The 133,295-nt window shown below is 40.9% G+C and overlaps 2 protein-coding genes across 5 annotated transcripts; one reads left to right on the forward strand and one right to left on the reverse strand.

Moving 5' to 3' along the window:
• Positions 1 to 216: 216 nt before the first annotated feature.
• On the reverse strand, positions 217 to 61,004 carry spock3 (SPARC (osteonectin), cwcv and kazal like domains proteoglycan 3). Of its 2 annotated transcripts, none has more exons than XM_066718060.1 (11): positions 60,893 to 61,004; positions 60,637 to 60,768; positions 36,285 to 36,324; positions 31,453 to 31,567; positions 21,507 to 21,618; positions 18,130 to 18,238; positions 6,263 to 6,379; positions 4,187 to 4,408; positions 3,953 to 4,015; positions 2,783 to 2,920; positions 217 to 2,554 (listed from the first exon to the last, which is right to left on the reverse strand). In XM_066718060.1, exons 2-11 carry the CDS (start codon positions 60,766 to 60,768, stop codon positions 2,397 to 2,399), a joined length of 1,206 nt encoding a protein of 401 aa, XP_066574157.1. In that variant the 5' UTR covers positions 60,893 to 61,004; the 3' UTR covers positions 217 to 2,396. The 2 variants fall into 2 exon arrangements, with proteins under 2 accessions (XP_066574157.1, XP_066574158.1); XM_066718061.1 differs by having other exon boundaries at positions 60,905 to 60,980.
• Positions 61,005 to 105,273: 44,269 nt separating this feature from the next.
• LOC136764211 (annexin A10) lies at positions 105,274 to 119,168 on the forward strand. Of its 3 annotated transcripts, XM_066718062.1 has the most exons (12): positions 105,276 to 105,438; positions 107,507 to 107,582; positions 107,988 to 108,082; positions 111,090 to 111,203; positions 114,399 to 114,489; positions 114,597 to 114,676; positions 114,877 to 114,930; positions 115,129 to 115,222; positions 116,309 to 116,404; positions 116,502 to 116,560; positions 117,635 to 117,757; positions 118,839 to 119,168. In XM_066718062.1, exons 1-12 carry the CDS (start codon positions 105,421 to 105,423, stop codon positions 118,905 to 118,907), a joined length of 969 nt encoding a protein of 322 aa, XP_066574159.1. In that variant the 5' UTR covers positions 105,276 to 105,420; the 3' UTR covers positions 118,908 to 119,168. The 3 variants fall into 3 exon arrangements, with proteins under 3 accessions (XP_066574161.1, XP_066574159.1, XP_066574160.1); XM_066718063.1 differs by lacking the exon at positions 116,309 to 116,404; XM_066718064.1 differs by lacking the exons at positions 107,507 to 107,582; positions 107,988 to 108,082 and having other exon boundaries at positions 105,274 to 105,438.
• Positions 119,169 to 133,295: the final 14,127 nt, after the last annotated feature.

Below are 133,295 nucleotides of genomic sequence, written 5' to 3' on the forward strand. Positions count from 1 at the left end.
TTTTCTTTAAAGACACAACTTCGCAACTACAAATTGTGCAAAGATGCGTGAAGGACATTTGATGGGAAATGGCCTTTTCCAATGAGTAGAGTGTGTATTTTGGTCTATGTACCTCAATTGCAGTTTATGACACTTCCTGTAGATGAGTCCTAATTAAAATTGCCGAGATTCGTGATGTCTGCTGTTTCCAAATAATAGAGAGGCGCCACTCAGCCATTGGCTAACATAATTTTTATTTCTGCAAATTATACATACATTGTAAAAAATGCATTTTTTTAAACAATATTTAAACTGAAAAAGATAATGATTATCATTTTTTTAAATGCAAAAAGAAAAAATATAGAGAAAAAACAATCCAGATCAAGATTCATTTGATGTTGAAGCCAATTGTGCAAATGACTGAACACAAGCGGACTCGTTCACAGCACACGAGGGCCGCAGGGGCCTGTCACGGGAATCCCACGCTCACACGTCTGTCAACATGCTGGTCAAATGTCAAATAACTGCGATTAAAATAATGTCCTCTACAGGTACATCATCAGTCGTTATGCTACATGAGAATCGTATGACACAGACCATGTGTTTTATGAACAAAACGACAGAAGAAAACAAACAAAACAAAACAAAAATTCCAGCAGCAGTAAATACCTTTAAAAAAAGCTGAAAACACAATGTCTGTGCTTTTCTACGGTCTAAACTCTACTCTTACAAAGCAGGGGTCTCACACAAGCCTTTGCTCCGACCCACCGGCTCCCAGTCATGGACCGAGGACGATGCTATAGGCGGTTACATCTGGTCAGCCATGAACTGGACAAGATCTTGAAGTAACATAATGTCAGCTGTGTCTAACCGACAGAATAATCGGGGCGGTGTTGTCCGAGAGCGCGGCGACAGAGCGTCCCGCCACGCCTCCATCCCTGAGGCACGGCCGACAACAATGGGTCTGAGACTCTTTTTCTTGAAAAGGTGAAAAGGTGCTGAATATTTAGAGGTGCGCAGAGCTGTGTCTGTGTGTTTTAGCACCTATCACGGGTCAAATTAAACTGTTGTCACATTTATATCCCTCAACACTAATGATTAAAAAGATCTTTACTCAGAGTCCATGTTTAGGTTGGGCATAATGATCTTTCTGAGGGTGTTAAGAGTCAATATTAAGGGTGGGAACCTGTCAGCATCATACATGTGTGTGTATATATATATTCGCACTTGACTGATCAATCGGACAGGAAGCGGCAGTTTGTTTAAGATGTATCGTACACCATGGCACACACATCTTCTGTCCTTTATAAGGGAGGAATCCGTAGTGTCCTCTCGCTTAGGACAGGGACACCGATGTCCCCCCTCTACTATTATTACGATTACATGTTTAATAACAGTACATTCTACGCAATTGTTGGCGAGGGACAACATTATGCTTTCCAAATAATAACAACAATAATAAACTGACTGAAAAGGTCGAACACTGTTGCAAATATAAATCTGAGAGAAAAAAAGACTGCTTGCAACTCGGACACACTTTTCAATTTAAACACATAAAACCTTGCTTTGTCTAGATACTTCTTAGAAATGTTATCTTTTTTTTGTATATATGTTTTTGTGTATAATTTCTATAGAAAAATCTTTACTACGGTACAGACAGTCCCCATGTACGTTGTGCGGACAACAAGGACAGGAAGAAAAGAAAGAAATCGTCATCAATGCAATGAATAAAAACTGCATCGTATATGATGGAGTGACTTCTATCATGCTATGGATGATTACCACTAATTGCAGCGCTCTGGAGAGGGCTGGACTGCTGGAATAGGGAGAAGAGTGTCGAAAATGTTCAGAAAATGTCGAGAAGTACTCGAAAGTCCTCTTTAAGATGCTGAGATTAGTGCAGGAAAGAGATGACCCTTCCTCCTATAGAGCCGTCTCCTAAGTGTATGCGTCAGTGGGCGACTCTAGTCAACACAAAGCACTGCATCACTGCGTCACTGCGTCACGACGGGGTTAGTCAAGGCTGCCGATAGAGCTACTGTCGTCACTGTTTGTTTGTTGTTCGCTGTATGTGTGTGTTTGTTACTGTTTGTTTCCTCTGATTTCCATGTCAAAGGTGTCGTCTTCATTTGGTTGTTTGAATTGTCTGTTGAAGCAACTCCTAACACACAACTACATGTAAAGATTGATCATTTCCTAAAGAAATGGGGGAGGGTGGGGTTCAGGGGTAGGACTAAGAAATCAAAAATAAAAACTCCCATGTATTCAGTGGATATATCTGAGGTTACATTATACAAAATATACACGCTGAGTTGAATCCGTGGGTTGTTAGTATGGTACAGGAAGTAATCTGCATGGGTTGTCACCTTAGAAAACGTGCAATCTGAGACGGAGAGGAGTTTGTGAGAGCGCGGCGACTACGAGATGTATCCCTCGTCGTCGTCGTCGTCACCCTCGTCCTCGTCATCGTCGTCGATCTCGTCCTCGTCAATGAGGACTCCCTCCACCCCGTCCTCGTCGTCCGACACTTGGAAATAGCCGCTGCCGAAGTCGCCGGAAGACTCCAGCTCCACACCTGACAGGAGCACGGCGACAATGAGACACGAAGCACAATGAAGAAATGGCACACAAACGACCTGCGGTGACACATTCACTATTGCGGTCCATCGATCAGTCAGACGAGTGACCTTTACGGCCCAAGGACGTGGCTGAACTCTCCTCTGTCTCCTGTGAGTTCGTCTGATGTCCCAATACCTGTCTTTACACACACACACGCACACGTTTACTCTCGATGCAGACGTACCACAGTCCGAAGCCCCGTGCATCCTGGATCCCACGACTTCGTTCCCGTATCTGTCGACACACCAACACTGGCCGCTGCTGCCGTGACACTGCGTGGGTTTGTAATATCCGTCCTCGTCACAGGACGGTATATATAACCCTAGGAGGAGATGAATACGTTAATGAATGTATTCATGGAGGCTTGACGAGGCGCTATACTAAATAAAAACTGTGATGCAGCTATGAAGGTTTGTGAACGTCACGTAATATGGATGTAAATTAAGTACTATGTGTTCACCATGTGTATAACTTCCAACTTAATTTACTACAGGTAGAGACATAAACTGCTATCCATTCTGCTCTGAAGTGAGATTAAAGTTATTTAATTCTTGTTTCAGCCAGAGATCAAAACAACCGGGATGATATTTTGATGTTTTTTAAAAACATAAGACGCACATCTCTCTATAAACAAATAAGCGTCTATAAAGGATGTTGTTTTTCTGTCTAGTTAAGAGAGCGATGATTGTGTGAAATGAAAGAGGTTTCATCGCTGCTATCAGTTGGTGTGTGTCAGACAGAGAAAATAAATAAATCAAACCTGCCAGGGAGAAAAAAAAGAAAAGGAAATCATTGCGTGGGAGAAGCCAAAATGTTAACTTCATAAAGTTACTGTGGAGAAATGTGGCTGACATTGAAAGAGAAATAAAATAAGGAGAAGAAAGCCGTGTAATTAATTTCTGCTATTTAAACACCTTCGTATTCCACATGCACCCCCGACCTCCTCTCTGCCTGCGATCGGGTCTAATGCTGTTTGATCCCGACATAAATGAGCTCTTCCTCGCCACTTTCCCCCTGAACTGTGTGGGCTGCACTTTTCCAGCAATTCATTCTTCAAAGTGTCACAACGTGTTAGTGGCATTTCACAGCTCAGGTTGACTTTTTCCACACAAACTTCATCCCATTTAGCGGCGGTGCAGCCTGGCGCCGCTCAACACTGTGCCAACCCCCCCATCGCCGCCACAGAGACATTTGATTGTGCGATGATTCGTTAAACCTCGGGGAAGCAGGAAGAAACCCCAAACAGTAATGACTATCTCACTTTCAAGCACTGCACAGTATATCACAATTAGGTAAGTTATATGTATATATTTGTTTGAGTTACATGCAGATTAAACACCAGTTCATGTCTCACCCAGGAGTTTCTTTCCCGCTTGCTGGCTCTGGATATTGGTCAGTTCTGTCTGGCAGGGAGGGTCTGCAAAGAGAGGCAAAGCACAGTAAAAAAACAGTCTTGAGTTAAAATAATGAAAGCATAAAACATTTAATACATGGATACTATTTTAAATATCAAATGGATATGAGAATCTTCCACGTCGATCTTAAACGCGGTTATCATCGTCGAACGTCACAGCGATTCCATGCTCACCTTGTTGTCTCTGAAAGCAGGAGCACCATTCGTTATTGGAGATCAAGCCGTCTCTGTAGGTGTCGCAGGAGTTGAAGAACGACTTGGTGCACAGCTCGTTCTTGTCCAGATACAGGCTGGACAGCTCCGACTGGTCCAGCAGGAGGTCATAGTTCGTGTCTAGCCTGTTAAACATCCAGCCCAGAGAGTCCTTGCAAATCGGCAGAATACTCGTATCAAACCCTGGGAGGAAGTAAACAAAAGAACAATTAGATCCTGCCAATTAATGTTATTAGTCCAGGTTTGTAGTTTTCTTTTTAGCAGATGGGTCAAAGTTTTGATCAATATAAGGTGTCAGCTAAAACTTTCAGGCATAACAGTAGACCCTCAAATGCATTATTAAACCTGAAACAGATGCATTTAAGGCACAAACACACACAAAGTTTCATCCTGTATGTGTTTTCCTGCAACATTACGTCCCTGACACTGAAAGCTAGTCAGTTTATTTATTTCAGTGAATTTATGTAATGTGTAACATGTACTGAGGGAAATGTATCGATGGAAACAGAAATATTCATAGCAAATTGCTCACAAATTGCTAGCACATCAATTAGATGAATTATATTTGCTTTTCCAAACACGACAAGTAAAAGAAGGCGAGGACTATTTTTAAGAGTCTATGTTATAAAGACATTGAAAACACACCAGTCCTGTGTCAGTGTCCCATTTTTATGCAGTATAATGTCAGTAACACCAGGACGACCCAGCGTAACTCTAGGTAGGGGACTCTGAGCTTGGTGCTAATCGAGCTCTGTCAAACCAGCTGTAGCAGAGTGTTTTCACGATCTTCACGGTCTAGTTCAATAGCTTGGGCATTTTCTTCCCTATTTATTTTACCTAAACCAATGCCTGTCCCCCCCGGCTACATTAATCAGTTAACTTCCTGTGTGGGAGGTGAGAACGTTTCTTTCCAAGGTCCACATTTTAATTGCCCAGCTGACATTTCAAATAAATCGAAGGAGATATTTACTGTCAAATCAGGGTAACTTTATACAGCTAATGAGCTCACGATTTCCAGGCATATGTATAATTGCGTTATATAAGCATTAACTCGGCTGTGCACGTATCACTGTTCGTTCTGCTTGCTACTTGCTAAATGCACCTTTTATTTTTTAAAGGCTTTTCCACTCACATAATTACTGCTGCAGTTATCTCTGTTTAAAACCAACAATTACCTTGAATGGCTGTTTTTTCAATATAATAATCCGCCGAGGTAATATTGATTTAGCGCCGCGATTTTCTAAAAAGCACTAAATCCCATTTGCAGTCCTCTAATTACCATTATCTCCAGAAAAGCCTTAATCTTAATTTAAAGAATAAAATATAACATTGTCACAATCATTGAATACAAAAACAATACATGTTTGGACTTTAAAATAATAAACTAGAGTCGTCTAAAACGAATATTTTCTCATGATCAAAGGAAGAAACATTATATATATATATTTCAGGCACCATATTAAAGAGTGAATATATGGGGATAGATGTATTTTAAGCACTATTAGTTTCTGACTGTATTTTCTGTTGGCACATTGATTTCAACTGCAATTTAGTTCTCTAAATTCTTACAGCACCCATTTACAGTTGATATAAGCGCTGCTAGATTAACCCATAGATGAGAGGCTTAAAATTCATGAATTTATCCAATAGTTTTCTTCCTGAAATTCAATGCAGAAGGTCCTTTTTATCGCACAGTTGTGAAATAATCACACTGTGTGTTTCTAGAGCTGGCTTTGCACGTCATTGTTCCTTTTTATGTCTGTCTTCAAAACAGCATATAAATAAAGACGTGCCGAGGAGCAGACTTGGTGATCGTGGCTCAGCAAGACGCATTTAATGATGGTATTTGAGTAGCAGACAGGTGAACGAGATGCACTTCCTTCAGTAAATAAAACACAATGCATCCAGTACTGCTTGCAGTGCTATTTCCTCCAGACAGGTTCTCTGTTTATCAACAATTCAAATAAACATCAGTTCAAATATTACATACACATATCATATTTACACAAACACAAGTAACTAAAGCAATTAGCTTACGGCTTCTCTCTGGCCTCTGTATCTTCATCTTTTTGTTCTGGTTTCCGTTCTCGTGCAGCACCTTGAACCAGTCTTTCAGTCTGCTGACCACTTCCCGGAGCTCCAGGTCGCTGCACACTGTCAGCAGAAGGCCGTGTTACTCAGAGAGACACTTATGAACAAAAACAACCACCACCACAGAGAGACACCTCTTCATCAGGAAAGGCCAAGATAATTTTGGGGCTGAAATGACAGTTTGATATGACTGAGCCTCTGTGGTCTGGGACAGAGAGACCTCTAGAGAGACGCAATCTAGGTCTCCAAATTCCCAACGGATGAAATTGAGCAGCTTTCAGGAAACGGGCATCTGTGGAGAAAAGCAGCCAACACTGCACCGGGGTAACTGAGTCAATGGAGACTGGGGGGATGGCACTTGGCACACTTTCTCTCCGCTTTGTCACACCTTTGGGTGTGGTGTGAGTTTTGACTGCGAACCGGCTGAGCTTTAGGCCTGTTTATCGCATCATAACAGAGAACCAGCGCCCAGCTATATTTGCACCCTGAGGGAATACATGCAGAGATAAATGGTAACTAGGTGTGATGAAGCTTTTTATATCGATCTGTACATTTCATTTTCATTGTATTGTTTATTTTAATGGCACAAAATGAGTTTTCTACCCCAGTTACTTTGTGTGCTGCGAGATAATCAGTATAAATGGAGCAGAAACCATATTGGACGGTTAGCGATCCTCGTTCATACTGCCATGGAATTAATGTCCCGTCCTCGCTGCCCCTTTGATTAATGCGTCATTAAATATGAAATGATTTCAATTAAATCACCTTTTCATAACATGAATGTAATCTTATTGTCCACACACAAATGCTCTCATTCATCACCATCAGGCAGGACTGCTCAATACACATACTGGGCTTCGGCTCAGCAGAAGAGCCATTTTTATTATTATTTTACACAATGGCATCAATGGCATCTCTGGATTACTGTTTCCTTCGGTTCGAGTAGCAACAAAACTATCCCCAATCAATCCTTTTACGTTCAAGAGCTTTTCAAATTTTTAAAGAGCCAAAAGAATTAATCTGGGAGATGGCGTTCTCTCTATTCACCTTTTCGGTAAGGTTGTGTGTAATGAGAAGGCATTACGCTAATATCAGGTGTACAGACAGCGTATTTACTCGAACCCTGGTAGGTACGAGCATTGCTGGTGATCCTCATAAGACTGACTGAATACGAAACACACGGTCACAGTGCCGGATCATTTACACTGCGTCCAAAACAGAGAGACATTAATGCTCCTGAGGTGCACCTTTTCTGTCCCCTGCGAGTGTCAGGGAATTGTGCCTGTTAGTGTCAAGACAAATTAACCAGCAAAATCTACAAAAGGACAAATAAGAAGAATGAATAAGAAGAGTCTCAGGCTGTGTGGGGCTGTGGTTAGGCTCAGAGTTCCTCATCAATGTAGACTTTAATTAATCTTAACCAACTTAACCAACGTAACCAACACCCTACATGTAATAGTAAGGCCAGCTGTGTCTTTAATGAAATCCAAATTGAAGTTTTCCCAGCACCAACCCCTGAACGTCTAACTAACGTCTTCTCTGTCCAACTGTATCCTCTGCCCTAAGCAAAATCTGAGATATCAGCAGTCACAGCCCCATATTTATTCCAAATGTGACACCAACCCTAACTCTGAGAGCTGGCCAGACCCTTAACCTAACAATAACACATCCAAACAAACGTTTATAAACGGGATGCATTTATACATTTTAATAAGCTGATGTGATAAACAGTGATGATGCTACAGAATATATCAGAGCATGTTTTTCACTACTGAGAGAGAGAAAAAAAAACACCTTTGGGATATATTTTTTTAAATTGGAAGCATTTTGTTTATGAAAAAGGAGGCTAATAAAAGAAATAAGTGATGGAGAAGAATTAAATTAAATCACACAGCAGCTTCTATTAAAGAGTCTGTATTAGACTTATTTGAACGCAACACACAGATCCATTATGTACTTTAATAATTTGTTTGTTTGTTTGTTTGTTTGTTTGTATTATTTTGTTAAATACTAAGCTTTTCTCATCACCCCTCAATAAGATCTGTAATTACCATGCCGACTGTGCATTACAATTAATTTCCCTAAAGCTGCGCAGTAACGTGTAAGCAAATAAACAACCCCCCACAGCCACGCAACCCTGAGTCCACCAATGCATACGAATAATAACCACTTAATACGCAATATTGAGCAGTTTGTTTTTTAATCATTATTATTTCGCCAGCATATAAGCAATCTCATTTATACAGCTTAACAATTTTCACTGTGGACAGAAGTTGTCTTAATAGGTTGTCAATGCAGGAAGTGGGTTTTGCATTTTAATTAAGGGTTGTTTGAGCTGAACAGTGATACGAGATTCGTTCTCATATTCAAACATTAAAAGTTCATTTGAATTTGTTGTTTACCAGTGGAAAGGCGGGCGGGGGGGCAGGTTTGTTTTGCCAACTCTATTATAAATCACAGAGCAACAAAACTGAGCACAGAGAAGCATAACATTAATACTAGTACTACTAATTTCACACTTTCTTTATCTTTGGGATGTTGATGATAATAATAATAATAATAATAATAATAATAATAATAATAATAAAGGAATTAAATCACAATTGTCCAAGCCAAGTTCTATTTCCATTCATGTCTGAGGAGTTACAAGACAGAACAAACAGCCTCTTTAAGGTGGTTAAAACTTAAAAGCCCTGATCTATATGGTCAACAAGTCATGAAGTTATTTGAGGGGATATGTTTTTATGTAAAAGGGGTGTCATGTTTTGCTGTCAGATCTGCTCGGTTTAATTTTCTCATCCTTGCACTCACACTGCACAAGATGACATCTTTATCACAACAAGAGACACCCCTCAAACCACACATGAGCACGATCTCGATCGCTTTGGACAGTGAACGCGGACAGAGATGTGAAGTGAAAGTAAGAGCTGCCTCTGAAGATTAAGGCTCTTTTCCACACTCTCAAAGCACCATGAAAATGCTGAAAAAGAACATAATTAGAACCTAAAATCACAAGCACCGACAAAGGGCTCGATTAAATAAAATGCTGTCCAGCCGTCCATTATTCTAAAGCTTCCGGGGGAGCTTTTCCAGATCAGCAGGGACACACACACCCGGGGACACAAATGGAAATTGGGCTTCAAGGCATTTGAGACAGAAAACAGGAGACACTTCTTCACACAGAGAGGCGTCACAATCTGAACAAACTCCCCAGCGATGTGGCTGAAGAGACAATTTGGGAACATTCAAAAACAGACTGGATAGGATCCTTGATCACTTAGTTATTAATGGACACCAAACGAGCACGATGGGGCGAATGGCCTCCTCTCGATTGGACACTGTCTGATGTTCTTCGTTTTCAACGTCTCATTTTTATTTTTAGAATTATACAGTAATACTACTAATAATAATCATTCTTTGCCCTGTCCTGTCTCAACAACCAACCAAAAGCCTGCCAGCAACTAACAGGCCGTACAATTTGAGTTACTTCCAGAGACTGGCTTTTTGTATCTCTTATCGCCTAAGGATGCAATTAGGAGAATTCAGAGTCTGTAACTCCTAATACAATGTCATGGTGCGAAGCCCTGGTATTTTAAATCTCTGACAAATTGCACATAAAAAAGGTAACCTTCAAATAATCAAATTCAGGAGGTCAGCTGGCCTTAATTGTGTCTGAACAGTTAGTTATTATGCAGAGCCAGGGAGGAGGACGAGGAGGATTGTGCTCGTCTCAGCCTTCGGCACAGAAAGACCAGATGAAACCATAAAGAGATGAGTTCCCTGTAACTATCAACACTTTTGAAGCAATTTAAATATTTCATATCGCTTGATTAAACTTGTCATATATTTTCCTAAATTGTGACATTCTGAGAGAAATCTGCTACACAAGATGAAGAAGCAGAGAGTTGTTTAGGAAACAGTTTACCCTGCACTTAACTATCAGTGCACTCTCTTTGAGTTAATTTCCTTGTTCCCTGTTTGTTTGCACAGCTATGCGTGTTTCTGGATTTGCCGATTGGGATCTGCACTCCAGTCTGAAACAGTACACTGCCTTGTAGAGGTTAATGGTGGCTGCGTGATTGATATGTAATTATGTATTTCCCCGGAGTCGTGCCAACTAACTTCCTGCCCGCGGCTCCTATAGTTTCCAGGGTCTCCATTTAAAAGAACAGGCAGGTTGTAGTCCAGCCAATCAACTGGATGACAGATTTCCCCCCCTGGCAATCCCAAATTCGGGGATAGAATTGTAAGCAAAGTCAGGATTAATTTCAACATGAATCAAATCAAAGGAGAATAATCACACCTAGACCCCAAAATGTGCAATGCAGTAGCTTGCCAAGATAAGAAGACATGCATTGTTTTAATTCACGCTGGTGTCAGTCTTAGCAAAATCTTGCAAAATCCTTTTTTTTAAATCTTAGGTTTAGACCATCCCCGTAGCTTTCTGTTTATTAAGACTACATCTTAGTTGGCAGATATGACATTATATGGATCAGGCAAGTTTAAACGTAGTGAATTTCAAGAGAATCACAGTGTATTTTTCTAATGAAGACCAACGCATTCAGCTCCTTGCTTTACAATCTGAATCACAAACCAGCTCTGGACATCAGCTGGGGTCACACGTGTTGCTTGGGAAATGGTTTAGATCACCTTTTCCAATTAAGACAGCACTCAGCTGACAGTGTTCAAACCGCAGGAAGCTCATTAAAGAAACGCTCCTGCTGCCAGTCGGGATTTGGGTCTCGGAACGAACACGGCTGCCGTCATGTTAATGACACGAGGGCAGAACTGACACTGCACACTGACAGAAGCCTTTGCACAGAAGATTGTCACGTTTAGATTCATTACAAAAAGGAAATATGCAGACCACATCGTTTAGAGAGGCGAGCAACCAGACGTATTCCAGGTCTGAAGGGAATGTCCTACTGAGAGACTGAGGAACTGAACCTTTTCACCCTGGAACAGAGGAGACTACGTGGGGACTTAATCCAAGTCTTCAAAATCATGAAAGGCATCGACCACATCAAACCAGAGCTTTTCCAGATCAGCAGGGACACACGCACCCGGGACACAAATGGAAATTGGGCTTCAAGGCATTCAAGACAGAAAACAGGAGACACTTCTTCACACAGAGAGGCGTCACAATCTGAACAAACTCCCCAGCGATGTGGCTGAAGAGACAATTTGGGAACATTCAAAAACAGACTGGATAGGATCCTTGATCACTTAGTTATTAATGGACACCAAACGAGCACGATGGGCTGAATGGGCTCGATTGGACACTTTTTTATGTTCTCATGTTCTTAAGATGGATTTAGTCATTAAAATAATGTCTTATTGTTCTAATGAGCATGTTTTGGGGGGGTTGTGTTGGTCTTGTCTTCATGGCTCCAAAGGAGTGACAGCAGTGTCACTGACAGGGTGTACTTCTTTGCCTTTTGTCCCCACAGCAATTTTTATGTGGTAATGTGTCCTTCTGCAATAGCTACTGTGTTGTGATAGGATTCATAGCTTTTCAGCACAGATCTGCGATACATTTTCAAAGCCACAGGACTAGACTTTAAAGAGAACCGAAGTTGATTGATCACACAGTCCAGAAGGAGCCCAGCGCGGGCAGAAACATTAAAAAAGAGAGAGTGCACTCCGATCTGAATCTCAACACAGCGCACTGATTGCACTGAAGGGAGAAAACAGATGTGAATGATGCTTTGGGTTTGGGTTTTTTATAGAAGTTCACGGTGGCAATTTCTTCTCTGAATCACTCTCTGGGGAAAGGCAGGCCATTAAAGAAACACTGATATCTAACGTGACGAAAGCTGAGGTTTGTGTCGGGATATCTACATAGAGCCAAGACGTGTGAAAGACATGATCAGGAGACACCTAGATACCTTCTCCTGTGATCGTAGCTCTCAGTAAACACAAGACAGAATATATTTAAGAATGGACACACACACACACACAAATATATCCAATGAAACAAATTAACTGACACCGCAAATTATACGGACATGTAAATATATGCATCACACATCGGTTTCCTTGACCTCAACTCTTTAGCCGTTGCATTTGCACTGCATGTTGGTCTTCTCAATTAGAAACGAACATAAAAATTGCACACAAGTCTTTTGGAACAGAGTTTCAGAGTGATGCACAACTACCCACAATGCATCTGTGATCCATTTCAAAGACACAGTATGGGTTGCAGTTAACGATGTCCAGTTCAAAGCAAAGAGCCGTGGTGTAGATGTGACCAAACTGGGTGACTGGCGGCAGCTACACTGACTAAAGTTCTGCAGATTATCCAAGCATAACTGAAGCATTCGGATACTGCTGGGGGGGTTAGAAAGACTTTAGCCGTGTGCAGGCATTGTGATAAATTAATTTAGATACAGTAAAGCAAGTTATGAGAAAGGCCAGGTGCACAACAGAAACTGTAAAACCACGAATCAAAAGGTTAGAGTTAAGGGATCCTAGCCTTAGGAGCTGTCGTACTCTTTAAACACGCCAAAGACAGACGAGAACGCTTCACAGGACATGATCACACATGTCTTTCAGATTTGAGGTGCTGGAGATAGAAACTGACTGGTGAGAAATATCTGGCAGACGGAGAACGATGTGAGCTACAAACCACCGATCGACTTATTCACAAATAACAAAACAAGGACGTGTTTGCATCTCGGATAATATCGAATGACAGGAATTGAAAACCCATTCTTTAATTTGCTGTTAAGTAAGACTGCAAATGATTAAATTATCATTCATTAAAACCAGACGGTACTGTACTTATTTGTTTGATGCCTTACAATTACGAGCCGTACTCCAGATGCAAATCTCCTGCCTGGTGTCCGGCTCATTGATAAACAGTATAATGCATCTCCCCAACAGATTGAATGAACTAAATCTGCTCAATGCAGGACAAACAAACGATGTTCCAGGAGGCTTCTTAGACCCCTTTATAAATCATAATTATGCAAAGAGATCAAACGCACGTCTGAATGGAGAAAAATAAGACTGCTTTTGGAAATTGGAAGTTGGTGACGTGGGTTAATGAGCGATTGGGCTTTTGTCGCCGCTGTGGATTCGAGGACAACCTTGTGGAACCGGTGGCTGCAGACGCACCTTTGGGATCAATTAGCCAGCGGCAACCGAGAGAGAGCAGATAATGTCACAGACTTCCTCTCTATTTTGATGTATCCTTCTCCAGGCTTTCAGTCTTTGGTGTAGCTGCATATATACATATTAAATGCATTAAAAACACCTGTGTGGTCACTACAATCATCTTTAAGGACAGGAATGTGTGGGACCATCCTATCTGAAGGAGATATATATGCATCTGTGTATGTGTGTGTGAGGGAGTTTGCATCAACACAACCAGTTTTCTAAGTATACAGACCCCACCTCCACAATTCGCTTTCTCTCTGACACACACAAGGTTTATTGTATTATTATTAGTTTCTTGTCATGAAATGTAACTAGATGACATGGACAATGAAAGCGACATGTGCTGACTACACATGACTACAACTTTGACTACAACTAAACAACAATGAATCCTTGCTTGGGAAACTACTGTACCGTCAGCATAATGGTATTAAATCACATTTTCCTATAACATTGCACTTCTTATTTTTACAAAGACGTCCTACGCCTTTCTTGTAGATAACAATTAAAGATCTAACCAAAGTGACAAGTCGCCGAGTCAGTCTGCGTGGAGTGTGTTTGTGCTCGAATGCAGAATGAACAATAAAGTGTAAAACATGTCTTTATTATCAACTGCTATTTCTCCCACAGCTGGCAGTGTATTAACAATTACACACATTAATCACATTAGTATCATCAACGTTACATTTGTGCTGCCTACTGAGCGAACTATAAAATCATACATTAGTTAAAGATCTGTAGCTTCAATTGCAATCTTTAACTTCATTATTCATATTTCATTCTCGTTTGCCTGTCAACAATGATTAACAGATTCCTTTCTTTTGATTCCATTTTCATGAGCTCAAATTTCTGATTTTAGTAAACAACTTAAACTGAACCGAAAAGTTCAAACTCAGACAATTCTACACAATGGAAATTTGCATTGACGACCTTAGACAGGAAAGCCAGTAGAACAAACAGAATATAGATCGATAGGAAGATACAGATGAAGAAGTTTAAGTAGATGTAGCTACAAATATAACATGAAAAAAGGACACAATCTCAGTGTGGAATAGGAAATGAAACAGTGGCATGCCGTAGTTGTTGGACAATGATGTGTGCAGTCGACCACGCTGACAATGACGAACCCTCGATGTGACATTCGCCAGATCCGACACATTACTGCACTGACCCCCAGGATCAGATCAATAATAAAACAATATGATGTGATGCTTCTCGCACGAATCTCAGACGCAATATCTGCTGACGGCTGCAGGTGAAAATATGTTTTCGGGGCTTCCTGGTGTGTGAGAAACGGCGCTCACACAATCCATCATGTTAACACACATTACAGCTGAGTCTGTGTGCCGGGGAAGTGACAGGAGAACACATGATAAACAACACAGATATGTATTCTCTTTCTGGTTTATGTGGTTTATGTTTATTTATTCATTTACAGTGCATGTCACAGCTTTGTCTGCGTTACAAAGCGTACAGTTCAGACTGTACAATGCACTAGTTAGAGCTCATCTGGATACTGTGGACAGTTCTGGGCTCCACACTTCAAGAAAGATATCGCTGCTCTAGAGGCAGTTCAGAGGAGAGCAACCAGACTTATTTCAGGTCTGAAGGAAAGTCCTACTGAGAGACTGAGGAACTGAACCTTTTCACCCTGGAACAGAGGAGACTACGTGGGGACTTAATCCAAGTCTTCAAAATCATGAAAGGCATCGACCACATCAAACCAGAGGAGCTTTTCCAGATCAGCAGGGACACACGGACCCGGGGACACAAATGGAAATTGGGCTTCAAGGCATTCGAGACAGAAAACAGGAGACACTTCTTCACACAGAGAGGCGTCACAATCTGAACAAACTCCCCAGCGATGTGGCTGAAGAGACAATTTGGGAACATTCAAAAACAGACTGGATAGGATCCTTGATCACTTAGTTATTAATGGACACCAAATGAGCACGATGGGGCGAATGGGCTCCTCTCCATTGGACACTGTCTCATGTTCAAATGTTCTAACTGTGTGCATCCTTTCACACAACGGTTCGAGGAATGGCAGTTACTGAGCTGCAGCAGGAACTTACAGGTCAAACACAGTCCTGGCCCAAAACAAATCCTCATTAACCCAGCAGTCCAAACCTGGCAAACTCAAGCACAGACGAAATCTAAACTTTGACCCACTGGTCAACCGTGAATAGCACTTGCCAAACCTCTCGTGGGTTTGTGTTTGACACGGTGTTCCCTGTTCCCTCATGCAAATGTGCCATGATGTGGTTTTAATTTGATGCTGGGCAGGCAGGTCAGAGTTTCAGTGTTGTCCATGTCAAAGAACAAGGGAACGCACAGGCTTTGATTAGCTACTCCCTGATCACAACACAAGAATCGCTCCCGGCCAGTAATTTCTGATCTTCTCTTCTCCCTGAGCTCTCAGGAGGGGGTTGTAATAGAGTTATGAATCATTCCTCTCAGGATAAACATAAAGGTAAAGATAGATGGATAGATAGATAAATATTTTCCCTCGAACTCTTACAGCATTTTCAACATCAGGTGGTTGTATTCACTCATCTATCAGAGAAGTATGTTGTCTATGCAGAATAAACTTTCTGTCTTTCTGATTTCACTCAGAACAACACCCTTATCTAGTCATAGTAATTATAATCGTGATTTTATGCTAAAACGATATTCTTGACTAATATTCTCCCTCTGTTCAATATCAATAACTTCAATAAGTTTCACAACGTGTTTTATGAAACTCCTGCGAAGCATTTATGCAAATCACAAAGGTAAGTTATATTTCAGGCAAAAAAGGAGAAAAAAACTCGGGAAGTGAAGGTTTAATATAAGCCGTATTTAATATAGACCATACAGAGCTGGTGAAGCGTAAATTTGAGCTTAATAACATCTCGACTCAAAGGAATTTAATTCCATCTGTCGAGAATCAGACACCAGTGTTTTGGGGAGCGAGTGCAGCTCCATCAATCAGGAGTACTGAGGAGTCGCATCACAAACCAGCCATCGAGACCAGGACAGATTAAATAACCGCTGATTCTGTACAAATAATATATTCTCATGCTATAAATCTACCACATGTGAACACGTTTGACAGAAAAACACATTCTTGACACCAATTACTTTAAAAGCGTCACGTCGTTCTGTACCCTGTGAGGAAACACCTGGAGAGGCAAAGTGTCTCAATGCGGCTCAATAATGAGTCAATTAGCACTGTCCTCCATTTAAATGCAAACCTATAACTAATCATTTAAAACCAATTATGTGCCAGAATCACTGCTTTTTGACACACACACCCTGATCCCCAAAAGTAGGAAAGAACTTCTAGATTATGAACATTGTCCCAGGCAAACAAACAGACAAGCAACAACAGACTGGGGTATATCGCACATACTTTAAATATACATATGGAAACTCCAACGTTGGAGAACAGAGAGAGGAATGTTCTGGGTCAGTCATTCATAACACAACACAGACGCATCACTTTTATTGCAGGAAGATGTGGGATTGTGACCCATGTGTAATAAAATCGATCCAAACACTCATACACCTTTATCTGAGTGCCACTGGAAACACATCAGTATCACACTGACTTAGAAAAGCGTTTTCATCAAGGATATCCTTTATTTTAGTCAGCTTTCAACCTTTTAGCAGCTAGTATTAGACATTGATACATCCTTCAAAGCCATCCTTAGTCTTGTCAAAAAAATGCTTTATGCAGCTGCCATTCTGCTTCGAGTAATTTATGGAACAATAACTACAATATAGTTACAGGATGCTCATAGGGTTTCTATACATGGACAGGTATCTGCAGATCTCTCTCTATATATATATATCCAGTATCCCAGCTCAATTAAAACAACTTCACCATACTCGGACATTGATTATAAATAAGCCGACATTTGAAAAACACAAAATATTTAATCACACATCTCCCGGCTTGCGTATTTCTTTTCAGTTCACTCCTACGCGTTGTCTCTGCCCGGTCTCACAGAAAGCATCAACTCAGATAACAGTCTAACCCAATTAGTCTAAAAAATTTCACTGTCGGCTGAAAAGTCTATAGGAATCTCTTTGTAAGTAAAAGAAAGCCCAGACACTTGGAAATGCACAACACCAGATGTCATTTGAATGGAAAAGAAACACTATAGATTGAAGGGAATAAAATAAATGCACACCAGAGTTGGGAGGTTCAATTAAACACTGATGACCAGATGTTAATATGCAAGAATCAGGATATATTTCATACATACATACATTCATATTTTCATTCATTCTCTCATAAACTACAAATACAGTTCTTTCCTGTTTCCTTTTGTATTGTGACTAAATGCTGGTAAGGAAGCAATTAACCTTAGACACGACAATCAGTTTTTAAAGTGTTTTCTTTCCTCTCTCTGTTTCTGCCACTTTTGTTTTCATTGCTACCAGGTTTTCTGTATCTGTTGTTGATGGTCTACATCCCATTATTGCATTATCAATAGGATTTTTAAAGGGATGCCTGGATTGTGATCACTGGTGTGTAACTATTCACACTCGTAAGATGTATGTACACACTGAATTTGTGTAAGCACTGGTTATGTGGGGTGATATGTAGACGTGTGATTTTGACAAACTGTCTGTAAGGAAGCTGAGTAATCCGCAGTACATACCCTTCTTTTCCACTTTGTTCTTCGAGCGATTCGAGAGGCACGGACAACGCCCGGGACATTTCACTGAGATGTGTTTTTCTGAAATGCATGCTTGGTAATCCAGTTTGCACTGAAAGAAAACAAAAGAAAACAGAAGCGTTGGCTATGAGTTGATAGCTGTTGCCTACGATCATCGCCATTTCCATTCCAGCCGAAAAGACAGTTAATAATTATCCCGGGAAATGTCGGGCTCCATTACTGAGTGTGGGCTCAAGCAGAAAATTATCACGAAGGATCAATAAATCATTTAACATGAGATAAAGATATCACAAAATCTTCTCGTGTTAATTGATTTATCTTCATATAACTTTGCACTTATTAAACATCAGAAAATAATAGAAAAATAGGATTAGTGAGTCAGTAAGGATACAGAAATTATATATATATATATATGTAGGGGAGACAAGAGACGAGGAAAAGAAAACCTACAACGTCTAATAGGTCACCTTTAATTTAGGGAGGTTAACTTTTAGATGTACCTGTCAACAAAAAATAGGACACAAATGCCTGGAATACATTTCAGAAGAAATATCGGATTCAAGTACAAGAACTCCCCCGCAAACACACATACCACCTACCACAAAGAAAGGAAAAGATAGACGTGACACAAAGTCCAGTGCTTTGTTTTGTTTGAAAAGGTAATGCATCGAAATGTTTGCTATTTTCCACTTATCTGGGACCGACAGTGAAATCTTTCTGTGAGCTTCCAGTAAAGCACTGAGGTTTAAAACACTGAGCCACACTCTCCATGTCAGTAAATTGCTATTATAATCAGTAAACAGATGCTCAGTTTATTTTATAACTTCACAAATCACAGAACTGAGATAACTGAGTGCTCTTATGTCAGGATATGCAATGCAGAATGTTTTCCCCTCTCCCTTTCTCTCTCTCTCTATATATATATTTCTAGATTGAATTTGTGACATGGAAAAGGATAATCCTTTCACAAAATGACAGTCCCCATCTCCTCCTGCCATTAGACATCTGAACAAAGTAGTTGTCTGATCTCCTAAAGCATTTTTCACTGGCGTCCGGACAGCTCTCAGCCACGCTCCTGGGTAAAACCTCTTTCAGACGATATCTATTAGACTGACGCTCGAGTCCACATCTGACAGCAGGAGCAATAGCCCGGCCTAAAGCCAATAAACTTGCATCAGAGGAATAAATGTATTTCTAAATCCTTTAAGTTAGTGATAATCCCACCGATAGTGGCTCCTTAAGTTCGCTCTCATTTGCCCTCGTTGTTTAGGTGGCCGTCAGTAACGTCAGTGGACGATTGTAACAGATACGGCACAAACAACACAAATAAACAAGCAGTACAGCTCTCTAGGAATCAGTGTTTTCTCGTTGCGAATTTAGGGCTGAAAGCAAGAATTTCTCAACAAGTAACCAACCATACTCTCGAGCATTTGTGCAGAGCATGGGCTACTGAGGCTAAATAAAACAAACAAATAAACAAACAAATTAAAATACTGTATATGTGACCCACTGACCGTCTGACCCTCAGAAAGCCAGGCATTACTAACATTCCACTGAATCTGGGATTTCCATGTTGTCTTCACTAGCAAACTGTTGAAAGTTATTCTAATTCTTTTGGCTAATGGCTTGCGCTGTCAACAACTCTCTTTACTGACTGACTACTGACTTCTTAATTGCCGTGTATCACCTGACTGCAGCTGAAAGAGTGTCATTGTAACTGAAAGCAATCGTTAATAAACGCGTGATTCATTAATTGCCGCTATAAAGACAAGCAGGAATGGCTAAAATAAATGTTAAAAGCAGACGATGCCTGTTATCAGCGGGTGTTGCTTTGTGTTGTAAAATTAAACCACGAATGTCTGGTTTTGTGTCGAAGGGTCCCAGAACAGTAACAGACAAAAGGTGTATTTTTGATGGTATAAATAGCAAAGAAACGTATTCAGAGCCAAAACTCACTGGGAGATCTCTGTGTGACTCGCACTGATATTTCCTCTGCTATAATTAATCACCGTTTGATAGGATATCTTGCCAAACCCATTTTAAAGGACAGAATCCATCTGGACGAAAAGCTCCCAGGTATTTGTAGCACTAACACACATACTGTATATATATATATATATATATATATATATATATATATATATATATATAATTAATAAATGTGGACCCCTATGGATGGATCTCAAGAGATTAAAAAGACCTAGAAGATAAAATCACAAGCTTGGCTGCTTTGTCCATCCAAACAAGTGGAAACACTTTTGGGGAGCCTTCGTCCAGCAGTGGATTGATAAAGGCTGATGTTGATGATGATGATGATGATGATGATGATGATGATGATAAAATTATTAATTGGTCACAGCACTTACCTTATATTTATCAATATTTATCAACTTGAAGGCTTTGCCTCCCACTTACACAAAGCTTACGTGCTGAATAAATCGGAGCGCAATAAATGTAACAAACACAAACACACTCACAGACACGTCTCACACTAAGACAGACGAATTAAAACACATTTCTGATACACCTACTCCCACCATATGCTGCAGCACTGGAGGAAGATGTGCCGTCTGTGAGTCTCTCTCACTGGGGAGGAAACGCGTTCATGCACTGGGATGAACCCAGCCTGTCAGCGCTTATCTTCTGATAGGCAGGGGTGGCTTGTTTTCTTCTGATAAGGGGGTTGATTCCCCTTTAGGCAAGTGTCAGGTATCCCACAGAAACAGAGGAATGTGTTAAAAATTTGCTAATTGAGGGATGCGATTTCCCCGCCCTGTCTCTGTGTTGTGTCGGTTCCTTTTCGGGTCATGGCTAAAGAGAGAGTGTTTCCTGAATGTGTGGATCATATAACCGTCTCAGGACTAATATGGACACGTTTTCTTTGCCAGTTTTTTTGATTATCCAATACTGTGTGCCATTGTACAGTAAATTATGTACCTTTATTACATGGTAGTTGAGATTTGGATTCGTATGGCTTTTATTTGCTATTAGCAAATAACTGTCATTAACTGTCATATTTAAATATTGGTGAGGTAACTTTGATAACATTGATAACTCATGACTTTTGAGTCTCAAGCTATTGATTTGTATTCTCTTGGGTCGGGGGCCATGGACCCGTTCAGTTTTCCTTCTTTGTATTCATTGTATAGACTCTGTGACTATCATGGTACTTGTTAATCATTCTTCTCTCCTCTTTAGGGATTAAAAAACACATATTTTCATGCAGAGTGATGCTGTGAGAATTGTGAAAGATCTGCACAGCAGTGGATATTGATTTTATATCATTAATGCATCCCGGACTCCCGTGCATTGTTACAGATCCCATTAAACCTAAACCACGTAACATGTTCGGTCGTCACCTTGATGGAGTACGTGTGTCCGTCGGTTCCGCAGACTGGGGCCGGGTGGACCACTGGGCACTGCTTGCATTTCAAAGACGCCGGCTTCTGGGCAATACCGCCTTCTTTCATACTGAAAAGGAGGAGAAAAATAGATTTTACTTTGGATCAAACACTACTGCCACACCACAGTCTTTAAGCTTTGTTCCCCCCAACCCAGCTCCCAGTTTCCTCACTGGTGTGACTAATTGATTAATTGGATGAGTTTCAAGCCTCTCTCACCGCGTTGCAAATTATATTTCAAGCAGCGTACCTTGATTGAAGAAACCTTTTAAGCCACTGATTTTAAATACGTCTAATTAGGAAAATAGCTCAATAAAATGCGAGACTGGGAGAGCTCCAGTTGGAAATAAAACCAGAAGACACCGTGGCCCTCTGGGATCTCTCTCCATGGGAGTTTTCAGGTTTATCATTCCTGATTGGCTTAATAAGAGACACCATATTCACTGCCAAATGCCCCCAAAACAGATTACTACACAAAAGCAACGAAACCATGCTGAGACACAGAAGGATTATTCCCTGAAAATAATAATGTAAAAACAATAACAAACATACATTTCCACGGTCTTTCACATGAAATGTGTCTTGAATGAATTTCTGAAACAAACTCTCCTTTTGTATTCCTGCTCAAAATAAACTTCAACTTGTTTTCAAACTTGTACACAAAGTGGCCAGAAGAATCGAGTGTCGCGTTCTTCTAATAACCCTCCTACTAACCCTCTCTGCAGTTTGACTCAATGATCCGGTTCTACACAGTGCGAGCAGAAGGGAAACGACTGCATGGCATCACACAAAAACAACATTGTCAATGATTCATCGGATCTGAAACGGGCTTCTTCATCCTTTCCTCTTAACAGCAACTTAAGTGTTTGCCATCTTCAAAAAGTGTTTGCCAGTGGATGCATCTTCTGGTTGCACGTCAACGAATACCGGGGAATTACGGACGGCAGGTTTAATACAGAGGCGTCCTGTTCACCCAGAGGACAATCACACAGCTGTTCAGAGACCCAAAAACAAAATAATACATACAGACAGACAGACACATCACGATTGTGTGGTTGTAACGTCATTGGTTCTCCTAAGTGCAAAGAATCTGGCTAAGAACATATAAAAACGTTTCGATTTGTGTTTTTCTGAGTCTGTCAAAGCCGGCGACTCTTTTACGACTAATGGTTGCTCTGCCACTAGACCCAGACTGAAAAATGAAATCGAATATAATCAATCCTCCCGACACACTGGGGACTTTGCTCGTTGTGTACATTAGCAGAGTGTGAGCGGCTAATGAAGCACGACAGGATTGTGATTTACAGATCAGGGCAATATTAATAGTGCAGTTCTCATAAGTGTGTAATAAAACTTTGAGTTTCATAAGCACCTTTCACAAGGCAGACAGAAACATATGCTAGGTGTTCGTACAACACAGCGATCAGTCTATCAGTACACAGCGCTGCCTCTGTCTGGAACCACAGGCAGGAAAAACTGCTTACCGTTAAAAAAAAGACACAGGCCTCTATATTTCATACCAAAACAAAAACGTTCGCCTCTGTTCGTGTGACAGCTGACAGTATTACTAGTAGTCAAACGTCTTGCTGAATATCATTAAAGAAATAAACAAATGCACACTCAGTCACACACAATCTGGAACTGTTTCTCAAATTATGTTTTATAATATATATATATACACTCACCTAAAGGATTATTAGGAACACCATACTAATACTGTGTTTGACCCCCTTTCGCCTTCAGAACTGCCTTCATTCTACGTGGCATTGATTCAACAAGGTGCTGAAAGCATTCTTTAGAAATGTTGGCCCATATTGATAGGATAGCATCTTGCAGTTGATGGAGATTTGTGGGATGCACATCCAGGGCACGAAGCTCCCGTTCCACCACATCCCAAAGATGCTCTATTGGGTTGAGATCTGGTGACTGTGGGGGCCAGTTTAGTACAGTGAACTCATTGTCATGTTCAAGAAACCAATTTGAAATGATTCCACCTTTGTGACATGGTGCATTATCCTGCTGGAAGTAGCCATCAGAGGATGGGTACATGGTGGTCATAAAGGGATGGACATGGTCAGAAACAATGCTCAGGTAGGCCGTGGCATTTAAACGATGCCCAATTGGCACTAAGGGGCCTAAAGTGTGCCAAGAAAACATCCCCCACACCATTACACCACCACCACCAGCCTGCACAGTGGTAACAAGGCATGATGGATCCATGTTCTCATTCTGTTTACGCCAAATTCTGACTCTACCATCTGAATGTCTCAACAGAAATCGAGACTCATCAGACCAGGCAACATTTTTCCAGTCTTCAACTGTCCAATTTTGGTGAGCTTGTGCAAATTGTAGCCTCTTTTTCCTATTTGTAGTGGAGATGAGTGGTACCCGGTGGGGTCTTCTGCTGTTGTAGCCCATCCGCCTCAAGGTTGTACGTGTTGTGGCTTCACAAATGCTTTGCTGCATACCTCGGTTGTAACGAGTGGTTATTTCAGTCAAAGTTTCTCTTCTATCAGCTTGAATCAGTCGACCCATTCTCCTCTGACCTCTAGCATCAACAAGGCATTTTCGCCCACAGGACTGCCGCATACTGGATGTTTTTCCCTTTTCACACCATTCTTTGTAAACCCTAGAAATGGTTGTGCGTGAAAATCCCAGTAACTGAGCAGATTGTGAAATACTCAGACCGGCCCGTCTGGCACCAACAACCATGCCACGCTCAAAATTGCTTAAATCACCTTTCTTTCCCATTCAGACATTCAGTTTGGAGTTCAGGAGATTGTCTTGACCAGGACCACACCCCTAAATGCATTGAAGCAACTGCCATGTGATTGGTTGGTTAGATAATTGCATTAATGAGAAATTGAACAGGTGTTCCTAATAATCCTTTAGGTGAGTGTATATGAGCCTATATCTAAAAAAGCTTTTCACTTCCACAGACTAAGAGGACCTTAAATAAATAATTGGAAGGTACTTAACCTCTTTCAAATAATCAATGTATTGACAGAACATGGAGCTGATCAAATTAAAAAGCACTGCTAAGCATGTAGGGGACTTTCGATATTGACATTGATCTTGAACTTGTTCTCGAGAAACGAGTTATTAAAATACTGCAGCAGCTGCCAAGTGTCTGAGAGAAGATGCTGGGAGAAGCGAGGCAGGTCTGGAGTCCTGCACTGTTGATTTCATATCAGCCCTCTCTAAAAGTGCCACTCTATAGAAGATGATTAAATCCTTGTAGGATGTTTGATCTTTGAAAAGTAGTAGAAAACCCCCCCAAAAAAAACACAACTGATACATAATTCTTGCGAGGAGCTTTTAAATGAATTGTAAGTGCCGCAAAGGTCAACGTTATTTCCCACATGTACGCTGCTACGGGGAGCCCTGAACACGCTACACACGCACACTGAAGTACTGGTCCCACTCCTGAGAGCTCTGTCCAACAACACACAGGACCGGGACACGTCTCCAGACCAGTGAGACGAAAGGACACGAACGAGAACTAAAGCCAGGGGTCTCGATTCAGACATATAAACTGGGCACCTGCATGAGCCTGCGTTCACAGCAATACTCTAATTAAAGTGCAGTGATTGACTGATAATCCACGACGCACTGCTGCTGTTTCTTAATTTCATCGGCCGCGTGGAAGCACTGTAGGGAGTCGCAGGCGCTCATTCTTGAGGGAATCCAATTCTTGGGCATTTCAGACGCTGCCTCTGGGAAAAGGGATTTGATGCCACTTATTGAACAGTTAGAGAAATGTTTTTAATTGTTCGAGGAATTTTAATTGGAGGAATGTGAGCCAAGAAGTTCTGAGCTCAATTATTTTAATCACAATTATAATGGAAAATTATAAAAAATGATTAAAAATATAATAATCCGACTCCATACTGCTTTTAACGCTTGCATTCTTGTGGCTTTAACAACTTTTTTATTAATTGAACAGAATCTTTTGTTTATAAATTCAATAAAGATTAAGAAACTGAATTAAGAAAGATGACAGTAACATGTATTATACTTGCAGAATAAAAGTAAAAAGTTTCTCTGGTAACTACAATTTGATCCACACCCACACTCAGTGCCGCAGCCTGCAGAGCAGAGAGAACCACAGAGACCGGCTTCCAGTCAATACTCCCAAAGTCAACCTTCAGAAACCAGCGCTCCTGAGATTTCAGACTTTCAAAACAGACTCGGTTTGGGGCAGTTTGGGGAAAATGTCGTCTGATAGCATCACTGCACGTATTCTGACCTTCATTTCTGTTGGGCTCTCAGATCACTGAACTTCAGTCGGTCCCTATAAGCAAATCAATGTTATTTTCTGCCCGAGTGTGCTACAATTTCTGATCTGTGGGGCTTTCGTCAGCTTTCCGTTCCAGAAAACTATGTTTCTGATGCGTTCACTTTCAGAAAGCCCCATGTCATGTCCAATCGTACTTTTGCACCACATTAAAAAGGCCTAATATTATTAGTAATACCTACATTTCTATAATTTCAATATTAGGTACCTATTAACTCCTGGTTTCAAACGCACCACAAGGTGGAAGATAATACCCAAAATAAACATGCTAAGCTGAAACTTTCATTGCCATATTTAGATGGAATAACTGTTGGTGGCTTTAAAACTGCAAAGCTGCATCCGAAAACGGCAAGTTGGTTCATGTTGTTGTAGGTTATGAGGCTCAGACCCCTCGCTGGCTCTGTTTATGTCAAGAGAGTTGGAGAATTTCCAGCAAGAGAATAAAAACTGATATGTGTGTGAGTCAGTGGGCGCTTAGGTGACTGCAATACATCTTTTTCCAGTACCCTGCTCAAAGCTTTCTTTGTTTTTCTGCAACGAAATGATACCCTATAGAGCAGCAACGCTGTGGGCCTGCAGATGTAGGTACTCACCCCCCTGTGTTAGAAATGAATGAGTTCAGTAGAAAATCTGAACCGCCGCCATTGTAGTGGAGCGAATTCATGGCCTTGCATGGAAACAGTGTTAGTCTGGGATTCTTTCAGTTTCACAGACACTTCATTTAAATCCCACTCTGACTTCTCAGAAATGTATTTTTGGAGTTCCTTAAAACACTGATTCTGCCTGAGGGAGGAATCTGCGATCATTCCCTCTGAATGAAATGCGTGAAGATTGACTGCCACAATATCGTTTTATTTTAAAGATTTACTCACACCCTTAATAACTTAATAAGAATCAGAATAATATTGTCTCAGGACAAGAGTGTGAATACTTTCACCCAGACCTGCAGAATTGTTTAACACACAAAACGATATTCATGTCACTTTATTGTTTTTAAAAATACCAGAGGAATATCCCAGAATACCACATTCTTAAACAGTGTGCAGATACAGCGGATTGATGCCTCGAGCAACTTTGCGTAACAAATTGTGTTGTGTTTACTTACAGCTTGAGTGTGGAACTGACTGAGTAGTCATAACCAGGGGACTAAAAGCCTTGTCACTATATTATGAACTGTGATCGGTCTTTACAAGCCTTTAGCACAGGGCATCTGAGGAACCTCTCGGCTGACACAAGGTGGCTTCACATCAGATGTCAGGTATCAAAGCGTGCCGGTCTAACACAAGACCGTTTTTACAGCTGCTCAATAAGGGACCTCATTCTTCTTACATTTATTTGTAAATCGTAGGAATCACATCAAAAACGTTTACAAAAAAGAAAAAGACATAACAGTAAAAATAATAAGACAACTAAGGATTATTCAATTACTCAAGGTTATTCAATGAAATAACTCCCTGAAAGAATTAAACACAGATTGGTGTGTGCTGCAGAATATTGTAGCAAGGTTTCCCGTCTTGGATTGCATCAATAGATTAGCTACCTACTTTAACCATTCAAATCATCACACATACAGGTGTACAAATTAGTCACCTATCATCTAAATAATAATCTTTCATCTGAACTGTGATACTGCATTGCCGTGTTGAAGGGAGCTACCTGACACACCACACACAATTGTGTTACATCAGCAGGTTGTCTGCTCTGTTTTAGGCCCTAACAACAGCCTGAAGCACATCCAGAGCCAACAGGAAAGTTTTGAGCTAATCTACTGCCGTTTAGCTCCTGTTCTGTAAGAGGCTGGTTAGTAAGAGTTGTAATTTGGTGCTTTTAAGGGATATACTTTATTGGATGAAATCTTAGTGTTCCTAATGGTAAGACAATGAAGATAAATAGAAGACATGAATGTATCAGAATTAAGAAAATATGAATTCAATGTGAAGCAAATTCATTTAAAAACAGCTCTTCATATTAAGAGGGTGTCTGTGTAATATATGTGAAGAGTTTTACTGATGTGCTGATTGGATCCAACTCAGGTGCTCCTCGGAGCATGATGATGACAATAGACAGAAGAAACCTGGACAATCAAGTATCTGAACACAGAAGAGATCAATTCAGGGTGAAGAATAGTCCTTTAAAAGGCACATTTCCTGTCCAGTGGGCAAAAGCACCTCTTAATATGAGGAGGGCACCTTTGTAAAATGTGCCAAACAAAATTAGGCCATCCACTGCCCTGGCCTTTGTTTTTGCCAGTTCAGACTGTGTCACAGTTTCAGTGTATTGAACAGGAGTAATTCCCACAAATTATCTGCTGAAGAGGCCAGACAGAAAGCATGAGAACAATCCAATCAACGTGATTTGTGCTGCGCTGGCAGGTTTGCTCAGTCCAGGAGCCAGCATTATTACACAGTTATTCCACGGACCCTCACACACACAACTTGATTCATTCACTCAGTTGGCAAGGAATTACAACCCATTTGCGCCTGCCAACATTGTAGTAATTGGGCCGAAGACTCGGACAGTGAAATGTAAGCAAACGTTGCAAATGCTGCAGAGGAAGTCAGTGCAGTGAAGTATGGTGGTGAGACAATCGCAGTCTTTGTGTTTATTTAGGAAGTCTGACAAACAAACACATACGCAAGGACGCAAATATGAAGGATTGATAGTGCCAATCAGACTTCTATGTATTTTTTTCTTCCCTTCACTCGTGAAAATAGGAAGAACAGACTTTAACTGAAACCTGCTGGGTACTGTTGCACTGCCTGGGTAAAAATAAAAACTGAGAATATGTGCAGATGTTCAGAAGACCTTCCATTGTATTTATTCACAGCTTTCTTTTGTTAAATCAGGGAGATGTAGGAGCTGGCGATAATTGGGGTCCATGACTCCAACAGTCACTTCTTGATACAGATTCCATCTAGGGATCTGTTTATCAGGGGCAGAACGGTACTTTTGTAAAGGGAAATGCAAGAATGCAACACACAAACGAGCGTCCGGACGACAGGCTCAAATCCCGGGCCCAGGATTATTAAACTGCTCTGTCCCACCTCCCGAAGTGTCTCCAACAGATATACAATCCACTGTGTTGCTGGTTCGCCGGGATCCACTTCTCCTGTGTGGAACCTCTCTGACCAAGCACATTTGACGGATTAACTAGTCACAAGTTCCTTCTTTCTGTATCAACAACTTATGTTCCTTATGTGTTATCCCCCCAAAACCAAAAGAGAAAACTACACAAGAGAAACCCCGATATTGCAGTCTGTCTGTTAAGGTTTGTGCCATCCTAAATCAGACACATTTATGACCCGCCTGCAATGACTGGATATGCCACATCGCTATACATTAGTCTTTTACTAGCCCATTAAACTCTTCATTCAGCTGCACTGGTAATGCCCGAGTCAGATCGCAATGACCTCACAGTGCTGTATTGACTAGATTGAATTAGGGCCAGTTACGCCGTCTAGTCAGTTGCTGATAACGGCCACAAAGAAACAGGAAAAACAGGCTGAGCACTTGACAATAGTCAGGGTGTATATTCAGCACACTGACGATATTATTAGGGTAGAAAAATATCATATATTCATAGGAAACCAGTATTGCACGTACATCAAATAATCTACCGTAGAAGGGGAAGGGAAAACCTGTGTGTCATTCTCAGCACCGCAAACAATAATCTCTCACTCTCTCTCTCCCCACTGACAGCAGTGGTTAGAGATGTCTCTCACAAGGCAAACATCTCTAAAACGAATAGGTTACCACACCTCACGAAGGGATCAACATGACAGGCGAGGGACTACTGGAGACCCATCGCCAGGATTTCCAGACACAGAAGGGGTCATTATCACAAACAGGGGGACACCAGCTTCTAATCGAGAGAAGGAAGGGAATGGAAAAGACAGAGAAGTTGCCTATGCGTGCGTGAACACAGCGCTTTCCGAGCTACACAATCGTACTCTCCCCTCCCAGAGGGCATTGCAGCTCTCTGGGTAAATGCGAATCAGAACCAGCTACTAATACAAATCCTTCCCCCATGTCATAACATTGGCAGGCAAATGAACTCCATTGCCCACCGTGGTGTTTCCCCACCCTGGCCCCAACCCACCAGCAGCTCACTGCGCTCCACTGCAAAAGCAAGGATTTATTAAGCCAATTAAACTGAAGAGGGATGTTTAAGGCTGGCTGAATTGAGGAAGCCTGATTTGGAATTGAGCCCAGACCTCAAGGTCAGCTCTGCCACTCTGTAGAGACGTGTGATGGGATCTTTAGTGACCCCAGGGGACCAGATCCCCATTGAGGGATGTCACCTTTCACTGTACTGGGGCTTTTTTTAAATATATATATACACTACCGGTCAAAAGTTTTAGAACACCCAATTTTTCCAGTTTTTATTTAAGCACAGTTTTTAAGTACAGTTTCCTACACAATCAAAAGGCACTTGGAAACTGGAGGAAACTCTGACAGGAAGAGTTTAACAGAATCAGAGGACAAGTTTCTGAGAGTCAACAGCTTGTGTGATAGGCGGCTCACAAGACAACAGCTTCAAGCACAGCTGAACACCTGTCGAAGTAAGCAAGTCTGTGTCAACAGTGGAGGGAAGACTTCGGGCTGCAGGTTTGACAGTCGAGTGGCAGTAAGAAAGCCATTGCTGAGATGGCAAAATAAGAAAAAACCTTGCCTGGACCATGAAGCACCGTCAGTGAGCTACTGAAGACTGGAAGAAGGTCTTATGGACCGATTAATCAAAATTTGAAATCTTTGCTATATCATGCAGGTTTTTTTTATGCCGTTGGGTATGAAAGGATGGTTCCTCGGTGCGTGACACCAACTGTCAACTGTGAACTGGAGGAAGCGTGATGGTCTGGGGCTCTTTTGCTGGATCCAGAGTCGGCGAGTGGCACCCTGAACCAAAACGGCTACCACAGCATTTTGCAGCACCATGCAATACCCTCTGGTATACGCCTAGTTGGTCAGGGGTTCATCCTACAGCAACATAATGACCCAAACTGGACAGAAGGTGAATATAATGTTGTGTAGGACAGTAGGACTCACAGGCAGTGCCCTCTTTACTTGCCTTAAAAGCCAATAAACTGAACACAAGTACTAAATTAAACCAAAGTTCCCTTGAAAAATATCACCCCTGTGAACGGGCGGTCTCGCTTCTCAGACGAGGACACGTCCAACATTGCAACAAGCAGTTGTCAGGAGACAACTCCAGGCTTACATATGCATCCTGAAACAGAGGAGCGATGCTGCTGTGTTTGAATCCTGACCGTCCTGGTTGTCTTCTCTCTCTTTTTGTTTGTCTGTGGGCTTGGTTTTCCTTGCCGACTGCGCACTTTTGAATTTGCATTTTAGTGGTACTCGGAGGACATATGTAAGCCTCAGATTGCTATTAGAAGATACATATGAAGCACTGTCCAAATGGACATACTAGGGATCTGCCCATCAGAGCATTCTTTGCTGTGGACAAAACTGATTCTCACCCTGTCCATATAATATCCCTGGCTGACACAGTATACAGATCGTGACCTTTCGTTTTAGTTGTTGAATAGAGGAAAGAAGGGCACACAGTTACAGTGAGGGTTGAACATGTATGACGAAGTGCTTTACCTGTGTGTCATCCGTCTCTGACTAACACAACTCGCTGTTTGGTAGTCCTGGGCAACACACGTCTTATGGCGGCTACATTTCACCTTTAAGCAGGGGTCTTTCGCAGGGTCCAGCGCTGGAACAGCAACACAAACAAATTGGGAGGTTTAATTTACTTTATTTCATTAAAGAGAATCTCATATACCTATACAATACACTCATTGTGTTTGCTCCAAAGAATAAAAAGAAAGTTAACTCATAATTGCAAGAGAATGTATTGTTTTGTACTTATATTTTGTAATTGCATTTAATAACACTGACAAATAAAACTCAGTAAGAAATAGGACTTTATATATGCAATTCCACTCTATGTGAACTTATACTAATAGATTAAAAGACTTCAGTTACGTTTTAAATGAAGTAACACAGAATCCAGTTAGAACACATTACACTGTAAATCACATTACAATTTAATAAGTATTTTAAACAAATATCCTAAACCCAGTCTTTGGCAGAGTCCAGGTGGGATACAGTAGTTTTTCATGCAATTTCACACGCAATACTCTCTCAATATGCACTGGTGGAGAACATAAACACCAAGATTAACATGGAGATGAAAAAACTCTATTACAGAGCGATGCGGCTGTTTGTAATAGTGTTTGGTTGCACACGGTACCCAATGAGCTTTGAATAATGAATACCCAAATGGGAAATTTACATTCTTCCTTCTGCATTTCAGTGGTAAAATTGTTGTTGGATGGCAGTACAGTAAGTATGCCAGTAAGTAAGTAAACTCACTATTCTTATCATAGTATATATTCACAATTGACCACCGAACCAGAAAAGTAAAATCGATAATTACGATGCAGACATGAAAACCTACAATGCATTCTGCAGAAAAAATAAAATAAAAATGCCTTCAGTATTATTTATACATCTATTTTAAATGTCGATTGAAATATGCGATCTTCTTCGTAAGCAGATAAGACAGTGGGGAATTTTTACTAGCGTTTTAGGTCATTAACTGCTGTGAAACTACTGCCCCCTGCACTGGAGGGGAACGTTTAACTCTCGGCAGGAGGCGAACTGATTGAATCGAGGTCGAAAATCCGATGCAAAGTATCACCACCCCGAGCCACTGATTTCACCAGTCGATCAAACCGGGAGCGTCGGAAAGGGCAGAGGAAGAATATAACAGATAAGGATTGTGTGCCTAAAATCTCCCCCCATTAGGAAGTATATTTAGTGAAGAGAAGATACACAAAGCCATGTGTAACAGAGCTCACAGTGTGTACAATTAGCCTGCTACAGTGAAGGCCAATGCCACTGCTTTCAATCTCAAAATCAGATCAAAGCGTGCAGAGGAGGAGCGCAAAACAGACAATGTTTAAGAAGCTGCTGGAATGAAGAGGAGAGACAGCTTGAAAACCGTTGTTCAGACAAGAAGACCATCATCAAAGCCTCGAACGGGCCTCAACAAGACCCTACGGGCCGGGCAATCGATGCGTTCTTCAGTTAAATAATAAACATGACACCAGAGTAAAAGTAGTCAAAGAATGTCAGTGTTGTGTAGTACTTTTATACTTCTCATGTCATGTTTTTATTTATGTATTATTTAACTGAAAAAATCATTGATTCACCTGTCCGCAAAGTTGTTTTTGTTATTTTTCAGTGTTCTTTAAACTCCAATTTACACGGATACATTATCCCATCTGAGCTGAACCGGATCGGGACAGCGTTCAGCATGTTCACATCAGGCCGATGCAGGATTGCGTCGGGAAATATAGTGACAATCCATCGCGCTGTGTGTGTGTTTATATTGTTACAGATCTGCGGAAATAGTGGTTTTGACATAATAGTCAGTTTTGTTTGCATTCTGCAACTCAGAAATGTCAAAGAGCGACGTTGGCCGGCAGATATTGTACAACTGTCTGACATTACTGAGCCCTGTATTTCAAGGAAGAAAGCGATTGACTATGGAGGGAGTATTATATTATTTTTTTCGGATGTACGTGTCGTGTAGTTAATTTTATACAGTTTCTGCACCGTTTTAGCCAACTGGTTCAGATCTCGAGATTCAATCTTCCTTTATTACTTCACTGTCTGCTGCTCATTATCACAGGATGAGGAGTTCAATTGCTTTAATATACACCCTTTCACTTGAAGCCAAAGTAGATTGCAGTTGACACCATTCACAATTTAAATGCACAGACACATTTGAGCCTCCCTTTGCATTCAAATAGGTGATAAATACTGTGTTTGTGCTGCTGGTTTTGATCATCTGATTATTATGCCTAGGATAAATCGGATTATTTCCCAGCATACCAAAATATTTGTCTGTGACCTTTATCGGCAAAACTGCAATATCAGAAATATGTTTAGAATTTGTGAATATTTAACGCTTAAAAAAATCGCAGCAGCACATACATTCATGTCTCTGGTGTTTTGGCTTCTCCGTGTCAATATTCGTAATGAGTCATTCATCATTAAAAATAACTAAGTTATTGCCAGACAAGATACATTTGTTTTTATTCGTATTACATGTATTGGTCCACTTAAAATTATATAACGCCCTGCTGTGCAATACATTAATAGAATGAAGAATCCTGATGAATATAAAATTCCCTGTGGTTTCTGACCTCTCCAGTGAAAACAGCCTGGTGTTATTTGATCCCACTTTCGCCAGTGGATTCTGGAAAACCCTATATTTTGGGAAAGCTTGACAGACCTTGCATCTATATATTTTTCGGTAACATGCATGAAGTGGGCATTGTTTGTTTCTGTAATTTCTAATGTATATGTATTTATGCACAGTTACTATTTAGGTAATTGGTCATTATTTAAGCTGTTGTCTAATTATACGCACAGATATGTAATAATTTACCTAAAAAACTACTTTGAAACTATAGGTAAATAAACGAAATACATAAAAGTACATGCTTAACAATACTTAACCATTATTTAAATTCTGTTTTCAACTGATTATTTTTCTTAATAATGTAATTACTTATTGCTATTTGTAATAAGTGAGATTAAATAGAAAAGGTGTGTTAAAGTTCATCAGCTCCAGTCTGGGTTGCCTGGAAGCCACTGATGCGCACTAGAGTCAGACAGCTCCATCCGAAACAGAGAAAAAATAAACGAAATTGATACAAAGTGCATTAAAAGTAAGGACAAAAGGATATCTGATAAATTTCTTTTTTGAATCAAGAGCCAGATAAAGTAATGTCAAAGACAACCACATTGTGTGAAATATTATCCATTTTTAGATTAGTGCTTCACAGAGTTCCCACAGGTCTCTTGGAAAAAAAAGATTTAATCTGCAGCTCAAGCAAACATCCATTCATCCAGGCTGCCTCGGAGATCCAGGCTGCTGTGTTAAGAACAACCTCGTCTTTGAACTTCTTAAAAACAGAAGCCCTGGTTCAGTTTTGTTTGATTTGTTTCACGGTGAAGATGTCATGTGTCTCTCAGAACAAAATGGCAAAAAATGGAAGCAGACAAAATGCCACATTAAGCAAATATCAATAACCTTAGACAGGAGGATTAAAATGAGCTTTTATCTGTGACTTGAGTTTACAGTCTAGCCAAGCAATGGTCTTATCGTGGGTGGCATCAGACACCTGCATCACAACCGTTCGAGAGAAAATCACTCCTGTAGGACATCTGAAACAACGACGATGCTTTAGAAAATGTCCCGTTGAAATCAGAAAGCGCAGCCCCAGTTCCTCCATTCGAAATGTATATTCATTGATATTCATTATTTATATGTTCCTTAACTAGACTAACAAGCAAACTCCAGAAAAGCTTTTTAAACCAGATGTGACGCAGCTTTCAATGCTGATTGACAGAAATCCACCACTGCTACTAATGAAATAATTTCAATTGCTACAGAAACACGGGGATTACAGGGGTATAATGTGACAAACAGACTAAAAACAGGAAGCTACATTGATAATATTACCTCTCCCTTCTTTCGGTGTGAGGTTTTATCTTCAAACCAGTTACATGATTAAAATAAAGGTCATTTATTAATTCCCATCTGAAGTCTTCGCTTCAGCTAATTGAATACTAAAAATATGAGATCACAAGCAAAGCGTATCACACAGAACAGCTTTGGTTGCCAGATCCTCCCTCTGTAAACCAGCAGGGAAGGAGATACCCAGGGCTCACAACACTTTCTATCACTGGAAATTCCTCCTAATGGACTTACTGCCCCACACAGCACTAAGCGGGTCTTAGCAGTAAAACGGGTTTTGGCGGTGGCTTGTCAGTAATGTGGGCTGCACTGCCGCTGACATGACCTCTGTCTTCGAGAACTTACTCTACAGTAATTCCTGAACGGGCTTTTGCAGATTATCCGGGCGCTATCTCCCGGTGCTGGGATCGAATGGGATGGAAGTGCGTCGTGCTGAAGCTGGGTGTGTTACGGCCTCTTCTTCAGGAGTTAAGAAACGACACAAACGTCGCATTCACACACATGCCGGTTCAAGTATGGATCTTGGGGCATAACAAGGAAGAAACACACACCTCTATGTGCGTTCATACATCTCAAAGGGTAACATGTGACACAACATGCAACAATAACTACCCCCATTGGTTCATAATCACAATTCACTTATTATTTTAAGCTGTAAGTTAATTGATTGTGACATTCTGTGCTGAAGGATTCAAACAGAGCAATTCATTATTCTGTTATATCACTTTTTAATAGGATAAAACCACATCTACAGACCCTTAACTTGATAGTAGGGACTGGCTGTAACAGTTCAACTAAATGTAAGACTCAAGTAATCTATATGAGATCAAAATTTAATGTATGTAGAGAACATAGAACTGGAATACAAGCATACCTTGGTCAAAGGGTTTGCCAGGGTTCCATGTTCCGGGTTCCTGGATAAAAAAGAGCATTTGGGGTTATTCAAAAACTTAAAACAATCAATGACAATTGCAATATATAATGTAAAGGAAAATATCTGAACACACACATATATGAATGTAAATATACAAACCTCAACCTCCTGCAAGGCAGCAATAATAGAAATAAACAAAAAAATAGCATTTAGTGTAAATAGATAATTTCCACAGTTTTCAATCACATTTTCAGTTCAATATCCCTGACACACACTTTTGTTCAGATACAGCATCATGCATCATCGCTTTGTTAATGATATTCACTTGTGTCTTGACTCCATCTTCAGAAGAATACAAACATAATTTCACCATCGTATTTTCAGTATTTTCTCAGGAAACATGTCTGTTGTGTAGCGGCATTCTGCACCAGCTCAGTAATGAAATGGCTGATCCAGACAACTTTGAAACCCTCAATTCTGAGTTCAATTTGTAGCACGTTGAGTCGGCTCAATCCTCCACAATCAGTTTAGAAAAGAAGGCAGTGCAGTGAAATGGCAGGAAGAACATTTTTTAAAAGGGTTCATCATACTAAATGATTGAAAAAAATGAAAATGTAATCTGAGAGGCACAACTCTATATGGTGTTCAATGTGCAGTTTATTTTAATATGATGTTTAATTAATTATAGACGATAACACCTGCTATTGTGAAAACAAATCTTGGGGGGGGGGGGGTTTTAGCTGGTTTTTAGTTGTTTAGTTGTATCTGTTATCCAGATACCTGGAGAGAATTATGAATACACTGTATATAGTATGTCATTTTTCAGGGATTATATGAAGTGAGTTTCAGAGGGTGAGACATTAATATCCAAATCTGTACAAAAACTTTGAGGTGAGGAAACCTAAGTGACACATCAAGGTCTTGTTGGAAACAAAAACGCATAAATTACACTCATAAATGGCAAATCCACAGAACTGCAACAGCAACATCAGGTGAAATCCAGGTTTACCAGCTTGAAAGGGATTAATTACTGCAAATTGTATAAAAAACAACCTTGCAGTCTCTCACCACAGTAAAAGAGATGCCGTTTCACCAGTTCCATCGTGATCGACAGTCCCTGCAAAGCTCAGCCCTTCTGGCAGCAAATTCAACTTTCACACCAAGCTTTTCTCATCTAGTTTCAAGGACTGATTTGATTGGTTAATGATTCCTATGGATTTGCTCAAACATCACTCTATAGAAACTCCGTGCCCTGTCTGGCATGATGCGGGTTGTGTTAGAGACCTCAGTTCTTCCCTGAAGTGTTCTCAGAGTCTCAGGCTGCTGCACACAGCGTCTCAACACACTGAAGACTAAATACCAGTTCAACGACACAATAATAGTTCGGGGAGAAGCTGCGGCATGTAACACTTAAGTGACTCGGTGCTGAAGACGGATATGCAACCGGACTATGGATCCTCAACTGAACGCACATGAGACGCACCCAGCCAGCAGTGTCATGGGGACACAACGAGGACAACCAGGACAATTGACAAAGAGCTGCAGCTTGGAGGGGGGGAGAGAATAGCTGGATCGCAGAACGCAACTCCTTCCCCCTGGTGTTGTATCTGCCTCCAAGACCTGACGCTGTTTGGAAAACACCAAGAACACCGACTGAACAGGACAACTACTTTTTTTGGTTTCATGCAGCTGGCCACTGGATTGAGTGACACACCTAAAGGGGACACATTACAAACCCTGTACTGTGGTTGAGCAAGACTTTATATTCACCAGGAACCTATAGTCAACGGGTTTCTGACATTTTGAGTTAATCTGGATTTATGTATCTGGGTCTCTGAGGAAGCTATAAAGTGGCATATTAAGTTGGACAGTGTAAGTCTATGGTGGCATATCAGTGCAAATCTCCACTTTTTCAGTTTCGAGGAATCCATTCTCCCCAGAACATAAACATGTGTTTAATATAATAAAAAAAAAAACATGCCTAAATCAAGCGAATCAGAAATAACAGTATTTCCTTCACCCTGGCGTTACTGCAGAGGGATTTGTGTGTTTATACATTTATATTAAGAGGCACGTAATGTAGATGTCTCTGCTAACAAGAAGTAAAACCGTCAGCGCACAGAACACCCCCGTCTCGTGTGAAGTCGGTTAACGCAGACAGACAGTGAACGCGTCTCAGACGTCTCCTCGACAGGAATCCAGCCGCGCCGCGCCGATGCCTCTGTTGCGCACATCCGCGGCGGCCTGTCACTTCACAGAGCGCCGTGTGGCAGTTTGTACGAACACAGCCTTATCAGTCATAAGCTGTGTATCCCACTGAGACGAAGAGAAAAAACACACAGCACAAACAAACTCGAAATCCGTCTAATTGACGAGTGCCTTTCAGCGCCTGCAAGCACGTGCCATCTCCCTTCTCAACAATGATCTTTCCCATTACAGATAAAGAGTACCGGCTCGTGGGAATAGTTCTGCTCCAGGCATTCAAATTAAGAGACGGGCAAATGAAAGATATGCTTTATCAGTTAATTCAGAGCAGCAGACTTTTTAAAGGTGCGACTGATTTTCTGCCAGGGCCCTGTTTCAAAGGAAAAGTAACTGCTGAGAAGAAACAACACAAAAACAAGAACAGGTTATTTCAGATTTGATCGCTTTATCTAATCTAATCAAAGTTGGATTGATCGGAAAAGTAAACACTGAAATAATCACAATCAAATTCAGTGGCGGTGCTGCAACTTCACACCATATTCTATCAATTAACACTTAGATCATTTGACATAAAGGAGACATCTGCTAAACTGCAGAAACTGTAGATTATTTTAAATGAACGTCTGTCCTGCCTTGGGAAACACTGTGATTTAAGATTGAACATTTTTATCCGGAACACAAGATATCTGTCCTGAAAACACTTTTGGCTCCCAAGGAAAATAAAGAGCCGGATCACAGTGTGACAGACTCTGAAAAGACATCGAGAACGATCAGTCTAAATGAATGAGAGTGAGCACAGCTGTCTCGAATGAAGGCCGCCCTCACTTTCAGCCACGACTGCACATTAACTACAGGTGGAGACTTTAGAGCTGCCTCGTCAAAATAAACGACATTGCGAATATATTTATAGACACATATATACGCTGGTCACGATCGATCGAACTGATTGGACAGTCAGGCTGTGACTCGTCACCCTATTGGTAACCATCGTTTAACTGGAATAAGCTTTTCAAATAGTGGGAAACATACGATGTACTGTGCACCGAACTCTACCGGACTTTTCTTTCCTTTACTGTCTTACTGTGAGTTTGTCCAGCTGCTAGGGTTCATAACTATTAACATTTAACTATTTACTTTTTTGCTTCAAATGAAATCAACCAGACAACCATGTCAAGTTTTGAACTCAACAGTACCTCAGCTTATAATAATTATGTTAATGACTTGCTCACATTATGCAACACCCTCAGTTTAAATATTTACTGCTGTCATAACATATTTAATGATCAAAAAGTAATAACAATGGACAATAAGCAAGATTACATTTCTAATTTCCTCTACTGAGCACCAGCCAGCAGTTTTACACATTACCCAGCTCTCTCTTGCAGTTTGTATTTGTTAAACCGCAGTTCATACCAACTTCTGGAGGTCTTTGTTATTCCTACTCTGGTGTCTCAGTGGCTCCAGTGCAAACCAAAACTTTGACCCGGCCATCAATCGCAAATATAAATTCCAATAACCGGAGACGGAGTTTTGTTCCATGATTTCTGTCTCATGAAAACCACCGCCACGGCTCACCCTGCTGTGATTGGTGGGCCAGTTAAACTTTTAATTTGTCTGGAGCCAGAGTGCTTCAGCCTCTGGCCTTTGTTTACATCATAGAAGCCAACAGAAACTGAAGTGCATTAGAAATTAGTTTCTCGGGGTATGTAACCTCTTCTAAGCGATTTTCCTGTTTCTGTGGATTGATTATATACCTTTTTATTATACCTGAGTGTATATTTCATTCCCTTTCATGGTGTGTTTGGTTAAACTCTACTCTTTGAGATTTTGAAGACTCAATGCTTATTAAAACAGGATCTGTGAGTAATCCTTTGTTACCGTGTGAATCCCTATCTCACCAGGATCTCTGTAGAACAAACGAGGCCGGTCCCTTATCGCAAATGTGAACGTTGACATCTCGGATCTTAAAAATACACTCTGTGGAAACGCATTAACACGGTGACTAGAGACAAAAGATTATATCGCTTTTTTTACAGTAGCAGCAGCAGTCAAGTGTCTATTTTAAGAAAGATCTTCAATAATCACATCAAGGCTAAGCAGTGCCACAAGAAATGTATGTGCAGACACAGTTCTGCTGCTAGGAAAAGTGACTGTGTGACTGCATGAAAGCCACTTTGCTCAGAGGACACAGCAATGAAATTGAACTAGACAAATGATCACATTAAATTAGATGACTCTGCAGTGGGTTGATGAAACATGCTGTAAAGACCTGTAAGGATACCCATGTAAACTGTGCCTGAAGTGCATCCATTGGAGGAGACGAATGCTGCAGGAATCCAATCCTGAAATATTTAGCTACCTTGTTCCAGAATGGGCAAGCTCGTCACCTGAACAGAACAGTCGCACAATAGCGCACAATCACTTCCAGAATAGGATTATACACCATTCAGCCTTAACATGATGAGCACTGACAGGTGAAGTGAATAACACTGATAATCTCGTTATCATGGCACCTGTCAGTGGGTGGGATATATTAGGCAGCAAGTGAACATTTTGTCCTCAAAGTTGATGTGTTAAAAGCAGGAAAAATGGGCAGCGTAAGGATCTGAGAGACTTTGACAAGGGCCAAATTGTGATGGCTAGATGACTGGGTCAGAGCATCTCCAAAACTGCAGCTCTTGTGGGCTGTTCCCGGTCTGCAGTGGTCAGTACCTATCAAATGTGTCCAAGGAAGGAAAAGCGGTGAAACGGCCACAGGGTCATGGGCGGCCAAGGCTCATTGATGCACGTGGGGAGCGAAGGCTGGTCCGTGTGGTCTGATCCAACAGACGAGCTACTGTAGCTCAAATTGCTGAAAAAGTGAATGCTGGTTCTGATAGAAAGGTGTCAGAACACACAGTGCATCGCAGTTTGTTGCGTATGGGGCTGCGTAGCCACAGACCCGTCAGGGTGCCCATGCTGACCCCTGTCCACTGCCGAAAGCGCCTACAATGGGCACGTGAGCATCAGAACTGGACCACGGAGCAATGGAAGAAGGTGGCCTGGTCTGATGAATCACGAGTTCAAGGTGTTGACTTGGCCTCCAAATTCCCCAGATCTCAATCCAATCGAGCATCTGTGGGATGTGCTGGACAAACAAGTCCGATCCATGGAGGCCCCACCTCGCAACTTACAGGACTTAAAGGATCTGCTGCTGACGTCTTGGTGCCAGATACCACAGCACACCTTCAGAGGTCTAGTGGAGTCCATGCCTCGACGGGTCAGGGCTGTTTTGTTGGCAAAAGGGGGATCTACACAATATTAGGCAGCTGGTCATAATGTTATGGCTGATCGGTGTATTCCTCACACTGAGGACTGGAGGTCATGTCTGTTTACCTCTTGCCTATTTCCTGATTTACTTATTTATCACTTATTGACCAACACTGTCCTGATTTCAATGGCAGTGGCGGTCAACTCAATTCAGACAACTGGAATGTTTATCACTTTCTCCCGGCACAATCTGTGCTGAAAACTGTTGATAAATATGTAGTTTCATGAGCAATTATAGATAATCTAAATGAATCGGTGAATAACATTATTCCAAATGTAGGGTGTTCATATTTAATACAGACAAACAAACACACACACACATGCACACAAATAAATATCTGTCAAAGACGCAAGGATCTTTTAGTGTTACGCTATAACCAGAACGACAGTATAAATTTGCATTTTCAAATGTGCTTTTCACATCAATTATATCACATTAATATGATGCAACAACTGGACGTTCCAAACATTAAGCCAAACAGGCACGTATCGGTGGACAAAGCCAACAAACAAAAGAGGCAAACTAAACAAACGGAAAGAAAAAGTGCTTCATAATCCGGCGGGCCGAGATGATCTTCGAGATTTGTAATAGTGAGGGAGAAGCCGTAATTCCCTTTTCTTGCTGCCAAGAGAACCATAAATAAGCGCTTTGTTGGGCCAGTATTTTTACAACACATAATTGATTAAATCACAGTTGGCCACGTTCCCAGTCACTTGGTACAATAAAAACATCCATTTGAAAAGCATATAGGTGCTACAGATGAATTTATTCTCATAACGTGTGGAGCTGTCAAACACTTTAAATGTGTTTTATAAGCTATTTTTCCTTGTTTGATTTTATGTCCAAAGACATTGCTCAGCTCATTCTCCAGAACATAATCCTCACTGCTCATTCAACCAACTTTCCCTCTGAGATCTATGCACTTTTTTCCGGAAACCAAAGGAAGGTGTATTATCTATCGAGAGTCTACAAACATTGTGATGCACCGCTGACAGGCCAACCACACCAGGCAGAGACGTGCATCATGCCGCAGCATTGGAAAATACTTATTTCCATCCACGCAATTCGTTGAAAAGAAAAACGGACAAATCCATGATGAATCTCTCTCAATACGGTCTGTAGAACAAGCACGTGGCACAGGAAATGACGATGGAGGAATTGACATCAGGAATGAATTTGATTGGTTGAAGCTTCGGGATTATGAGCTGCAGGGAAGTATATAATTGATTTCTAAGCAACGGAACGAAAATCCTTCAACAAAACAAAACCGAAACATCATACAGATTTAGAAAAAGGAAAGACTCAAATACCAGCATTATACTCTCATGTCAGAACACAATGGAGGAAATGTTCAACTGGAGATTTACATATCAGTTCCTGTTCTGCGTTGTTGTAGTTTTTAATTAACGGATTCGATACTAAGAGCATTAAATCAAACCTAATGAAATTATATTACGCACCCTCTTTCTTTCCTCGGTTATATCCCTTTGTTGTGTTGATTATTTCACACAGTATCATTGCAGTGTTACTTTGCACTGCAGGATATATGACCAGACACACACACGCACACACACGCACAAATCCCCAGCTAATACAGCCTCCAAACCTACAGACTGCTCTCATTTGAACCAACACAGACCACCAATCATGGCTTTAAAACAATATAGACCTGACATCACACAAGCAAGGCAATGCTTGCCATTCTGGGGTAATTCGGCAGTGGGGAATACACACAAAGGGCTTGTTTGCGTGCACAGCGGAGGCCAGACGCAGACTCTGCCAGCCCAGGGACACACGTCGGCCCGGTCTCTGAACACGACAGGTCCCAGTGGAACAAGGTCTGAAAGGGTCCATTACTCTTTACGTGTAGAAAAATGTTGGTGAGGGTCAATGACAAAGCCAGTGATGTTTTCTACCCTCTAAAGGCGGTCATGTTAATTTATGCTGTTGTTGATATTGTGGCTGTGGTTTTTAACACCATATATTATAACAGAAAAAAGGAAAAAGGAATTGAAAGTAAGTCTTGTGGTATAGCGTCTGTAGCACATGCAGGCCGGCCACCTATTCGCGCCATGAACCCATTACACCAAAAGACTGCTCTCTTACGTGGGGGATTCATACACTGAGTTCAGAGGGGTGACATCATTGCAGTGAGGTTGTTATACAACGAGCCCCCGTACATTTGCAAAACGTATCTATCCAACTATCTATCTATCTCTATATGTTAGAAATGAATATAGCTGTGTGATTTAGTTCACAGTTCATTCAAACGCTTTCAGTTCTTTGTGATTCCAGTCCCTCCACTCCCTGTCTTTCTTTTACATTCTTGTCAATGCATCCGGTTCCCTTTCATACCTCTGAAGGACACGTAGCGAGAGCTTTCATCCATTTCTGAAAGTGGTCTGGGAATCGGGGCTTTTTGTTCTTTCGGGAGAATACAAAGGGATAATCACATCATGTTGCAGCCAATGCTCGTCACAAAAAATAGAAGAAACGAAGGTTCAATGACAGAGAGACATCTGTGTGAGCCCCACGATGGATCTCCGTATCAGCTATCACAAGGTGACAACACATTCAAGGATGTCATGGGCGTGTAATGCACTCCATTAGCTTAATAATCTGTCGCACTGGCTGTGAGAGAAATGAGGCTCTCATTAGGGAATTCAACCTCTCCTGATGAACTGAGATGTTGGCGACGAAGTGTGCGATTTATTGTGCTAAAGGCAGGCTTTCTCTGATGAACTGTCGCTTACCAAGTTGGGTTAAAGCGAGAGGCTGATAGGAGGCCAAGACAATGGATGTGCCCACAGTGCCCTTGAGAGTCACTGCAGTGCATTGCACAGCTGATGAAATGTCCAATTAGGAGTTGGCTGCAGCCATTTGGGATCCCAGGTGAGCTGATTGCTTTTGTATCCTGGTATTGACAGCTTCTGGGGTCAAGACTGGAGCGCTGTCAGTTTTTGTTCTCTAAGATTTTGAACGTTCAGACAGGTTTAAGATTGTAGGCGTTAATCCGGAGAGTCTACACCGTCTCACCTGCACTGAGCTGTACTAGAAGTCATGTTAGTTAGCATACAAACACAATAAAAAGACCACACTAGTGTTCGTAGTCCACTGTAGAGATTCAGCACCAGTATTTTAACTTGGCTTCACTAAGTTTTACCCTTTGTTTGGCAGGGGACACCACTTGGGAACGTTCACGTTAACAGCAACTCATGATCCCAACATCTTTCAACTGCCGCCCAACTCAGCAAACTGGATCTGTGTCTGGATGTAATGTCATTAACCTCATGCATCGGGGAACAGAATCAAATGACCGCCCGCACACGAAGCACGTATTATTATCTTAACTGCTATAAAAGGGGATTGTTTTTGACAGGGCACAGATACAGGCCTCTTGTGTGATGTCACAAACTCCAGTCGAAGAGCCTGGGATGCCCACGGGGGATGTTCTGCATCAAAGTAAAAAGCTACAGGAACCAAGAGAAGACTGGAGAAAAACACGCATGGTTGTATTCCACTTGTGACTGGGATCGTGGGATATGCATGATGTTGGTATTCTTTTTATTCCATATTGAGGAATGTCCGCATATTTCTTATAAGAGGTGTTTTGTTCCTGATTTCTGAGAGTTGCTAACAATGTATCAATGATATTACTCAAGGACTCTGTGCCCGTATACTTAATAAATAATATAAATAAAATACTTAACAAGTATTAATGTAAATCCGTACAAAGTTATTGCGCTAATTGAAACTCCGTAGCCCTCAGAGCAGTAATATAAACTGAAGACAAAGTGCTCAGAGCTTCATGGTGCACTATTTTACCCTGAGACAAGCTGATCGAAGTCATTCCCCGAACCGGGGTGTCGTGCACATGAGGGAACTCCTAGCTACAGGAACTGTAGCCTCACACATCGTAAAGCAGATACATGCAGTGATCAGGGACACCATCTGTTATTGCTGCTGCTCCGAAAGATCAGCCTGGTGTTTAATAAGCAGCAGGACTGTTGTGAATCTGGTACACGTTTTATACACAAGGTTTAGCTCTTAGTCATGTGTGTGAGACACAGAACAGGTGATATAAATTCCCAGATATGTTTATATTTATTTTTATTATGAACAAAGTGAAACCTTTTCATTTCATATAGATACAGTTATTAATTACACCTAAATCTTATTCCAGCAGTGCTTTTAATTAAACATTGTAATCTGATACTAACAGACTCCTACTGTGAGCTTCCTTTCTTTCTCTTTCTCTAACCTATTGTCTTTTTGAAATAATAACACATTTCATCTTCCTATATCAATTTGCATTAGAATTGATGAATGTATTATTCTTCATTAATTTTGTTATCTAAAATTCAACAACTGTTATCTATTCAATAATGTTTTAGATTTAGACGGGTAGTCAATGACAGTTCTCTAATCTGAGGTTATAGTTGGCCTCCTATCTCTTAGGTTTTTTAGTGATTTTTCAATATTTGTCTTGGGAGTTGGTCTCCCCGCACTACCGATAATTCATAGTGTGCTTGTGCTTCACCTTTTGCCTAAGCTGTCTCTCCTCTGCCACCGAACTGTTGGGTTCAGGTTTGAAAAGGGCCGATACTCTCATCGATCCTATTTATGGTTATTTGTGATTTGTTTGCGTTGCAGTCTTCGTGTGTCTTGTTTAAAGGTCAGCTATAAAAAAACAGTTCTCCTCCCACGATCGATACTTCTCTGGATCCTTCTTGACCCTCGCTGGGTGGCGTCTGTCGCAATCAGTAACTGTTTTCTCGCACAGCAATATGGTAAAAGCGGTCCACATTCACTCCGCACAGGAAGAGGAGGATTTGGGAAAACAAAGATCCAGATAAACTCCAGTGGAAGGAAGGAAAAGGATCTCAATTAAGTTTCCTGTGTGGAAACTACAAAATCCATGTCTTCTTTGTAAAAGTGTTGAAGTAGAGCACTTGGCCTTTGCCAGATACATTTTTCTGGGAAAATGAAATCGTGTGCTTTCACCATTAGTGAGTGATAATGTATTGAAAAGACATTGTGGACGGGGCTGGCTGGAGATTACTCCTCAGGAAGACTTTGAACCAGGCAGTCTATTGAAATGGAGATGAGGTAATGACAGTTACGTGGCCCCAAGATTCTGGACTAATGCAATATTTGGCCGATACACGATAAATTAAAAAAAATCCAGTCATTGCACACAGTGGGGGGAAATTAAAAATAAACATGATCTATTTACCGTTGAATAAATTAAATTGTAATGCGATGGCTCCGGAGGCGCTAGTGAAATTGACTGACCTTGACTTGTGCTGTATTGAGCGAACCTGTTAGATCAGCATGTGACGCGCGTTTAGTGGGGACGGCCAGCGCTGTGGCAGCAGCCAGGAGAGGCAAGAGGAAACTGGACCGGCTTCAAAACCTGAAGGGGGACGTGTCAAAGGCAATTACACTCGATGCAACTAAATGCAGATTCCTACGAGGAAGCAACAAGAAAATGGGTGGAAGAAGAGGCAGCCTCGCGCCCGGAGCGCCGCGCCTGGGAACGGCAGTGCGGAGACTTCCATGACTCATCGGTATCGCTGGGCCAATGAGAGGCCAGGACAGACCGGGAAAGTCTGCTCCATTGAACTTACAGGCAGTGATATTACAACAAGGTCACACCTTGCATTAGCCCAGGACTAATGAAACGTCATTTCAGATCTGCAGGGACACGGACCCGGGACACAAATGGAAATTGGGCTCACAATCTGTGTGGCTGAATGTGGCTGAAGAGACAATTTGGGAACATTCAAAAACAGACTGGATAGGATCCTTGGATCACTCAGTTATTAATGGACACCATGGGCGCATGGCCTCGTCTCCATTGGACACTTTCTTATGTTCTTATTTACACAGAATTGAAATTATCTAGGGGTATGAATAAATCAACGCTAACAGCTAACCATGAACCTGTACTTGACAACAAAAGAAGAAAGAAGCATCTGACAAAACAAGCCGCCACTGATGACAGGTTCCTAGTTTTCTATTGGCAGGTGCGTCAAAGTTTTATTTGACTCTGGCCCTCTTTCTCTTTTGCTCAGAAGAAATGAGGGGGAGACAATACCATTTGAACTGAATCACTCAAAATGTGGAAAAGAACTCCCAACAGGAACAGACTGACAAACCATGCTGTCGTGATTGTCTAGGATTCTTCGGGAAACTGTTTAGTGAGGCTCTTGGAATAATGAGCGACTATCAAACCACCTACGCTGAACGAGAGCAGGGATCGTCCGGTTTGTCAGCTCCGTTAGCCGTGATTGTCTGTAAATAAGGCAGTATTGAATCAATAGCATCAAAAGCTCTCAGGCATTACGAGAAAAATGTACGTTCAGACTCACAATATATCATTTTCTCTAGAGGCAGGAAACGTACGTGTGCTCCTTCAGAATCAGAGGTCTCGGGTTAAACCTTTACTTCCCGGCCCATGCGTGTGTTACAGCAGGATTAATTGAGTCTGGAAGAATAAATCCCTTTCCTCCAGATGAAGTATGAGTTAAAAGTATTCCTGAGACACTGCAGTAAGTTACACTGAACACTGGCGCCTGTTTAATGAACCTAACCAGGCTGACGACGCTGCTGCTGCAATTGTTTTTCTCTTCTGAACCAACAATATGTTTTATTGAGAACTGAGTTCAACTGCATTTTAAAGCATCTGGGGTCTGATTTTCCACAGTGTCTGAGAGTTTAACTCACAAATAAGACCAGCAACTGCAATGCAAATTCTACCATTAATTAAATTAAGATAATTTATAGGGGCTGCCTGCCAACATTCTGTGCATACATTGGTTGTTAATTATGTTACAGCAAATACAAAATGCATGAACTGACCTTACTCATCAGTAAATTACTTTCTAACAAAAATTAGGACCAAAATGTTATTATTATAAAGACACTGAAGAGGAAGACTCATCCGTAGTTATAGAAACCTCCCATGCAGATATTTATCAGGATTTAACAATTAAACAGGCCTAGTAATACCATTCCTTCCCCACACCAGAGCAACTGTGTCAACTCTGAAATGGACACTGAAATGCTACTGGTGCAAAACTAATTGTTTTTAATAGTTTTGTTACATTTAACCCACCTGAAAACAAAAATGAGCTACTGTAGATCCTAGACCAAACCATTGTTAGATGGGGGTATGTTATATTTAAGGACAATTAAACAGAAATGCGCTGTGTCAGGTGACCAGTGTTGTGGCGGTCTGTGGGGCTGTCCAGGTGCAGCGCTCAGGGCTGTGTCCAGAACAAACTTCGAGTCAGAGGTACAAGAGCATACAAGGCATTTTGAGCATTAAAAATACCACTAAAACCACTGGGAGAAAATAGGCAGAGGCAGATGTTGAATTTCACAGAATAACCCTGGTAAATAACTGGTAGTCACTGACAGGAAGCTTGTGACAGTTTTTAACACCTTTGCACCATATTGATCTAACTAAACCTGGACAGCACAGATTAATTTACTATATGTATATTTTATTTGAAAATGTATTTTAATAAAAGCAGAATGGGTTCCAAATTGTGTGTGTGTGTGTGTGTGTGTGTGTGTGTGTGTGTGTGGTTCTGGTCGTAATGCAATCATATAATGTAATAATGTACAAGAATACATTATATTTGTCTTTACTGGTTAAAATATTCCCAAGAAAATCTGTGTATTGTGTGATTAGCTCTTTTGTGTGTAGTGGGTGTTTTTATTGAGGCTCTTGTCATAGTCTTTATCTGAAAATACTGTCAACTGATACTAATATTATAGTGGATTTAAATATAAACACTAGATTATACATATATATATATATATAGATATATATATATAATTTTCCATCAGCAAATACCTGACAGATGATCACTATTACCATCAATCTCTGCTTACTAAAAATCATAATGGATGCATATGGCAAGCCGCCCAAATCTCAGTAAGATTTAGACATAAGCCAGCATGGGGGTTGGTTATCTGTGTCAGTTCCTCGACCTCACACAAATTAACCGAACACAGAGGACGACTCAGAGAAGCACTGAGCGCCGGCCATTACATCAGCGGCACAGAAATACAGCGTCCTTGTGAATATCTCACTGACTGGAAAAGCACACAAAAACCCCTCTAAACAGCAAACACGAAAAAAAGAAGCAAAAACATATTTTCTCCAGCTTAAAAGTTTCGGTTTTGTATCCAGCCCCAGTTTCTATCCCAAAATCATTTAATTGGTTCTGGAATTCCTCCAGTCAGGGGGAGGTTTATGATAATTTCCAAATTGCCTGTAAATAATTGGGTCCCCTTTCATTTTGATGCAAAAGCAGATTAATAATGACTTGAGGGAGGGTAATGAATTATTTGAAATTTCTAATTACTTGGGAGCTTTGCTGTATAATTAGGTTCCGCACTTGCAGCACAACTCAATTAAGACTTTTATTTTTTGTACAGGAGTTACAGAAGAGAGAAAATCTGAAGTTTAGTTTAAAAACTCCCCTCCGGTTCACCCTACATGTCAACGGACCTTTAGTATGATATAAAGTACATCAGTACACTTTATACACCTCAGTGTGAACAGACAAGTACACAAGCAATGTATGTAGTAGTAGCATAGTAGCTACTAATGTCCTACTCCTAGTTGAAAACTCAGCCTCGGGAATACGAATTAAAAATCGTATTCAGAATATGATCAATATGGGTCTTCTTAATAAGGATATGTGGAATATGAAGATATGTAGCAGAAATGTAATGGAAATGAGTAGACGCCTGATTTCAAATCCTCTTTCAGCCGTTCCTGGCTCTTAAAGTCAGGTTGACGTTACATGACAGAGTTGTCAGAGTTTAAAAGCTGCTCCTTTGGTTGTATGAGGCAGACCTGCACTGGCGCCTAGGGAGTGAGACTGCCTGACAGGTCTACACAATGACTCAGACGACTTGTGCCCGAGTGGTATAAAAAGCTCGTAAGGTGTCTGCAGGAGGAAGTGTCTCCATTGGGGAAAAACGAGGCTGAGGATGTCACCTTCACTGTCAGCGTACAGCAGAGGTAACATCTGACACGCAGTGAAGAACTCTTGAAGGCTTTCAGAAAGTGCTGAGGAAAAGTACAGGTCTACGTTTCTCCTGAGATGCTTTTGCAGATTATTTTTTAGTCGCTTCCTTTTGCAGTATCTCACCGTGGATTACTGTCTCTCTCTGGTGTACTGAACGCTCTCAGCCCTAGAGGTCTTTATTCCCACTCAGTGAACTCTCTGCGGCCACAAAACCAATTCTCCAGCCTCAATCACAGCATCGGAGAGGTGGCAAGGGTGGCAACTGGGCCCAAACTCTGTGACTGACTGACTAATACTCAAATGCATTTCAGTCTGGTTGGGTTTTGGACTAAGTGGAAACTCTGTATTTAACCTCAGAGAGGGTTATAAACATATACAAATACAAACATAAACCAAAAAACAAACATTAAAACTTGTACGTGGTGATATTTGTGGCCATGCTTTACACCACACTGCTCAGGCAGTTCAGAGCAGAGCAACCAGACTTATTCCAGGTCTGAAGGGAATGTCCTACTGAGAGACTGAGGACCTGAACCTTTTCACCCTGGAACAGAGGAGACTACGTGGGGACTTGATCCAAGTCTTCAAAATCATGAAAGGCATCGACCACATCAACCCAGAGGAGCTTTTCCAGATCAGCAGGGACACACGCACCCGGGGACACAAATGGAAATTGGGCTTCAAGGCATTCAAGACAGAAAACAGGAGACACTTCTTCACACAGAGAGGCGTCACAATCTGAACAAACTCCCCAGCGATGTGGCTGAAGAGACAATTTGGGAACATTCAAAAACAGACTGGATAGGATCCTTGATCACTTAGTTATTAATGGACACCAAACGAGCACGATGGGGCGGATGGCCTCCTCTCGATTGGAAACATATGTTCTTATATCATAGTAAGATATTACAGCAAGAACTACGCTGCACAATTCTGTACATTGCAAAATAAACATGGAACTCAAAATAAATTATGTTGACCAACGTTTTGCACAGCTGCATAACTACAGCTATGGAGTCAAAAAGTTACAGATAACATTAGAGAGGGTGAGGAGGTGAGAACAGCAGTGAGATAGCAAACTACAACAGAGAGGACCTTGTTATGAACTTTTGGTTCATGGACGTTTGACTCCTGTTTGGGACTGGTTGCCATTTTTGTCTTTGTCTGTCTTATCTTGAGCAGCTGTTTGTGTAGAGAGGGGTGTGTTCACACTGTGTAGTTCAGCTCAACAAGGAGCCAGGGTTTGGTTTTCAGTTCTCTTTTGTCTTCACACTCCTGCCCTGTTAAATCAATCACCGTCGCACCCGCCTATTTCAAGAGCCCGGCACTGTGGCAAAAGCTTTGGATAAAAACAACACAACACACTGCGGCTCTCGAGGAACACAGTCGGACAGCCTACACTACCGTAATCATTTCTTTTCTTTTCAGGCAAGATTGACACTCTCCATTGACTATCTATTTGGATACTGATGGAGAATGAATAATGAAAAACAGGATAATAGAATATTTCTATTTGGGCCTCTTGTTGGCCTCAGGCTTGGATTAACTAATGGACCACATGTATAACTTATACTAACTGTCCTCTTTAAATATTCATCTCACTCAAGCCTTGTTTGAATAAGAAAAAGATTAAGATAAATGCTTTTCAGTGGATGTATTTTGAAAAATCGAGACAATGAAGAAATCAATGAGTTTGCCTCCTGAATCCTTGATAAGGTGGTATTTTTTCTGTATTGTTATAATTTGAATATCCACATCCACGGATAGTAACATGTTCTGTTCATGAAACAAAAGGAATTGCAGTGTTTACTATATGACTGGCAATACTGTGGATTCCCTTAGGATCCCAAAATATGACCCGAAAAGCAAAGATAAAAACAGAAAAAATAAAACGAGGCAGGAATACATTCCAGAAGGAACCATGGAAATATACATGTAGGTTTTCTATTATCAGATAGAAGTGCAGTCCAAATGCTGATATACAGTACTAAACAACATACAAATGCAAAGTGCCCTGGGTTAAACAGACCCAGGGTATCCAAAATGGTGGCCAATGGGACGATACACCTAAACACCTTTTGGTACCTGACTGTGCTACAACAAGACTGGTTTGTTAAAACTAATCATTGACCTTTTTGCCGTCTTCTCTCCCCTTTGATGCAGATGCATGCCTGTCACTCGACCGTACTCTCCGTGTTACTCTGCCGACTCTGTTACTGTTTTCCTTTTGTTGCCGTCCCAGTTTGTGCCTCGGCTGTGTTTCTACACTCACAGAGAACCATCTGCTAAATTACTTTTTGGTTTTTCACGGTGTTATTAATAGCAATCAGAATAAATCCACTTCTTGTGTCGCCTTCTCTCCAGACTTCGCTGGAACGCCACGCACCGCCATGATCACGCACCGTGTGTGCTATGTCAGTGTGATAGAGCTCTTGGTTGTGTATGAAGCAAACTGATGGCCCTGGGCTTTTCTCAGCAGTTTCCTCCCCATGTCTCGGTACAGTCGATGATGGAAAGTGCACGACACTCAAGACAACGTTTACTTTCACTCCTGGGGTGATCACAGTCTCTCAAGATCCCGATAATAACAGTTTCCATCAAACGGAAGCCAAATCGATCCAAATCAAAAAAATGCAGGAACACCCTCACACTGCTTGGACAAGATTGACGGCATCCTTTTTCAAACTGGAAAACAGGAGACACTTCTTCACACAGAGAGGCATCACAATCTGAACAAACTCCCCAGCGATGTGGCTGAAGAGACAATTTGGGAACATTCAAAAACAGACTGGATAGGATCCTTGATCACTTAGTTATTAATGGACACCAAACGAGCAGGATGGGGCGAATGGCCTCCTCTCGACTGGACACTTTCTCATGTTCTTATGTTCTTCTACACAATGCATAATTCTCCTTCCTTGATTAACACGGCAGGTGGCCCTTGTCGTAACGATGTCATTTAATACGTGGTACAGAAAAAATATACATCCTGAAGGATAAAACTTTTCATGACGGAATTCAACATAACGTCCCCTGATGCGGAAACAGCTGAAAGCCCGTTAACTTCTCTGTGTCGCTCGCGCTTTATAACTCAAATAGCGCCAGACAGCATAACAAAGCACAAGGCTGTCCTCGGGGTTAGCAGTGCTGCTCGGGAGTTATTTTAGAGCTGTTTTTCTCTCTCTCTCAGGTTCTGCCCTTCAGAGGGAAATTACATTTAATTGCACTCAGGCAAAAATGTCACAGTTTCCCGTGGCACAGACCTTTTTATAAAACGAAATCCACTCGCAGAATCCACCTTTAACGTCTTCCACTCTGTCATGTTTCCGATGGAAGAGTTTAGCAAGTTTTGCCTGTAAAATGAAAATCACAGCTCTTCCTTGACCGATCATTTTATTATGCTGTAGTTCTCGTTTTCAGGTCAAAGGTGGTGACTCTTGTGTTTCCCTCGGCCTACGTTCTGGGCTGTTATTGTGAGAGCTGAGGTGACACGTGGCCTGATTTTGCGTGAAACCCACCAGGATTAACCCTGTTTAAGTTTTGTCCAGCCATTGTTGACACACGTACACAAGTGTGTGCAGCCAGCTGACAGGGCAGCATGTGACACACCTGCACAAGGACGCAAGTGTTGAATCACATCCAGCATGGAGGCCAAGGGAGTCATGGGGATTGACAGGCATCTCGACACGGCGTCTTCTACTCTCCGGTCTGATCAGAGACACTCCTCGTCTGCTTTTCAGAGTATTAATCAGCTAAAACCCCTCAGACACGAGCCCAGAATACAGCTGTGGCCCAAAACTCTGGGCACAATACAATTAGTTGCAAATATTTGACCGCAAAACAAGATTGTGCTTAAAACATTCAAATAAGTATGCATGCACACACATAAATATATGTATATGAATGAATATACAAATATGTTCGTGTGTGTATATTTTACTTGCTCTATATTTTGGGTCATACACAGTCCTATATGCTAGATTTTATTGTCTTTGTTGATCCTTGTATTTTTCAACTGCCAAAAGTGGTTCCTTTTTAATATATCTTCAATTATGTGACATATTTTAGTCTGCAATCCATATATGTCTTTTTCATGTTTCAAATATATCGTAGAACTTAACCACCATATAATTTCAATGTATAAAATACATTATGGATTAAAATATATTTAAAATACATCCCATATACTTAATATATATATAAAGGGCACCATTTTGGCATTTGAAAAATATAAGGATCTGACATTTCTACTATTAAAAATATGTATGGGTTTAAAATGTACTGGATCAGAGGACATAAAATAGCAAAACAACAGCAAACTGGCATAATATTTTTAAATCTAACACAACTAATTCTTAAAGGAAATAATTATGGTTATTTTTAAAGAGAAAAATAAGGGAGGGATGAGGGAAATTATGTCGCCCTGCACAGTTAAAGCAGGGCCGATAATAAATCTGTGGAGACGGTAACGTTATCACATGCTAGCTCTCTCAGAAAATTTATAGAGGCTGCACTCCAGGGTTGTCCTGGGGCGTTAAAAGCAAAGGAACAAAGCTGCACAGACGTCCCGAGGGACGCTTCCCCCCAGGCAGATTAATGATCTTTTTATTAACGTCTTCAGCGCTACTGTAAATTCAAAGAGAATGCAGAGGAAACAAGTTTGTGTAAGAGTCGGCTTACAAGTATTAGTGGGCCACAGTATTCAGGTCTACTGCTACTTAAAGCATTAGAGGCGATCCCACGAGCCGCAGTATTTATGAAACACACAGTGCAACTCGCGCCCGTCTCCGTAATCTGGGAATTCTCCCCGACCGCGCGCCCGACATGAGGCCGGGGTTACTCTGGGATAGAGCGCTTCTATAGAGTCCATCTTCTCCCTGGCGTCTCCTGCGAGTCTTCACACACGTCAATTAATAAATAAATACACATCTGCTGATTTGAAACAGAGCAATGCAGATCAGGAGGCGCTGAAGATCGATGCAGCCAATACTGAGGAAAATCACTGACAATCAGCATTCACTTTGAGTGTTTAAATGTGTCTCATAGCTCGAGATCCACAGAAAAGTACTGGGACTGTGAAAATTAGGGTGATATGAAATTAAAAAACGAATATGTCTATATATGTATATGTACAGCTTATAACATATTGGAACAGAGGAGACTACATGGGGACTTGATTCAAGTCTTCAAAATCATGAAAGGCATCGACCACATCAAACCAGAGGAGCTTTTCCAGATCAGCAGGGACACACGCACCCGGGGACACAAATGGAAATTGGGCTTCAAGGCATTCAAGACAGAAAACAGGAGACACTTCTTCACACAGAGAGGCGTCACAATCTGAACAAACTCCCCAGCGATGTGGCTGAAGAGACAATTTGGGAACATTCAAAAACAGACTGGATAGGATCCTTGATCACTTAGTTATTAATGGACACCAAACGAGCACCATGGGGCAGATGGGATCGTTTCCATTGGACACTTTCTTATATTTTAGAGGACTGAATATTTAACATTGTTTGAGAATGTAGTGACTAATTTTTCACAATTTTTCTTTTTGTTTTCTTAGTTATCATATTTTCTATCATATGTATGATGGAAATTACTTTATTCCATTTCGCAGGAGTCACAGGAAGAATCGTCTCTTTGTTCTTTCGGCTGCCTTCTTGTGCCCGTGTGTACTCCCGATTCAGTCCGCGGTGGTGAGTACAAAACACACTTTCTAGGACAGCTCTGAGCTGCATTGGTCTTTCATCAGCAATGTGAACAAACCCAGGCGACCCAGAGAAGTTCTCAATTACAACCGACTCCAGAGGCGGCTCAGAGATTTGTGAGCCATCCTACCCACTGTCCTTTACTGATAACCTCGGTTTGTATGGTTTGTTAAATGTGATTCACAACATGGACACAGTGAAGTCAATCCTTTGGAATATTTAGTCTCTGGCCCATCAGAGGGCGTTGGTCATTGACTCAGGTCTGAAATGTCAGTCTAACAAATGAATTGCTGACAGTGGATAAAACAGGGTGACTGAGCAACCTAAGAGAACACATCCGCTGCACGTCTGAGGCATAAGAATAGGTGTACAAAACTGACATAAAGGAATAAAACACGACTGAGTTTCGGGCAGGGGAATAAATAATTTCACTGCACCATATTCCTCTTCCACACTCGAAGTGGAAACCATACTAACGTACTGCTGTTTTACAGGTAATTAATTTCATAAAAGCAAAAAGTTCAATAACAGAGGAAGAGCAAAGGTCCATTAAAGAGAGTTTCAGCGTTTGACAATGTACCATGAGAGCACAGCTGTTTCTACTGATCTTTGAAGGCACAGATCAATCGATGCCAAAAAGTGAAAAAGTAGTAAAATGTTCACGAAAACGGAAAATCTGAATTATTTCTAGCAACTGTACAAATACTGGATACTGTGGGCAAAACATACTTTTCCTTGTGAAAGCAATTATTATTATTATTATTATTATTATTATTATTATTATTATACAGAACAAAAGCAAACAGCCTTGATGCAGCTATTGATAAAACGGCTTTTGTAAGACTCCAATAGAAACGGTTTTATTTGGGTGTAGCATGTCAGTTTCCCAACAGAAAAGTGGGGCATCTGGAGGAGCAGGAGTTAGCCAGTAGAGCTATTAAAGTAAACTCTGTCTGGAAAAGGAAAAAAAAGAATACGCCCTTTCATTTTTTATTAAAGAAATAAGAATAGAGAAAAAAACGCTTGCTAGAGAAAAACTCCCTTGTGTACCATCAACCAAGTGAACTGAAATACAAAGAAATAAACTACGGATGGCTATAACCATATGCCAACTCCTGAGCGAGGGACGAGCGTTTAAAAGCAATCAGCGAAATGCAACATGCCTGCGCGGTCTTTAAGGATATTGTAATTATGTTCTAGACCTCGACGTGGAAAAGAACAAAGGGCTCTTTTCATTCAGAACTTAATCAAACGATTAGCGAAAAGGTGACACGGAAAATCCATCTCGTGTGCCAGAATTAATAACACAATCAAAATAAAATAGAAACACCCCCAAGCAGGTTTTTCTTTTCTTGAAAGGGAGCAAGTCAAAACAAAGTATTTTTCTCCACTACAATAAAGTCTTGATGCAATTTGAAACATTAGCTTTACCAATTCGGTTACCGCAGCCTACAGTTACACACAATTGACCTATTTTGTCTTTATGTAATGCCAGGATTTGAGCATGTATGAATCTGCCTCGAACAAACACAACATAAACGTGATGGATGGTTCTGTGAAAGTTTTACTCCCAACGAAACCTGTAATGGAAGTAAACCAAGAGCAATCCCAAGTATTTTCCTACACTGAAGGAGATACAATCCAGAGAAGCTCTATAAACTAAAGAGATGGTGTAAAGTAATTTTCCTTTCCCTCGCACTTGCTCACTAATGATTCCATATGTTGATGATTTACCCTAAACTGATCAATCAAATGGCAACATGCTAACAGATGGAATGCACTGCAGTATTTTTAGCAGAAACTGGCATCAAAGTCATTCATATTGGCTGTAGGCCTTACTGTAACCCTGAAAACTCAATACTAATTATAACCGGGCAAATGTGCAAGCGCGTGGATTAGCTTATTTGAAAGATCAAGAGGCTTAGGACAGAGATAACTCTCATATCATTTGTATATTTGAAGCTCTGTGTTTCGTGCAAAACTCCACAATTAGGTCAGGGCCACGATACGGGAAGGAGGAACGCGAGAGAGCGGCACAAAACAAACGCACAATTCCTCGCCGAGGTGCAGGATAGCGGAGAGAGGTCAGGCCCAGGAAAAGCAAAGGTCGGTGGCCATACGTGTGCACTGAGGCCGACAGAAAGGGCAAACGATTTAACTTTTAGAGCAAAAGCAACCATAAAGGGGAGTGCTCTGAGAATAAGAGTAACACAGAGCGGGGAATCGGCTTGTCTGGCATTGGATTCTGATGCATGAATGAGTAAATAAATAAGCAAATAAGCAAACACTATTCCAGCTCTCTTTGTAATCTTGAAGCAAGAACAGCTGGTGGTCCCACAAATATGGCACCTTTTCATTTCGGTGTAACGCGAAACTGCAAATCTGGTCAAATGTTTGATTGTCTGACTTCACAAACAGATGGAATCTGCTCATAATTCAAATGCACTATGAAACTGTGTCTTTATATGGAGTCCTGGATCAAAGGAACTAAAATTACCTTGTGGTTCCTCGGGGGCTACTGAGAGAGAAGTGCGCTGTGACCATGGAGAGCTAATAAAGCACCAATTCCCAGGGCAGCCGTTGACTTATACCTACAAGCTCATTAATAGGAGATCATTTCACATTCATTTTGAAATGTATTACTTTTTTTAGTTAATGAAAATAGTTTTTGTCATTAAATAATTGAATCTATATAATTTGTTGCTGATTTTAAGTGTAACTTCTCAGGAACAGTCCTTCCTCTAAACATATGGACTCAATAAATCACACACAAGTAGCCAGTGCTGTTGAGCACATTATCTGTGATGGATGGTGATGATGACGATTATGTTGCTTTTCATTTGATTAAACCTATTACTTAATGCTCAGAAAATAATTTCAGCTGATCATGAAATGTATCCATTGACCTGAAAAGTGCTTTATTTAGCCACAACAAGCATCATGTGAAATTATTCATTGAAACTCCACATCTGCACAGATCAACACGCACAACTGTAATCCCACCAATGGCATTAATTTCCATTAAATTAAAATATTTCTGAATAGGTGGCTTTAATTTAATTGCTTTTCCCCCCTACTCATCTACTCAATCTAATCTGCGGGGCCGATAACTGACACAGGATCATTTCGGAGGACAGATATGCCCATGGACTGATTAGATCACCACACACTGATGCTGTAGTTTACAGAGCAACACAAGTCTAATACAGTCTCACAACATGACACTTGTGATGTGCTGATCGAGGGACCTCCCAGGAAAGTAGGAGACACACACCACACACTGTTTCAGACCCAGGATGTGCATCAAGCTACTCACAATCTGTCCTGCACACCTTGTGTACAATTTCAGCACCTTATATCTGGCAGTGTAAATTCCTATTAGTCAGTTATTTTTTCTTTCATGTGTGTGTGTGTGTGTGTGTGTGTGTGTGTGTGTGTGTGTGTATGACTGTGTATGTGTCTGTGTCTGTGTGTGCAGTGTGTTATATACTTACACTATGCTGTATTGTTGCATGCTTCATTAACTGAAGACAATGAGTGAAAACTGCACAGAAAAGTATTTAGATTGATGACGGGTTTGTGAGTCAAACAGGTAACCTGTTCAAAACCATCTCCCCCCACCCCCACACACACCTCAAAGGATGCACTTTGCTACACAACTGTGTCCAGACCCACAGACACTTCACTTCAGTGCCCCCACATGCCCGGTGTAAAAAGACACGCTCACTGATATCATGTATAACCTAAGAGGAACAAAAGCACAACAAAAGCAGACACTTGCTAAGGACACATAACCTGCGCCAGCGCCGCGACACTGCAGCCGCAGCTGGGCTTCATTGACACGGAAAGTGTGTCGCTTCACATCAAGAAAGACGCAAAAGCAGCCGCCGCAGCCGCCGCATCCGCCGCATCCGCAGCCTCCTGTCAGACCCAGACCGGCGAGCTGCGGTCCAGAGCATGCCTGGCAGAATAGTAATAACGCGTGTGTGTATCTATGTATACATGCATGTATATGTGTGTGTGAATGTAGAAGAAATGCAAGCCCAAACAGCACTGGAAAAGGCACATACGTCTCGAAACTGGTCCCAGCGTCCAGAGAGCCACTTCTCGTCCAGGAAATTGGCGCTGTCCGACCTGCCTCTCGCCCCGCACAGCTGACTGCAGACCAGCGCGCAGACGGACAACAAAGCTGCGCTCGGCATCTGCAAGAGAGACGGAGAGAGAGCCGGCATCAGAGGACACATTCATCCGCACTCACGCATCTGTGCAAGTGTGCATTCATACAATACATTCAAGAATAGCTTCTCCGAGGGCAGGCGACATCACCTTGCAAGTCACCTCAGTGCTGGTGCATGTAGCTGCCTGTCCTGCCGCCTCTGTGTCTCTGCGCCGCCGCCTGTGCACCGCTCTGTACCCTGCCTGTGTGTGTGTGTGTGTGTGTGTGTGTGTGTGTGTGTGTGTGTGTGTGTGTGTGTGTGTGCTGCTCCTGTCTCTCCAGCCTCTCTCTCCTCCAATGCAACCCCCCTGCTTGTGCTTTCCTCCCAGAGAGAGAGAGAGAGAAAGAGAGAGAGAGAGCAATGCAGAATGAAGTGTTGCTGATTCACTTCCAACCCCAAAACTGAACAAGAGCACAATCTTATTTCTCCTTGAATGTGTTCTATATCCCTCTTGAATTATTATTATTATTATTATTATTATTATTATTATTGGCTAGTCTCTAACAAAAGTTCAGTGAGTGTGTATATAGGTGCATTAAAAGCTGCTCTCAGCATTTACTTTTTCAGTTATTATTCAGTTATAAGTAAAAACATGATTTGCTGGCATTTGTTGTGTTTGTTTTTCTGTTGTCTAGTTTAAAATGCTGTGGAGATGATCTTTTTATGCAGTACAGGGACACATACAACCTTGTTTATTTTCATCAGTGAAATTAGATTTTATTTGTATCAATTTAAAGTGAGTTACATTCTGTGTGTTATTATCAAAGGTTACATGGTTTTTACAAGTTACTCTTTTTACTTGACAAAGAAAACAGAAGAGAGACCTGGTGCGCACGCATTTATGGGCAATACAACTTCAATAGTAAAATGATATATGATTTGAAAGGTTTCAAGTTGAATTTCGCCTTGGGCACTGTGGAAATTGCTTCAGTATGGAGGATAATTATTCACAGGTCATGTGACATTGACAAACAGTTTCTAGACCAACTCCATATGGTAAGTGAGTTGGTGGACAGGTTGTATTCGTTTATTTTCTAGATATATTAAAACACTGGATACACAGAGGTCAAGCGTTCAACATTCCCTTTAACTTTCATTTGTATTAATGTATTTACTCATGCCTTGTTGTGGTTAGATTTAATCAGAGATAGAGTCACATGCCTGCTAATAGTTCATACCGTTAAATAGTTAAATAGTGGGAACTTATTGGGGGGAAAAATATAATTATCTAAGAAAAGAAAATAAGGAAGGATATTATTTTGTAATGGAAGTTACTAGGAAAATACGTGAAACAGACTTTAGTTTGTCCAGGTGGCATATCTCCCTTTTTGTGAATGGAAAAAACTGACAAGATCTTTCAACAACCTGTCAGAAAGATCTTATATATATATATATATATATATATATATATATATATATATATATATATATATATATATATATATATAAATGAGAGAGAGAGAAATTTAGCTCTCAGTGATTGACCTCAGCTTGTCTTGACGCACAGACACATTTGATTCTAATAGAAACATATTTATTTTTGATACATAAGAAAAGTTTATAGCTTTATTATTTTAGTTTGGTTTGATTTCTTCATGACTTTTCCTCATGTGTCTAAAACCTGATGGCAACCCAATGTGTCACGGCACCCTGGTTGAAAAACACGTGTGTGAACATCAGAGATCCACACACCCTTGTGTACACGCATGCTTAAAATATGAACTGTAAGAAGAAACACAAGGATCTGAAGACGCATCAGACATTTGAGATTGCTGTTACTGTTGTTTTGTTTGTGTATCATTTTCAGAAAGTGTTCTGCGTGGAACGAGGATACACTTAAACTGAGGTCAAAGGCTTGGGAAATTAAAGAACTCTAGTACCCTCTAGTGTTTGACATACGACTATAATATGAACTGAGACTTGCATTGATCGAGTACTGCACTAATGCTGAACAACTTTCAATAGCGTTCCTATCCAGGCTTTTCAGGGATCAAACGGTCATCTTATAAATGGGATGACTCCCCAAAAAAGCAAATATGGTGTGGTATAATGAGAATATTAAACCTCCAGTAGTATAAATAGTGGTAACCAAAATGCAAGCTTATAAATACTGTTTCTGATATGATTATATATATATATATTAATCCAAAAAGAGATGTGTTATTCTTTTAAGCTGCATTATTAATACACCCAACCAGCGCACTTGAATCGTGTGTTAGGAGCACTGTTTGAAACTGGCAAATAAGGGGAATTTCCTCCTGGCTGTGTGAGGTGTCACCTTTTGAATTTTATATCAGTGTCCTAGCTCTGAATATGGAGAGGCATTCATTCCTACGTTCAGGTAACCGAGTTCAGATACCCAACACTGGAGTGGTTAATTATTTAAGAGATGGCATGATTCAGGAATATTGTGTTACCTTACCTTCCAATACAGTCTTTTCTGTTGTTGCCATTGTTGTTATGTTTCTTTTTTGTTTCCATTTACCCTGCTGAGAAGTGTTGTTTTAATCGATGTTATAACCTACTTGTCTTTCACCACTTACGTCTCTCAGTATAGAGGGATTTTCAACAAACACGCTGTTGTCTTTCCTGTGTTTTGCCCCCAAGCATTACTTTCTAAACGTTGGACACATAATCACATAAGCTTCATCATGTGTCTCAGCTGTACATTTTTCCCCCTCTCTCACTCTATAAACAAAAACACAAACAGAAAGGGTTTCCCTGAAGGAAGTGCCTGCTCTGGAAACATTTGACAGCAATGAAAAATAGGTTAGGACACAAAGACATGGGTGAATATATAGTTTAAATGTATATATCATTTTTATTTATTTTTTCCCAGATATGCTGCAGACTGTTGCCTTTGCTTTATTGTTTGGTTTGGTTTTGAAAGCTCGGAAGTCGAGCTCTCAGTAGAGACAGGAAAAGACAGTTGAAACAGACTATTTGAGTAATGATCCATTAGTGTATAAAACCATGGCCAGCACAGACTTGGGCATTATCTGTGGACTAGCATTTGTGCACAAATTATTTTATCAAAATGAAAAACAAAAAAGAACTCCATTGATATTTTCGTCCTTAAAAATAGGAGAGATGTTCAATGTGTCTTGTATCTCGCCGGGGGTTTCTGCCTCAAATTCAATCAGCTGTATTATGAACCACATCTTTGTATAAATCAGTCCTTTTGCTTTAGCCTTGCAGTCTGCTGGAAATGCTGTGTGACTATTTGTTTATATATGTATATACGAAGCAGAGGAAAAACCTCCCTGATTTGCATTAAAGGCGGTTACACGACCGATATAAGACAATATTTGTATGCAGGACAGACTGCAGTGGATGTGGACCTTGAACTCCCGGGATGAAGGGTATCCATTATCATACCAACCTCAGAACATCAAATGAATGGTGACAGCCCTGGATATTCACATCGAGAGGCGATATTACCATTCTCAGGCAGCATCCACGCTATTGATGCAGACGAGTTTAAAGGGAGATGTAATGCTCTTAAAGGTGGATGTTTCTTTCTTTCTTTATAAACTAGCCTTCTGCTCCCTTTTAACACTTTTATGAACAACGCAAGGGTTGTGGTTTTGAATTTCGAATGACTTGTTTTAAGTTATTCGCTAAGAGGGCAGGTGTTGTTGCTGTCAGTGTCGGCCCAAACAGAGCAAATACACATTTTTCATTCATGGCAGTAGTGTGGGATCCTTATATGCTTTTCCCTTTTGTACTTTTTGATTGTAATCCATGTATTTATTTAATTGGTTGAACATGTGCAGTTAATCTGTATAAACTAAACTAAAATAAATAATATATTATAGAAACATATGAAAACTACGCTGAGTGTAAAAAACACCTTCCTAATATCGAGTTGCACCAACTGTGTCCCTCAAAACAGCCTCATTCATCGGGACATGAGCTCCACAAGGTGTCCAAAGTGTTCCTCAGGGATGCCGACCCTTGTGGACAATGTTTCCCACAGTTGTGTCAAGTTGGCTGGTAGTGGATCTCTGCTCCACTAGTACCAAGGAACCCAATGTCTGCCATGAAAACACCCCCCACACCATCACACCACCACCACCAGTCTGCAATGATGACACGCTGCCTGATGGATGGATGTTCTCATGATACATCTGTTGGATACAATTGTTGGAACAACCCAGCAGCGTTGACACACTCAAACCCTGTTCAAAGGCACTAAACCTGATGCACAGGTTGGACAATACCAACACCCAGTGCTGTAGGGTGAAACGATATGAACAGGTATGAACTGGCAGTGAAGGCCGATGGGTTAACTTGAGGATTGTAGGACTGAACGTAGACATTTGTAAATCAAAGTACTACCTTATATTGGCTTGAGGTTGTTACTACAAAACCAGAAGCTCCACCTAGGAAATTGGGTCAGGAAGACATCACTGGACTGATGCCCTTCAGGTGACACAGAAAGGAGAGAAGTTTGATTATGAAGGAATTTTTACACTTGCCACTATCTGACTGAATTTCCAGTCAGTCTTGGAAAGGAGCTCATTTGGCACCAAGGGTTTTTCCTTTAAAAAATCATAAACGGAGCATGTCTCAGGTTTCAAAGCATACAGACCCCACTTTGAGTGAGATGATTGGAGGCGGGGCTTCACTGGATTTACGATCGGGCAGGGTTGTGATTAGATCCCAGGCCTGTGTAACATTAACAAGGCACTTCAAACAGTCTTGCTGCAGACTCGTGTCAAATAGAAAGCGATTATATTACTACTAAGTCAAATGGTCTGCAGACAGAAGCGGTGCAAGATGTGGCTGAGTGTCACGGCTGCTTTGAAACAACGTTGTAAATGGCTGGAGACAATATGAAAATATATGAATATATGAAAAGTCAGTTCTAGAACACAGGATGGCATATTTCAGAGGAACTGTGAAACACGAGGTTCATGGACAGTGTTTTATAATATAATAATAATAATAATAATAATAATAATAATAATAATAATAATTGATTTGTCACCAGATTCTGGAAGGTGTTGTTTGAGGAAGGTGTCTGTATCAATGTCCCTTGAGGGAAGTGAATCTTTGCCGAAAACAAAGGGCATTGTTATGGAGTGGAACTGAAAGTGCCCTGCCAGCACAATTTCAGCAACAAGCTTAGGTGCCTGGCAAGTAGTCAATACTAGAGCCATTATTTCTCTAATGCTGTAGCACTTGCTGTTGGTCACGATGCCCTAATGGAGAGTTGATCGTTACATCTGCAAATCCTGCCTTGAACTCCAAGGATGTTTTCAGTTGATTTAATAGCTGATGTGAAAGCAATCTAACAAGCCCAGCACCAGATTTGTATTGTCTTTTCTATGCAGTCTCTCCTTGTCATAAAGGGCTACATAACACTACAGTGAAGCAACGGCCGCAATGACATCACCTGATTACGCCTGATCATCTGATTACAGTGTGGACAATTACATTATTACTACTGTTAATTGTATTACTTTTATTATTATTCAAAACTATTTGAGTGAATACAGCTTTTGAGTCTTAACGGTGATAATGCACTGTAATGGGTGGTGTAGCAACAGGGATGCTCTTTATAGGAAAATCGCGATATTTGTTGGCACTGTTGGCAAATACACTACCGGTCAAAAGTTGAGTTAGAACACCTCAATTTTTGCAATTTTTATAGAAATTGAAATTGTATAGACCAAATAAACTATTGGAGATAAAAATAAATCATGGAATCATTTTGTTAACAAAATTGAACCCCTTAAGCTGACAAACATCTCTGGTGCCTTAAAAGGGCACCGAATTTGTGTGCTTCTCTTTAATCCCATGTGTACTCTTCACTGTTGTAGTGTTTGCCAAGTTTTTTTTGGACTCTCAGCTTTCTAACGATGTGAAGCATTCTCTGATGTGAATAAATTTGTTTGTTAACCTCTGTTAGTTTACCGCTGACCTTTGTACCATTTCAGGTTATTCACTGGACTTGAACTGCTTACATTTCAATAAAAACTGGAAAAATTGAGGTGTTCTAAAACTTTTAACTGGTAATGTATGTACAAGGAATGCGCTGGTAAAAGGATGGGTGGTGAAGTCGCTGTGGTCTTTGTTTTGCTCTGATGTTGTGAAACCATCATAATGTACATTCAGAGCATGAAGTTGAATCAGAAACTCCTATGAAGAGCCCTTTTCATAGGGATCGGACTGATTGCAAGTGACAGAATAGATAAGCTAATATAAACTATGATGTAAGAGTGTTTAACAACCTAAAAGAAACCATTGGAAATTATGGGAACATCAAAAATGCAAAACAATGCCTCTGAATAATCAAATCATTGCCCTGAAAAAGGATGTTGGCATAACGATCAAAAAGAGAGAAATGCGATTCTCAGAAGCAGAAGAATCCTAGAAAAACCTATATACCAGAGCTGACGTCAGTAAAGCAGAAGAAGAGGTGTCTGTGAACACAAGCGCAATAGCAGATGTGATTCCAGGAGAATTGGGTAGGACATAAAGAAGGTGAAAAATGGAAAAGCCCCTGGAGACGATGGAGTCACAGTGTAGATCCTGAAAGAAGCTGGAGAAGAAATGGAGAAGATTCTGGCAGAACTTTTCACAAAGTTTCTCAGAAATAAACAAATAGGAGATAAAGGGATAAATGCAATTGTCATTGTCCTTCCCATCTTATACAGAGAATTTACAAAGATTTACACATTGCCTTCAAGACACATTGGACTTCACCCAACCAAGAGAACCAGCAGGATTCAGAAGTGTCTGTATCACAATGGATTGTATACAAGTTATCAGAGACGTATGAGAAAACATTTGATTCAATCTATACAAACTAAGAAATCAACACATTGAGGAAGCTTATATGAGTTATTAAATATATCTACAAGGGATGGTTTAACACTAGAAGCGTCAACATTTCAAATTAGGCTGCCTGGTACAAGCACCCACACCGGTCAAATGGTCCATATTAACATATATTAAGTATGTTAATTTAATTTTTTTAAATTTAAATCTCACGCATAAATCACCAGAAAACTGCAAAGTCCAACATAGTTCACACATAAACACAAGAATGAATTGTGTGACTGAATCAACAACAGCAAAAATACAGGATGAGAAAAACATTTGGACATACATATTATCCAGTAGAGTATTGCTGGTGTAATAAATGTAGTGCACTTGAGTCAGTGTTGTTGTGAGTGACCGGGTTCAGAGTTTGTGTTTGGAATTGGTTTCCCATTGTGGTCCTACAAATACCACACACCCAATATATAGGATTGATTGATTGATTTTTTAATCATTTTGACCATTGGTTTATTTGAACCTGTTTATTCGGCAAAAACACTAGTGCAGATGAGTAAGAGATGCAGAGGACGCCCTCGGACTGGGGGTCTTCAGCCCTGCTTCAGACTGGGCACAGCACAGGTGTTGTTTCATCTCTTGTCCGATAGGTCAGGTATTTGGAAAGGAAGACCTCGTTGACAAGGTAGGACCAGGTTGGATGCAGATTTCATTGGATGCAGTCACTGTGACGTCTCAAACTTCCTCTGCCCATCTGTTGGGCAGTTGTGTCCGTCCGTGTTATCCAGTTGGTTTGGTCTATGCAAATACCCTCCCGTATTTCACGTCAACGTCACAGTTGGGAGATAGATCATTACGGTGGTGCTAATGCTAGCAATGGTGAGGCAAAGCTCTATTAAACATTTTATAAACATGAAATTGAATTGGAGGAGGAATTCTGTCGTTAAACAAGCCTCTCGAGGTGGAGGGTCAAGGGCAGTCGAATGTTTAGATCCATGCGACAATCCTTCAGGTGTGTTGGAGCCACTGGACCTCGATCCACATTGTGTGTGGGATTGTGTCTCGACAGGGCTCGACGGAGCTCTTACTTCTGCCATTGCTCTGTGACACTGCAGACATGATCTGTGTTTTTTCTCTGACTTCGTGGTACGCGTTATGACACGTCAGCGCTAGGAATCGGCATGTGTGAAGACTGGCTACTGCACAAGCAAATGTTAGTATTTGAGCTGCCTAGTCTGAACCCCCTGAATGTAATTATGCTGCAGAATGTAGTATTAGTAGTTACTCAGAAGTTACCTCCTGTAAGTGGACAGGGTTAGGCTGTCTGAGGGGACAATTGGATCGCAGGCACTACTGTCCCTGTTGCAGATAAAGCTCTCAGTCCATTCAGTATAGGGTTCATAGGGCAGATAATCCAATCAGTATAACACAGGATTTTATTTCCATTCAATTCAGATTAAAACAATTATGTCAGTGTGTATTTGAAACCCTACAGCCATCATATCATATCTAACTCTTATTTATTTCTTAGCAGATGCCATTATCTGTCTTATGAAAAAAAATCTATGGTTATAGGTCTACCTTTCATTTCCCCATGCTGATAGCAAACTGGGATGCAGAAAGCTCGAAAGGTCAGGTCTTCCCTTCCCTGTTTATTTTTGTTTGTTTAGTTCTGTCTTCTATTTACATTTTGGTGACCAAATGACTCAAAGCAACATTAGACCATCAGACTAATGGGTAACACATTATAAAAAGTGAGTCATTAGTGAGTGTTGTAGCAACTCCTTACACAATGGTGTCCAAGACAGGAATGCACACACACCTGTGATTGGGAGGTTTTACATTTAGAACAAAAGAGCATAAGACAGTGTCCAAGCGAGAGGAGCCCATTCGACCCATCGTGCTCGTTTGGTGTCCATTAATAACTAAGTGATCAAGGATCCTATCCAGTCTGTTTTTGAATGTTCCCAAATTGTCTCTTCAGCCACATCGCTGGGGAGTTTGTTCAGATTGTGACGCCTCTCTGTGTGAAGAAGTGTCTCTCTTAGTCACTAGAGACATTTGGAGTTGTTGAATCAAACTAACAAGTGTATCTACTGTCTGTTTTGTGTGCATTAAATATCTTAAACTGTAAATAAACACACACCACTACAGAGTAAAAGACACAATGTGAAACTATTTGTTGAATATTTTTTATCTCCAAATAACAGATGTTTCTGTTCACCTGTGTCCTAATCACACCAAGAATCTTTCCCAGTCCTTCTTGGCATAAATTAAAGTGTCTCAATGGTCAGTAGACACAAAATACAACAATAAAGTTGGCCTAAAAATTGTGTTTATGTAGCATTCACTCCTACATGGACGTCTCCTGTGGTACATTAGAAGAGACAGGAGTGTGAGGTGCTAATTACTCTGTGATGTAGTCCATTTTCGAAATGGCAAGGACATCAATATTTTATAAGAAGCAGCTACTTAAAAATTTAGTGTCTGACAGCTGAATCCTGATAAAGCGGGGCGAGTGTTGGGTGTATCGGCTGGTGTGCTGTGCTTTCCATTTCATTATTGAAACGTATTGCAGCCGTTTCAGTGTTCATTGAGTTTTAATTGCTCGAGGAAAGACAAAACAAACCCTCCAAGAAATCCATGTAAACTCAGAAATATGAATGTTGAATGTTTGATTTATAACTGTACAATAATTATACTTTTAGATGTGAATAAATGTTTGCAATTTAATATCACATTATACATAATTAATTAAGAGCTACATATGTACAGTTACAATATTTGGTGTGCATGTAAATGTTTATACAATACAGGCTTAGTTTAGGATGTACAGACTTTGGGGCAAAACCTCGAAATGCTCCTATGTTGTGGATTGTTTTGGGCAGTTCATTTTGTTTTATTCATGATTGTTATTTTCAGATGCCCATGCATAAGATATGTGAAGAGTAATCCCAATGAGACAATCACTCGAGACCAGTCCTGGAATATGAAATGTTAACAGAGGTATACAGAAAACAGAGCTTGACATTTAAGGAAGAAAATAAGTTGTGCATACTGCTTTCAAAAACTCTGAAGAGTGGATTTGCGCTCATGACAAGAAGGTATTCTTAGGACACAGAAATATTTTCTTAAAAATACAGTCCAAATTACAACTAGAATAAATCAACACTGGATCCAAATCTGTACCCTATCACAATTTATATGCATAGGTAGTAGAAGGTAGCTTGTGACAATAAATTAAACCTGGTACACGTTTTTAATTTGCAAATCACAGGGTGTTTCTGAGGAAGAACATCACATGTTGAAAAGGGGGAACTGACGACACCTGCACAGAAAGGTCGACTGCCCTCTGGACTACACGAGCACCAGGGCAGGAGAGGCGGCACAGAGCAGAGCTGCATTGATTGTGAGCTGTGGAGAAAGTGAAAGCGGTGCAAAGGGAGACAGGAGAGACCAAGATCATTTCCATCAATCATCAGAAAGGGTCTGACAGACTGAAAGACTGGACGTTTCAAGAAAGGAAAGCTTTATGTGGTACACCAAGTATTGAGCTGTTGCAGGATTTCTAGTCAATGCATATTGAATATTGCATCATCGTGAAGGCTATTGCACTACACAGTGGTTTAATAAATAATGTGAATTTGATTGATGCACCGTGCTCTGCTTTGATCACACACACACACACACACACACACAAACATATAGCCTATATATGCAATAAATCACATGATTGAATGATCTTCAGAGAAAAGATAACTGTGCAGATTATTATTATTATACATTAAATTATGAATTATGATGAGGACAACAATTATTATAAAGGAGTTTGTTCCATTTTGTTCCATTTCCATTAACTGGTTTATAACAATGTGATAGCAGTGCATGGTGTTTTTTTGCATAGTGTGTGTTTTGTTTTATAACTGGTTTAAGAACATAAGAACATGAGACAGTGTCCAATCGAGAGGAGCCCATTCGCCCCATCGTGCTCGTTTGGTGTCCATTAATAACTAAGTGATCAAGGATCCTATCCAGTCTGTTTCTGAATGTTCCCAAATTGTCTCTTCAGCCACATCGCTGGGGAGTTTGTTCAGATTGTGACGCCTCTCTGTGTGAAGAAGTGTCTCCTGTTTTCTGTCTTGAATGCCTTGAAGCCCAATTTCCATTTGTGTCCCCGGGTGCGTGTGTCCCTGCTGGAAAAGCTCCACTGGTTTGATGTGGTCGATGCCTTTCATGATTTTGAAGACTTGGATCAAGTCCCCACGTAGTCTCCTCATTTCCAGGGTGAAAAGGTTCAGGTCCTCAGTCTCTCAGTAGGACTTTCCCTTCAGACCTGGAATAAGTCTGGTTGCTCTCCTCTGAACTGCCTCTAGAGCAGCGATATCTTTCTTGAAGTGTGGAGCCCAGAACTGTCCACAGTATCCAGATGAGCTCTAACTAGTGCATTGTACAGTCTGAACATCACTGCCCTTGATCTCAATTCTACACTTTTGACAATATACCCTAGCATTGTGTTTGTCTTTTTTATTGCTTCCCCACATTGTTTGGATGGAGAAAGTGAGGAGTCCACATAGACTCCTAGGTCTTTCTCATGCGTTACTTCATCTAGTTCTGTTCCTCCCATAGTGTAATTATAGTGGACATGTTTGTTACCTGCATGTAATACCTTGCACTTGTCCACATTGAATTTCATCTGCCAGGTGTCGGCCCACAACTGAATATTATCTAAGTCCCTCTGAATAGCCTGAGCTGCCGAGATTGTATCTGCTGAGCCACCTATTTTAGTATCACCTGCAAATTTGACAAGTTTGCTAACTATCCCAGAGTCCAGATCATTAATATAGATTAGAAAAAGCACAGGCCCTAGTACTGATCCCTGTGGAACTCCACTAACAACCTCACTCCAGTTAGAAGTGACTCCTCTAATCGACACCCTCTGTTTCCTAGACAACCAGTTCATAATCTATCTACTTACATTACCCTGAATGCCTACAGCCTCCAATTTGAGGATCAGTCTTTGGTGTGGAACCTTATCAAAAGCTTTTTGGAAATCTAAGTATATCATATCATATGCTTTCACATGATCTACAGCTGCAACTGCATGTTCAAAAAATTCTAATAAATTAGTAAGACATGATCTGCCTCGTCTAAACCCATGTTGACTATCTCCAAGAATATGGTTTTCATTAAGATGCTCCTCTATCATCTGTCTAATCATTTTATCCAACATTTTACAGGTGATGCAGGTGAGACTGATTGGTCTGTAATTTCCTGGCTCAGTTTTGTCCCCTTTCTTGTGGATTGGTATGACATTTGCTGTCTTCCAGTCAGTTGGCACATCCCCTGTTCAAAGTGTCATTTGGAATATTTGAGTTAACGGCCTATAAATAATTTCCCTCATTTCTTTAAGTTATGTTGGTTTATAATGACTAGATAGCAGTGCATGGTGTTAATGTGTGTTTTTATTTATAACTGCTTTATAATTATTTAATAGCAGTGCACAGTGTTAATATGTGTCTTGTTTGTTAAAAATCCTTACCCAGTGTACTTTATGGCAGATCTCAGACTGAAACAGACATAGTGGGGTTCAGATCACCCCCTCAAAAGACATCCAATGACACAACACAACATAAACATTGAGTAGCGATTATGCATGCAATGCATCCAATTTTTTTTTAATTACTATAAATCATTTAATAAATTGTCAATAAATTAATACATACAGTGTATTAACAAGCAATGCATTCCCTCCTACTAAATAAATGCCAATCTCCAAGGTGACTAACACACAATGCCCTACATAGAAACAGTGTTAAAAGTGTAACATCTCTCTACAATCACCCACCTGCAGAGGGTGTGAGATGATTTGGGAGAGAGAAGACATTGGAGATAAGAAGGATGCAGCATTTTGAAGAAAGCCATGTGTGAGAACTGGGGTCTTGAATTACATACAGGCAGCCAGGGAAAAGTTTGAAATGGAGTATGAAACCCCAATACGACCTGATTTGGCTCGACGATATTTTCAACATCATGTCCATTTTAAATGCTTTAATCGTACCCTGGCTCAATCATAAAAAACATAAAAACTCTGCTCTTGTTCAAACACAGATGAGGAGCCGAGGACTCGAAACCTAAAAATGACACATTTTGTAGCCATGTTCACCAGTATCATAATCATAGCAATGGTGGCTTTGACCTGCGTCTTCAACACTCCAGACATTTCGCATGAGCCAACAACAAAACATCCCTCTCACTCTCCTTGGGTTTATGTGGACACAAGGTTGTGTAAATGAAGGGGAACGGGCGGAGATGGGATGTGAATTAGGCAGGCATCCTTTTCCTGCATTGTTACAGGAGAATGTGATACAGAAGCTAAAAGCCTGTTAAATTCCAGCGCTGATGGCAATGTTACAGTGGAGAGCTCTGTGACTGCTGGTTTTATTAGAAGTGCTCCATGCTGAGTGTTAAGGGATCCAGCAGATGCAGTTTCTTCTTGTGGGAGGGATGTCTTCATTGCACATCTTTAGACATTAACAATTATATACTTGCTGTGTTGGAAAACAACAAAGTAGTCATCAGATGGCTAGTTGTCCCTTTAGGGATGCTACATTATTTACTCATCATCATGAAAAATTCAAACGGTGGGTCAGCAATATATGCAAGAATAATCTCCGCCAGCGTTTCACTGATTAAGCAATGGTGAACAACCGTGCGTCCAGGCAGCTTCAGAATTCCTCCTGAGCCGCAATCAAAACCCATCATTGAAAATCACAACTACAAGCAAGGATTTTTTTATTCATTGTTTTACACGGGCTTCACGATTAGGAAAGAACGTTCAGTCATGTTTTAAATGTGTTTTCATACTAAAGACATCATCCACTGGGAGCCATGGTGGTGCAGTGGTGAACTGCTGGTTCATGTCTCCTGGGACCCGGGTTCGATTCTGGCCCTGGGGGTCTCTCTGTGTGGAGTTTGCATGCTCTTCTCCTGGTCATGTGCGTGTTCAGCAACTGCTCCAATCTCATCCCAGACTACTTATCTGAATCCACAGGTTCTTTTACCTGGGGTCCATAACATGGAAGAGACAGAACACCAAAGTGTACAACCGTTTTATTAATCTGGAATTAAAGTCCAAGAAAGGTCAAAAGAGTCCAATAAAACCTGTCCCAATAAAACAATATAATCCACGGCCTCCGAAGCAAAAAGCAAAGAAAAACAGAAGAAAAACTTTAATGAAAATGTCCCATCAGCTCCAAGCCGATGATGCTTTGTATTGCCTCAGGCTGCATCTTTGGCTGAATCCCCCTGTGTAAGTCACAATACCAAACAGAAAAGAAAGCAAAGGAGCAATAAGATTATATCAGTCGAGGTTCGTTAAAACAATTTAAAAAAGGATAAAACCCTCATGGGGGTAAACATTAAAACCCTGCATTAAAGCTAGAATCACAGCAGCAGCAATGAGAAACAGATGTACATAAAAACACATTAAAAAAATAACGATCTTTTCAAATAAAAACTACACAGCGAAGGGAGGGGGAAATGAAAAGAACAGCAGTTTCCTCATCACTCAATCCAACACTGGGGTATTCCCCTCTTCATTCAGCACTTTTTCCTCAGACCTGGTCTGTGCCCTTACAGCCACATCGATATCTACAGATGCTCCCGTCTGTACTTTTAAATTTTCTTTATTTTCCCCTCCTCTCCCACATGCTCTATATTGTCTTTTGCTCTGTCAATTTCCTCTCTCTTATAAATGATCGGCCTTTTTAAAAGACCACTACAGCTGCTTCCACTCGCGCTCATTGCACATAAGATTCATGTGGGGATGTTTATGGGGTGGTGAACTTGATACTATTGCTTATTAGCTAAGTAAAAAGCATGCAATCCATTAAAGAAAAAACCCTGCAACAAAACCATAAATCAATCAAGTAAACAACGTGTACTCACAACCAATAAGGCATTAAATAAAAATGTGAACAAATCCATAAGGAAAAATAATTAAGCTTTAAAATGTCCCAAGGGTGACAGATGTTGTCCCCCTCTGTAATAAAAACAAAACCAGCATTAGTTACATCTCACTTTCCTCGTTGTTCACAAATCCTGCTTTGTGGATTTGCAATCGTTGATTATCTCTCTCCCCATGTCCCCCCGCAGTTAATAGACTCACACTGCTTCTCCGAGAGGCAGGGGGCAAAGCAAGGAAGGCCTCAGCTACTTGTCACACACCCCCAGGCAGAGGATTTCATGCAGCTGGGTGGACTGCTAGTGGTGTGAAGCTGCCGGGGGCCAACAGACCACAGGCAGTCGCTGGTGCTGGGACCTGCTGACTGTTACCCACCCCAGCCAGGCGGTGCTCGGCAACTTAATTAACTAAGAAAGACTTCAGGGTGAAGCGAAGACCGTGCCCCTTGAGTACCTGGTTTGAAAAACTCAGTAACAGGATCCAAAGCAGAATACTGCAAGGTCTGTAAGGTCACATGGGAGTCTCTTGTCTTCCGGCAGAAAGAGACTTTTCCGCTGTATGTGAGGGTTTTAATACAAACAGGAAGGGCTGCTTGAGTGACACGTACAGCGGCCATTAGGCAGCTTTCTTATGAGTTCACTGAGGTCCCATGACACAGTCCCCTCCCCCTTTGGGTGGTATTCTCAACTCAACTTGATTGCCCCCAGACCTGGACAGTGAAGAGGAGAGAGGGGTAAGGACTGGACGAGCGGTCTATGCCATGGTCCGTCTCATGCACAAGACATGGTGAAGACTGGGGCTTCCGAATGCAGGGAGACATGTCCGAATCCACACGGGATCATCAGCAACTAGCATGTACAGATTTATGCCGCAGAACATCCCCCTGCACCTCTCAAAACTGTGCACAGCTCTTCCTTTACTTCACGCACTACTCATTTTGGCTTTGTGTGTTCCAGCAGTGGAGCCCTAGATCAGCAGCACAGGGTTAAATGCCTCTTTATTTATTTATAGGAGGTATTGTCAGGAGTCATGCCCTATTGCTGCCAGGGGGCAGAGCTGCTGAAGTGATTGCATTAACAGGGGTCAGTGATCTCTCCTCGCCCCTTGCTTTGCTGTAACACACCTCTGGTTACTCTGGTTCACTGTGGTCGCGTTCTGGCTCCGAAAGCTGCTTTGCTCTCGGCCCTAAAGCTGAATCGACTCTCTGAGGCATCAAATTAATGTCTTGTTGGACTAAAAGTCAGCGTGAATGTTGATGCCCAGCTTTTCAATTCAGAATACAAACAATCACTAACTGGGCACCGAAATCTACACATACATGCGGATAATCACACCAAATGGCAAATAAACCCTCCTTTCTGCGTTAGTGGAAACCAGAATAAATTGTGTCATTATGTATGAGGCGTTCATTCTCCAGTACTGGAGTAAGTGCAAAAATTAAGACAGAGAACAGTCCCCTAAGGAGTCCTATTGTTTTATTCCAGTCATCGATTACCTCACTTTGTGTTTGCTGGCTTCACAGTGAATAATTCAACACTGACAAAATGATAATGTGCTTTATCTGTGTACACAGCTCTGCATCTACAAAGGAATTCATCATCAGGCAGGTCAGTGCATATTATGCATTAAATGTAAAATATTCTTGCACATATTTTTCCCTGTCAAATTTGCTGATACAGCTTTAAAAAAATAAAACTAATAAATAAATTGATTCATTTTAAATAATTCAACCTTTAAAAATCACCCACGCTATGGATGGAAAAAGTTAAACAATGTATAAGACTGTTAGTGTTTCAATGGATTTATTTGTAGGAAAACTTGATTCATGGGTTGAAAGTTTTATTACTATTAATAATTAAGCACAACAGTTCCCAAACCATACATTTGGCACCAGGGGGAGTGGGAGATGGGTCACAGAGTGCCTGCACAGTGGTTGGCATCACACATCTGTCCTTTTCATTCCTCTGTCCTTGGAAAACCACACAAAAACAGTGTGCAGTATGTTTAATGCAACAGTTTGTCCCTTACTTTCAAACTTTAAACTTATCATATTCCAAGACCATTGTACAAGTCCTCTTTTCATCAACAGGCAGCGTTTCATGGTTTTAATTCGTTTCTTTTGAAATAAATAAATAAATCAATAAATAAATGCAAAATATTGCTATTATGTGCATGGCATTCAGTGAATGTAATTACAAAGGGATTCTTACCTTCAGATGGTGTGAATCAATATTCTAACCCGACACAACTGTTGTTAGTATAATGGAGAAGGTATATCATGAAGATTTGCCATCTTTAAAAGGATTTCAGCACAAAAAGAGTAGCTTTAAAATCTCTGATATAAACACAGATGATAAAGTCAAAGGTTCTGGTTAACAAGGTGGTTTGAGAGTTCAGATAAACAACTAACAAAACACCCTGAAACCATATAGTCTATTTGATTGGTATAACAATCTAAATAATAATACATACTTGTAAGATGTTATAGATAGATAGATAGATAGATAGATAGATAGATAGATAGATAGATAGATAGATAGATAGAGGGATATCTGCCAATATATAAAGAACTAGAGAGACAGAGATACAGAGATTTAGATATATATATGTTGTTGTGTATGTTGATATATAGTAAACATGACCCATTCCTGGGTTTCTTAAACAACATGGTTAAACTGCAGCTCCAAGAAATACAGGTACACTACAGATGTGCAACTATCCCAGCACTGTCACCCACAAACCACACCAATCAATCGTATGAATACAAAATCCTTTATCATAACATAGACATTAATCTTACATTAGCCATTGATAAGTCAATCCATTGATGAACAAAGCTCATTCGTATCTGAGGCCAGAGATAAGGTGATATAAAATTGATCAGCTCATTCATTGGCACTCCTTGTTCCCTGTTTTTGATTACCTTTGTTATCAGTTGATGGATTGGATAAACCAGGAACTTAGACGATCGAATATGAATCCAGCGGATTTACTGAGCAAATATTACCTCCGTGGGCAGGTCGTAATGTCAAATTTGAATTCATGTGCAACTGAAAGGTATGCGTTTTGGCACTGGTTGAATAGGTTGCACTTTAAAAAAACATTTCCGGAAAAAATAAACCTTCAGCAAAACAAATAATTTAAGAATGAAAATAGAATATCACCGTTCTGAATACGCCACAAAAATCACTCAAATCCTGGACATATAATTTTGGGAGCATTGTTATAGGTTTGTATTTTCTTCCTGCATGTTGCCTGAATGAATCAATCAATCTATGCCAAGCTACTTTGAAATCCACTGAAGTGTTGCTAAAAATCTTCAACTCTGGTCTCAGCTGCTTTTCTTACTTAAACAGGAACACCTGCGTCTCTTGCTGCGTTAAGGCAGTGGTCCTTGAAGAGTCATGGAATTAATTTCAGTCCTTCAGAGGAGAAAAAAAAGGAAAAGGAAAAAGTGAGTGATTATATTTACAAGCCAGGGCTCTAAAGAGAAGTCTTGCACAACCATTGAAAGATTAAAAAAAGTGTTATTTGTACTCCAGTTGAAGGATATTCCCAGTAGAAAAACATGTTTCCCAAATTACTGTGACATCTGTTCATGTGAAACTTTAAATGTGTTTTAACACAACACGATAAAGAAAATAACTATTTTTACAATTGTACAATCCCATCAGTTGTACACAATGATAGACATATATTTTCCACTTTGTAAACCATAAATCCACTATAATGACACTATGGGAGGAATAGAACTAGATGAAGTAACGCATGAGAAAGACCTAGGAGTCTATGTGGACTCCTCACTGTCTCCATCCAAGCAATGTGGGGAAGCAATAAAAAAGGCAAACACAATGCTAGGGTATATTGTCAAAAGTGTGTCAATGGCATCCGACAACAAACACACTTTCCCAGCATTTCTGCTTTGCCTTGGTCCTCCACCCGAGACACGACCTTTGCAGCATTTCCTTGGTCCATTCCACCATCTACATACGTCTATTAAGGTAGAGAACAAATCCATGCTATAGATCACTTATGTGATATGGGTGCTGGAATTCGTTCAAAGAGTGATGTGTGTTCAGGCATCGAGCTCGAGTCAAAATGGCACGTGCGGCATGATTCATTTTGGACATATGTAAGATTAAAGATCTAAAAAAGCAAACAAAAAATGGTATGTACACAAAGCCCAAGAATGTAGCTTTTGATCAAGCAAACAACAAGCAGAATCATCAACACAACCTGTTTTGGATAGTTTTATGAAAACTATGATAGTTCTACACTTTCTTTTTCATTGCAATGCTTAGAAATACTTTCATTGTTGTGCAATGGTGCTTCAATTACGTATTTTTAATTATTATTATTATTATTATTATTATTATTATTAGGACAGTTTGGCTGAATTTGAAGTACAACAAAAAATATGACATATGACATAATATTTCCCACCTCTCTCATTTAAAACTAAGAAACATGTAGGCTATGCTGAGAAACATGTAAATCTACTGTGTAGCAAAAGTTGAACAAATAATTAAACATCTTACATACTTACTATGCATTGTGAAGGAGGTTTAAAACATGAGTGATAAGAGGATAGGATTGTGTGCAGGAATGCTCACACTGATCTGGGCCTTATCTCGTACCTTCCATTCAAAAGGTGAAGAAAGTTTGTGTAATGTTGTTAGGGGTGAATTTCCACATGTAGTCCAGAACGGCAAGCTTCACAAACTTGCCATTTGTTCAGAAACTATTGTGCAATGGTATTTCTGTGCCCACCTGTGTGTTGAGTCCCATTAGTACAAATACAAGTCTTATAGTAAAGGTTTAATCTGCCAGAAAGAATAGGGAAGTGTCTGAAAACGTGAAAAAACCTGAAAAACCCTGGAACTGTCTCTTTAAGTTAGGGTAAAACTGACAAAGTATGTAAATAGGTGACTCATCAGATACAATCTCGGCAGCACAGGCTATTCAAAGGGACTTAGATAATATTCAGTTGTGGGCGACACCTGGCAGATGAAATTCAATGTGGACAAGTGCAAGGTATTACATGCAGGTAACAGAAATGTCCACTATAATTACACTATGGGAGGAACAGAACTAGTTGAAGTAACGCATGAGAAAGACCTAGGAGTCTATGTGGACTCCTCACTTTCTCCATCCAAACAATATGGGGAAGCAATAAAAAAGGCAAACACAATGCTAGGGTATATTGTCAAAAGTGTAGAATTGAGAACAAGGGCAGTGATGTTCAGACTGTACAATGCACTAGTTAGAGCTCATCTGGATACTGTGGACAGTTCTGGGCTCCACACTTCAAGAAAGATATCACTGCTCTAGAGGCAGTTCAGAGGAGAGCAACCAGACTTATTCCAGGTCTGAAGGGAATGTCCTACTGAGAGACTGAGGACCTGAACCTTTTCACCCTGGAACAGAGGAGACTACGTGGGGACTTGATCCAAGTCTTCAAAATCATCAAAAGTATCGAGCACATCAAACCAGAGGAGCTTTTCCAGATCAGCAGGGACACACGCACCCGGGGACACAAATGGAAATTGGGCTTCAAGGCATTCAAGACAGAAAACAGGAGAAAACAGAATACCAAGTCATTTAGGGATTTAGCTTTAAGTGTTTTTACCTCAGTTTACATTCCATCTACCTCCTTATATACATATATGCTGCTGTTAATTTGCTAAATGACATCAAGGATATCTCATCACACCCCCAGTACCAGCCATTGGTGCCCTGTTCCTGGCCTGCTCTCTCTCCCCCTCAGCAGTGCTCTGTCACCTGTTCTGACAGTTTACTCTGAATCGTCTGCAGGAGCTTTTTGATGCTGGTTTTGCTCTCCTGTAAAACTTGACATCCGGTACACGAGCATCAGCCAAACATTTTGCCTCGACTCAGTTTAAACACACAGATCTTTCACTTTATTCAAGAGAAACCTGCGCTGACATTCTGGTTTGACACCTCCTCAGCTGTGAAGGATTTACCTTTTTCGCCAAGTGACGGCTCATATATATATATATATATATATATATATATTTAAACACATCCATGTCCACAGCAGTGAGGAAACCAAAAGCTGACACCGGTCTGTGTTCTCCCTCTACAATGTAGCCGTCACCCTCAACACACTGTGGATTTTGTCTCCACATCAGCTCCACACAAAGCTGTCGGTGTTGCTCCCTGTAGATCTGCTCACTGACACAACATCTTCAGGAGGGGGCAACGGTCAAGCAGATATTGACCATGCTATGTAATCGGAAAGCATTGTCAAGTTATGGATGAGCAACAGTAACCCTCAATTCTGCTGTCAGCTTAGTATCATCACATCTTCTAATTTCCCTTTTTTTTTTTTTATTGCATTTTGAACAACCAAATCTTCAGATAACACAGCCGTTAATTAACCTAAATCTGTTTAGTGCCTGGCCTGAATCAACACATGGACCTGCCCGTGAATACAATATTAAAAACCCATACCCATCACCTTTTGATATATAAGCAGTGCAAGGTGACTTCAGGCGACACATTGAACCACAACAAACAAATTTGTAGTTCGGTAATAGTTCTGATTTGGCCCAGGACCTGTCAATCATTAATATCTATAGTACCTGTAGACTGATTTTTCAGAAATGTCTTTTGCATGGGCAACAAAAAGTTAATAACTGTAACATGAATAATCAAATATAAGTGTTCTTTTTTACCATATACACACACACACACGTTCTCCATATTTATTTATTGACTAACTCTTATTATTATTATAGTGGTTGTTTTTACAAACCATGCTTTCAAGTCAGGTGTCCAACTGCACTTAAGCATCTTAAAGGAAACACATGCAAATCCTCTTTCAAAGCCTTATCAGAGGTTTACTGTTCACATTCATTAAGAGCAGAGGGATTTACATGTAACACCTCATATGGTTAGTGATTCCGATTTTACGCATCAGCGGATTAAACGCTGCTTCTCTGGAGACGCAGGGGGCGGCGGTGGAGACCAGCGCAGGACTAGCGCAGTGCAGTGTACCACGCTGCGAAGGCCTGCAAGTGGACTTACACTGAGTGCATTAACTGCAGTGTAAAGAAACTTAATCCGCAATGCCAAAATAATTTGAGCAAAATAAGTGATTTCTACACGGGAAAATAGGTCATATTTTCAACATAATTGCACCGCCGGTAAAAAGGCGAATTTAAAACAACACCCTAATTAGATTCCAGAGAGCGCGCACAGCGAGTCTTGTTGACTAAGGCCGTTCTTTGTTTCCTATTAATTGCACCTACACCGATAATGCAGTAATCCATTCTGTAGCCATGTGTAACCCTCACTCTATATGAAACGCACTTGTGTATAACATCTGCTTGAGCTTTCAAATCCTCCTCACTGCCGGATGAACTCGTGTAACCTCTGCACGCCATTAAATTAAAAGAACCTTGATAGTTTCACGCAATAAAGCTTTGTACAATTTGGTCTGGGCGCTTACCTCAGTTGACTTGGTTCCTATTGACGAGCTTTAAAATACTGGGCCTATTCTACAGAACTTACTCTAGTTATGAGATAAATCAAATCAATTCCCTTATGAAAATGGGATCTTACATACAGCTGGGGCCATTGTGGCGTCTGAATTTTAGGCATTAAGCACATGTACACCGTGGCACCACAAAAACTGTTACTGTTGTGACGTGATAAGCCACAATCTTTAAGTGCAACACAACCATGAAGCCCGAGCACTTCGGCGCAGGAGGTTTCAGGGGTGAGATGAGATGTTCTCGCTGTGAAAGTTTGAAGATCACCTACGTGCTTTTCGAGTGGCCCAGATTATATACTTGTCTGCTGTTTCCATTAAAAAGAAGGGAAGGAAGGCAACTGAGGTGAAAAGCAGGGGAGGAAAAGGAGAACAGTACGCTTTGTAGAGCACTACAATACTTCACTGGAAACCGGCAAAGCGCGTTTGATTTCAGATTTCTAACTGGCATTCAGTCCTTTCACGAAGTGGGTGTAAGAGGAATGAGCCCAACAGTATTATACTGACAGCTTGGCCTTCATGTGCAGGAGATCTGCATCAGATCGTAGCTGCCAGGTTGATTTGTTTGCTCTGGCATTCTGGGCAAAATGGGGGAAATTAAGCTTTTATACCAGATTAAAGGCTGTGACTGTGAATTAAATATGTTAATTATGTAGAACATTCCTGTGCTGCACTTAATGACCCTCTTAATGGGTGAGGACTCCTTAAGTGATCTGCCCCCTTCAATATCAGACAACAGTGACTACAAATCTGTGTAAGTATCCAGACTTAGTATTGATTAGTTGATTAGTATTGTTGCTATTTATTAATTTCTTTAGCAAATTTGTTACTGTTGTGTATTGGCATTGGTGAGCTTCTTACCCTCTCGTTAGCCCTTCCTTGTTGGGTTATGTTTGCACTTTGAGGTAGAGCTCACATTGTTATTTTGTTTGACACTACCTATAAGTACAGAAGCTCAGCCTCCTGGGATCATATTTCTTCTTCTCCTGTCTTGTGCTCTCTCTCTCTCTATCTCTCTCTCTCGCTCGCTGCTGCTATATCTCAATCACTCAGAAAATTCACCAGGGAAGCTCAGTTTGAATTTTCATTTCATCTAGTCACAGTCAATTGAGCACGAATGTCTGTGATCATTAAAGGGCCACGGCTTTCTCCTGGCACGGCCGTGGAAACGATCCAGATCGGATCTTCGTCTCAAGTTTCACATTCAGCCGCAGTCTGTGGTTCCTGCCGATTGACCTTTGCTTCTCTCACTTCGCAGGGGGACCCCCGTGGTTCCCTTTTCTTAACGCCAGATAAGAAGGGCACAGTAGATTGTGAAGTGTGAGACATGGACCGGATTGATTTCTGCGTGGCACGTCTCAGTGTGGTCTGTCTGAGGGCATGTGGGAAACACATGGCACAATTACAGGTTCAGCTATTTGCATGATTTCAGTAAGGTCTTAGTGAATGACTTTTGAGGCAATATAGTTGTTTCCTTTTTTCTTCAACAGAGCAATTTAGAATATAGTTTTCTAGTCCTGCAATGACTGAACCAATCCATAATCGCTGTTTCATCCAAACAGATATCTGCTCATAGCAGGAGCGGGCAACGCAGACCTGCACCAGTTCATTTCTGTCCAGTGATATTTCTCTCTCTGAGGGACTGTGTATGAGTGCAAATACACAACAATTAATGACTTTGTAGTGATAAAACCCCAGGTGCTTTCATACTAAATTATAAATTATCACCTGAGTAATGTTTTGAAGTTGTTGTTTTCCCCCCCCTTTTAATTTCCTTATATCACATGTGGTCAGAAGTTTGCTTCATTATAGTCACTTGAATGGGGAGGGGTAATACATATTCTGACTCTACCTTTTAACATTCATCTGTTGTACCCCTGAAAGGGGAGATGACCGTGAGAACAAGACCAGCACAGTGTTTCCTCAACAAATGCTTTATTATGAATGAGGAAAAACTGCGAGAGCTCCCCCTACTGCATACTTGCAGGCATAAATAATCAATCCTGGTAGATTAGTCTCTACCAATCGATAGATGATCTAGGGAAATTATCCTTTTAAGAAAACAGCATGCATTCCCACCAACCACCTAACATGTAGCATTTTATCTATCTATCACACATCCATCTCTGTCTGTTGGCTGAAGATGCTGGGAAACACTCTGAGTGCCTGAAGGTGTTCTGTTATATGATGTAGAAGTAAACTGACCAAAGTAATTTGATATTCTTAGGAGGTACATTTGAGTTGCGTGTCAAATTGCATTTGCCTTATTTTTTAATTTTGTGCCAGAACAGTTTAATGAAATCAGCACTGAAAGTTATTTTCAGGTGCTGTACGGTGCTGTTAATTTGTTATCCATTTCCCTCATTGCAAAGGGAAGGGCAGAGCGGCCAGGAAAATCTTTCACAGGGATGCAGATCTGGCGTCTCTGAAGTTGCTTTGAAAACATAACCGGGTGACGGCAGTTAGATGTGTGGAATTATTTTGGTCTTAAATAACGCAGAATCTGTTGATGGCACAAGCTATTGATTATACTCTCTTTGGTTTGCTGCTCTTCTTTTAAGAGATACTAACACATTATCATTCATGAGTTCCCCATGGTAATGTACTATGGCTCATCCCCCTTTCGGTAGTATTCTCCTTTTCACATAACTTTCACATCATTTGTTTTAGCCCCTGTGAAGAAACCCTCTTAAAAGGACGAAAACGGCAGTGCAGGAGTTGTGGTGCAAATGGAAAAGAAGTATATTTTGCAGGCCGGCCCAGAAGAACAACAGAGTGAACGCGAGGCAGTCTCGTGTTCAAACAGCTTTCTTACAGATCTCTTACAGGTTTGCATTTTATACAGTAGTAAACAAAAGGTGAATGATGTCCAATCAGCAGAGGGCAGTGCCCCAGATGTGCACGTGGATTGGCTCAGCCCTCGCTTCTCTAATTCCTCTTCCTCCTTCGGAGGGAAGGGTTACCAAGCAATATTCCATTCAAAGAAATATATACATATTTATATTTGAATATTTATGCCAGCCCACAAGAGACGGACAATGAGTTTGCGGTTCCACTTTATCAAAAGTGACTACACTTTGAAGAAATCCAATCATACAAATAAAATGAACACAGGCATGATTTATTTATTTGATTGTGGTTTGTAATTTCATGTACTGCATTTCTAGAAACTCTGGATGTCTGACTAAAAGGTTATCACCCTTTATTGGCATTCAGTATAACGCCATGCAGCAGATGTACCTGCGTTTACAAGCCCCCATAAACACACTTCCTTTATATTGATTATGCTGACTAGAAAAGCCAGAGAAAATAAACATATACATCCCCATTAGAATGTATTTTTGAACTATCCCATTACATTATAAACAAAAGGAAATTAACATCATAAAGCCAGCAACAAAATAACATGAAGGAAATATACATAAAGTAAAATAAAGTGGAATAAGCTGGATTTCGCTGGATATGGACAGATGGGCAGGACTGGGGTTCCTCGGGGTATCTGTGCAACATCTGCCCTGTTTAGAGAGAGAGAGTTCACACAGTTGTAGCAGAGAGTTATTTGTGCACAGTTGAATACTGAACGAAAGAAAATACACTATCTCCAATACCTATACCTCTTTTACTGTGTATTTTTGGACCTTATCGGAATGGGGTCAATGACTTTGCTGTCAGTGCTAACTTGCAACAAAGGCTGCAACGATCCGCAGATTATATGCTCTACACAAGTACAAAACAAGAAACTATGAAATAACTTGTTGCCTCAAAAACAGTTACTTGATATAGGGCCTCATTATATTCTCATTACAATACATTAGTCCCCTGCTGGGTATACAATTAAACCCAGAACAATGTGGAAAGGGAACTGTCTAGATCCCCTGCTGTGATTTTGTGGCGATCCCTTCATTTAACAACACGGTTCCCTTTATAGCACAGATAATTGATCTATTAAGTGACATCTATAGCACTTGCAGCCATTTACAGAGAGTCACAGTTTTTCAGTGGAAAGAATCTAACACATTGGATGCTTGTGTGTTGGGAAATAAAATAATTTAAAGATGCTCGTTTTCAAACAATCCCATGGGGGTAAGAAATAAAAATAAAACATGTTTTATGTCATTAAATGCACTCACCCTTCATTTGGAACAATGTTATTTGTCGCTCCATTTAGTTTAATAAATCTTGTTCATTAAGCTGTAATTATTTGTCAATAATGATATATTTTCAGAGATTCCAGTCGCCTGAACAGAGATGGGGTGGGTAAACAGTGGAGTGCGACGCTGCTGATTTCTGTGCGCCTGTATTTCAGTGTAATGTTCGGTTCACAACCCGGTAATGTAATTTCTCAGAGGGTGCACAGGAAGTGGGAGTTTGTAGGTTTAGATGTGAGAGAGAGTAATGTGACACCTCTTGGTATTATAGAAATAGCTGCTTGTTGTCAAGCGGTGAACAGCTGGCTAATAGGGTTGTCCTCGGGGAGACATGCTGGGCAACTGACTGATCAATTAATCTTTGCAACCAGTTGACAGCAATTCAAAACCAGTTAATTCCGTCTTTTGCTCTCTGAAAGGTTAAGTAAGTATTAAGTAACTTGTGCTCATTTTAAACATCATGCTGTTGTTTTTTATACAGAAGTCATGTTTTAAGATGAGTTTAGTCTTTGAATTTTAGAATACGCAATGAGCATTCTAGTTCATCAACAAGAAGATATAATGTTAATAATAATAAGAAGAAGTTGAAGAAGAAGGAGAATTATTTGTGTAACTTGTGCAGTCTATATCAATTCCTTTAACTCTAACTACAGTAAATTGAAACTCACATCCTGGTGAGTGGACAGAGTAGATTAAGCTCCAGTAGTGTTTGCTCATCATATCAACACCGAAGTGTCTGCGCTGCTTTGTGGAGCTGAGAACAAGACCAACGTGCCAGAGAGCAGGACACTTGAGAAGCCATGGATCTTACTACGCATAGAAGCAAAGTTCAGGATTGCAGAATGCCTTGAGCCTCCTGGAAGAAGATCCCACAGCCAAGGGGCTCAGCAAGAGAAGGCCTCCGGTCCATCTGGGCATTAATGCGTCTGCATAGTGAGAGTGCTGCAGGGATTTGGGCGTGGGTTTGATTAGCAGGGTTTTGCTGTCAAATTCTTTGGTGCCTGTAGACATTTCCAGCTGAATTGAACATCGGAAGCCAATGGGATTAATGTGTTGAGCTCTCTGAGTTGTTTCAGCGCAATTATGTAAAATGAGGCCCAGACCAAATCACGGGGCCTCGAGCTATCCACGGTTTTCAAAATAACATAAGACGTTCCCTGTCACAGCCTTGTCTGTTTATTAAGAACATAAGAAAGTGTCCAATCGAGAGGAGGCCATTCACCCCATCGTGCTCGTTTGGTCTCCATTAATAACTAAGTGATCAAGGATCCTATCCAGTCTGTTTTTGAATGTTCCCAAATTGTCTCTTCAGCCACATCGCTGGGGAGTTTGTTCAGATTGTGACGCCTCTCTGTGTGAAGAAGTGTCTCCTGTTTTCTGTCTTGAATGCCTTGAAGCCCAATTTCCATTTGTGTCCCTGTGTTCAAGAGTCTATATCCATCTATGTGCAGTATCAGCATTTCATCTCCCGTGTGATTTGTCTGGGAGTGCCCTTGTGTGCAGCCGTGTGGATTTCTAATTCATTTCTTGGCACCACTAGGACCTCTGGAAAGATATGGAGTAAAGTCATCACAAGCTATAGCGATTATTCATTTGTGTGCCACTTAGGGTGATTTATGTATTCATGATGTTTCACACTGTTCTGTGTCTAACCAATGAAATGCCCCCCTCCGAAAAGTTAGGATCGACCAGCTGTATTTCTCCGACGCCGGCGGTTTGTTTACTCGCAGCATCTCACAACTTGTGTCTCACAACCTCGGCTACAGCCCCATCCATCAAGGCCTCCTTTTGATAGTTAGGCAGTGATTTGTTTGCGATGATTGATGTGTACAAATGCAGGGGAGAGATAAGAAACAGGATGATGGCTGATTGTATTACCATTTTAAATAGGCTGCCTTGCCCAGCAGAGTTCCCTCGTTTTATTCTTCCCTGGGCTGTCAGCTCTGATTAACTGGATGTTACCATATAACCACTCTGGTGATGTCTGCGCGTGCTCTTCGCCCTCTCGCTAACGAGCCACCTGCCATCTCTCTGAATTACAGCCACTTGCCGTCTCTAGTTTCTACCTCGCACGCCTGAATCGAGAGAAAGTTAATGCAATCTGCGCTTCGCTGAAATCACCGTGTATTTTCCTCCGTCCTGAAGCGTTACCTTCCTATTGTTTCATGTAATCAAGTTAGAAAACATTACTTCTGCCTTCCTTAAAATTAGCATTAGTAATATTGCATTATCTACCTCAAGCAGTCACCAGATGTTTCCTAAATATATAATTTCATATATATATCTCAAAACATGATTATTGCATAGATCAGTTATGGAATAGTCTTGTTCCGAATATAAACGACAAGGGAGTATCTCAGATGAAAAGCAAGCTCTGGCATGAATTTGTATCTTGTTCCATTTTTATCACATTGTGAGACACAGAACATGTGAAATCTCGTTCATCAGGCAAGTCATTGTAACAGTGGATTAATCGACTGAACAAGTGACCTCGGCAGGTGAATGAAGATGCTTTTTCCTGTTTCCTGATGTCTGCTGCTCACAGAGTCTGACAATTAAGGCAATTAGACTGTCATTGAAATATGATCCACAGAGTCATTAAGTTATTACCCGTAAATTGCAGCATTTATGAAAAACACAAAAAAGCCATTCCACTACGGAGTATAGGGGTGGCAGAGGAAATGAGTTAATTAAACATAAGTGGAGGTATTTAGATAGCGATTTGATCTAAAGGAGAAAAGCCACGCCTTGCAAAATAGCATTAGCTTTATATACTGTAGATAGACAGCTAGATAGATATATAGATATCTGTGATACCTTTCTGTGTCGTGTGCCTTTGAACACATGATGATTTAGGCCTCAATAGTTCTTATATTTTGATTGTTAAGTATTTGGAGAAAAGACAATCACCTTGTTTTGTATATTTTATTCAGCTGGGGTAGCAGGGTATTCTTGGTTGAGAAATGGATGGTTTTACGCTCTTGAAAAGTTTTTGACATGAAAAATACATATATATATATATATATATTACAGAAGGGCCAGCACTGGCTGCTAATGACATTTTCTGGACAGATTTAATTTAAAGTTCTTCCATAACCTATTTACCACCATAAAAATATAGTAACGGACAAAGGTTCCCAGTGATGCTATTATTAAAAAAGACAGATGGCCTTATCTGTACAATATGAAACAACAAGGGACGGCACTTTGTCCCGGAGTTTATTTCTCTGCCCTGGTGGCGTCCTTCGATCCATTTATTTGGCAGCTAGTCTCATATCTTTGCATATTTCTCACGGCAATATTGTCATTGAAACTGGTCATTATGATCTTGTTACTTGTATCTCCACCATTTGTGCGGATACTGTAACAGTCTTCCTTATTAATCCACTAAATCATATCGCAGATACTCTCCTTTGTGTGTCCGGGTGGGATTTAAGGTATAGGCAGTTCTTACGAGGCACATTATCACTGCAGACTCACTCCCCATCCAGAAGCACCGATGGGACATACATGGCTTTGGTTTTGGTTCTGATGGTCTTGACACCACTGTATGAGCTGAAGTAGCCCGTTTGTGGACCGTGCCAATCTGGAAGAGCAGGAGACAATACTTTACTGAAGCAATTTCCAAATCCCTGGCTTTGTTTAACTTTTACATGCTTGCCATTGACGAAGACAGGCTAACACTGAAGTTGAACAAAACACATGGTGGCCACTCATTTCGTTGATGGGGCCGGTGGTGATTGCGGCTCATTTTGACAGCGGAGCTCAATTGGGGAAGGGGAAGACAGCTTGATTGGTGGTCAGAAGAAGTGTTGTGACTCAGAAAGGATACTAACTATCCTTTGCTACAGACTAGATGCGTGCTCTGCTGCAGTATTTTGCAAGTGACAAGAATTTGTTTCTTCTTAATCTTGACAAAACTCTCCCAGGATCAATGCAGTAAACAGAAGCAAAGAAACACAAATGACAAAGACACTAAATATAGTAAATAGTAGGCTAAGTATCAAACAAGATGTGTTACTCTTTTGCATAAAACAACCACAACAATATCACTGTTTTTAAAGTGTTGTGTTATTTTCTTTTCCTTGATGGACAAATTGTGTATCATTTGCACAGGAACATTTGAGAAAATAGTATTTTCTGAGCACTGTTACAGTTTCTCTCTGAGGCTTTTAATCTTTTAGCAAACATTTTATATTGCCAATCTCATGGCATGATTTAGAAATCAGGAAAAGTAGGGAAAAGGGAAACACATACCTGGAGGTTTTATGTATTTTGCAGAGTTGGGGGCTGGTGCACATTACTGGAAGTAGAAGATCATTTATAAATCAATAAAAAGATTGGGAGCGTATGGAGCCGGGGGGGGGGGGGGGGCAAGAAGTAATGGAGGTCACAAGTCAGGTTAAGGCAACAGACAATCTATATTATTGCCTTTCGCCTTTTCTGGTATTTGTTATCATGTTACGGTGGGCGATTTATTTTTCATTTCTGCCCGAGGTTTGACTGTAACAAGTGATGTGGGTGATAAAACGAAAAATACCAGAGCCGGTGGGTTAAAGTGCCATGTGTCACCGCGAGGAAGAAATTGCTGCATTTCAAGTGCGGACATTGCTCAGTTGCCTGGAAGGACCTTGAGAAAGCATTCTTCACATCGAGAGAAGGGACCCCAGAAGCCCCCGGCCCTCGGTCTGATGCGCGACTGAACACATAAGTGTTGTCTTTGCTGTGTGACGCTGGACAGGATTTCCTCAGTTATAATTAGTCAACTTCTAATAAAAAAGGTTCAGCCCTCTTTATCAAAGTGCATGAGAAAAAAGTATTCTGAGGGTTCAAATGATTTATACAGCTTTAATGTGTATACGTTTATGAGTTAAAGTATTGTTAGACATTAGACACTGCCTCAGATTACCCTGAAATCTGTTTTTTGATACTGGACATCCCCCCGTGCTCCAGAACGACTGGTCTGTGAAATGCATTTTGTGTTAATTTGCATTCAGAGTTTCTTAATTCCTGCGACTGCACTGAATGTTTTTTTTCTTTCTGTCTTTTCAGGTCGGAAAGGCTTCTTCTGGCGGCAGCGTCAATCACTCCTCTGACAGCAGGGGTCCACCGCGCTGGGCCCCCCCAGGCTGACACTGCAACCCTCTGAGCTGATGCATAGACAATCGCACCGGCCCCGGACACATCAAACCCCTGTCACTCACACATCACCACTGCGGGACTCGACGGCTAACTTTTGCCAAACAGAGAATTCTTCCACCGGCGTCCAAAGCGATGATGTGTTTTTAATTTGTGATTTGGGCTGCGGACTGGCATGCTGATTTGGTTAAGGCCTTAGGGTGACTCTAATTTACTTTCTCCACTTACTTACTTTCTTAAATATCTATTACTAGGATTCAATATACTGACCATAACAGTTCTGATAATGGTATTACCAGTAATACATTGAATTATATATCTTCCCTTCAGTTGTATTACTGTTATTATTACTGATGAAACTAAAGGTTAAAAGTGGGCCACTAGGATCTATATATACATACATATGTATATCATTTCAATTTCAGGTATCTTCAATTCAACCTTTTTATCTCATTAACTGTGGTTCCTAAGAGATCTGATGCATGCTCATTTTTCTTTGTCGTGAAAGAAGTGCTCTGTAAGCAGATGCATGAAATAAACACAAACCGAGTTGCTAAGATACACAGTATGTCTGAGTGTTTCGACTTTCTCTCAACTATTTTTACACCGAAGGCCGAAGTAAAGCAGACTGACCCGCATTGTATTATAATAAATTGTCCGAGTCCAGAGGGCAGCTACTATTAATTGTTACTTTCAGTTATAACTAGCATGTTGACAAGGGAAACAGGCATAAATTAATTGTTTTTACCAGCACGGCCAAGGTCATTACAAGAAGAAATGCACACTCCCAGCTGATTTGTATTATAAAACTGATGGATAACCGAGCCCGAGGGTGTAAAACAGGCATTAATCTCTCCCTGGTTGAGACGGATGAAGTCATACGCATGAGGAGAGAGACACACCGTCCCAGCGAGCAGCTCTGTTTTAAGACAGTTCTTATCAGGAAGAGAGGACAAAATCATGATCATCTGCCCGAGAGATAGCGGCCAACACGGGCTGTGACGTAGCTAAAAATCTAAAAAAAACTGTCTTTAATACACCTTTTAATATAGCCTTCTATAGGGCAGTTCACTTGAACTTGTTTAGAATATTAGATTTGTTCTGTTACTGTGGGAGCCCCGAAACCTTATATTGCTTGAAACTATCGGCTGTGTTGGGAATGTCAGTGCCCCACTATTATTGTGTATAGGGACACACGCACCCGGGGACACAAATGGAAATTGGGCTTCAAGGCATTCAAGACAGAAAACAGGAGACACTTCTTCACACAGAGAGGCGTCACAATCTGAACAAACTCCCCAGCGATGTGACTGAAGAGACAATTTGGGAACATTCAAAAACAGACTGGATAGGATCCTTGATCACTTAGTTATTAATGGACACCAAACGAGCACGATGGGGCGGATGGGCTCCTCTCCATTGGACACTTTCTTATGTTCTTATGTTCTTATAGGTGACCAAGGAGCTGTGTTTGGGCACAGTGGTTGAAAGGTGGCGCTGTCGCTTTAAGAGAGGGTTTCAGAGGTGAATAACTTTCTGTAAGAGTATTTTTCTCTGGACTCTTCAATAAGTGGTTCACTCTGCATTTATCTGCCTACAGATGTGAAACCCTGCACACCACTGGACTGAACACTGGCAGTATACTTCCAAATTAATAAATAATATTTTGAATATCAACCCTGCAGTCCAGACTTGTAACATTACCCTTTACAACAGTCAGACTAATTAGAGTTCACATGCTGGTTTTGCATATTAATGATTAAAAACATGAGACAGGTCTGATTCTGAAATGTGGGACTAATAAAATGGCAGGATTTGGGCTGTAAGGAGAACAGTGTGACTTTGATATTGTTATGGCTGGTTTGAAGTGGAGTCTGTCTGACTGTCAGTCATCGATGCTCTGCTTATTGATTGTTGCTGCAATGTGTGTGTGGTTCTATGACAGTGGCTATGTTTGCAATTTGGAAAGGGAAAAAAATGCTGTTGAAGCGATTCTGTGTGTCTCCCCTAATCTCAGTTCGTCTGCACCCTCCCTGAATTCAATTATCGTCACTAGTGCTGCAACTCAATTATCTCAAATCCTCCACTTATGACTATGCCTATTTCTTGCGCCGAGCCACCGTCACCGTTTGATTTCTTAATCATAATGATCACTTAAGGAAGCTAAGTAGTTAATCAGCTAAAAAAAAAAATTGCTTTCATTCAGCTTTATCTGTGGTGCTGAACTCCAGAGTCTCTCGCACCAGAAAATAGACGTCTGTGTTAACGTTTGCCTCGGGTGGCAGAAATACAAATTCCCAGTCTCCAGCTTCATTACAGACCTGAAGTACATTTCCTGCAATTCTTCACAGCAGGACCCAAGGACTTTGTCAATCAATATTCAGCTTAGCTACATTAAAACAAGCATGATGAAACCTTAAATAGTCGTCGATCTGACGGCGAGAGAGGAGCGGAGGAGATGTGCATCAACTTTGCGATGAGATCTCGACCGTAAAGGACATCCTAAAATGTAACAACAGCAGTCTTTCATAACAGTGATTTAAACATCATGTCAAGGAAATGACAGTAAATAAATAAAAACGTTTGACTTTGTTATGCTTTGTTTTCTTGTCCGATGCCACATTGTACTTGTTATACTTCGAAATGCGTTTACGTACAAGCATTTGCAATTCAGGCGTAGGTCAAACTTTTGATTGGCTCTTCTAGGCCAAAATCGTAAGTCTGAATTTCAGTGTCTGTATCTGTAGCCGTCTGTAACCCCAGGGTAAGTAGATACACATTTGTTGATGACAATGGTGGATAGATAGGTAACAGTTTGAGACTCCTGGTGCTAATTCATTTTATGCTGTGTTCAAAGACGTGGTAAAACAACAACAGATTTCAGATGTTTGGTCTTTATTTCAATCTGTTGTCTGGCATCTTAATTCTGCGCTGAAAGTCTGTAAACTGTCTGGGAAGGTGTTCTGGGAAATTGCTTCAATCACCTCACAGCAGGAGCAATTTCATCCAGATGAATTAAAACTCCAGATCAATCGCAGCACTTCTGAAGTCAAGCAGTCAGTTTTCACACTTCCTCCGGAGATGAAAGATGCACAACACGGAGCTGAAAGTGCTCATTTAGCAAAGGCGCACTGTTGACGAGCATCCCTGGAATAAACAGTGCGTTGATGTTATGGTAATTAGGCCGGTTCGCATGATAAACAAAGAGAACCAGCATTTCTGTCGTGTAGTAAAAAAACACCATGTCTTTAGTCATCAGCTCAGGGTTCCTGTGACATGTCGGGCCTCAGAGTATTATGTATTATGTGCAAACATGGGGTCAGAAAAGTGTTGCAGGGGGCCCTCTTAACCCAAGAGAAATCGCCAGCATCCGAATGACAGCTTCCTTACGAATATCAAAGACTTGAAATGTTACAGCCGAGCCTGTGAGACCTATTAAACTGGCTCCACTACTTTATAGGTTTCAGATGATACAGGGAAAGGCATTTGTAAGTGCTCTCCTGATCATGGCAGTTAAACATGGCAGCTGAGAATGTATATTATTTTGGTATTATTATTATTATTATTATTATTATTATCATGCTTCACAAAAGCACAAAAGCATTGAATACAAATGTTGCAAGTTTATTCCTGTTAGTCCAGGAGTTCCTGTTACTTTTCATCGCTGCAAACTCTCCTGTCAAGGTCATGCAGGGAAGACGGCACTGTTATGATACACACGCATTTATCTCGGCAAGATTTATGTGTTATAAATGAACAAGGGTTAGTCAGGGAGGCTGGTGCATGTGAATAATTGAACGGTCGCCCACACTCGTCTGCAGCCCTGAACAGGCAGGCTGTGCACGGAGACATTTTCATGTTCTCGGTGTTCTCACACTCACAACGCCCAGCTCCGCTGCCCTGTTCTGTCTTTTATCTTCTCTTTTGTTGTTGTGGGGGTGGGAAGGGGGTCCCTGAGGTTGCTGGATTTGTTATACGTGTTATGCATTTATATTTTATGATCCAAAAAACAAAAAAATATATCATAAATATATATAGACAGGTGACAAATTAAAGGAAAAACCAACACAAAGTGTCTCAGTAAGGTGTTGGGCACCACGAGCCCCAGAACAGCTTCAATGCTCTTGGCACAGATTGTACGAGTCTCTGGACTCTACTGGGGGGATGAACTCCATTCTTCCAAAGATATTCCCTCATTTGGGGTTTTGATGATGGTGGTGGAGAGCGCTGTCTAACACGTCGGCCCACAATCTCCCATAGGTGTTCAACTGGGTTGAAATCTGGTAACTGAAGGCCATAGCATATGATTCACATCATTTTCATACTCATCACACCATTCAGTTACCCTCGTGCCCTGTGGATGGGGCATTGTCATCCTGGAAGAGACACTCCCATCAGCATAGAAATGTGTCACCACAGGATAAAGGTGATCACTCAGAATAACTGTGTAATGATTTGCAGTGACCCTTCCCTCCAAGGGAACAAGTGGACCCAAACCAAGGCAGGAAAATGCCGAAGGCCGAAGTAAAGCACAGCATAACAGCATAACAGAGCCTCCAGACCCCTTCACTGTAGGGGTCCAGCAGTCAGGCCTGTCCCGTTCTTTTGGTGTCCCATACATGTACTCGCCCACTTGTGGAGAATATGGTGAAGGATGACTCATCTGACCAGATCACTGTTTTCCACATCTCTGTAGACCAGTGCCAGGTTTTTGCACCACTGAACTCTCAGATGTGCATTTGTTTTTGTAATGCCATCTTAATCCAAATCGAGGACAACTGGGCCTGCTCAGCATTTGTATACATGCCACAGAGCATAATAGGATATTAATTGCTTAATTGTATCACACAGTACACCTGTTTGGAGGCATCTGCATTCGTTATGTTCCTCCACTCATTTATTCAGGTTTTTCCTTTAATTTGTCACCCATATGTATATAATATAAATTAAAAATTGATTCTAACAGGGCTCCACTCATGTTCAGACAGATGTACCATCGTCTGTCCCTTTTCATTTTTCCCTTTATGTGCTACCCAGTGAAGACAAGGCAAGGGGGACAAATGGGAACCAGTTGCAGTCAAACTGAGTTTTAAATAAAGACCACTGGGAATATCCCACCGCCACACAGCAGTAAACTGTATATATCTTGCATTGTCCTGCTGTGACTTGTTATCAACACATTTATATGAATCATTTCATTAAATGGATATAAACCCATGTTATTCTGCCATATCTTTTAGTTTAACCATTTGCTTTATGTCTCTCCTTCACCTAACATGAGATGTTAGTCCTCCTAAGGATCTTTTTGTGTGTATTTACTATTTAATGAAACAACAGAATGGGAAAATAAAAAAAAACATGTTGGCATAAACTTTGATTTATGTCCAATCCAACTTAACGCCCACAGTCTATGAACTCATGGCATATATGATCAGTGGCCTCATTCTCTCTTCATAGCCTTGTGTTCATTCCTCGATACCCTTCATTGCCATGTTTATTATTTTATTATTAAAATACACAAATAAAAGTAATCTGGAGTAGAAGATACAATCTTATTCTGAAATGTGAAATGTTGGTATCTTGGCTGAAAGGAGAACAGCATGGTTTGGATATTGTTGTGGCTGGGACAATTTGAAGCAGAGAGGTTTCAAAAACCATAGCTGCTGATGCACCGCTCATTGATCGCTGTAGCGTGTGTGTGTGTGTGTGTGTGTGTGGTTTTCTGACAGTGGCTACGTTTGCAATTTGGAAAGAAACAAGAAGAAGAAAAAAACATTGCAACAATTTGTCAAATGCCTTCCAAAAATGGATTTCCATTAAAAGCCATTTATAGCAAATGCAGTCTTCCTAATGATATTTTTAAATCCCCAGGGAAATTATTGTAACAGGATTATTTTGTGCTTGCACATTTTAAGTTTACAAATGAAGGGTTTTGCCTTTTTGCCTTTTTAGAGATGCAATTACATTTGCATAAAATCTGATCTTGTCTTAACTAATAAGAACAATAATAATAATAAAATCAAAGAGGACAGATTTGCAAAACCCCAAATCTATATTTGGTGACTAGATGGTAGATTATCTATTTGTTGTATTAGACATTCAGGGTTAAGGTGCACTGATATGCACAGGTGCCAGCTACCTGCTGCTCAAGCTAGAGTAAAGTTAGTAACTCATTAATATGCTGTTGACAATCCAGACAGTTAAATGAGACGGCAATCTCATCAGAATAATGTGATCAGTTTATTTTTCTCTTCAAGAAGTCGACAGGTTGCAGAGGAATGCAACCATGGTTGTCTGAGACAGAGAATGCTACCCAAAGGGGATGGGATATTGTCATTACCATGGGAAATCATTAGTACATTGTCTATGAGAAAACTATTGTGTGCCAACAGCCAATCAGCTTCCAGATCTAGCGGGCATTATCAAACATTAATGGTCGGTGAAATGCCCAGCTGTATATTGAATAGAATTAAACATATAAATCAATACGCTCATATAGTGGCTTATACAAAAGGGTAACCATGTCAGTTACAGGACACCAGAACGAAGGGTCAGTTTGCAGCTAGTGGACAGCAAATCCACAGGAAAACACAATTGGTCCACAGTTTTAACTTCAACAGTATCCCAATGTTTCAGAGCAGTCTTAGCATTTCTCATTTTGTTTTAAGTTTGTCTTAAATTGACGTTAGCATTGTCTGTAGTTTGCCTAAATTGAAGTCAATTCAGTGAAAGTAAACAGGTTGTAGAAGGGAGATTTTGTCTAGGACTAGCAGGAATTCTGTTGCAGGAGGAGCCAGGTGGGGCCTGTTAGGTGTGAATTGGGGGTAGGTAGACAAAAGCTACTTAAAGCAGCTGTTGAGAAAGAGCTGTGCTGTTTCTCACTGACAAAAGTTAGGCAGTTGACTAGCAGCAGGAACCAAGAGAAGTATAAAGAAACAAACAAAAAAAAAAAAGTAACATCTAGAAGCATGTGGCCACTACAGTGTCAGGTTTGCAGAATGATTGCCTTCCTGGATGAACTCATCCAAGAAGATTTCATTTGTGAACGTTGTCAGCAGGTTGAAATCCTAGAGATCAAGGTTCGTGATCTTGAGGCTCAGCTTGTCGATCTGCGCTGTTTTAGGGATATAGAAGAATTGGTCAATCAGCCCATGAGAGAGATGGTGTGCAGCCAAAACCTAGGAGAGTTGAGACCTCAGAGCAGGACAGTGTAGAGAACTGCTGGGCTACAGTAGGTCATAAACGCAGAAAAGGGCATGCACAACCCCTAGAGACACCCCAAGAGCTTGAATTGCCCAACAGGTTCCAACTGCTGGACACCGAGTTGGACAGTGACAGCTCAGAGGGTGATGGAGGGGCAGTTGAGCACCAGAGCACCATGGTGCCCACTCCCCCCCAGAACAGAGAGGTAGTAATAGTAGGAGACTCGATCCTTAGAGGTGTAAATCACACAGTGTGTTCTAGTGATAAGGAGACCCGCATGGTATCTTGCCTGCCTGGTGCTCAGGTTGCAGATCTCCCTAAACTAGTAGACGGGCTACTGGCCAAAGCCGGGGGGATCCACTGGTCATGGTCAACATTGGAACCAATAACATAGGAAATGTAGGACAGAGGTTCTGCAAGACAAATTTAAAGAGTTAGGAACAAAACTAAAGAGCAGAACCTCCATGGTAGTTTTCTCTGAAATACTTCTGGTACCACGTGCCAGGCCAGGGAGACAGGCTGAGATTAGAAAGTTTAACACGTGGTTGAAAGCTTGGTGTAGGGAAGAGGGGTTTAGGTTTATGGAGCATTGGTCTTTCTTCTGGGATAGGTGGGACATGTACAAACCAGACGGTCTACATCTAAACAGAAGGGGGGCTAATGCATTGGGAGAGCGTATGTGCAGAGAAATTGAGAATCTTTTAAAATAGGGACCAGGGGGGCAGGGAGCTCTGACAATGGGAGATGTTTCACTAAGGAAAGAAAACCAAGGGAAACTGCCAGTAGGAAAGTCCTGAAATGTTTGTACCTCAATGCCAGGAGTATAAGGAACAAGATGTTAGACTTGGAAGCCACAGTGCTAGCATGTGACTATGATGTTGTAGGAGTGACAGAAACATGGCTTACAGAAAATTATGGGGATGAATACAAGTTGGAAGGATACACACAGTTTAGGAGAGACAGGCAAAATCGAAGAGGGGGTGGGGTAGCATTATATGTGAAAAATGACATTGAGGCAGAAGAACTTGTATTAGATCCCAGTAACGGAACAGAATCTTTGTGGGTCAAACTTTTGAACAAGAGATGTGGAGGATTAGCGGTAGGAGTGTGTTACAGGGCACCAAACTCAGATATTCAGAAAGATGTTGCATTGTACAGTGTAATCAGGACTGCATGTAGCAAGGATGCGGCTGTTATATGTCATTTATTTCATTTCATTCATTCAAATTATGTTGGGAACTATTTTTCTCAGCGGAAGGTTACTTGACAATATATCAGAATATCGAGGTAGATATAGGTTTTTTAGTTTATTAAATTAAAAATTAAGCACATAAATCATTTTCTAAAAACAGCAGAGCCCTCTCGATGCGGGCTCCAACATTTGATAGATGACCTTGCCTTTCGTTAGCGCCTCGTCTTTGGCTCGGGGTGCATAACTCCATTAACGGTCATCTATCAAATGTTAGAGCTGCTTCGATGGGCTCTATTGCTGAAGTAAAGCTGCCTATAGGCTGCTGTGCACTGTCAGTAACACAGATCCCCCCTCTGCCTGATATAACAAATCAACCTTTTTTTGCTGTTCAGATAATGTAGAATTACTGTCATAAACATTAGGGCATAACCCATAAGAGTGTTAAATAATGTGGAAACAAAAAGGTGAAAATAGAAAAATGCCAGGTAACAAACCAATGTTCATATGCAACATGTTTTTAATATATAAAATCTCCAAAATCATGCCATGGAACTGCATGTTACCCTTGGTTCATCACCCAAGATGGCAGACTGAAATCTCATTCAAACATCAAGGAGAACAACATGCTTTTTGTACTTGCCATCTCCATATATTCAATCCCATAACCCCTTTTCAAATGTACAGTTTGTTATTCTTTAGGATGTACGGACTGTGAAATCTTCATGAATTTGAAATGCCTTTGGCTGTACATTACTGCAGATTTTGACTTCACACAATTGATTTTACTGCCTGCATGTGCTTTTTCTGCAGACTTCCCTCTCCTGCATGTTGACACAGCCGGCAGTGCAGGGAAGCAGTCGACGTTTGCGATAGAAAAACCCGGAAGTATGATCCAAAGGAAAGGTCCCGATCGTTTGTGGACATGTTGTACAGATGTTGGGCTGTCATTTCAGAGTGGCAGGTTATATAATAATAACAGCGATCGCCCCGGGCCCCAAATTGTTTTTCAAAAATGAAAGCAGGTGTCTTTTCTGACCACCAGTTCAGAGGGGCTGAATATTTACCCCTGTTGCTCAACCTTATCAGCTCCTTAACAGCTCTGCTTCAAATGTCTGTAATCGTAGAATCAAAATGTCTTATTTGAAAATAATAAGTTGCCTTTTTGCCCAACACAAAGGGATAAATTAAGAAAGGTCAATTAAATACATTGATGCATATCGTGACTTTACTTACAATATGTTTTTCTCAATGGCTTGTACTATATGGACATAACTTTGGGCATTACTAATGCTAGCTCTGCCTGCCTGTAGAATAAATGGTGTGCTTTGTTCCTCATGACTATATCTGTTGGTAAGAACTGATAGACACTGGATAAACATTTGCTCCAGGATCTAGTAAGAGCAGGTTGATAAGACTGTTGCTAATGTAAGGGGATGAGGGGGACATAACATAGATCACACAAATGCAGTAGTGGGAGAGTGAGGTGAGTGCCAAACCAACACTAAGAGTCAACTATATATATGTATATACAGTGAGGGAAAAAAGTATTTGATCCCCTGCTGATTTTGTACGTTTGCCCACTGACAAAGAAATGATCAGTCTATAATTTTAATGGTAGGTGTATTTTAACAGTGAGAGACAGAATAACAACAAAAAAATCCAGAAAAACACATTTCAAAAAAGTTATAAATTGATGTGCGTGTTAATGAGGGAAATAAGTATTTGACCCCTTCGACTTAGTACTTGGTGGCAAAACCCTTGTTGGCAATCACAGAGGTCAGACGTTTCTTGTAGTTGGCCACCAGGTTTGCGCACATCTCAGGAGGGATTTTGTCCCACTCCTCTTTGCAGATCCTCTCCAAGTCATTAAGGTTTCGAGGCTGTCGTTTGGCAACTCGAACCTTCAGCTCCCTCCACAGATTTTCTATGTGATTAAGGTCTGGAGACTGGCTAGGCCACTCCAGGACCTTAATGTGCTTCTTCTTCAGCCACTCCTTTGTTGCCTTGGCTGTGTGTTTTGGCTCATTGTCATGCTGGAATACCCATCCACGACCCATTTTCAATGCCCTGGCTGAGGGAAGGAGGTTCTCACCCAAGATTTGATGGTACATGGCCCCGTCCATCGTCCCTTTGATGCGGTGCAGTTGTCCTGTCCCCTTAGCAGAAAAACACCCCCAAAGCATAATGTTCCACCTAAATGTTTGACGGTGGGGATGGTGTTCTTGGGGTCATTCCTCTTCCTCCAAACACGACGAGTTGAGTTGATGCCAAAGAGCTTGATTTTGGTCTCATCTGACCACAACACTTTCACCCAGTTCTCCTCTGAATCATTCAGATGTTCATTGGCAAACTTCAGACGGGCCTGTACATGTGCTTTCTTGAGCAGGGGGACCTTGCGGGCGCTGCAGGATTTCAGTCCTTCACGGCGTAGTGTGTTACCAATTGTTTTCTTGGCGACTATGGTCCCAGCTGCCTTGAGATCATTAACAAGATCCTCCTGTGTAATCCTGGGCTGATTCCTCACCGTTCTCATGATCATTGAAACTCCACGAGGTGAGATCTTGCATGGAGCCCCAGACCGAGGGAGACTGACAGTTATTTTGTGTTTCTTCCATTTGCGAATAATCGCACCGACTGTTGTCACCTTCTCACCAAGCTGCTTGGCGATGGTCTTGTAGCCCATTCCAGCCTTGTGTAGGTCTACAATCTTGTCCCTGACATCCTTGGACAGCTCTTTGGTCTTGGCCATGGTGGAGAGTTTGGAATCTGATTGATTGATTGCTTCTTCTCCCTTTAAGAGAGTCTCAGCTCGTTACCTGTATAAAAGACATCTGGGAGCCAGAAGTCTTGCTGATTGATAGGGGATCAAATACTTATTTCCCTCATTAACATGCAAATCAATTTATAACTTTTTTGAAATGCGTTTTTCTGGATTTTTTTGTTGTTATTCTGTCTCTCACTGTTAAAATACACCTACCATTAAAATTATAGACTGATCATTTCTTTGTCAGTGGGCAAACATACAAAATCAGCAGGGGATCAAATACTTTTTTCCCTCACTGTATATAAAGGGTTTATTTACAAAGGGGAGGGCAGTATATACAACTATGTACAATAGTCAAACCGGACATGACAACAATAATAATAATACAAATAATAAACAAACACACACAGAGGAACACCCTGGACAGTGTCGGCTAATACTGAAACAAATCTAAGCTAGTCTAGAAGGGAATCTCTCTACAATAACTAAACTATCTAAACCTGACAACTAATACAAAAGGGTGATCATCGCCCCTACCTAAATGCCTAATGTGCTAGACAACATACACCGATCAGCCATAACATTATGACCACCTGCCTAATTTGTGTAGGTCCCCATTTTGCCGCCAAAACAGCCCTGACCCGTCGAGGCATGGACTCCACTAGACCTCTGAAGGTGTGCTGTGGTATCTGCCACCAAGATGTTAGCAGCAGATCCTTTAAGTCCTGTAAGTTGTGAGGTGGGGCCTCCATGGATCGGACTTGTTTGTCCAGAACATCTCACAGATGCTCGATTGGATTGAGATCTGGGGAATTTGGAAGCCAAGTCAGCACCTTGAACTCGTGATTCATCAGACCAGGCCACCTTCTTCCATTGCTCCGTGGTCCAGTTCTGATGCTCACGTGCCCATTGTAGGCGCTTTCGGCAGTGGACAGGGGTCAGCATGGGCACCCTGACGGGTCTGCGGCCACGCAGCCCCATACGCAACACACTGCGATGCACTGTGTGTTCTGACACCTTTCTATCAGAACCAGCATTCACTTTTTCAGCAATTTGAGCTACAGTAGCTCGTCTGTATGATCGGACCACACGGGCCAGCCTTCGCTCCCCACGTGCATCAGTGAGCCTTGGCCGCCCATGACCCTGTCGCCGGTTCACCGCTTTTCCTTCCTTGGACACTTTTGATAGGTACTGACCACTGCAGACCGGGAACACCCCACAAGAGCTGCAGTTTTGGAGATGCTCTGACCCAGTCATCTAGCCATCACAATTTGGCCCTTGTCAAAGTCGCTCAGATCCTTACGCTGCCCATTTTTCCTGCTTCTAACACATCAACTTTGAGGACAAAATGTTCACTTGCTGCCTAATGTATCCCACCCACTGACAGGTGCCATGATAACGAGATTATCAGTGTTATTCACTTCTCCTGTCAGTGCTCATAGTGTTATGGCTGATCGGTGTATATCCCTACGTGTAAACCCATGGGTATGTCACCTATCTACCCGTTTTCCCGTGAACAAAAGTCAATACGAGTTTACAATGTGACCAGAAGAAAACAGAGAAGGAAAACAGTAGGTCATTTCACACAAACACGGTAAGGACACGAAATGGCATTGCGGCAGGTCGGCTCTGTCGCATGGAGAAATGAAGGCATGTAAACAGTAGTCGAGACATCGGATTGGACAGGAGCACAGGCCAGCGCAGTTGAGTGACGGGGATGTGAGCCAATCACAGCCGCACACCTGCGTACACTAGGGATGGGGAGGACAGCAGCGCAGCACTGCGCCGGCGCACGTACCTGAGGCAGGTAACAGGTGCCGCTGCAGATGTCATTGCTAGTGCGCTTGTCCTAACGAGGAGGACTGCACTGACTGTCTCACCACGCCTGACTTCTCTGCCTCGTTTGCTGGTCGTCAAAAAGGCACCATGTTTTCTGGACAGTATGTAAGTTCTTTATTTCTATTTCTTCCTAAAATAGGAAGTGCTGTTTCACACACTGGATCCCATGCCTCGGCTGCTGGGGATACAATGCCGTGTCAAAATACGGGAGAAAGTATGAGTTCAGAGTCGCACAAACGCACACAGCTGTAGATCATTGTCACTCTGTGAAAGGAAATCTGCCTCCCTGATACCTGAAGGGTTTGCCAACTTGTTTTATTAATGGCATCAACATAGTAATTGTAATGGGAAGGAAGAGAAGACGCCTGTTAATGTCTAAATACCGATGATGCTCAGGCTGAGCTTGTCTGTCAAATCTTACTTCCAGGATAGTTGTTAAAACCACAACCTTTCGGAGAATATCCAAAGAGAAGCACTACAAGACAAGACGAGACGAACCCTCCTCAGCATTCAAGCATGCCTTAACCTTTATCGCTTCCCCGACAAAGTAAAAGTTAATGTTACACATCATGTATAAAAGTAAAAGAACACTTCTGTCTAATGGAAATATTGTAGCACTTTTGCACTGTCAGTGTATCTTCCATTTCGGCTTTCTTTCAAGATCAAAGATATGACCGACAGGCTGGTGGTGGTGATTATTATTATTATAACAATAATTATTATAATTTACCTCGTATGTCCGTTTTTAATTATTAAAACTGATCATGATTGAAACTATAATCCCAAACGATATGTCGATAAAACACACTGCCTGAGCATTCCCAATATACCATTACTTTACAACAGCTGTTGCATCTGTAACCAGTCAAACAGGTGCAGCCTACAGTCTCCTCTAATGAAATGCAGTGTATGATTATGGTGTTGTCAGCTTCACCTGTTGAGAGGGTAACAGTGAATAAAGGTTGTGTTTTGAAGGTGGCTTTGCGGGTGATGCTCAATCAATACATACATGCATTTTCTTTACAAAAGAGAGAGAGACGGAGAGAGACAGACACGGAGGGGGAGGGGGAGGGGGAGACAGACAGACAGACACACACACACACACAGAGAGAGAGAGACTGACTGACTGACTGACTGACTGACTGACTCTGAAATGCTGTTTTGAAGTCCAGAACAGCAAATGAAAATGAAAGGAAGCCCTCCTGGCAGCAGATGTGTTACAGCAGTACAGGATGTGATCAATAACTCAACGTGTGTTTGTTTGTTTATTTACTTATTTATTTCTCACAGCCCGTTAGGACACTTCTGTTCACACGGCAGGTTTGCACAAAACACCTACAGATAATTGAAACAACGTCCTTCCGCTGATATTTATTTGTTTATGTTTTTATTTCATTCTACGAAGATCTTATTCTTTCCACGCAGGGCAGGTTCCTACAAAGCCCCAAAGATTACTGGAATGATTTCCTATAACCTCAGTAGAACATCAGATACCGACAGAAAGGAGAAGATGAAGAAGAGAGAAAGAGAGGCAGCATTCAGCAGTTTTCAAATCGATTTTTCCAGACTGTTGAGTCTTAAGTAGGAATAAGAGAGACTGATTTAGCAAAACAAAGACAAGGAAGGAAGGCTACCTTTACTCCTCGGCATCAGTCATTCAAAACAGAAATGCAACAAACCATCTCATCCACACCAGTCTACCAACTCAAGTCTAGCATTTAAGAAACGTTTTAAAATTCAAAATGTAAAACTTTTTTATTGTACGCCACGCTCTCTGTCGGTTTGAATGAGTTGTGTCATAACTTCCTTGATAGTGGAAAAACTGTGGAATCACCAATTAACAAGTCAACCCAGTGTCAGTGTTTTATGGTCTTGCTTCTTGATAGTAATAATAGTTTCCATAGACAGCATGAAGTGTTACTGTGTCCCAGCATGTATCCCTTTACTTTCAATCACTGTGATGTATAGGCGTATCTGCATAGTAGTGTTGTTACCCTATCAGTATTGTGCAAATTTAACGAAATAACTTAATAATCATGAGGACAACAACAATTATCGTCATTGTTGTTATTGTTCATTTATCAAGACAGATGAGTGTACCTGCATTTGAACAAGCATTTATTTATTATTTGTTTGCTTGTTTGTTTATTTTGCTTGTGTGTTTCTATCACAGATGCAAGCCACCATTTATCCAGCCCAAAACTTTAATCCTGTTCTGGATGCAGAGGTTTTGTTTGGAGCTCTTCAAGGTACGGGTAGGACGTCATTTCAAATGGTTCCACCTCTAGAAAAGGCTGGACGGGACATCGTGCCTCTGTGGGGTTTCAGATCGCAGGTGGTGGGAGAAGGTTCATTAGCATGTGTGTGAGTCAAAGGCTCTTCGAATGACCCGCGCTTTCTGAGTGAAAGGGAAGGGCGAGACGTTGCACACGGTACACTTCAGATCTGCCAAACTCACACTCACTGAGGGACTGCACTGGCAGCATCTATGAGCAGCACCCGCTTCAGGTGTCTTTGGGCCGGGATACAAAGGAGCTTTATTTCCACATGGGAGTGAGGAGGAATTTCTAAAACACGTGCATATAAGAGAGGATTGCTTATATCTTGGCTTTATTTAACCTGAGTGTTGTTCTTTTCTGTCTCTCCACGGGCAGGTTGCGAGAAAGGAGTCCTGATTGACATTCTGACCCAGCGCTGCAATGCACAGAGACAGATGATCTCGGAGGTCTATAGGGGGAGATACGGCAGGGTACGAACACTAGTTGTTGTTTTTATTTTATTTTTTTATTTATTCAAACTGATTATCAAACCTACTGAAAGCAGTCTCTGACCTCTTGAATCCTGCTAGATCAGTCTGATCTGGCACCTTGATGTAGTGCTGCAGGCACTTTCCAAGGCCCCCTTTGAGCTGTTTCAGTCTGTTGACTTGAAGTTTCTCTTCTCGAAGACGATCATCCTACTGGCTATTGTGTCGGCTAAGTGGGGGAGTGGGGGAGTAGTCTGTGCATCCGTCTTGTCTGCGTTTTACAGGTGATGGCTGAAGAGGTCTCCATTCCACGCATGGTGTGACAGCTCCTTTGTTCTTTTTAAGGTGTGCTACATTATCTGAGGTTTGTGCTGCAGTGAGCTGGTTTACTCCGGACACATGAATCTGCTACTACAGGTTGGATGTGTGCCTGTATTCGCCTCTGCTATGCTGTCTAAGCAGGTTTGAGTTTCTCCCTGCTCTGTTTGTCTGTCTGACGCTTGGGCGTGGAGTTCACAATCCCGTTGTGTTTTCTTGTGAGTCGTCCCCCGCTACTGCGTGGCTATACCATGAACTGCATTTCTGTGTAAACAAGGTCACCGTCTCATGGTCTTACTGTGCTATGGATACCTAGAAGAACAGTCTGATAAGAACCAGTTTTCTTCAGGGATGTAAGGGCGGGCCAAGTTGTTGACTGCACACAGGGACCTATCAGCAGCTTTGCTAGAACACTTTTCATGTGTCTCTGTGTCAAAGGTGATGCCCATACTCCCTTCGGGAGCTGTTTGTCCATTTCAGATACATAAGATTGCATCCACAACGCATGGGTGGGTGTGTGGGTGTTTCACTGTTTTCTGATATGTGAAATACTATTTCATTATCTTCCTCAGAAATATCAATGTGTATCAGATATTCCAGTTTTAAAGAGACTCGCATGTCAAGCAGTTGGAACCTGAGTTGCATAGTTCCAGTGCCAACTCCTACCTTTATCCCTTGTCTTACACTGAAATACAATTATTCTTCAAATTACAGGTTCCTGAGTCATTAGATGCCTGTTTTCCTATTCAAACATGTTAATGAAATGCTGTGGCAGAAAAACACAGACCGTTCTTTATAGTCTGTGTTGAATAATCAGAATATTTTACACGCACGGCCCATCAGAATAAAATATACAAATAAAAAAACCTGTTTATCAATCAGTGAAAATTTGAGAGAATTACCTTTGATAATTACCCATATAGCCTCCGGTCATTATCACCGCCAATTATTGTTTTAGTGATTACAAATGTAGCAAGAGGTAATAGCCTGCAGTCGCTTTCCTGTGATGGATGTCAGCGCAGAGAGGAATACACCTGGGACGCGTGTTCTGCCTCGTTTTCCCATAAAGAGTTCCTCGGGTGTCACTTTGATATGACTGCTAACCTATAATAATCTCGATATGTTTCCCATAATTATATAATTCCTGATATTGTCCTCATTATGGTTTGCAGTAATTGTAATTAGTTTCCATTGCCATTATGGATTGCTTTTAATTTTTTCCCAACCCCCACGCTGAATAAAATGTCTTAGTTTCTATTCACAGTGTTGATTGGTATGTATCTTACATTAATTTAAAACAGATTACTGATTGTTTCCTCATCAGAAATTCATTTTTTAATTTCAGTCACTTTCCTTTTTTTTTTTTTGCCCTGACTTCGACACAAATTGGTTCTGTATATCCTGTGGATGTGTTTTAATTGTTCTTGTTTTCCTTGAGTAATTTGCCACTGTGACACTCTAAAACTATTTTATCACAAAAAAGTTTAACATCATGTACCGTTTAGTTTCACCCAACAAAAATAGATTTTATTATGAGAAACTTTGCCATTTTGAGGGCTTTGTTTTGTTTCTCCTCTCGAGAATAAATCGGTCTTAATGTAGTACAATGGTACAACTTTATATAAATAGCCTGTATTGTGTAGCTTAGATTCAGTAGTTTTGATCAAGAGTTGTTGTTTTTGTCCTTCTGAAGGTCGCTTGCCACTTCAATTAACTCGACGCTAATGCCAACTGCCGCTGAATCGCATTCCCGCCGCGTCTGAGCCAAAGGAAAGGGTTAAGCCATGGGACGTTAATGGGGCGCAATGTTCAACAATCTGAAAGTTTGACTCTCAGGAGAGTGTAAATCAGACCCCTGCTGACAACATAATAACATGTGGGAACACGCTTTTTGTGTGGTGAATTATTTGGTGAGAAATGTAATAGTAACCCTAAGGGAAGGAAACTCAAATACAGGACCAAGTTTTAATGGGAGGGGAAGGTTGCAGCTGCAATATGGATTTCCCAGGCTGTGGACCGTGGGGATCGGGATTGGCAGCAAAGACTCGTTTCCATATGTTTCATGGAGAAAAAAGGTACCTATTGGTATCTAAAGCAACTAGATGACAAACCATTTTCTGAACTCCTTAAGCACTGCACTCTATATCATTTTTTGGGGGCAATGAATACACAATTTACATGTTTACATTGTTTGTATTCTGATGATGATATTTACTGTTGTTGTAGTTAGATTTGTTCACACAGAGTGTTGGAAAGGTGTTAACGAATATTCAGAGGCCGACACTCTTAATAATCTGCTTCGTAAGAGTCAGACACCGTCAGAATAGGGGCAGTGGCAGGCATTTTTGAGCTAAAAAAAGGAAACCAGGGTCTCGTGTGAGGTGTCTGTATTGTCTGACAAAACACAGAGAGGGTCGAATCTGTCACCTCAGTGGGAGGGCTGCTGGTCACACTTTGCATTCATGGCTCGAATGAATTAATATACGAATGCCAGAGGAATAACTGGTGCATATCCAGGTGGCAGGGTTACAGACCAGAGTTGGGGCTTTGCCGGCCTGCAAGACGTCCACTATATTGATTTCGATGTTATGAGTTGTCTCTTCACTTGGAGTCATTTGGAGAGAAACGATTCAACTGAAAGATGCTTATTTATTCATTTGTTTAAGAGCTGTTCCCCTGGTTGTTTCCACAGGAGCTGATGGCGGACCTTCGGGAGAATCTGTCCCATCACTTCGAGCAGGTCATGGTTGGGCTCATGTACCCGCCAGTGCTCTACGATGCTCATGAGTTATGGCACGCCATGAAGGTACCTTCACACTGAGCTTATCGTGTTATACAATGCATGTTTGTGGGTTGTTGGTTCTTGTTGTAGTAGTAGTAGTAGAATTGATAAGCAAGAAACTTTCTCCATACAGCAGGGGAAGGCAAACCTAGTCTTGCAAGACCATGGTGTCTTCAGGTTTTTATTCCTCGGCTCTTACCCACCTGATTCCATTTGTGATTGGCTGATCTGGAGCAATCTGCCCCTCTCTGGCCGCTCTGTAGGTGCCGATGATTCAGAGAGTCCCTGCTGGTTGGACAGCAGCCCTGCCTCACAGTCACTATAGGGCCATCGTTTATAATTAGACCTTGTGAAAATGTACAGGAGGCCTGACCTAACCGGCTCCGTCTGCCACTCATTTAAATTACCCTCAGATGCCTGGATAACCCAGTCATGCACTCACAACCGTAAATCAGATGTGGGCAGTGCAGCATAAATAAATCTTCTAATTGAAATACAAAAACATATGAAGGTCCTTTTTTTAACTTCAATAAACAATCCGGTACTAAACATATATAGCTAGCAAATCTAATACTCAGCTTTACACCGGATACATATCGGCTCACAAATCACTGCGTAGCCAGAGGGAGCTTGATCTTTCGGAAACTCTGGCTTCCCTGGAGACGTTTCCTCATGAATGTTCAGCGATGGACCTCCATTTGGCACTAAATCAATCTAAATATCGACACTTGCCTCAATGCAAAATGAAAAGCAGTAGCTTTTGTTTCAGTGGCTTTCAAAAGCAACATTGGATTCAAAACCAAGGCAAAGTTATTGTCTGTAATGGAACAATCAGACCAGAAAAATATTGGTAACTGCCCTGGTCTATGCCACACTATATATATGACCTATGTCATAAACGGAGAGACCCACAAAGACTGGGCTGTGGGTAACATGAAAAGGTAGAGTATATATCTGCAGTTTCCCTTAGGCATCTTACCCTGGTAAATTTACTTCAGGATGTTTGCACTTTTAACATGGTTTTACTATGGGTTTACCACATAGTTACTGCCTAGATTATGCTCTGCTATATTAACCAGTAAACCAGTATGCTTGAGCCATATTAATCGGGTATGTGAAGGTGTTGCCCGTGGTCCAGTGTAGTAAACACGGAGAAGGCATGTTACTGTGGTAAAACCAAGTTAAAAGTTGGTTTAACCGTGATATGTGATATAGTAAAGTCTTTGACAGGTCTTTATACAATACTGGGAAAAACAATTATCTGTATTGTCTGCGAAGAATAATATGAAAGAAAAGGAAAATGCAGTATAAATATGATTGGAATAAAGTACAAAGCAATCTGCATCTCTTTGAAACTATAAAATGAAAAATATAATTACACCGAGACATATTTTCCACTTGCATGGTTTAAGTACCGCAGCGCAAATAGGCAGAAACATGACCTCATCTCCCTCTACCTTTGAGTGTCTGAGGAATTAAGAGGCCCTTTAAAATCTCCTCCGAATCTCCGGCGGTTTGAAGTAATACCACTTGACCTAAGCAGAATCCAAACGCCACATTGGGATTTTAATAGCCGGATATATTAGTTCAATCGAATACAAAAGGTAAGGGGAGTGAAGTGTTGCTTTGGCAATTCAGAGAACAATCCCCGAAGGTGACAGAGGGCAGGGGAAGCTGTATTTTCTGAAGCAGAAGCTGCTCTTCCAGTTGAAGAAGTTATCGTAGCACACCTGCTCCCAGCCTCGGAGAAAGTCAACTTGAATAAATCTCAGAGCTCACCTTGTGTGAATACGCGTGTTTGTTAAAACCTGCTTTTGGGTCTTCTGTTTATGTGTGTATTTATGTAAGTGTGTGTGTGTGTGTTTATTTTGATGTTGTCGATGGTGTTTGTTTGTTTGTTTGTTTGTTGGCTATTTTCCTTCCCGTTGGTAATGATTAATTTAGGAGCAAAGACCCAGAGTCGGAGGCCCACAGCTATTAAGTATGCGTATGACATCATGCCTTGGTGCTCTTGTGCATCAAACAAACAAACAAAACTGTTCTATTTTAAAAGCAGCGACACAATTTTCAAATGTAATTTTAGTGCTATTTTATCCTATTATTTTGTACACACTTGACATCAGTATGATGTGAGAACATAGTTGTACATACATCTATCAATTGAGCCTTAATCAAATACTGTTCTTGTCTCATTTAAGACCAAGAAGCATCACAATCGCACTTTCAACACATGCATTAACATCCTAAGACTTTATTAACGTATGTTCCTTTTAAAATGCTGGTTTCAATTGGCAGCCATTTTCACTGCCAAAGCATGAATATGTTTAGGATGTTATTTGTTACAAACCGCTTTTATGTTATTGTAAATTCCATGAGTCGCTTGGAGTGCAGCGAAGTACGATGTGAAAACTCAGCAGGTGAAGCATTAGGATCAGCAAATACAGGGCCTCCAGGACACCCACTACATAGACTGTGGATGGACTGGCCTGAATGAGCTTTGTGGGTCTTACTCAGTGGCCCATTGGGGATTCATTTCCAGTATTTTCACAACTGGCAAACAAAAGTGGCAATAAGTTGAAGATAGAGTTTTAATTTGTCCTACCACTGAACAAACAGCCTCTACCATGCTGAGCTGGATCTCCTGTAGCTACTGCAGCGAGACAGCGAGGCAAGGTCTCTGTTTGAATGAAGTTCTCTCCTATTCAGAAGCAGTTTAGTTAAAAGCAACTTGCCATTTCATCGAATTTATCCTGCAGAGCTTTGAATTGTACAGTTCCCAACACCGAACTTTTTTTTTTTTGTATATATAGGTTATATTTTAAATCTGTAATCCATTATTTATTTTATAGGTTACAGATCTATACTTTCAACCTATAAAATACATACATGGATTACAGTCTATAATATATTTAAAATGCATCCCCCTATATATCAGAACTGAAAACAAGACACAAGCCATGTCGGTACAGGACGATAAAAGCAATCCTTTAACAGATGTATGTGTCCGAGACTCCTCTCCGCTCCACGGCAGCTTCTTGACACGTTCATGTGATCAATACGGGCATTTTTCTTTTCTCTCTAATTGGAGAACGTGTAATGAAAGCCCTTAAGCCCATTCCCACTAAACTGAACCATTTAACAGCAGTGGCTACGCTGGTTACTTATTCATAATTAATCAAGACGGCCTTTTTTTCCCCCCTCATTGTACTGATTTTGTAGGGAGAGGAGACGCAGGAAAACCGCCTCATTGATATTCTTGCCTCCCGAACAAACGAGGAGATGTACTTGATCAAAGAAGCCTACTGCATGGGTAATTCCCGCTTTAATCACTGCCACGGTTTACAGCTGAGATGCTTTCAGATATGGCTGCAGTCTTTTCCCGCCTACAATAAACCGCTCTGCTGCTGCTTTTGACAGAATACAGCAGCGACCTCCTGCAGGACATCTACAATGAGACGTCTGGACACTTTCGAGACACGCTGATGAGTCTAGCCCAGGTACTGAAGCCTGAGGGTTTGGGTTGATATTGGTGGCACCTCTGAGCTTTTCAGATGTAGCATGTTCATATAAACATCAATGTTTTATTCCCTGTTAAGATAATCCTTAAAATATCCACTCTATCCAAACCATTTTGCTAATGGGCACATTATACCAAATTGAACTCAACTTGTATTCATGGATGCATTGTTGTCCACAGGGCATCAGAGAGCAGGGGTATGCCGATCCGGTCAGGGCTGCTCAGGACGCAATGGTAATCAAAATAAAAACCATGGGCCAACTCTGTGTAAAACTCATTGTGCTTTCCCCGCTAAACAAATGGCGTTGTGGCAAAAACAGTTGTAGACACCAGGGGAGGTTCTTAAACCATTGTGAAATAAAATCTGCATTCCAGAGAGAGAGAGAAACTAAACTAAACACAGAGAATGACGCGTCTCCTGTCCCCATGCAGGTCCTCTGGGAAGCTTGTCAGCAAAAGACAGGGCAACATAAAACCATGCTGCAGATGATCCTGTGCAGCAGGAGCTATCAACAGCTGTGGACGGGTAATAATGGAGAAACCTCTTTAGCACATGTGTGTCAGGGCTTAATGGGAGGGGAGGAAACGGTCACAAAAGACAGGAATGTTAAGAGCCCGCTAATGTCCCGGGGTGAGTTTCAGGCTTTATCAGAGGACGGATGGCACACTCCAAGGAAAAACACGTTGGTCTGTTATTGCACAACTCGTGGGCGTTTGTGGTCAGACGGGGGTCACGATATGGTGGTGGGTGAGAGGAAGAGTTTATTAGGCTGTGAGGTCCCTGCTGTCTCTTGTGTGTCCAGATTCCCGAGGGATGGGACAGAGCCGAGCAGTAGTATATATAGCATCATAATCATCCTTATCATAACCACAATAACAACAGGACTTGTCTTGAGTCCACAATCCCCGCTGTTTTTAAATGCCACGGTTACAAGTGAATGAAAGTTTAATTTATTGCCACAAGGGCGGATGGATTAATCTCCCATAGATGTGTCCTCCCTGTCCCCCAGGAAGTCATGTTGTAGAGCCCTAAAGAGACGTGTGGCTCGAAAGGAAACATCAAAGTTGAGAGGAAAGAAACAATAGTGCCGTGGAGGCGTTCATAATTTAGCAGCCAGCATCTGTGGCTGGCCAGACAATAAGTACAGTGCATTAAAGGAAAAAGAAGAAAAAAGACATACGGCAACTTCTTCAAAGGACTATAGCAGGAAGTGCCACAGGCTGAGAGAGGATTACGGAGAATCGCAGATCTTATTAATGAAGTGAAATGTAAAATGGTACAAGCAGGGAGTGTGTCTCCGAGGCTCCGTCTCTCTGTGCTGCTGTGCAATTAGGCAATCAGCTGTAATTGTCCGGGCCTGCGCTCGGTTACTGCACTGCTTATTGACTGCGGCGCTCCTAATGCACTCACTGTGCATTTAGCACTAATTAACGTGTTCGCTCGACACTTGCACGCATGCATGCTGCCCTAGCGCTCATTTCACCATGCAAATTAATGACTGCTTTGGGTGCTATGGTGTTGATTAAAGCATTACCATCACCTTTTAGCAGAAACCCAGCCATGGCCACTGATCGAAACATGTCTTGTTATTGTTGTGTTTGTTTGTTTTAGTTTTTCAACAATTTCAAACTATTTCCGGCTATGAAATTGTGGATGCCATACGCATGTGCTACGATGGGTATTTCCAGGACCTGTGTGTGGCAATCAGTGAGTATTAACGCGGCCCTGAAAGAAGCAAAACTATTTTACAAATATATGTTACTAACACGTGTCTGATGCTGTTTTCTTCTCTTCTTTTGAAAAGTCATGTGTGTCAGAGAGAGAGCCTCCTACTTTGCTTACAGACTCTACAACGCCATACATGTAAGTACACAATGTGTGCTGATATGACAAGAACATGATCATGTGCAGAGCTGCTATACTTGACACACCCACTGCGTTTCACTATTGGATAAAAGCAAAGGTTATTAGACCTGACAGAGACGAATAATAGACACTGTCTCCCCCTAGTGTTTCCACAAGAAACTGTGTTCGCTCGGTTTGTTTTTTTTCTATGCCAAGGCCCTACAATAAAACCGATGCCAGGTCAAGTGACATGAGTAGAGGAGAGAGAAAATATCTTCATCCCTGCTGTCACTTTATCTTCTAGCAGGATTAATGTTTCATAGGGGAAAATCACACATTTACTTTTTAGAAATTGGTTAAAACAATCTCAACAACACGTGTCACTTCCTGTCCAGTTCTTCAGAGGGGCTCGTTGGGTTTTAATCTTGATCAGCACAGGGGCCCACAGTTCTGGTGTCCCGGCTTTTGTGGTCGGTGTCGGTGTTTCCTCTGCTGAGTGCTTGAGCTCAGTAGCCTTTGCAAAAGGACGCAGTGTCCCGAGCGCAACTGTGTGGAGGGCTGGCCGTGTTTGCACAGCATGCTCTTACACTAAGTAAACCTATTCTGAATGCTTTGTGAATGCATGGAGCACACTTCTGTAAGGTCCTGCTTAAACAATCGGACAAGCTCGTTTATTGACTGAGGCTTAAATGGGTTCTGTCTCAAGGGTATTCAAATACACTTTACAAACCTGCTGAGAAACGTGTTCAACTTTCCTGACCATTAAATGTACACTATGTGACCTCATAATGATAACATAAGACGTATTAATTCAATTGGGAATAAGATTGTGTGTGTGTGGGGGGGGGGTATCTCTGATATAACATTGCCCAGTAATACAGTAAATATTCACTGTATTTAGAAGTAAAACTGAATGCCAAGAAAAGCTGAAAACAAACTAATTTTCCTCAGTAGCTTTTCTTTGCAAGTTAAAAGACTGCAGGTATTGTTGACCTGGCCAGCTGGGTTGTGTTGAGCCCATGACTGCCACTGAAGCTGACATCACCGTTCGGTCTCACCGTGGTGCTCTCTGGTTTGTGTTTGTTACTGTAGGATCTGGGTTTTCACAATAAAACGGTCATCCAGATCCTGGTGTCTAGAAGTGAAGTCGATCTCAGGGTGATCAGACAGAGATACAAGGAGAGATACGGGAAGTCCCTTTATCACGATGTCAAGGTAAAAACATGAAATCTCTCTGTCTGTCTATCTATCCATCTCTCTATCTGTCTGCCCATATGTGATGCCCAGTTATTGTATCAGTTCTCTGTGAAATGTTCTGTGAACGTCTTAGTAAAAATGTCTCCGTAATGCTTCGTTACACTGATACTGAATTTTGAGTCAAATGAGCCAAACTCTAGTCTTAACTTCTTAATTATTGTATTTTTGTGATCATTAAAATCACAGAAACGCCAGCTTGGATGGGAGCTTCTCTGTTTGTAGATTGAAGCCCTATAATCGAAAAGAAAGCTCAGGCACACAGAGATGTCCCTATAGCATTTTATAAGCTATCTAAGATTAAAGATTGACCTTGATTGAACACAACTAGTCATAATGATATATATATAATTGTGTATTAAACTATGAATGCTTTCATGCCACAGAGGCATGTTATCCACAGTCTAGGTTTTGGAGATAAAAAGATGGAAAATAAATGTAGAAAGAAGCAGCAGCCTGTGTGAGCTCGGCTTCTTGAGCACAGTCTGACAGCTGCCTTTTCAGGAACAGCAAGTATGCATTAAACCAGGGAAATGAAGCCGTCGTGGTTTCCCCTCGGTGGACGGGCATTAGTGTTGGTGGGAAACGAAGAGCTTTGTCTTTTCCTGGAATATCTCTCTTTGGAACGACATCATCAACATTTAACAAACAACATTTCTGTAACAGGAAAAGCAGACCTTCGGATTTGGAATGAGTTAGATTTTTCTTTTAACGTCAGCATTTAGTCATTTCATTTTTTAATTTTATGTCGGAGTCTCCCCAGTCCTGTACTGTAGCGCTGGTTGCAGTGAGTATCCTGTGAAAGGAAGCCCCATTTCTCAGTGTAAAGATATGCATTTTCTGCTCTATTAGAAATGCTGTGAGCTGGTTTAAGGGCAACTTAGTAAAGCACAAATGGGGGTGGGGGGTAATCACACTGCACACTAGGAGCCTCTTCCAAGCAAATTATGGGTTTGGATTTGAGGACTGGTGTTTTGGTCAAAATGTTTCATTCAGTTTTATTCTGGCGATTTAATATGTAAATGTTCTCCCTCCACTCCAGCACTTCGCCTCCGGACACTATGGGAGTGCGTTGCTGGCGATCCTGGCAGGCGATGTTGAAGACTACTAAAGACACGGAGAGCCACAGTGAGAGCCGGGCCATCCAGCAGGGAGCTGTGCAGTCGCACTGCAACCAGAGTAATTCAGGCTTCTAAACATGACATGAAATCAGAACATGAATATGCCAGTTATAAAATGCAATGAATTTGATCTTAAGAAAGAAGCACAAATATTTTATTAGCCATTCATGTTAAGATGAGAGAACGGCATAACTTATTCAACAATATTGTCTGTTTCTCGCATTTCCAATTAAAGAGACTTGAGATAAAAATGCTGTTTCCCCTTGAGTTTACTTAAACTGTTACCACAAGCCACTGCTTAAAGACACTTATTTTGAAATAAATTGTTCCTAAAACAGATCTGTAGACGAGCACACATGCACACGTAAACCGACTGCAAAGCATTTTGAATTAATTCAGTTTTTAAATTGAAATGTTGGGCGACGCATCTCACGTAATTGAATACCCCTGGTATAATATTAAATCTTTCTCACATTCTTAAAGCTTCCACTGCATTATTAGATAATAGTTCAATTAGATAATGTGACCATCAGGGCATTAATAATCTTCCACAAGGAGAACAGCTGTAACCCAGTTCCTTCCTTCACATGAGCTCGAAATACAAGACTGTCATACCGCGGTTCCACCACTAGGCGTCAGCAAATACTTTAAATACGCTTTAATACTCCGGGTCCGTGTTTTGGGCTCTAAATTCAGTGTCAGCGTGCGGCCCAGGCAGCCCTTGATTATTTCGACCAAACCAAGAACTTCAACCCATCTGCCATTTGCAAATGGATTTAAAAGAAAAAGAAATTAATAATAAAACACAAGAGCATGTTTTTTTCGATTAAAAATATATATTTTCTTATTATAATTAATTAACAACCACATACATATTTTTAATCGCTTATTATAACTTGTAACTTTTAAACACAGCTGGTTTTAAATTAGTTTGTTTTTTTCAAGTGACTTAATAATACTGGTTATATCTGTCAAACCAACGAAAAAAATAGTCTGATTAAGGGCATTTAAGTGAAGTTTAATTAGGGGATTAATGCAGAAACTGAGACCTCAGCTGGAACTCGAGATGCCCAGGAAGAGCGATGCCATCGAATCGCCTTGTGTATAAAGATCATTAATCATAGATAGTGAGAGACAGGCCCGGACCACAGGCAGCCGCTCAGCCTTCGTGAGTCTGACACGCCGGCACGACACCAGCTTTCTGCTCCGCTCACGTGGGACATGGAAACAGCAGTGGCATCTGATGTCTAAACCACAGGATTTCATGTGTTGTCTGTGGCACACTTGGCATATTTACTTTGCTTTCAGTGTCTAACCTATGTTAGCTTTGCCATTGAGACTTCTCTGTGGTTTTTTATGTTACTTTTTCACTGGAAGTTGTGACGCTGTCTGTAGTTCAGAATTAATGGTCTATGAAGCATGTCTTCTGCTTAAACATCTGCACACCATGCTCGGCAATACCAAAGGTGGCCCTTGATGCTACTATAAAATCCCTGTTGGAGAAGGATTGATATGTAGGCCCCCATTATAGGAACGACTGGTCAATATATTGCGTTCATGCTGATCCTTTACAAATAACTCAACCAGTTCATGCAGTTGTAGCGCCAAGGGACACGAAGGTGAACACAATCTCTATAGTGTGTGACAGTTGCCTGCCTGTGGCTTCGGTACCTGCATATCTAATTATTTTAGAGGCTTGCTGGGGGGATATTAATTGCATTGTTAATAGGTAATAAAGAACAGTGGGGTGGTGGTCAGATGATACCTTTCAAAGGCAATGCACTGGTACCTGGAAGAAGTTTTACTTGATATGGGCAAGAGGACTTCAAACAGACGGAGAAAAGCAGATGGCTGGTGTGCTACACAACACCCGCCCTCCTGCTTCCATGCTCCCCTGTTCAATCAAATGTGTCCAACGCAGTTCTCTCATCTCCTGACCTTTTTGTGTTTTCCCAAATCCCACAATATGTTCTTTTCTTTCTTTGTTACATTTCATGTGCACTAGAACGGCCGTGAGTTAGAAATCCTCACCCAGCACACGGTGTGGATCTCAATCTGTGGGCAAAGAAATGCAGCTTGGAAATGTACAGAGCCATGCGACGAGTCAGCAGATCAGCAAGAGAAAACGGCTCTGCTCAACTCGCAGCCGGCCTTCAGCAGACAGCCACACATCGCCCAACAGAGGGAGCTACAACTGTGCAATTTAGCTGAGACAAATAGGATTCTTAAATATTTCAATGCCTCAGACGCTTGAATAACAAACAATGCAGCAAATGCAGTGAAAATAAATGCAAATAAAAACCATCTACAGAATTTGCTGTTTTTAGACTGAAAATAAATATGTTACGTTTTTTTTATTTGTTTATTTTAATTGTCTATAGTAGTTTTTCAAATGCAAAGGTGTAAAGGTTCTGGAAAACAACCGTGTTCATTAACCCTGCATGTTTAATGTTAATTTACTCCCCGGTGACACATTAAGTCTTCAGGAGTTATTTTTGGCAAGCCCATGTGTTTTCATTAATCTACACTGTAATTGTTTGGGGTTTTATTTTTGTGGGATTACAGAATTGCACAGCAACGTGTGGTTAATTACTAGTGCGTTGTTCTCCATATATATGTTCTATCCATGAAGACGGAAACCACCGCCATTCTGATGTAGCCTGCAACTCACAGATAATTCTTCCATATTTCCATATTTGAACATTTCCTCTGGACGGATTCTACGAATGATTGTATCTTTCCATGTGAAGTGACAAGGCATGTGCGAGTTGTGAGGGGATCAGTCTGTGCGGAACTATTGTCAGTGGCTAAGAGTCAATGCTATTTAATGTAATATGCTGTTTTCAGCACTGTGCACTATGTTTGTGTTGTGTAAACCTTGCAAAGGAAAAGGTCTGTTTGTGGCCTGCAGTGTTGTGTGTCTAGTGTGTGTTCACATCGCACACTGAGGCTTCATTACACGCTGTCCTGGGGTTAGTGGAGGTGCAGGATCTCAGTTTAAGTCATAACTTCCAATTCCTCTAACCAGGTAACTGAGAGGAACCGAACTCAAATCTCTAGAAATACGAAGTCTCAGGTGGTTTTCATCCCTGGTGATCTCAGACACAGTAAATACTGTATAATGAACGTCAATTATAACCACCAGCCTGTTCCACCAGCTTAGTGTTTGAAGACGAATGTAGGTGACCACTAGCACGATTCTTTAAATTACGGGGGTTATGCATTTTTACATGATGGTAATAACAAATCCGTAAGCATAAGCAGGTATGGGCAAAGATACATCAAAATGTATTTTAAAATAAGATATCAAAATAAACTACAAAAAACAGCAGCCACGCCATGTATCAAAATAAACTACTGTATTTTTGTATTTTAAAAATATTAAAAATACTTTTACAAGGGAGCATGAAATCACTTTGCAAACCTTCCTTCTATAGGGCCTATCTATCCCTTCACCAGTACACTGACAGCTTTCCTCTGCCTAACGAGTCGTGCGATAAATCTGATATATGTAACCAGTTAACAGATCAAATATTCACATATCCCTCTGATCACACAGATGAAGGTTAGTTTTAAAGTATCAACAGTTTAATGTTTAACTAACAGTTTGCTAATGACTCATAATTGTATCCTAATTTAGTTACTTTGGCCTACTTTCCATCAGCAACACTGACTCAATGACAAACAAGTCATTCATAAGACGACAACTGATGGCACCTTTATTCATAGCAACTAGTTTGAATGTAATGAATCATTTGATTGTTAATTATAAATATAATAAATTGTGTGTCAGGCAGTCATTCATGCAATGGTATATAAAATCATGATCCTACTAAACAGCTACTTCAATTAGGGTACAATCATTTAGCATTCAATTCTTTATTTATCAATCATTGGACACCTATTTGGAGGTTGAAAACAAACATTTTAGCACTTTGTCAACAATTATTAAATTATCAATATGTTTTGATTTTAAATGTAGCCAGAAACATAATCAGAAAGTAGCAACAGAGCTTGCCAAGGAGTGGTGGATGGGTTGACAACCTGCTCTTTAATGGCGTTGCAGCACAACATTGTTAATGACAATAATAATAATAACTACATGCTTCTTCGGGTTTTGGATCAATTTTCTGTTCTGATCTCAACAATTCTGGGCAAGTAGGCACCAATCAGAGGCAGCATTTTTATGATGTCATCATGTAGACTTCTCACAAAGCATTTTACAGTATTTTTAAACTACAAAATACAAAACACTAAAGTATTTTGATACAAAATATGAAGCCATTTCCATCAACCCTATTAAATACAAATTACAAAATCCTATTTTGTAATTGAAATATGTATTTTAAATACATGTATCATAAATATTGCCCATCCCTGGGCATAAGCCCTGCTTTTTCAGTGTTTCAGGATTTAATTAATTGTGTCATAAACTGCCTGGATACTGGAAACTCAGTGGAAAAACTACAGAAGCCCTGGGTTCGTCTTCCCCGCGGCAACTCGAGTCGTTCTTGTTTTCAAGTAAACAGAGTCTAAACATGTCACAGTCTTCCTCGATGTTAGTGCTTATAGTTTCCGTAGACAACATGAAGTGTTTGCTGTGTCCACGACTGTGGGAAAAACAATGAAGATGAATGACAGTGACGTACTTCCTCTCCCAGAATTGTGTCAAACCAATTCACAATTCCACCATAATATCAAGTTTTGTTCAAACTGCATTGCTATCATTCCCTGCTGTAGGAACTGGACCAGAGCAAAAGCACACAACAAAAACTGACCTAGGACCTAATTGTTAACTGAATTGATTGTTTATATGTAACACAATTAATTTCCGCTCAGAAATAATATCAGAAGAAAATGCCACATCTGAAAACACTGACGTAAATATGAAAACAATACCTTCCATTGCAATATCTATAGTACTGTAAACTGTAAATAGACCACAAGCGGCAATGTTATCATGACACACTTTTATTTTGAGAATAAACACATGTTTTTAGTAAAAGTCTACAAACAAGCTCAGTCCTCGGGTCACTGAAATGTAGGTCACGGACATTGAAGTGAAACAGTGCTGGAAGAACTGTGGGTGAGTTGTAATTCATGCTCAACTTATAGTCATATGTTCTACATTTTAAATGAAATAGATGTTTTGTTTGTTTGTTTGATTTTGTTTTTTGCTTTATTCGGTAGTCTGCAAAGTATGGCAAAACTATCTGTCTGTAAAATAAAAACAATGTGACAAGACAGACCCCAAACATGGTCTTATTGTACCGAGTAATGAGACTGGAGGCAGGTCTCAGACGGATCTGTCCTCAGTTACTGGAACCTCACAATACCTGCTCTAACTGACAGGCATAAGCAAATTGACCAAATTGGACCAAAATGTTACAAATACCACCAGGTAGATCCATTACTTGTCAGTTACAATTGCTTCAGCAGCGTTCAAAGCATTTATCTACAGATAAACTGATAAACCTTGTGGATCAGGTGTGGATTTAATTTTTTTTTTTTTATAAATCTTTAGAAGGAAGCAGAAAATGTCTAACGGTACAGAAGTGCAAAGATGTATCTATACACCTCAATACACCTATACTATACGATACTATATACTATACTATATAGTATAGAGTATCTATACTCTCAATACACCTGCTGTTCGTCCGCAACCGCAGCTTTACTCGGAACAAGTTTGCCGTCCCGTGTGTGTGGTCGACCAATCCATCAGCCGTCCGTCTGCCTCCTGAACAAGACGTTGGGAGTTTTTAGAGAGGCCGAGGAGGGAGACTGCGGTGAGGCTGTGGAGTTGTGCCATGTTCGTGCCATGTTTTGTCGTATCCGGCCCACGTGTGTGATTTGTGTCTGAGTAAATAACAGTCCTGTAATTGTGCTTAATTCTGTCTTCGGCCTCCTGGGTGCCAGCTCCTCGTGACGATATCTCTGAGACGGATGTGTGGTCCGCAGCCCTCCAGCACCGACCCGCACCGGGCCGCTTCGTGCCCGTGTGGCGCTGATGAGTCCAGGTGCTGCTGCTCAGAGTTTGGGTTTTAGAAACAGTATGGGGATGGCTTTTGTTCAGACTGCTAGGCAACACAGGTTTTGTTGCCACAGGGTTGGTTCCTCTGAGGATTGTAGTTGAGCAGTAATTACAGAAGGGAGGATTGCTCTTCTGAGAACTGCGCTGCCTAGCAGGGTCATCGCCAGTGTTTATTCGCTCGCTGTGCGCCGTGTTTAACACACCTGCGTCTAAATATCTGACAGATAAATAAACAAACAAACAAATCAATAATTCACTGGCAGTTCGAACACCGGAGGCTCCTGCGTGGCTGTGCCTTATCCAGACATATCTGCACGTAAATCAATTATGTAACTATGCATATTCATCCCTAAGCCGAACAAAACGGCCTGTTTTCAGTATAAAGGAGTGCAGTCCTGCTTCAGCTATACAAAGCCCCCGTCTGCACAAACTCAGACAGTGCTTGTACCTGTGTTGTGTGTGCTGAGTAAAACCTTTGTAATCTTACACCCTGTAGTGTTTGCATCGGCCCAATTAAATGACACCTTCCAGGAACAGTGACTTGATAGTTTACCTTCAAACAAACGGGTCTGGAACAAAAAACACTTCAAAGAAAAAATATAAAACATACTACTAATAATTAATTGACATTTACAAATGCCATAAGATATATTTATTTAAAATGCATTCCATGTGTGAGACATCATCTGCAATCTCAAAGCCATGTAGTCATTAAGGAGATAAAGACAAAAAGCAATGACTTCATGCTACATGTATAAGAGCACTTGATCTAATGTGATAACAACACTGGAAATGCAACCCAAAACAGCTCCTGTAAATGATTAACAAAGTCTTTTAACAAGTCATCACTCTATATCGGCTACATGCTATCAAATATTCATCCCGCCCGCGCAGCGACAGTGCCCCTATACCTTGCCTTCTCATTCTGCCTGTGGACTTTTTCAGTTCGGGTATCTAGTTAAGGGATCGGTGCGTGATTAAGAATTGATATCCTGCTCAAATGTCTTACTTGATACTCCTGTCTGCACATTCTGAAAAGTATGGGGGAGCTTTGTAGATCTGGAAATACTGGATTGAAACAATATCGAGCTGATATAACAGCTCTTAAAACAAGATTTAACACACACACACACACACACACACACACACACACACACACACACACGCACCAGCGCAGACAGTACAGTAAGTCCTGGCAGCCTGTATCTGAAATTGTTTAATTTACTGACAACAACTGAAGTAGCACTTTGCTATGCTGACTGAGTGTTCAATAAACACAAAGGATGTACCACTGAAAAATATGAATAGTTTATCAAGCAATATTTAAACTTCAGTAATCGGTAAATAACCTTGTTTCACAGTAATTGAGCAAGCATTTTCTCATCTGAATACATTTTGTATGTGTGTGTGTGTGTCTGCAGGTTTACATGTCTGTGTGTACAATATAGTCGTTCTGCACATTTTTACAGCCTGGAAATGTCTCGCTTAACTTGTGGTACATGCCCGCTAGACTTTTTCAATAATGCAGTCACATCCAGTCTGCGGCTAAAGTTACCATGCAGGCTCAATGAGTGCAGTGCAGGCAAACTTGCTTTGTCACTGAACCTTTCCATGAGGCTTGTATGAAAGGGAGAAATGCGAAGCAGGCTTAGACATTAATGTAGCTTATGCAATCGGCCACGTTTAGAGAGACAAGTGTATGACTGAGAAAAAAAAGCAACATCCACAACTTATCTTCAAGACCTGTGGCCCGATTCTATAAAACATGTTAACATTAGCGGCATTGTCAGAAGTGGATTGCACGCTGTTGAATCTTGGTGGTATCTAATCTAAAATGATGTAATAAATGGCAGCTGCGCCCAACATCCAGACAAATTAAATGTATCATTCATACATGATAATACATCATAAAATATGTTTATATCACATGGCATTTGATGTGAATGATGTTTTTGCCTCAATGTGTCAATTTATTGTATTTGGCTTGTTTTTACTTATTTGTTCGTTTTACGTTTGTTTTTGTGTATTTGATGCGTTCATTTATTCTGCTCCTGCTTTTGTTCTCCTTACTTTAAATCGATATGATATCTTTAAACTGGTATACAGCAGTCCCAATTAAGTTGTGAGAATGTCTAGTATTGATCAGCAACAATATTGAACTTATCCAAATGTAGTGATTCTGGCCTGTGTGTCTGTGTCTTGATGTCTGGAGCCGACAGAGACACTCAGTTCTCAAAACATCTGATTTCTCTTGCCTGGACACTTTCAGGGGACGAGGTAAACATGGATGTATTGATGACGAACCGTCCTGTTGTTTCTGAGAGTTGTCCACAAGGTCACAGCAGTGCTGAGGTGTAAATGAACCAGAGGGTTTGACACATCTTCTCATTAGATAGATTGTTGATTATTCAGTAGTCAACATAATCTGTTAGAATTTCATATCAATCGATATTTAATGTAAAATCATTGATTCTTCCAAATTAATCCAATATATAGACGTTTCCTTGTTCACTTTGGAGGTCTCAACCTATAAATAACCGACTCTGAACCTTACCCTGAGTCCCGGGATCCTCTGCACCTGTCACCTGTTTCTCTATATTACTTTCTTACCATAAAGTAATAAACCTCTTATTAAACATCTGTGGTCCTGTTTATTCCATACACATCACATTTCATCACAACAATGTTAATCTTGACAGACGCCCCCCACCCCAATTTTAACCAGGCTGCTGTGTATGCCTTTCTGTGTTAGGTAGTCTATGTATTCTTGTTAAAAAACAGCATTTAGCATTTAACATAACAGCATTTAGCTTTGAGTGTTGTGTTACATCCTTTCATGTAAGGATACATTCTTACACTTCATGTACCATAAAGCAACGCCCTCTCCGCACTCAGCGATTTGAGGTTTATTCTGATTGGATGCAGTTTTGTAACCAAAGGTTGGACGCATGAGGAAAGGCCGTCACTCATCGCTGCCTTCATTCATTCATTATTGCATCTCTCTCCACACGTGGCAGTGTAATGTTATTTATGAATAAAATCATAACGAAAGAAAAAGAAACAGGAAGCACACATTTCATAGCACAGCAGTCGAGCACAGTACACATTTATTAACCCTGAGCACAGTAGTGGGGCCACATCATGCTTCACGGGACCTGGCACAGGCTGGCACCATCGCAAAGGGTGGTGCTGGTGGCTTGACTTTCTTCCAAGGAAATCAAAATACATTATGATGTGTAATTGCAATAGTAACAACAACAAAGCCCACACCTATACCACTGCCCTCAATGCAGTTATACCCATTTTTCATACTGTACAAATAGCAGAGCAAGTGCTATTAGGGATTCATACTTTTCTTCCCACACCATTCAAATGAACTGCAAAGGTAAAGTATACAGAGAGGACTGCATATGAATATGGGACAAAATTAGAACATATATGCCTTAGTTTTCCTTCTAAACATCTAATTTTAATGTTCTGTTCTTTTTGGCTGTTATTATTAATATTATATTTAGGGCTATACCATTTCGTTACCAAACTGTAACTGAAATTGCCTTCACCATTTCAATTATTCCCGGCTCACAGTTACAGAAACATGTCTTGGAATGAATGTGTTTGACTGAGGCGTCCTCTGCTACCCAAGTGTATTTGTTTCGGGCTGAATATTTGATTCAGTAAAATGCAGTGGAAACTCAATCAGTAACAACGTGGGTTTGTTTTCCAAATGGGGAACATATACAGTTAGGTCCACAAATATCTGGACAGTGACACAGTTGTAATTTTGGCTCTGTATGCCACCACAATGGATTTGAAAGGAAACAATCGCCCAATTTGGATGTAACTACCCTCACATTTAAGATGAAAGTCTGCACTTAAAGCACATCTTGATTGTTTCCTTTCAAATCCATTGTGGTGGCGTACAGAGCCAAAATGGTGACAATCGTGTCACTGTCCAGATATTTATTGACCTAAGTGTAAATATGCATCTAAGAGATTTACATGGCCAACAATGCCACTAGTTCAAGGGCCTTTACCGTAATAAAGACTGTAGTCAGTCACGTAAGGTACAGAAGGATTAGTCTACAGTATCGTTGTTTTCTTCAACTGAAAGAAAGCCACAAATGGACCAGTGTGTGCTGTCGTCACTTTTTAACCCTTTCAACGTGTTCAGTGTCACCCATGTCATGTCCATGTCACTGAGAAGGACAGATGTGGGCCAAGAGAGAGGATGAGCGAGAAACTCCTTTGGCTGAATTTGTTGATATAAAGTAACTAGAGTGATAGTGCTAATGCTGCCCTTACTAGGTAGCCATTGTCTACATGGGGTAATTGGACAAATTAAGCTATCTGCGCCCTCCTGTTTCCAAGACGCTCTTTTCAGGGGCTGAACTGGGTTGTTAGCCATTAAATTATTCTTTGATTTCCCATGGTGTCTTCTTTCCCTCGGCTCTCTGATAGGTGGTGCTCTGAAAATTGCGCGTTGGAGCTTATGAATGTCATCAGATTGTACTGCTTCCACAGAGCACACATTGTTCTCATTGTGCATGTAGATCAGAAGACATCAGTGAGAAAAATGACACAACACTGTCATTTAGAAGAATGTGTGGAAATCCTTCGAAAATATATATATAAAACAGATTATATCAATAATTTCAATACATAATTTAACAAGCACAACTTCGCTTTGTATTTGTATATGTATTTGTGCATTTGAAACATTCAGACAGTGGTTTGCAAAGAATATATGTAGTATACCAGAGTTTTAAACCAGAGTTTTTCAATCCCGGTCCTTGAAGGCAGAGATCTGGTTTTGATTTGACCCGTTGCCCAGGTCTAATGCGATTGATGATTGATGATTAAAAGAGATTTACCCAACCTGCCAGAGTGCGGGACTGGATTTGAAGAACACGTATATTCTACCTAGAAGTCTCCAGTGCTGATAAGATTACAAGCATTTTATCTATTTATTGTGTTTGTTTTAGTTGGTCCGTTTCTTGTTTATTTCTCACTTAAATCACTTAAAATCATGGCTGTAATACATATTGCCTAGCCTTGCCCTTTGGTTTGCATTCTGCTGAGCAGAGTTCTCAACAAGGCAAACAAACAGTTATCTGATCACCTTAGGCAAACATGACGTGACTAAAGGTCTATATAGTTTTTAATATCTTTCTTATCTGACTTATCTGTCATTATCTCTGCACCTCCCTCCTTAAACTGCTTGACCGTGGAATCAGTTTTCTTCTTGTATTTTTCATAATCTTGCACTTCCCCCCCCCCCATTGTCTTTGCAAGTGTGCATAGGCAACTGAATACACAACACCCCTGGCTACATACCACTGAAGACAAAGGCATGTTATGGGGCTTCAGCTACAACAATGACTTATTGATGGACTGTAAATTACAATCCGTACAAATAGGCATTTCTTTGAAACACAGATCGTTTGTTCGGGCGTCTCTCTTTGGGGGACAGAAATGCCATGACTCACCACATTGCTGCCACGCTGATTGGCCAACTGTCCCAATTGTTCAAGTAAACAGACTGACACGTTGTGGGCCGTTTTTTATGTTTCCAACATTCACTTTAATATAAATCACACAATTGTACAAATATCAGTTTAATTAGTTTAATCACTGAATACCACATACAATTTCTATATATCTACACACACACACACACACACACACACACACACATTATGAATGGAGAGAAGGAGAATTTCAAGATAGAGTTACAGTTTGTACAGCAAGCTCATTTCAGACATCTTATTTGCTTCGGAAAGATATTTGTTTTCCTTGGTTGACAGCATTTTCTGAGTTACATTACACTGCCTTCATGTGAAATTATCTACATTACATTTGCATTTATATTTCCATGACAGAGGCTGAAAGTTAACCTTCAGTGCTTTTCACACTGGCAATCACTAATGGCTAGATAACATTGCTATATCTATTTGTGTAAATTAACCACAGCACAAAATCCGCAAGTCACTTAAAAGTTCCTGGCATGGTTCCCCCACTTTTTTCTCAACTTTGCTTTGCAGTAAAATGAATTCCCCTCCGCTGTAAGCCAGCTCACGATTAATGACAGAAACGGTATCCTCTGAAGCTGAACATCTGATACTTCCGTCGCTGAGCAGAATGCAGTGCTGTAACTGGACTAGGTATGACATCACCATGCTTTTGAATTAAACCTTGGTCGGCTGTGGCCACATCACATTAATGAGACCTTCCCGGAGAAAACTTTAGATCCTCACTCCCTTTTATTTTACTATCCCCCTCCGCTTTCATGAACACAGTTCTGGACTGGTGACAATTATAGTGTGCTTCCAGTTTTACTTTACTGAAGTGTTTAATTGTAGTATGTTTTTATAAATAGGTTGTTGACCTTTAAGTGTGTTATAAAGGTAACACTTTGTTTTGGGTATCATAAATACGAGATTCAAATATAGCTAATTTACTAATTCAATTGCATAAGTCATGTCATGTTACAGACTGTCAATAAAGTAAGTTGTTTCTACTGAACACTTATTGATGACAATCTAATGAAGTGTCTTAAAATGAGTGGCAGTGAAAGTTCCTATTGTAGGATTTAGTAAAGCAATAGATTAAAATGCATTTGAATCATCCTATAAATCTCTGACAATGATAGTTGTGCATAATGGTTTTATTTCCACCACGATGATGTAATAATTCAAAATGCCTCAATAAATGACATCTCTGCATTGGGTGCAGGAAGGAGTAACAGAAAGCAAAACTGTAATTTAAGACACCACAAGAAAGACACCAAATCATAACCGGGTTGCCCTGTGTGTGTGTGTGTGTGTGTTTGTAGGTGTGTGCGTGTGTGTACGTGTGTGTGTACATAGGTGTGAGTGTATGTGTGTGTGTGTATATGCTGAAATAGATAGATGCTGGAAGTAATACATCATTGAGAGTAGTATTTATGGTGTTCCATAAGAAAAAGAAACACGCTTGTGCACACACACACACACACACACACACACACACACACACACACACAAACCATTTAAAGAATGAAAGTATAAATAAATAACGAGGGGTGTCATGTTATTGGTTGTTTATTTTTTATTTTATTTTGGGGGGCAGGATTTGTCTTAGTTGAGGATGGAAGTTGCATCACACTTTGAATGAAAATAATCAACAAAATAAAAGCACAGATTTATTATTAATAGTAGTAGTAGTAGTAGTAGTAGTAGTATTAAAGGCAAGCTATAATGTATTAGATCTTTCTTATTATCAGGTCTAAGATCCATATCAATGACTACACACAAAAGGTCAAACAGCAGTGGTTTCTCAGTGCAGGAATGAAAATGGACAACGTGTAGAAACATTTCTTCAGATGGACTTTTCTTTCCTAGTGCAGCAGAGTGGCGACAAAGTGTGCAGATTGTAGTAATTTTTTCACTGTAGGTCTTTTTCTTCTTCTTGTTCAGCTTTGTGTACAGAAGGGGAGAGACACCTTGCAGGTATGTGACACTTTTCCAGAGCCTCCAGGTCAACCTGTTGCTATAATAACCCTTGTAAGCAAAAGACTACATCTCAGAGTGTGTTAATGTTGGACCTTTACAACTCTGCTTAAAGTGCATAAAATTTGTCTGCCATTTCGTGAGTTCAGCACCTATATTCCTTCATGACAGATAGCGGGACTCGTCTGGGGTCCCTTTTTGATTGACTATGTTTACTTTCATGGGCTAAAATAAGCAGAGTCATTAATCAAGTGTTTATGCTGCTTTTACATGTTCCTCTTAAGGTGAGTAAATGTTTGCTTTCCCCTTTCAGGTTAAAAACAGGATCTCATGTCTGCATCGATAAGAATAAAACGTGCTGAGGCAGTCCGGGGTGGTTACTTTTGAATACACAAATACATGGATGTTTAAACAGCTGATTTGTTTTATATTCTCTGCCTCAATGTATTGCTTATTGTTTATTTTCATTAAACTGACTGTTCCATAAGCAGCAGGATCTCACAAATGTATATCTTAATGTAAATCCCAGAATAAATAATTGGTTGCAGGTTTTGTTTCACCCCCTCTCTCTTTGAGGCGTAATACAAGTCTGGTGCAGGCTGGTTAAATAAGTATTTAAGTCTATGGTGGTAGTTTCTCAGTCTACTACTACTACTACTACCACTACTACCACTACTACTACTACTACTACTAACACTATGTCTGAAAGTATGTGAAAAAACATTTCCTGAGTTGAATCCCATAAATCATAATGACATTGAACCTAAAAATGCTCCAAGAAATATTACATTTAGTTTCTTAATTTTGAATCAGTTTCACGCATGATGGGTTTACAACAGTTAACAAATGACATATGT

The sequence above is a fragment of the Amia ocellicauda genome, chromosome 12 (assembly GCF_036373705.1).
Source record: "Amia ocellicauda isolate fAmiCal2 chromosome 12, fAmiCal2.hap1, whole genome shotgun sequence".
Taxonomy (NCBI): domain Eukaryota; kingdom Metazoa; phylum Chordata; class Actinopteri; order Amiiformes; family Amiidae; genus Amia; species Amia ocellicauda.

Bases quoted from the DNA above. Each gene is read 5' to 3' on its own strand.
- spock3 (XM_066718060.1), bottom strand. From the start codon at position 60,768: ATGCCGAGCGCAGCTTTGTTGTCCGTCTGCGCGCTGGTCTGCAGTCAG. The intron at 4,016-4,186 runs GTGAGCATGGAA...CTCTCTTTGCAG, and splicing joins CTGCTTTCAGAGACAACAAG to ACCCTCCCTGCCAGACAGAA. The intron at 2,921-3,952 runs GTGAGACATGAA...ATCTCCTCCTAG, and splicing joins AGCGGGAAAGAAACTCCTGG to GGTTATATATACCGTCCTGT.
- LOC136764211 (XM_066718062.1), top strand. The intron at 115,223-116,308 runs GTAATAATGGAG...TGTTTGTTTTAG, and splicing joins CTATCAACAGCTGTGGACGG to TTTTTCAACAATTTCAAACT. The intron at 116,561-117,634 runs GTAAGTACACAA...TTGTTACTGTAG, and splicing joins GACTCTACAACGCCATACAT to GATCTGGGTTTTCACAATAA.